This window comes from Pinus tabuliformis, chromosome 5_1 (genome assembly GCF_031772625.1).
Source record: "Pinus tabuliformis cultivar Carrire ecotype Pingquan chromosome 5_1, CPIR1, whole genome shotgun sequence".
Lineage (NCBI taxonomy): Eukaryota > Viridiplantae > Streptophyta > Pinopsida > Pinales > Pinaceae > Pinus > Pinus tabuliformis.
The window spans coordinates 697,379,268-697,523,446 of NC_142305.1; the positions used below are offsets into that span (position 1 = coordinate 697,379,268).

Here is a 144,179-nt window from a genome sequence, read left to right on the forward strand (position 1 = left end):
ACATACCAAATGTGTTGCAACTACTCATACAACAATTTTAAAATGCTTTTTCAAACTACAAGTAGAAATGCATTTTACAAAATGGAATAAACTTGAACCCCAAATTTCTCCATTCAAAATAACTATCAACAAACCAAACTAGCATTATAATTGCTTAAAGAAAACACTATTGCATATAAGTGATTTATTTATGAACATCATTTTTACAAGTTATCCAACTACGGGGATATGAAACTAGTGCAAAACAGAAATTTACAAACTTCAGTTGGACAAATAGTCTGCCCATTTCTCACCCAACCAGGTGAATGAACCCTCTATTTGAACTTTCTCTTCTTCTGAAGATGCTTTAGGGATGTGTTGTAGCGGCTACAACCACCCTACAAAATTTTTCCTTAGCTTCGTTTTGGAGCCTCCCTACCAACCTTCACAGTAGCATGTCTTGCTTCGTCAAGTACACAAGCTCCAATGATTTTTTTGCAGAGCGACAACCTATCGATCAAACCTTGATGCATTCCCCTCACAGGTTGTTCATCCAGACTTGGTCCAACAATAGGTTGAGTAACTCCTTCAAGAATTTGTGCAAATCTAGTGGGAAACCAGCCTTCCCTCTAGAAATTGTGCAATCCTGGCTGGTAGCATGTTGGGCCCCAGAATTGCGCAATTCTGTCGAGAAAGCTTCACCTAGAAAATTGCGCAATCCTTCCCAGCTGGGCTACTCAGCAGTCAACTGCTCTACCCAGAAATTACGCAAATATTCTGAGCAGCCAGCCCAGCTCCCAGCTAGAAATGCGCATTTTCTCCCAGCAGTTGAGCAACCTCTTGCATGTGCAGCTGAGTTGACCAGTTTCCTCCGGGACCGAGCAAAACAGACTTGCATGCATGGGCTACTTCTCCCAAAGCAACATGCAAAGGCATCCCTTGTTTCAGGGATCTCAGAAACCTCCCACCAAGTGTCGCTCTTCCTAGATTTGTGGCATGCGTGTCACATCTTTGATTTTATCAAAACTCATGAACTGGATGTTGTAGAGCTCATTCCTAACATCAACCTTGCAACTCTGACATCCCACATTGCATCTACGAGCTGTCGGCACATTCAGCTCCGCTATTTTGGGGTAAGCCCGCTTTCCATGTCTTGTGTTGCATTTCTGATGCTTTTTGTGTTTCACTTTGTATGAACGTTGTCTGCTTGATTTTAGTGAGCGCTTGATGTTGTTTTGATACATACTAGCTTGTAATAGCACCGTTTCAATTTTCGTTAACATCTCACCGTTGTTGCATGCATGACACTGTTTTTCACGAATGGTCATCGATTCGACGACTTGCCTCACCCACATGCATGATGTTCCATTTTCTAAATCTGTCATTCACTGTTTGCATGCACAATCATTCACTTATAATTACACTAATTATCACCATGCATTCACATTCACATTCGCTTTCAGTTGCCCGTCGGCGAGTTTGGGGAGCCTTGGCCTAGACTTTGCCTCACCAAGACAACATTGCACAATCCCGAGAGGGAAGGCTCTGTCTTCCTCTCAGGAAATGTGCATTTCTTCCAGTGACTGTTCTCCAGTCTTGCATTGTGCAATTTTGAGGGACAGTGATTGTTGGCCTAGAAAATTACGTAATGCATCCACTGAGCACGTAACCATTGCCAGCTAAGATTGCGCATTGCGCAACTCTAGCAGTTAGCAAGCAGACTGGACTGTGCATTGTGCAGTTCCAACAGTCAGTCATTCTCCCAGCATCCTAGACTGTGCCTTGCACAGTCTTGGCAGTCAGTCTCCCAACCTCCTGGCGGAAATTGCGCAACCTTCATGATCAGTCACATAAGTATGTTGCAAGTCAGTTCTCAAGTTCATTTGGGTTTTTGACTGACGGATTTCTTGCCATGAGCATTACCATGTCTCCAGGTATTCAGGTGTTCATCTCCCTCTCCACAATACAGGTACAATGGTTTCCAAGATAGCAGAGTCAAAGACACTGTTCAAAGCACACTTGGGGATGAAGTTGATCAAGTGTCTATGGACATGCCTACCCATGAAGACATCAAGTTGTTCATAGACAAGGACATCAAGATATGATGGCAGCAACATCACAACGAGCAGCACCATGAACAACAACTAAAGGCATTATACTGGATGCAACGAACACAAGAGGAAGGTTGTTGACAACATAGAGGCGGAACAAAGTTGCAAGCTCAAGTAGATCTACTTGTGATGAAAGCAACTTTGGAGACTCAGGCTATGAGGTGACGACGCGACATGAAGATCATGTGAAGGGAGAGAATGGAACATAGAAGGAGTTGCATGTGCTCAAGCAACAACTCAAGGAAGAACATGAGCTGCACAGACAAGCGAATGAGTTGCAGTAGGAACTGGAACAACAGGGGGGGTAACATGCACTCATGGATGAAACTGCACCTGTACAAGTTACAGATCCATCCTCACAGCTGGCACAGAGCAGACATGGTGAGCAATGTTGTTGATTGCATGTAAGGGATTCAACAACATGCATGTCATTGTGTGCATGCATGTGATACAACCCATTCAACACACTCATCAAGGTGAAGACAAGAAGCAAGTTCGACTGGAGCTGAGCATGTAATTGACAGTTGATGCGCATGAACACTAGCACACACTGGAAGATTAGCACAGACACTATGCATCAGTGTGTTGCCAATTTGGTTGCACCAAGAAGACCATGCGCATGCTAGCAAATGAGTTGGATGAAGGAGCCACACCAATGCACCCGGATGCAACGGAGGCAAGAGTTCACTTCAGCAAGATGTCACCATGGGGTGCATGCACACCATCACGGACGACCAAGCTTGGCATCAACTCACCACCTTCACCATCACAAGCATGTCAAAGAGTTGGTCTCACCACAACGGACCGAGTGCCAGTGATGTCTTGCATGGCTTGCTCAAGCCATTTTGTCTCACATGAGCACATGTGCATTGTAATGTAACGTCGTGTCAAGTGGAAGTTCAAGTGTCAATATTTGGATGTAACAGTCATAGAGTAGATGAAGAGTCATGAGGGTATATGAACTGTCACAAAGGGGAATGTCAAGGGTCACCCCACCCTTTGCTATAAATAGAACCTCATAACTCATTGTAAAGGCTTTTGGTCAGCCAAGCTTCGATATGGGTATCTTAGAGAAAGCTTGGACAATATTGTAACGAGCCTTGGCTTATCCACTACGCAGAGCTAGTACATATCTTTGGAGGAGCAGGCGGTTGTGGCTGTAATGCTTTGCTATCGGAACTAGTGGTTGGACATGGATGTATTGTATGACTGGAACTTACACTTCTCAATATAACAGAGCTGACAAGTTTCATGCATATGTTGTATTATATTCTATGCTATTTGGTTTACTCTAAATGATATATGTATTTATTTTCTTACACATGTGTGTATGGACTATTATGTATAAGTATGTATGGTCTTTCTGAAATGTGCTATTGGTTTAACCATCACTTTGGATTGCTTGCTAACTTGCTTTCCAGCTTGTGATGCATCTTCGCTTGTGTGTTCCCTTCCAAGCTGTGTACTATTACAGGTTTCCAAGGGGCGCACTCACCTCACCCTTAGTGTGTTAGAACCTCTCATGCACCTTCCTTGACTTACTGCATCTATCACACCCTTGCTACCAACAGGGACATCTTACTTGCCTCTATGCGAAATCGCAGTCAAGGCATTACCGTACGACCCACTGTTGGGACTCCTACACCAAATGGTTTGAGGTCTAATTGGGACTTCTTACCGGGGAGATCCCCTTACATGTTGGTGGGTCCAGCACCATCAACAGGATGGTCGCATCTTGCGCCATTTTTTCTGTTGTCGCTTCCTCTTTTGGTGCTTGCATTATTTGCTTGCCCTTACCAGGATGAAGTTGTGGAAACAATTTCCAACACTTCTCGACCCAATGCCCACTGATATTGCAATGAGAATAGAAGTTCTTTTGAGATCCTATCGACTTACTTGCCTTTATCTTGGGATGATATTTTCTCCTTTCGGTCTCAATTCCAGTAGAGATAAACATCTTCTCGAGGATTGCTTTCCTTTTATCGCACTTATCTACACAATGGTTAGATGATAGGCAAAAGGTGCATGGAAATATTTTCCTCAACATGTTATTCAAATCTGCATGTTGTTTTCTATTATGAACATCATTCAAATTAACAGAAAGGGTATACCCTTGTTTGATGTCCTTTGGCTTACATTGCTTGTGTGAGGAACTTTCGTGGTAAGAAGAATTCAACTTACCTTCTTCTTCAACGTTTTCATCTCTCTTTGGAGACATTTTTCATTTCAAGTCCTTCTTACGCTTGAGGAATCACGCGGGAACCAATTCTGGATGTAAACTCCAACATCTTGCCTCCTCGTGTCCTCCCTTACGACAAAAGGAACACGATACCCATGAGCCATCGCTATAAGTCCATTATTCTTTTGCGACATAGCCTAAGCCTTCGTATTTAGGCCTATCCTTGGCCACAATTGGAATTTTAATGCCTTGCTAGTTTACGCCAAGGCCTCCTCCCTTGTAACCCATCTTGGTCAAGAGTTTGGATCCAATTCCTTTACTATTTTTTTCAGAGGCTGCAAATGCATTTATGTCAATACCTTCACATAAGGAATAAGCATGTAAATTCTTACCATTCGCTTCATATTTCGATTGACACACGAAGATGTTTTTGAATTCCCTTTTGATTCGAGATGTGTCCTCTTTAACTCTCCGACTCTATTCTTTCAGCTCCTCGAGTTTGAGTGCTGCTAGAACCTCATCTTCCACATCATGTGGATAGAAGGTACAAACTTGTCCATCTACTTTCTGTAAGGGACTTTCCACACTAGCATCTTGCATAATAGTTGTAGAAAAACATGAAGATTGTGGAAAAGATGGTGGTTTATCACCATTCTTGTTACCTTCTTCCCTTGGAGAACATTCTCTTCTTGGAGGTCTAGAGCTTTCACCTTGCAATTTGGTATCCCTCTCTTCATAGAGGACTTTCATCATTTCTGCCATGTCTAAGAGAGCCTTTCTAAAAGCCTTCACATACTCTGACATTCTTGCATGCTATCTTCCTTGGGACATGATTTGCTTGAAGCTTCTACTGCAATTTGAGGTATAACTTGGTGGTAGATATTGTAACAATCTTGCTCTCCTTTCCAAAACCTTCTCCTCAATGATATTCAAAACACATTCACTTGCAAATAGCAGTCAACTCCTCCTTTCACAAACCAAACCATAGCTCTGATACCAACCTGATCTAAATTGGGGAAGATTAGTAATGCTGTGCTAATTCCCCTCATCAGAATATAAAAATTTTCTTGAGTTTTGACTCAAAAATAGCAAGTAAAAACATGAATTTTATGCGTGTTTACTTAAGTTAGTTTCATGAAGAAAACTTAAAACATGAAACCAAAACACTAAATGGAAGCATGTATCAAACAATAATACACCAACCATTGATAAAGGAGTTCACCCCTCCTGGGCTACATCTCCTTGGATCAGCTCTAAAAGCATGATCCCTTCTCATTATGCTCATAATTCTTCAATGGTAAAGAGTACATAAATGTGATGACAAAAAGAGTGGCTAGTTTTCCCTTCAAGAAAACATTCTTCTGCAAAGAACTCTCACTCTAAGCATATGACAACCTACATTTTTTCCCATAGAAAAATCATAATTTTATTAATGAAAACAAAATTACATGTTGCAGATGCTGAAATGCATTACATCAAGCAAGTTGAAAGACTGTTGATAAGGGGTTCAATGAAAGCAAAATAAAGTACAAATAAGCAGACTAATGTACAAAATGGGGAGAGTCATGTTTTTCTCCCCTTCTTCTTCTCAACCTTGCGCCACTCCCCTTGAGTCGACATCGAAGATACGAGTGCAAGTGAGTTGAACGCATCAAGTCGAGGATTGTCCTTGTCAGAATCTAAATTGTTTGGTGTATGTAGTCATTTTGCACCACTGGAGTCCTTTGCATCTGGCATCTTTTCCGGCTGTAATTCCATAGGATCTTGTGGAGTTATCTCTTGTGCTTTTGGTTCTTTGTCTGCCTGGTTATTTTCATTGGGTATGGGGTCTTCCACAACCACTTCCTCCTCCTCATCAGAGTCATGGGGGGGAAATTGCCAACCCTTGGGTTGTTTCCCTGTTTTCTTTTTTCTTCGTATATCTTTTTTGGCTTCTGAACATGAGTTTTGTAGGTGTCCTATTTGCCTACAAATTCTGCATCTAAATGTTGTGTTTTCATAGTCTAGTATCTGTGTCCAGCTCCGTTGTTGGTGTTTTAGCAGTATGCGATCCGATAATCCCTTGCTGAGATCTACTTCCACACATATACGTGTGAAAGTGAACACTCTTTCCTCCAGTCTTTGTGTGTCCATTTTGATATATCGCCCAATGGAGTTTCCGATACCAACAAGGACCTGTTGATCCCAAAAATGTAATGGGAGATTATGCAGCCGAACCCATACTGGCATCCTGGAAACAACCATAGTATTAGCATCGAATTCCGGAAACCAAGGTGTGATGAAGAGGCCCGTGGATCCCCAGAACCATGGTCCTTCCTGTAGTATAATGTCCCTTGCCTCAGATGAATGGAATTTGACAATGAAAAACCCCTTTGAGCATAGGTGTATTTCACAGTGAGCAGTCCAGTTTGAGAAAATCCAATGGAAGAGCTCAACAGGTTTTGGCCAAAAACAGTTGAATCGACAGATTAGGGCTTGTGATTCAAAAGTATTACAGTGAATATCTGTTTCTGGTATATCTATGTTTAATTTTGGAATATAATTCAGTTGCTCCACAATATATGGACTGGGTTCAGTTCCAGCTTGCTTTGATGTTGTTGTAGGTGTGTTTTTTCCTTGTAGGATATTTTTGAAAGAAAGTCCTCCATTTTTGTGATTCTGTTGTGTTTCGTTGTTTTTTGTTGTACTACTTCCAATTCCTCCTATGACAACCTACAGTTAGTCATGAAACAATAAGCAAGCTAAGGGTTCTCAAATCAAGACCCCATACTCCAACTACTAAGAACATAAACAAGTACAAAAATCCACTTGAAGTACTCTTTCTCAATACACATATAGAACAAAGAAGAAATAAAGTTACAACACTGTTATAATGGTTGCTGCAGAAAACATATGGAGGCTGGAAGACCCCTGCAAGGTCATCTCCATCTTGGAACTCCTCCATAAACTGAATCAACACTTTGGTTGACCAGGGCACCCATAAGCCTCACTTTACAAAAATCCTATCTAGAAGTGCTCCTTGTCTCCTAAAAACTATTCCAATGAATTCAGAATGCCCAAAAATGGCTATCTAGCCTCTTTTTGCAACTCATTTGGTCGAAAATTGCCTTAGTTATGACTTCTATTAGTCTTTCCATAATTTTCTCCTCCAAATTTGGCTTACTGCCAGTGAAATTCATTTTTTTGGAGTCAAATTTGGCAGTTTCGCCGAAATGGTGGTCCCGCCAACTTTCCCGCCTATCTCGCGGTTAAGGTTGAGTGGTCACACTTGTGGTTAGGTCTGGCAGTTACGGCTACGGTTCCACAGACCTGTTGGATATCGCAATCGACTTTGTCAGGGGTAATCCTTATACACAAGACTTAACGAATTACAACATGCGATTTGGCGATAAGGCAGACCTGAAGAGTTATAGACTGCAGCTCTAAAATCATATCGCGTTAGAGACTTATCGCTCATCGCAATCGGCGGGTTAACCTCAGTAATATATGCATATCGGTGGATTAACGGTGTGATATGCGATTGTGATTATCGCAAATCACAACCCAACTGCTCTAGGGCCGATTACCATAAATTTAAGAAATGTGCGATTGCGATCACATTGCAACCTACTCTGCGCCGGGGCTGATTCTTCAATACTCGTCCACCTCTGATATGCGATATGCAAAATCGCATCGCTACTCTGGGGATTTATCACATCGCAACTAAACTTTGTTGGGGGCCGATTCTTTAACACCAACCTACCTTTTTCTCCGAAATGCGATATGCAGGGGCCAATGGAAAGCTCCCACTTGGTGCTTCCCCATTCACTGGGACCTTTGACGTGTCATCCAATCCTATCATGTGAGCAAGTCAAATCTGAACTTTGATTGGCTCTAACTTCTACATACGAGCTTGGATTTTAGTCATGTTCGCACCATTGGATTCAGAATGACAAGCTCTTCGATTTGAAGCTAAGCTTATCAAAATTCTAACACTTTTGATTTTTTGACAAATTTTGAGCTCCTGATCACCAAAGATAAATGAATACATCAGTGTGCCAATGAAAACCCCTAATAGGGTCAAGCTAAATCTTTCTAATTAGAATCAACAGCTCGTATTTGATAATTTATAGAAATAATATATGTATATGCCAAAATGAAAACCAAATAAGATATTGCCTTCCCGTAATCATTTTGTATCAGTTGGAATTCTTTAATAAGTCTCACAATATAATCATGTAAACAAGAACAAAATGAAAGGACAAACAAATCAAATTAATCATAATGTTCCTATCTGAATTGTGAGAAAAAAACCCGAATATCCATCTCGAAATTCGATAGCATACATCTGTTAGGAATCCAAATGAATAAAAGGAACTAAATGTATTTTCAACAACAAATAAACATATATATAGTCATAAGGCTGTGAATTAACATTGTGTGTGTGTGTATAAGAATAGTAAAGAGTTACATTCATATCATCATGCCCAAGACATGGGCCAAACTTAAAATGTACCTATTTGATAACAAAAAGTAAATGAGGTCATGAATGACTACATGAAAACACTAAGTCCTATTACAATAAATAAAACCACCTAAGAAAATGAATCCTTGGTTAGGGTTTGGACATCCATGTCCTTAAAGTGCTAGAATCCTAGTTTAGGGTTAACTAGATGAATTCTGATACAAAGCCAACTTGGAGACATCGCGACACTACAAGTTAGTATATTGGCCAAGACAATGAGGTAAATCCTTCAAACCTAAACACATTAATGCCAAAATTTATACTTGCATTCCACATAAGCATTGCGGATTAGACACCAGGTGAAGAACCCTCAATAATAAATACCCAATATGAAATTGTTGAAAATTCTTTCAAGAATTAAAAATAAACATGTTATCTGGAAAAGGTGATGCGGTCCAACAACAAAACCTGGGTATAGTCAAACCCTTTTCAATTAGTAACAAAACTATATTGAGGAATGTGCTATTACAAATTGAAAGAGCGAAACCAAAAACTTAAGCCATGACAAAAAGCTACCATTCGGAAGGAAACTAGGGCCACACCTTTGAATATATATATATTAGCTAGCTATCTACGCAATACACCAAAGGAAAAAAAGGGAATGATAAAACCCTTGTGGCCATACCCTATCTCTTGATTGGATATGCAAAATAAATTGACAAAAAATAATAAAAAACCTTACCTATATTTTCACCATATGAAGGTGAGGTTGCTATAGCCATTCATAACCTCAAGCATTAAGGGGTTGAAGGGTTATTCGAAATGTGTAGATAAAACCGCTAAGATACTTATGTACAAATATATTCATTATTTGAGTCACTGAGATTCTGTAATTCACTTATGGAACCTCATAATGAAATGAAATGATATTTTAAGGTCCACGAGACTAAAAATAGTCTATGAGACCATTAGTTCCCTATTTTTCGCTCTTTGCAATTCAGTCCTTTTCTGATTCAAATTGATGATGAGCTGACCCAACCTTCCAACAATCTCCTCGCTAAAAAGACAATGCCAAGAAATTGATGCTAACATGTTCTCATAACTTTCTCTGATGTCTTTGAATGCATCACATTCCAAAATGAAATGTTTTTCCGATTCCACAGCCCTAGACGTGCAAAATGTGCACACCCTTTCTTCCCAAGCTTCTTTAGGCCTTTTCCACCGTCTTGTTTCACACCAAAGTTGATGTGAGTTGGTCCTTAATTGAGCAATAAGAACCTTTGCCCTCCACGAAATGCTAGCTCCAATGAACTCTTTTTGTTGTAAATCACACGTAGGGTTGAATTCCTCAATGTAATATTTCTTCTTTCTACCCAACTCTTTTCCCCATACCTTTTTACGAAACTTCTCCATAACAAAATCCTTTAGCTCCTTGCTATTTGTGGGATTGAGGTAGATACCCCATTTTTGCATCCATGTGTAGTTTTGTTGTTTCCATGTTTTCTTTCTTTCACTGATGGCTTCATTGAAGATAACATTAGGCGATCTACCTACTCTAATTTGTTCAATTCTTTTTAGGTATCTTATGAACGGCACCATAGCAATTGCTTCAATGGAAGTTGCTCCTGTTTCACTCAACATTATCTCATAAGGCATCGAACTTTTTATTTTGAACTTGCTCATGATCAAGCATTTTTGGATTTTCTCAATTTGTTTCCATTTTGAGACAGGAGTGCTGCTAGCCCACAATTCACACCCATATAGCATCACTGGACAAACTAGGAGTCCAAAAAGCACTTTAATCGTTTTCCAATCCCATAACTTTGCCTCTCTACATCTGTTTTGAAGAGCATATAATGCTTTCCACCCTCCTAAAATTCTCTTCTTTCTGCAGTCCTCCCAATTGAGTTTGTTGTTGAAATCAATCCCAAGGTACTTGTACTCCTTTACTTCTTCAAGAATGTTGTTTTCAAAGAAGAAAGTACGATGTCTATGCTTCCTTTTATTAGAAAAAATCATTATTTTGGTCTTGCTAGTATTGACTTGCATCCCCACTGCTCTACAAAAATGCTCAAGGGCATATAAGTGCATTTGCAATCCATGGGCCGATTTAGAAATCAATATAATATCATCAGCATATAAAAGAAGCTTTATCACAAACTCCCCCAACCGAACACCATCTCCACTTTGTAGATTTAGCCACTCTTCTAATTTATCAATATATAGACCAAAAAGAGTGGGGGATAGAGGGCAACCTTGCTTGACTCCAATGTCACTTCTAAAGCTTTCTGAAATACCTGCTGAGGTTCTAATTTTGACTTTCACTTCTTCATAAAGTCTATGGACATCGGCTCTATAATGAACAAGAATTTCATGTTCTTCCATTCTACGCCACAACTTATCCCTAGGGACTATGTCAAATGCTTTTTTGAAGTCAGCAAAGCAGCAAAATACTTCTTATTTGCCTCCCAAACCTTTTCAACAATGTGTCTCAACGTGATGCCATGATCCATTGTAGAATGTTTCGGCTTAAAACCTGCTTGTCCTCTTGCCCTATTTTCTTTTACTTCTTCCCACTTGCTAATTCTGTCTTCTACCATGCTGCCGAAAATCTTTGCAAACAAAGGATTGATCATAATTGTTCTATAGTTGGATGGATTATTAATGTCTCCACTTTTAAAAAGGGGTATTTCTAGGCTAGTTGTTCAGTCTCTTTGGAATCCTTGTTGAATGATGTTGTTGAATATTTTCATGATGTGCGGTGCAAGAGCGTTCATTCCCCATTTTAGATACTTTGCTTGAAGTTCAACCAAGTCCTTTGCCTTTCCTATTTTCAGCTTCTTAATTCCATTCTCCACCTCCTGTAATGTGAAGAGCTTTGAATTTGTGTTGATCTTAGGGGGGACTTCGCCTCAGATTCTTTCTCATAGAGTTGCCTTGCATAATCAAACCATTGATTGGCTATAATATTATTTTCAATTTGCTTCTTCCTTGGTTGCAGTTTCTGCCAGAAAAGTTTTGGATTATTCTTGCTTAAATATATTAACTTTTCTCTCCTTGTTTGCATGAACTCATCTTTTTTCCTTTTTAGTATCTGCTTATATAACTTTACATTCCTCTTCTCTTTTCCTACCTTTTTCAAGATTCTCCTTGCCATTTTTCATTCCTCATCAAACCAAGCATTTACAGGAAAGCAATTTGATTATGATTTCCTATTTTTTGCTCTTTTGCACTTCTCAAGTGCACTTTGGATTATATTTGTTAACTCATGGCTGCTAAAGCGTTTGAAACCAGTTTTCTCTTTCTGAATTAATCTCTCTAACATTGTCTTGAAGATAGTACCATTTTCTTGTGTTAGAAGAATTTTGCCCCTTGATAGTGATTGTCGAGAGCATTGGGTTTTCCTCTTATGTTGCCTTTCTTCTAACCATGATAACCTTATAAAAATTGGGTTATGGTCTGATTTTAAGTCCCAAATATGCTCTCCAATACTAACTTCATCTATCTTTTCTATTAAGCTTTGTGAACACATCACATAGTCAACGACACTTGCCCCATTGTATGTGTTGCAAGTGAAGTTCCCAGACCTTTTCCATCTATCTAAACCATTGCAAATAATTAGGTTGAAAGCCCCACACAATGTAAGCAACTCATCTCCAAAATGATTGCTAACTTTGTCATCTTCTGAACACCTCACCCATTGGGGATTCTCCTCTTTAGTGAGCCAAATAGGATTGTTATCCTCTTTGCAACAAAGGATGCTAGCTTGATTATTTGTTGTTCTAGCATTGAAATCTCCCACTAAAAGAACTTCTCCCTGCTGAGAGTACATGGCAATATCTTGTTTTAAAGCTGCATATAGATCCTTGCTGTCAAGCCCCTTATTTTTGTAAGTTTTTGAGACTTGAGGGGCAAAATAACATGCTGCAATTCTTATGTGATTCTCATTCTCTGATATTTTCAACCATAAATATTGTTTATTTGCATCTTCTTTAATTAACTGAATGTGACAGCCTTATTTTTCTTTCACTAAAAATAGTAATCCCCCATACCCTTTGCCATTTTCTGCTACCTTGTTCCAAATTGCGAACTTCAAATAACCGTCAAACATAGGAGTTTTGCAACCATCATGCTTATGAGTTTTCGTGAGACAAATTATGTCTCTACCTTTCGCAATAGGCCCTAACCCAGGTCCCCTCCTCCAAGAGTAACCTCTACAATTCCAACAAACTAAACTTAGGTAGACCTGGGTAGGATTTCACTGCTACATAGTTTGGCACATAAGACCCAAATTTGAGTCTTCACCCCTTTTTGTCCATGTTGCTCTTGTTGTTTTCATCTCTATTATTGGTTTCTCTGTTTTTTCTTTACTGTCAGCTTGCTGCCTTGATTTGCCTGGAGGCCCAAATACTGCAATAACGACTTTCCCATTATACAACCATGCCCTTTTCCCTTCATTTCTTGCTGTTCTAATTTTCTCCACTTCATCCCTTCTCTCCTCTTGTTGTTTTTTGTTTAAATCTTCATCGAGGAGGAAGTATGAGCCTTGAAAGAGTTTCTTTTTGCCCAAAAGCTGTCGTTTTTCTTGTACGCTTGCCATGGTGACTTTTATGGGTCAAGGCTTCTCTTCACATATCCTCCCAACCCTTCTTGCTTGGCAAATTTTCCCTTTCCAATGTAGTTTCTCTTTCAAAAAGTCTCTTGTCAAATTGAGAGTACTTTCATTCTTCCCATAATCTCTTATTCCCCTAATAATAAAGTTTGTTTTTCTGTCCTGTCTTTCTTTTTGTTCTATTTCCTGTGCTCTGCGATCACTTGCATCTTCTTCTTCCTCTGTCCTTATGTAACCATTAGCGTCTTCAGCTCTAGCTTTGATTTCTTTTGGACTATCTTTCCCACTGTTCATTTTTGCCTTCTCTTTGGAAATGTTTGTTTGTTGAGATACCTGTGTATCTACCTGAGTTTGTTTAGAAATTATCACATCTCTGTTTGTTGTTATTACTTCTTTCATGTTTTGCCATTCTTGTTTCCCTGTCTCTAGAGCCTCTTGTAACATTGTTACCTGTTCTTTTAAAATTCTATTACCTTCCATTAGACATTGGTTTGCAACTGTGATCTCTGAAATTTTGCAGTTCCTTTCCTGTTCTATGGCTTCCACAATCTCCAACGTTGTTTTGACCTTCATTAGTTCTTGGAAATATAATCTGATGACCAAGTAAGAGGTGTAGATGTGGAACTGTAAATAATTGATTCTTCTTTGACAAAAGTGAAATAGAAAGAGACTAATTGATGAAATAACTACAATAAAATTGTTATATACCTGAGCAATGAGACAAACAAATTCTCTAGGATGGATTAGACTCATGGGTACTAGAACCATAAGGTTAGCAAACATTGAAGTGCAAAAATAGTCGAACTAGGGCCTGAAAAAAACCATGTGCCATCTGCTCCTCTACAGTTGCACAACCAAATGAAACTCAACCAACAATGCCGCGGGGGAAATACGATTAGGGTTACCATCTCGTTATGACCATAATCAATGCTCAAAGGACAAATCGCCACCGTTAAAGACAAATCAGTACAAAGTGTCATGTGAATAACATGTGAACAAGGCCGCGTGGATAACCCTCAATAGGCCAATTGGACTACATACATATCATATCATAGGTGAAGGGTAACACAAGTAATCCCACACGGGATCCACGGTTGATGGAAAACAACATTTAAAAATCCCATATGAAATTACATTAAATCAAATAAGGTTACGCTGGGATGTTAGACTATAATACATTAGTGCATATGGTTGATGACTTAATAGGGATCAATGTTATTACATGAATCTTGATTATGAAGCCGAAAGGTATCCTTTTCATTAATGGTAACAATATGAATATGTATGAGGAATTTTCATGATAGGAAGAGGAAATGATTATAATTAAGGAAAAGGAGGAACCATTTAAGAAAAGGATTAGGATTGAAAGTAAACCATTTTAAAATGTGGTTATTAATTCAAAGTAAACCATTTTAAAATGTGGTTATTAATTCAAAGCAAAAGTAAACCATTTTAAAATGTAGTTATTAATTCAAAGCAAATATAGGAATGTGGTTATTAATTCAAAGCAAATATAGGAATGCCAACAATCATAGCTACACAAAACTTAAGTAAAATGTGGTTATTAATTCAAAACAAACATAGGAATGTCAACCATCATAGCTACACACAACTTAAGTAATAGTTTAGGAGATAAGTTGTTTAGATAATTAAAATGTGGTTATTAATTCAAAGCAAACATAGGAATGCCAACAATCATAGCTACACACAACTTAAGTAATCACTTAAGAGATAAGTTGTTTAGATAATACTATTGGTTAATATATAGATATATATTAAGAAATTATGTATATTATATTAATAGCAAATATTAACTATATATATCAAACATAAACAAAATTATCCATGTGTAGATAATATGACAGGATTGTCCATGAATATCAACAAAAAACTGACAACTAAAACAAAAGTTATATACATAGTCAAAAGAAACACATGTGCATCTTAAATTGTCCACCTTATATTCACATTTTATTTAATTTTCAAAATATTTGTCACACTAGCAACCTTTTTGACCTTTTAAGTCAACAAAACTATTACGCTGATCTTTGAATGTTTCCCTTAATGTTTTTTAAGCATAGAAATAAAATGCTAAATAATTCCGAGTAATCTCTTACCTTTTTAAGGTCCAACAAACCATATCGATCTTTGTAGATGTCAATTATCATCATCATCAAATAAAATGCTAAACAATTTGGAGTAATATTTTACCTTATTAAGGCCCAATAAACCATATTAGTCTTTGTACATGTCAATCATCATCACTATGTATGTGTGGATTCACACATCTCAGAGATCGATGACTATTATGTCCACCTAATATCTGTACTAGGCAGATCCACCTAAAAGGATCACTTCTTGCTAGCTCAACCATGAAGCTTTACCGTGAAAATGTCAGGAGAATTGAACTTATGGCCTCTCAATAGAATACTTTAACAATAAAGACTCCATCGATTGAACTAACACTCAAAACTATCATCATCATTATATTACTTACCTTTTAATCAATTGACCTTGAAAATGTCAAGAGAATTAGACTTATGACCTCTCAATAAAATACTTTAACAATAAAGGCTCCATCAATTAAACTAACCCTCAAAACTATCATCATTATATTACTTACCTTTTAACCTACTCAATACACAAATTAAAATATATTATATATTTTAAATTCCATCAAAATTTAAATTTAAAATTTGAAACTTTTATTATATATCACCGTACTACATTGTAGCATATTTTTTCGTAAGCAAATCTCCCACAAAGATTTTGCCACTTACAAAAAAGGAATGAAATAAATTTCATCATAACCATATACACGAGGTGGCGGCTGGGCTTCGAGCTCTGGACGCCGCGGGCCCAGGATGGCCCGTCGTCGGAGTATCCGTGAAGCCAAAGCGAAAACGACAACCCCGGGGTCGGCCACCCGTGGCTGGTAGACAGCATAAGGATTTTCGAAAAGATGGAACGTTGTGATGGATCAAATGTATTGTAGCAGCTGGTCTCTGGTTCGACTCTCATGGGCTCTACTACCTGAACGTTCTAGTAGTTTCGAACCCCAATAATTGGGCTGTTTCTGTAATTCGTAATTAATTGGGTAGTTTCTGTAATTTGTAATTAATTGTGTGGTTTTTACGGAGACGCCAATAATGTCTGCTCCCGGCGGCAGGGTGGCGGCGCTGGCAACCTTGGCGGAAGGGCCAGCGGAGGAATTGTGCGATTATTTGGAGGAGGAGGAGAGGCGGTCGAAATTGAATGCTGCTTCCAAGTGTTCGTTGGTACCGTCGTCCTTATTGTTGATAATGAGAAAACATAATAATTGTCGTTGTAATGGCAAGTTCTCAGTCGACTCGCGGCTTTTGCTGAGCGTTCTGGCATGCCCTCTTTGCCCCGTGCCCATCTCTGCATGCTCCTCCACTGCTCATGATAATGCCTCATTTCCTCCTCGCATTTCATTGACAGACCAAATGCCGATTGTGAGTTCCCGATACTCCCCTGTTTCTCTGCATTTCATATCGATATTCCTCTGTTTGCCTGATTTTCAGATTGCGTGATTCTCTGTTTGCTCTTTCGTTTGTTATAAGGGTTAGTCTGCGATGGTCCATAAATTGCAGGATTTTATTATCTTTATGTTAATTGGGTACTCATGCACTAATTTACTTGCATGGTGAGTATGAATGCTTTCTGAACTTTGTTGCTAATATTCCAATCTGAAACCTGGTTTGTAAAGTATACGGACCATAAAATCTCCTCTCCTGTATGAAAAACTACCCCGCATATTGAATACCGAAATCAAGCAGTGATTTAGTTTAGTTTATTTAGATAGCTGTCATTGCTTTTTCTTTTCTTTTTAAATATGCCTACATGCAATGGTATAATACTGGTATACATCCACGTTTCAGTGTATATTTGAGTGGCTTAGGCTACTTAGAGGGCTGTTTCTACTATTTTTTTCATATGCCTAAATTCAGTAGTATAATACTTCTATACATCCAAGCTTCAGTGTGAATTTAAGTCTTCAGGGGAACATCATAATTTATATTTCTGCCTTTTGTTTTTGAGTGTCCAGTCATTGAATGATCTAGACTCGATTCGAATCTTTGATATGTATTAAAAACAGCGAAAACATATTCTGTAGCTGAAATTTACCTTAAATTGGTTTTTTCCATCGGGGTTAAGTGCAGTACAATAATACTTTTATCCATCCAAGATTCACGGTTTATGTTTTCATCGCAGCATTATAATTTATGTTTCTACATTTTGTTTTTTTAGTGTCCAGTCATTGGCTGGTTTAGACGTGATGCAGATCTTTGTTATGCATGAAAGAAAGATAAAAAGTAATTCATAAAGCCAAAGATTTCGATGGTTTTTCTGTGTGCACCTATCCACCCGGCCATGATTTGCACGATTCTCATATCTTATATCTTATATTTATTAAAGGCATAGTAATGTTAGTTTTATATATGGTAATGTTAGTTTTTTTTTATTATATATATATATCACGTTGAATTGGCAACATGTTGGGTAATGTGGATGAGGTTCAGGATCAATTTTTTTTAGTTGACATTGTAACACTAAAAAAATATATCTAACATTCTGTCAGCCAAATTTACTAGTAATGTGGATGAGGTTTAGGATCAAATCTTTTTAGTTGCCATTGTAACACTAAAAAAAATATATCTAACATTCTGTTAGTTGCCATTGTAACACTAAAAAAAATATCTAACATTCCATCAGCCAAATTTACCAGTAACTTATGATTTAGCAAGAACTGAAAAGTCACGTGGGTAGGAGCACTTACTTTTTAAATCTTATCACAATAAGTCTTACATGTCCATTGAAAATAAATCTATTGAATCTGGATAGATGAAAATAAAAATCATTAATAATAAACTATTTATAAAAAATCCTATATATTAAAAAGTTGTACAAATATTCTATATTAAAAATTGAGTTAGCCTTTTATATCTATAAAAAAGGATTGGTACAAACAGTATAAGGGTCAGTAAGGCATGAGAAAATATATCACCTAAAACAATACAAAGATTTTAGAGGATTCCAAACTGTTAGTAATAATAATTAGTTGAGATTTTACCGTGTGTAATGTAACGATTTTTTTTTAATAACATAAACATTTTTGTATCTCTTATATTTGGTATACCTCACTCTCATAAGATTGTTGAAAACCCATACGTACTGTTTCGGTGTTTCAGGGACTTGGGAATTCTAGGAAATGTCTCCAAATTGCTGGGGATTTTATTTTATTGGGGATTTGTCGGCTATTTTGAAGATGTTCCGGGTAGATTTTAGGGACATTATGGACAGATTTTAGGGATGTTCTACACAGATTTCAAGGATATTTCAGGCATATATCTTCATTTTTGACAATAGACATTGATCATTGGACAATATAATCATTTTCCCCCTTTTTTTTGGTACAAGTTGCAGCTCAAAACATGCGTTTGGTATGATGGGCTTAGATTTGGGCTTCAGGGTATTTGTCTTTTCAGCAACAACATTACAACAAGCAAAGCCTCCATGTCAAAAAACTAGGAAATGTGTTAAATTTAGGTATGTTCTATATGCTTAGAGCAATTTACTTCAATTTTTCATATTAGTCCAATGACAATATTCAGATTAGCAATCACATCAGCATGATAGTAAAGTGCAGATAGAACATAAACATAATCAGCAGAAGACAAGCCGAGACAAGAGGAGACAAGATGTGGCACCAACTAGAGACAAACCCCAATGTGGTGAAACCCTTGATCAATTCTTCTTATATTCTTCAATAGTTCAGCAGAGAGATAGTACAAATACATAAATCTGATATTTATGACAGCAGTAGAAAACCCTTGACCAGAGAAGTCAATGCTGGTCAAACTAGACAGAATCTCCCATCCAAGTGGCATCAATAGGAAGCTCATTATACTGAGTCGAACATAGTCAAACCTTGACTCAATATAATTTCCAGAACAATGTGTTCTTCTTGCTGTACTAACTGTCACTGCTTTAGCAGTTATCCTTCTCATTAATAATGAAGGCCTTCAAGTCTGCAGTATGCCACACAGTCCAAGACTGATAGAACAACCTGTGCTGCTGGCTATGGCCTGCGGCTTAGCCCAGCAGCAAGATAGGCCTATGATCCTCAAACAGTCAGCAACTAATAACATACGCTGATCTGATGACAGTGACTTATCAACCTTGAAACAGTCATAAGGAACAGCCCTTATCAATGTGCTGTCACCATGCTTCTTTTATCTATAGCAACCGAAACGCTGTCCTTCCAGACCTCCTTATACTGTGAATAAGATCCTTCTTTTGCTGTGGATTATGAGTCTCTTTCTTGCTGCGTATAGGTTCAACAGACTGCGGATTCAGGCCTTCTGTAACTGCGGATTATGGCCTTTATCTAAGGCCTATATTAGCCCTCCTCTCAGCTGTGATTGAGCCTCTTGTGACTGTGTATAGAAGACTTCCTTTCTGCTGCCTAAACTCTTCTCAATACAGTGACTAGGGTCCCCATTCAAGTACGTCTAGGGCACACCAGAACAGGAGCTAGGACAGCAGATAAGACTGTGGATTAAGGTCTCTTCTAGACCTGCGTTAGAAGGTCTCTTTTGACAGCGGATAAGGCCCTTTAAGGATTTCGGATTAGGGCACCTTCAAGACAGTGATTAGAGCTTCTTCCTTGCTGCTAGATAGGCCTCCTTAAACTGCGGCTAGGACTCTTTTAAGGACAGTGTATAGGTGTCTGCAATTAGGGCTCTTTCCTTCACTGTGTCTAGGGCTAGAGCTCCCCTCTAGGACTGCGGCCAGATCCTCTCCCTTACCTGCGGCTAAGACTCTTCCTTACTGCAGCTAGGGTAAGGCAAGATCCCTCCCTTTAGGACTGCGGCTAGCTGTGAATAGAACCCTTCCTCTTGTCTGCGGCTAGCTGTGAATAGAACCCTTCCTCTTGTCTGCGGCTAGGGCTCTTTTAGAGCTTCCTTTGACAGCGAATAGAAGCTCCCTTGGACAGCGCATTGAAGCCTCTCCTTGCTGCATAGAAGAGCCTCCTTTCTCTGCATCTAGATGTCTCCTCCTAGGACTGTGATTTGATCTCTTTAGGGCATCGTATAAGACTCCTCCATGACTGTGATTAGGGAACTTCCTCTAGATCTCTCTTTCACCAAAACCCAAACAAATGAAGAGAGAGATCACGAGAGATGAGTGTGTACAAAATGACTTGAAGACCTCTTTTATTTATAATAAAACGTTGAAGATAGGTTGGGGTAATTTGGTTGTTGGCCGCCTTGGCGAACGTCGAATTGTCATATAACACAAATAAATTCATATCTCCATGAATACATGATGGAATTAGATGATCTTTAGATCAATCCTACATCTCTCGATGAGAGGGATCCAAGAAAAAATATCAGATGCCATAAATAAGATGACCCACATGGAGTTTGGCCCTAGTTGTGAATTTTAACAAAATGCAACATTTCAAATGACTGATCCTTGTGGTCAGTGCTCTTGTTCTTCCCATTTATGAGGTTATCTCAGCTTTTATAGAGTCATGGGTTTCTAGGGTCATTCAAGTCTAGTTCTTCCACCATCCCAACCTCAAGCATTGTGAAGACAATCAGATAATAGTGACTAAGATTAGGTTCTAAATGTTTGAATCAATTCCTATTCAATCACCTTTTTAATCTGAAATACGAATCTATTTTCTTGACAGAACCAAAGTGTTTTGCAGTGGTTTTCTATACAGTTGTAAAAATATTCAGAACGTATTGAGAAGGGAATGCCTTTTAAGTTCTAACATAATAATTATTAAAAAAAATTATGAGGAAAAAAAGCTACTATAGAGATAGTTCTTTGTCTCATAGACCCTTCATGGATCTTATTGCAAATAGTTACACTTAAGTTTCCTAAAGCTGAACTGTGTTTTGCTCATGTTGAGGGGTTAATAATGAAATGCCACTCGACTCTTTTTCAATTGGCTCGAGTGTTTTTAGAACACTTAAGTTTTCCTAAAGCTGAACTGTGTTTTGCTCATGTTGAGGGGTTAATAATGAAATGCCACTCGACTCTTTTTCAATTGGCTCGAGTGTTTTTAGAACTGACAAGTGTAAAGTATGTGCATGATATACTATAGAGCATATCCTATTATGCTTACAAACCGCTACAAACATTTATGGTGAATTCTTAATTGTTAATATATATCCTATATGTTTGTCCTCTGAAAAATTTGGGGATGTGCTCTACCCATCCTGCCATCCCCTGAAAAATTTGGAGATGCGCTCTAGCCATCCTGAAAACCATTGTAACATAGCTTATCAATTAAAACTCAAATAAATTCTTAATAAAAATACACAAATTTTAACATAAATCCAAACTATTAGGGATGATTTTTACTTGTACATCTCCATGCGTAATGGACGCCTTTTCATTTAGCTTAATACTTTGGTAACTTCTATATCAAGTGTCCTTCACATTTGTAAGATTCTTCGTAAGTCTGTACTCATGAGATTCTTTGGAACGCCTTCTATTTTTAGTCTTTAACATTTCACACTTGTAAGTGTCATTTATTGAGGATCGTAATTCCTCTTTTTCTAAATTACTCTAAAATTTGTAACTTATATCTCTCTCCATAGGTCCACAACCAAGTAAAACTTGTAATCATATAAAAAAACTACTACAACCGATAGATTAAGAAGATCCTTTTTTTATCACATCTCGAGAACTTCAACTTTAAGTGATATTGTTAAAGGTCCTTGTTACCGCTCAAACTAGCAGGGGACCTAAAGGGCATCCCTAAAGGCAAATGCTAGGCCAAGAGAAACAGATGGAGTCTTGGCCCACTGTCACCTCAGCTAATGCTCCCTTCTATTTACGGACTTTCACTATTGGGAGGAGACCCCGTATATTATGGAGTCACAGATGAAGGATAGGTCAATGAAATGATGTGGAGTGACCCAAACAATCCCTTTCCTAGAAGAGTTAGAAGGATAAGGTTTGCTTGCTTTCTAAGCAAAGTACAATGTCTTTTAGAGAAAGGAAAGGAGGATTCAAGGGTTAGTTTTATGGGATATGGCTTATGAAGGAACTTCCCAATCCCAAGAATCCTTCTTGTAATTGGTATCTCGGATGGTTATTGAAGAATTGTCTTTTCAAATGAATGGGACGACACGAGACCAAGTGGGCCCGGTCTAGGATAGGGGGAGTATAACAACCAATGATGTTCTTACCCTAGACAAGGTCGGGAAGGATCAAAGAAAAAATTCTCACTTGAAGGTGTTGATTTGATCCTATGAGGTACTAGCCTTGGGGATGCTAAGACAAAGTTTGATCTTGGATCTAGGGCTTGGCTTTTATCCCATCTCCACTGTTAGAATGGCTTCAAAATTGGAGGATACCTCGAGGAAACACAAGCGCAAGATACCCTAGGAAATCGAACTTTTTGGAGGGCTAGCTTGTCGGGAAATTGATGCCCTAGGTGCCCCAACTTGGCTGGACCTGGAAGAAGGTGAAAGAATGTGATTTTTGGCGACCACCTTTTGGTAGATCAATGCCTTAGTCTTTGGGAATATGGAGTATATGATGAATATGAGGAGGATTTCTTGATTCCTAGTCAAGGAGGCCTCAAGACCACTTCGCTAGCCTTCTAGGTCAAGGAGTAGCAATCTTGGAGCTTTTATACTTCAATGTGCATAGGAAATGGCCTATCAAGGTCGAATTCTTTGATAGAATTACTCCTAGGAGCTTTTGTTCAATTACATGACCCATACATTGAGAGATGCTATAATAGAGACGAAATTCCACAATTTTAAGCAGTAAATGCATGCAACAATTAGCTCTAGAACAACGAAAATCCCAGTCCAATGTATATGACAAAGTAAATAAGAATAACATTAAAAACATGTATTTACATGTAACAAAATATATCCAACCATTCACAATTGACAAAAGAGAAGCTCCAAGAGAAGATAGACCAATATCCACACATCAAAATTCATCCATAAAGCTCCAATTCATCCTCTAGAAAAAATGTGAAATTCTTAAAAAACAGAAAAGATCCAATCCAAAGTGATGATGAAAATATGAGCTCAGCTCACTTGTATTTATACACAACTTAGGAGTTTGAATTAGCCTCCTTGGTCTACATAAGCCCCAAAAACAAAATAATGTTATAATAATTCAACTTTTGGTGACAAGTGCACCAAATTAGCTCATAAATGAAAAAGTAAGCCTCTCAAGAGGTCAAGTAATAATCTATGTATGTCGTAGAGCCCTCTAAGAGGCCTAATGAGGTCCATGGGTTCACAATGAAGAATAGGACCCTCAAAAGTAGTGGACAAGGGGTTGGCCCTTTGTAATAACCTATGGTGCTCCAAATGACATGTGGGGGCACACAAGTGTCCTCATGGGTCTCCAAACAAATCGAAGATGCCTGTAGATCGCCTGCAAGGGCTAGGATGATGGTGTAGGTGGTGCCACATCATCGTGCAAGGCCTGGATCATCTGCCAAGTGTATGGTTTAAAACTGGGGTCAGCTGGGCATGATGGATCAGGTGCATCTTTTTCTTCTAATAAGTGAACCACGAGCAATCTTTGAATGGATGCGGGGTTCCATGGAGTGTTGTTAGCTGCTATGGAGGCCCATGGCTCTCAACACACACACTACAAGTGCCAATGTAACCCTCTGAAGAATTAGGACCCTGTATAGGGAGACCAAACACAAAATGGAGACCATATGCAATCCTGCATAAGATCCAATGTGTCCCCTAGCCTTCCAGTACAACAAGTCATTAGAGAAATCGAGTAAATAAGCTTATCCAATCATGGACCACAGGTGGGGACTTCATAATGGCCCGTCCTTCCATAATGGGCTTCAGGATGTGCCAATGTCTCCTAACTCCAAATGGGGTTAACCAATGATCCTATTAGGTGGTTTCTAACTTTCTACTTCTAAAGATGATGATATAGTCAAGGTACATCTTTCAAAAGGTGGTGGCATGTGACAGATGGGTGATTGAAGTGAGAATGAAAAGGGGTTGCCCTGGGTCACATGTTGGGGTACAAGCGTAGCTAATAATAGGGGGGCCCACACTTGGGTTTATAATGTATAGGAGGGAGCAGTCATGGTACATGAGGTGTCTCGACCTTGATTTTTCCACCCTTCTTTATATGCCTTTTGTTTTTTATGATTTTCTTTGATTAACTGCTCAGTGCTCAAGGGGTGAGAGCATGAAGTATAAGATAGAGCAGTGAATACCCCCTTTTAAGGTGGGGTGGTTCATTGGCCACTAGGGGTTGGGACAATCATGGGTTCCTATATGATGAAGGAGGTTCATAGACCCTGTAGGAACCTGGGTGATGGCCACGATGGAGTAGAGCTCATGTATTGCCTTTTGCCCATGTTCTAAATGTGTTTGTCTCGACCATCTTTTGCATTTTGTGGTACATTTTCCTGTTGAATGTGATCATATATGATTTTATCTTTCTTGTTAGTTGCATCAACCTCTGGGCTTCATCCCAGGCCATGACCCAAGGTGTGGGCAAGGGGAAGGGGCATGCTAACCCTATGTGGACCCAGTGGAGGAATGTGGACCTAGGTGGGAGAAATGATGAATATGTAATAATGAATGGAAAGAGGGTAATAAAAGCGGATAAGGGAGAGGGACCACACAACCAAAATCGAGGTTTCCCATGAAATACCACCCCTAAAGAGAAATGGTCAGTAAAAGAGATCCCATGGGACTAGAATCCAAGGTTAATATCCAAAAGGGGTCTAGGGGACAAGAGCACAAACCTAACCTATTCTTTCCACCAAATCCCCCCATTAATCCATGCCCAGAAGTGTCCATGATAAGTAAACTACAATACTCAATTACCAAATGACAAGGCATACCTTTAGGTTCAGGAGGCCCACCTTCAAACATACGATCATGGCAGATTGGTGAGGGACCACAGGGCTGGCTTAGGTGGCAGAGAAATGGCACAATGAGCTAGCTGGTGGCTGCAAAGGGGCTGCTGGCTGAGGACCACCTTGGAGAATTTTTTTTTTCTCCTAGAGATATCACCCACAAAATGGTGGGTAACATATGGCTCCAACTGAGATGTGATCTCTCGAAGAAGTGGGCGAAGCTACACGAACGGGAGTCACAAGAACTCCAACAATCTCTTGGTTACCGTAGACCTGTCACCTGTACACATAATAGATGGAAAACATGGGGCAACATGCTTTCGTGGCATCTCATGATCGCACATGCTATATGTTAGGTCACAAAATCAACAAAAAATAAAATATGCAAATATGCATCTATCTACTATGAGAAATATCATATGACGTTAGTTCTAATGAGAAAATGAGCATGCAATGCATCCTATCCTAACATGCATGTAGTAAGGCTAATACTAAGTGTAATCATAAAGCCAGTGCAACCAACATATCATCAAGTCAATATAAATATGTCTGCCTATATGATTACTTATGCAACAAATCCCAAAGCGAATGCAAACCCAAACACATGGAGGATGTTGTGGGCGGGAGGTGGGAAAATATGATGCCCACACATGGATGATTATGTGAGAAGAGGTAAGAAAAGAATGTAATCTAATCCGTGAGATCTTCTCTTGCAACCAAAACATAGAGATGTCAATAACCAAGCTCATAAACTTTTGATGGATGGCAACCTCTAGCATATTACTTCCACCATTGTCCTTATTATTTACGTCATGGCTTATGGCCTTCATTGGTTTATGATTAGTAGGAAAGGGAGGCCGACAAGATGGAGAAACACAAGTAGGTTGTACATGATGATTACATTGGAGAGGGGAGACTATGGAGTGATCAAAACCCAGAGGGTGCGTCCAAGGAGGAAAAGTATGATCAACGAAGGGCTTCTCCTTGACATTATACTCGAGAGGGGGGAAGGGCTCACAGTTACTTCAGATCATATGACCAGGGGTGAGGGAATCACTTGATGAGACTCAAGATGATGACCAATAGGAAAAAGGGAGAAAGAATTATTGTATTCAACGGGTTGCACTTTCCCAAAATCATAATCTATAGGCTCAAGTGATTTGAACATAGAATCATACTCAGGAGAAGTGGGAGCCTTATCAATTCCCTTAGTATCAAAGATTGGGCCTCTCCTAAAAGGAAAATTGATCATTGTTGAAATTTCTAAGTCTATCCATTAGAAATTTAATCTGTATTCTTCTGGTTTATTTCTTCTACTTGTTATATGCGAACAAGTTATTTAAAACATATAAATAACGAAATAAACACAATACAGTCTCAAACATCTACAGATCAACAACTGAAAGAAAACAAACACACAAGTGACACCGTTATTTTTGGACAACTCGTCCTCGGAAAAGCCCAATGCGGGAAAACCGGTGCAACAATTTTGAGGGTTTATTATTATGCAGTATATCCTTGAGTACAACTGGGTGCCACTCTGTCTCACCCGACAGAGAAAAACAAGTGGCTGTAATACCTCTCTATTCGGAAGCAGGTGTTTAGAAAACCTTCCGCACAAAACCCTCTCCAGCAACACTAAAGCACTGCGTCAGCCCTCTGAGGCATTGCACAACCTCTGGGACCCTCTATGTCACTCCTGCTGCCCTCTGCGTGGATGACGCAGGCCCTCTGGCCTTTGCGTTGTTTCTGCTGGGCTCTGCATCGCTTGCTTTGGCTTCTGCATTTGCCTCTCTGCCTCTGCACTGGTCTCTCGGCACTATCTCTGCCTCTTTGTCCAGTACTTACTGCCCCTCGCTATTGATCACTGATTCGACTTTACTTAGCAACCCGCTATAGTAAATCGAATGACTGATCACTTCTGGTGTATTCTCCAACTGACCCTTAAACGGTCAAGATTACTTCTCTAATAAATAGCTAAGATTATATATGGCTTGATCCGTGTCTTTTGAAACCTTCTAACCCAGTTTTATATAAATACCTATTAATATTTTATTTTTCCTAAGTTTAGACTTAGGAACTCCATTAAAAATATTAACTATTTTAATATCTCCTAAACCGGGAAGAATCTACCCAAACCATTTCTGGGTCTTGGAGATCTCATGTGCATTAGCCTTTCCACCAATTTTCATAGCTAGAGCACATCCGATGCTACCCCAAATCAACACTCCCTCTTAGCGAGGACTGTGCTCTAGTAATACTCCACACTAAGCATCACTCTGATTATACGGCATCGGTACTTGTGCTGATGCTAGGCCTCCCCGCCCAACATCCTCTGCACTGCTGCCCATGGCCCTGCCACTGCCACTGCTGCATTCGTATGGCAACTCCTTTTGAATCCGTGTTGTTGCTGGTCCTTTTTCCCAACACTGCATCTGCACTGCAACCCCCTCTCATCATGCTGCATCGTGCTACTGCCAACTGCTACTGCACTGCAACTCAATTACTGAAAAGTAAGTAACTGATCCACCCAACTACTGACATCCCTGTCAGGCTAGAAACACTCCCAATGCTGAAGCTCTCTCTGCTGCTAAAAAGTGCTCCCTCTACTGCCTCTGCGCTACTGCAACAACTCGTTGCATCTTGCACCGCTGCAAACCTCTTTATGCCATCCTGCATTGTTGCAACACTCTCCGTGCCTCTCGCACTGTTGTAGCCTGCTAGCCTCGCCCTGCCCGGGGACTCTTGCACTGTAGCACTCTCTGCCACTTCATCCGCATCCGTTTCTGCCGACATTCGCCAGTCTTGCTACTTCCTTTTCGGGGCTCTCGTAGCAAGGTATAATCCAAGAGGTTGGGTACCTCAAGGATCCTGCCCCTCATCGCCTGTAGTCTTCCTGACTACAACTCAATGTCTCCCCACCTCTTCTCTAGAGGTACATGAGCAATGAGCACTCATGGCACAATCGTCATCCTCCTCTACCTCCTTTTCCGCCTTCGTTGGTGCTGCCTTAGAGTCAGACGCCTCTCCCTTGTTCTTCTTCCTCAGACACTGTTTCGCATAATGACCCAGTTCCCCATTGTTGAAGCACTTGACCTTGGAGAGGTCCTTTTTCTTCCTCTTCCCCTGCTTTCCCTTAGATGCCAGAGCTGCATCCTCTTCCTCTTCCTTTTTGATCCGGGCTCCTTTGCTTCTACTTCTTGTCTTGTTCAGTCGTTTGATCTCTTCTTGACGAAGAGCCGCCCACAATTCTTCCCAATCTAGAAGATCTTCCCTGCCTAGAATGCTTTGGACAAATGTCTCCCACTCCTCGGAGACTGCGTTGAGCGTCCTCACCAACATTTCCTCATCCGGCGTGTGGCCCCTATGGAAGTCAGTTGGTCCCGAATCTCCTTCAATCGACCGAGGAAGTGATCTATTTGCTCCCCCTTCTACAACTAGTATGACCGTAGTTGATTCTCAAGTAACATCTTCCTCTGCACAGAAGTATGCTGGTACAACTTCTTCAAGGCGTCCCACATTTCCTTTGCCGTCTCCTTCTCGGTAATATGTTGGGCCACATGATCCTTGACCCCATCAAGGATGATGCATTTCGCCTTGGCCATTGCCTCCTCGTACTTTTCATTATTAGCCGTGTCAATTGGGATCACCACTATTCTCAAGGCGAAGGCCTTGATGCGATGTCTATCTAGAATGGATAGGATCCTGGCCTTCCAGACCACAAAGTTGGATGCCCCGTCTAGCCTGTCCTGATCCCTCAGCCCATTCATGGCCATCTCTCTGCTCTTCTTGTCGATTCCTCTGAGTCTCTCTACTTCGCTCCAGAAGTTCTCTCTTCGACTCCTGCTGAGTCTCTCTACTTCTCGCCTTGAAGTTCTCTGCTAGACTCCCTCTAAGTCACGATTTCCCTTGTGGAAATGCTCCTGCCAATTGTCAAGTCGTACCTTTCTGATCTTCTGTGCAGCTGCAACACTGATCCAGATTTCTTGGCTAGAAATCTGCCTCGGTAGCGACTCCCTCTACTTTGGTTTTGCCCTGTTAGGTACTGTTCTGCCCACAGTACCTCTCCAACTTCACTCCCACAAACTGCCCATAGCGTCCTATGCCCCAGCCACTGAAGGACTGGGCCTCTAGGCTTTGCGCAATCCCGACACTGGCAAAAACGCTCCCTCATCCAACTGCATCAACCCTCCTAGTCTTTGTGTGGCTTTGCGTGAGGCCTTTTCTGCCCTCCTCAGCCTCTGTGTTGGCCTCTCTTTGGCCCGGACTGATGACGCAGTCCCTCTGTGTCAACCCTTCTTTTGTCGCTTTCTGCAAGGATCAACTTCTGTCACTCGGGACAACTGATTTTGCAGATGCCTTTAGCTCTCCTGTGATCTGCAACCACGCTCTGATACCATGTTGAAATTTCTAAGTCTATCCATTAGAAATTTAATCTTTATTCTTTTGGTTTATTTCTTCTACTTGTTAATTACGAACAAGTTATTTAAAACATATAAATAACGAAATAAACACAATATAGTCTCAACCATCTACAGATCAACAACTGAAAGAAAACAAACACACAAGTGACACCGTTATTTTTGGACAACTCGTCCCCGGAAAAATCCAATGCTGGAAAACCGGTGCAACAATTTTGAGGGTTTATTATTATGTAGTATGTCCTTGAGTACAACTGGGTGCCAAACTGGCTCACTCGGCAGAGAAAAATAACCGACAGTAATACCTATCTGTTTGGAAGTAGGTATTCAAGAAACCTGCCCCACGAAACCCTCTCTAGCAACATTGAAGCACTGCGTTAGCCCTCCTGGCCTCTGAGCCAGCCTCAGAACCCTCTGCGTTAGGCCTCTGAGGCAATGCGCAGCCCCTGGGACCCTCTGCGTCACTCCTACTGCCCTTTGCGTGGATGACACAGGCCCTTTGGCCTCTGCGCTGTCTCTACTGGCCTATGCATGGCTTGCTCTAGCTTCTGCGTCTGCCTCTTTGCCTCTACGCTGGTCTCTCGGCACTATCTTTGCCTTCCTATCCAGTACCCACTGCCCCTCACTATTGATCACTGATTCGACTTTACTTAGCAAACCCCGCTCTAGTAAATCGAATCACTGATCACTCTGGTGTATCTTCCAACTAACCCTCAAGCCTCATCTTATACTTTTCCTGTTGGTCCTTCAACGACCGAGATTAAATCTCTAATCAATGGCTAAGATTAGATTTGGCTTGATCAATGACTTTTGGAACCTTCTAACCCAATTTTATATTAATACCCATTAATATTTTATTTTTCCTAAGTTTATACTTAGGAACTCCATTAAAAATATTAATTATTTTAATATCTCCCAAATTGATTAGAATCTGCCCAAACCATTTATGGGTCTTGGAGATCTCATATGCTTTAGCCTCTCCACCAATTTTCATGGCTAGAGCACATCTGATGTTACCCCAAATCAACAGTTGACACATCTCCTAAAGATATGTATTGTCAAGGGTCTCTATCCTTTCCAGACTTCCATCAGAGTCTTTATATCTTTCTGGGAGATATTATAGTCAAATATTCTTGGTCTTTCAAATATTGAGTGCCTTTACCCTTCCACGATCTCTTCCTTTTTTCTTCACATATTTCATTTCCAGGGACTTCCAATTAGAATTCCTTAATTGTAGTCAATTACCTTATTTTCCATATGAGGACATATTATGTTGATTTCATTTAGTAAATATGTGATTTATGCATTCCTGCATCCTGGGAGGAGATCCTTTCTTTGATCATGCTTCTCAAGATAGAACATTGATCCATGTTGTCTGCAACGATATGACGTGACTTCTATAATATCACCTATGAGCATTCATACCTCTTTTTTCCTTTGGGTCATCCCGACTTCCTGCATCAACTTCCTTTGAATGAAGGAGCTTTATTCCATTGACGTGCTTCCCTATTATGTCATCATTCCATCATCCCATGAATGCCACAAGTTTGGAATTTTGATGAAACACTTGTATTTGATCAGTGAAGCTGAAGATTCCATCAAAGAGTTTGGAGGATCTAGCATATCCTATCCTCCAAACGTTATCTTATTGACTAATGTATGATGAGCGTTGTCTAGGTGACTTCTTCCTTTTCCATAACTATCTTTCAATGTGGTTTTCACGAGCTGTACCCTACATAGCTATAGATTTTATCCCGGACATCTTTCATGTTACCTATGTCATGAGCTCTTATATCTAATGCTTCTACCATGATGCCATTCTCTAATATGATGCATCCTATCTATAATATACACAACAGAAGAATATCTTTTCGTCAAGGGGGTCATCTCAGTCATAATAAAGATCTTTCACTTCCTTCTTCTTAGGCTTCTTCATTTCAGGCTCTTCCATTTCTTCAGTAATATGACCACCTTCCTTGTTTCTCTTGTTATTGGCCCTTTTTAATTTAGGACATTCTCTTCTATAGTGCCCATATTCTTGACATCCATAGCACTGCAACTTAGCCATGTTCTTCCTTTTCTTTTGAGGACCAAATTTTCCCTTTCCCTTTGACATAGCAGCATATGCTTGATTTTGCTCATTCGATCCCACATCAGTTTTTGCCTTTAGTCTGGTTTCTTCGATCTTGCATAATGACCATAGATCTTGGAAAGGGGTGGATTCTTTCTTCCCATAAATACTTGAAGTGAAGTTGCCCCTTCCTCCGGTAGTACATTTAATACTACAGTGATCATTTCTTTGTCAGACATTATTTCACTCAAATCCTGAAGTTGATCTCTTATTTTTGAAATCCTCATAAAATATGAGGTTATTCCTTCTTCCCTTGAGATCTTCAATTTGTTGAGTTCTTTCCTTAGGGAGATAACTTCTCCCACAGTACTTACGGAAAACAACTCTACCAATTTGTTATATATTGCTTTTGAAGTGTCTAATTTTGATACATATGGGATGAGAGAGTCTTTGATGGATTCTATGAGAATCTTCTGGACCCTCACTTCCCTTTCATGTATTTAGCAAGTGCTTGAGTATCTTCTTTGGGAGGTTGGGTAATTGACCCCTTGATGTGATCCATGACTTCATACTCAATGAGGTCCTTGATGTGATCCATGACTTCATACTCAATGAGGTTTAGATCTGTTCTTTTCTTCCATGCAAAGAAATTTGAAGCCCCAAGCAATTTGTTGCTCTCCTTGCAAAAATACATTTTGATAGTTTCAGATGAAGTCATATACTTACTTGAGTAAATTCTGCTTCTTCCACTTGCTTCCTCCTTAATCTTGATGTTGATGTAGATAGTATAAGATTATTCTTTGAAAGATTGATGAGAGAGAGCTTGTCTTATGAACCCTCTTGAAGATTATGACAATGTTCTTTGATCTAGTCTTCCTTAGTCTTTGAAGAGCTTCCACTCCTTTGGTGATGGATGAATGATGATCTCATAAATGCTTCTAGGGTTTTTATCCTTTCTTTCTGCTTCCTCCTTGATGATGATTTTCAAGACTCTTGCTAAAGTAGATTTCTTCGATCTAGGGTTTTGGTATGATGAAGATCTTGATATCTTGCTTGATATCTTTTGTCTCGCTTTGATCCTACCTTGAAACTCGACCTTTGTGTGCCTTCTTGATCAGGTGCCCCTTCTTGAGTTTATCACCTTAGCTCTGATATCATGTTGAGAAGTCTAGGGCATCTAGGGTTAGGTGATTTCTCTACTTATGATAATTGCTTGTGATAGACTTTTTCTTCTTTATTATGATCTTCTCTTTCTTGCAATTATTGTTGTGTTCTTTGCATCAAGACAATTACCATATCATGAACAAATAAAGAGACAAGAGACACAGTATATAGGCTTGTCAGCCAGGGCCAAAACCTCTCAATTTTTGAGAGGAAAACCCAAACGAATTTCTTCTTATAGATCTTCAATTGACAAACACCAAGACCATGACACAGATCCTTAACACTAGAGTCCTCCAAAGACCAAGTCACTATCCTCCTCTCCAACACTGCTCTTCTCTTCCCCTTCTCGACTTCCTTGAGAATCTCGATCTCTTCTTGTAGGTCTGCAACCCTACCCCAAAACCCTAGATTTTCATTCCCTTCCTTGAATAGCCTCTTTAAAGAGAGAGACTTATTGCACTTCTACTGGGCTCCTTCTAGCGAGGTCTTCTACGCAAACAAGATCATCTCAATGTAGCTGCAAACCTTCGACCCTCTCTTGATACCTTCGGATCTGCTGCCTTCGCATGTGGGAGGATATACTACTCCAAAACAATCCACAACAAACTTCACTCTTTTTCTCTCTTGCTTTGCTGATATAGAGGTTCTTTCTAGTATGTTTCTGGCCCTTCTTTATAGACTTACTTGACCGAATTGCTTGCCTCCAAATGAGGCCGAGCACTGCGATATGTACTTGTTTGTCCATGCCCTTTAGGCTGACATGATCACCTGAGGAAGGCCGACATCATCTTCTGGAATAATCTCTTTGTTGTAGGCTGACTTGAAGAGGGCTAGTGACAAGGTCTTGGAGGATGACTTTACATAGACAAGTGTGACTCTTTAGACGTTTATGACTAGATGACAAAATTCCTAAGGGCTCTCAATGGGAGCCTATACTAAAATAAAATCTCTTGCTCATGAAACCCATGATGCAAGCATTACAATAATTTTATTTTTCTTCTTTACATCTCTTACATAAAAATCATAATTACATGTCATTATTAAGACTGAACCTAGTTACACTTTTCAACAGTCAACATGCCCTAGTAGGAGATATTCAGGTGGATTGGTATGCTACCAGGCAAAGCATTATAAGGAGATGATGTCCTTCAATTGGTATATTAGGCATGAGGATCGCCGAGTATCAGTACAACATTGGCATTCCTGCTGGCCAGTGAGGAGCTATGCCTCTCAAATCACTCAGGGAGGATCAGGAGGGGAGGTCCACACATCAGGGGTTGTGGTAGTGAGATAGTAGAGATGGTGATATAGACAGGATGTGGGCTTATGCATATCGACTCAATCTTGGACCGTGGCATCCAGTGGTGTATAGGGATATGCGGTGATGAGCAGTGGTATGCAGAGGAGCATGGTGGTGTGCAATAGTGTACGAGGTTGCATAACGAACTGGGGAGGTGCTGCTAGCAATGAGATTTCTTTGTTAATTTTTCTTAGGGCTATATTGTTCTTTGTTGTAGATAATTTCATTATAAACTTTTCATCATTTACATATGCATTCACCCCATTATATCATAACATCATCAACAATTATGTAGAAAGAACAATTACATCAGTAATGCAGTGGAACAAAAGAACAATATAAGAAAAGTATGCACAAATAGAGACACCAGGACTTAGGTCAGAGACTAAGGAAAAGCTCCATAAACGGAAAACCCCATCCAAATTCTTCTTCTATTAGATATTCATCAATTGTTTAGTTGAGGTACAAAGTACGACATCATGAGACATCATCAATTATATTAGGCCACCTAGGGCCAACCCATGTTAGATCACAAGAGCTGTCACCATAACACTGTCATACACAATATCACATTGTCACTATTCATACTATCAACAACAGAAAGTTTCCGTCAGAGTTACTACCATGTCATTCACTATGATGAACACTGTCTCATCAAGATAACTGTTATGTATTGTACATTATGATGTTGTCATCAGGTTATACATCCAGGTCGCTGCTATCTATCACATGAAAACTTTGTCATAGTCACGTATCCAAATATCCTCTTGAGCACTGTTATGCATAGGGTTTCTGCTAAACTGTGCTTATAGTCATGCCATAACAAAAGGCACTCTGATGTAGACGTATCACAGGTCATTAAGGATATTTCCATAAGCATGTGTCACAGGTTTATTATATTGTTAAGGTCAAAGACATATACCTTGTTCCTTATCTGCAACATTTATAACTGTTCAATATTGCAATATATAATGTGAGCCATATCAAGGAACATACCCACTTTACCAGAGCCTCAGAGTAGTATGTGAGATCGTAGATATAATGTCATAGTCATAGATTAATGTTGTGAAGCCAAGAATCAAATATTAGAATGTGGAGATACAGAGAAGAGTGTTGCAACGCCATATATCATGCGAGATCCATGACTCAGTTATAACATCATCGATCTATTGTATTGAAGCAACCATTGTCTATTTAGCAAGCCACAGAGAGTGCAAATTACTTGAGATGATGCAAGCTAGTGAGATCTCAAATGTGAGTCATGCATCTATAGGAGTCGTTGTATACCATACTGAACTATAGCGATTATTGTGATACATGACCCACAAAAAAAGAGATGCCTGCATAAGCGATGCCTCATATAACAAAATATGATGCGAGTGATACATCTCACTGAAACATGCTACTATAATAATCACAAAGTATTATGGGCCAATAATTAGAGCTACAGGGGCAAGGAATGCAAGTCAATGTAAAGGAATTGCAAACCAAGGAAAGTGAGCCTCAGATATAAAGGAAAAATGCAAACCATGTAAATATAAGAGCTTCCCTTTTAATGAGTACGAGCCTTCCAATAGCGAGTCTGCAATCTTAATCATACGAACCATAAAAATGAGCCATAACATCCGCACAAAATATAGCGCCTGACCTTTTCCATTGAGAGATCCGAATTTCACACTTTGAGAAGAGGATTGATCAACATTTATGTACTTTCTCATAATCGAACTAATGTATTAAAAGGGCCAAACTAACTTGACATATTTGGAGGGAATTACTTTAATTTTGAATTTGTCATTAATATTTAGATATATATTTCCAAACCCTTTTATAATTACTTGCCCAAATAATTCATTTGTCCAATTTATAATTCTTCCTTTGTCTGAAATAAATTTCTTTGGGGCTCAACGGGCTTTCCTTGGGGATTAGGGTTTCCCTTAGGGGAAATTCGTTCGGAAGCTGCCCAAATTTCAACACTTCCTCTCAACTAGGGAGAAATTTCCATCTGCATTAGAAATAGATATACAAGTATGCTCCATTAGGTCTCATCTCGGATGACATGTCTCAAGATAAGAAGGGAGGCAACAACATTATCATAGCATTTGGACTCGTCTCATAGTATAGGAATAATCCACAATCAATGGTAGGGGAGATTGATCCTCCGAACCCTACTAGTCTCTAGGTCAAATCCCATGACATTCATCTCAGCTACATCAACAATATATTCATCTCATCACATCTCGGCATAACTTGTTTCCTTTGATGATCAACTGAATATTGATGTATCGATATAAAGAAGAAGAATCGTCATAGGGGAGCTCAAGCTACCACCCTCTATCCAAGTACAATAGGCAGGGTACGACTTACCATGGATGGTAAGGATCACAACTATCTTATTGTCAGGAAAATAGGTAGGATACTACTCATTGTGAGGTGAGGATCACAACTATCCTATTGTCTGCTGATCTTCCCAACTTGACCCTCAAGAGTTAGTGGTAGAACACCTGCATCCTCTCACTTGGGCAGGATACTACTTACCATAAATGGTAAGAATCACAACTATCCCAAGTCACCTCTCAACCCATTGGCTAGATGGGGAGGAACAATCCCAACAAGCCTAGCTTGTGGGTAGGATGCCAACTGGGGTATACTCTATCAAGTCCCAAAAATGACAATAGGTAGGATTCTCCTTACCATGTGGGAAGGATATCAACTGTTATATTGCTAGACAATAGGTAGGATACTACTTACCGTGAGGTAAGAATCACAACTACCCTATTGTCTAGAGTTCCCTCAACCCCAGGAGCCCTTATGGCTCCATTCCTCACCCCGGGAGCTCAACAGAGGGGAAGAGCATGCTTAGTGTCCTCGATTAGCCCAAGAAATTTTCCTCGCATCACTGCTTTCACTATGCTTATGGCTGTTAGTCCTGGCCATAGTCCATGACACCTAGAGAACATCAGGTCAACCACAAACTTCCATATTGCAACACAAATATCCAATTGTTTACCTGCTCATCAATCAAAATGTGATGGAGTCTTATAGCTCCTCTCTGCCCCATATCCCGGATATAGTGATATCTAATCTCAATGTGCTCGGACCTATCATGGAACACAGGATTCTCTGCATGTTAGATCCACAATATGTCATAGTATATCATAGTCGTGCCCAACATATGCTCAAATAACTCTCCAAAGTTTTTTTTTTCAATCATACTGACGTGCAGCCAGTCATGGTAGCAACAATCCTTACAGTCACTCTGTCTCATCCAGGAAAGCATGGCAGACCTAAAGCAACACTTAGATGTGCTCAACATCATCAATATATCTATATGGTCTCAAGTATCCGATAGTGTGTCTCAGATCATGAATGACTACATTGTTTGAGTATCCCAATACCAACTCTGCAACATTCCAATATACATATCCAGGTTCTATGACTCAAAGAACATACTGCAAATAAAAAATCCGTCTAGCTGTCGGCTCATCATGGGATTCTGTTAAAATTGGCAACCAGGGCAAAACTTCATGTGGGTCATCTTATTCATGGCTGATAATATTTTTATTAGATTCCTCTCGTCGAGAGGTGTAGATTGATATAAAGATCAGTTGATTCCGATAAGTATTAATGGAGGTATGAATTTATTTTGATTATGGAATTATTATCAAGCCGACCTACAACTCATGTAGGCTCAGAAGCCCAACAGTCGCATCTATTCACCCACTAACGTTGTGTATAAATATAAGAGGACTTTTCCTCATTTGGACTCACTCATCTCATCACATCTCTCTCTCTCTCTACTACGTAGAAATGAATCTCTTCTCTACTGCGCTGAAATGGGTCTCTCTCTCACACGTGAAGCCGGAAGCTGTTGAATTTGAAGCTGCAACTGTAGAAGTAAAGATTGACTTGCGTGGCCTAGAAGATCTCCTCTTTGGAACTGCGCTGTAGGTTCATCTAAACCTCCTCTGAAATTCACAACTTTTGGTGGTGGAATGAAGTCAATCCGATGAACGGTTTGCAAGATATCGATTGCCCTAGTTTGAAGCCGGAAACTGCTGAAACTGAAGCTGCAACTGCAGAAGTAAAGATTGACTTGCGTGGCCTAGAAGATCTCCTCTTTGGAACTGCGCTGTAGGTTCATCTGAACCTCCTTTGAAAGCCGCAACTTTTGGTGGTGGAATGAAGTCAATCCGATGAACGGTTTGCAAGATATCGACTGCCCTAGTTTGAAGCCGGAAACTGCTGAAACTGAAGCTGTAACTGCAGAAGTAAAGATTGACTTGCGCGGCTTAGAAGATCTCCTCATCTGAACTGAGCTGTAGGTTCATCTGAACCTCCTCTGAAAGCCGAAACTTTTGGTGGTGGAATGAAGTCAATCCGACTGTCGGTTTGTGAGATATGGTCTGCCCTAGTTTGATAATGAAGCCGCTAATGCTAATGCTGCTGATCTAGGGTTTGCTACTGCTGATATAAATCAGATTTATTGTATTGTTTCTCTCTGTTGAATTATTGAAGATAAAAGAAGATTTGGTCAAAGGGTTTTCCCACACATTGTGGGGTCTGTCCCTGGCTAGCCGCCACATCTTGTCTCTTGTCTTGGGTTGTTTTCTGTCGATCGTTTAATGTTCTATCTGCACTTTACTTTATGTACATGTGATTGCTAATCGGTGGAATATAATAAGAAAAAGAAGTAAACTGTTATAAGCATAGAACATACCAGAGCTGAGGTGAAGACAAAGCCCGAGCAAGAGCAAGAGCAATCATCGAAGAGAATATTGGCAAGGCTATCCTAAAATAACTATGGGGTCCTCAACACTCTTTCCTGCTGAAGACAAGCTCCGTGAGAAAGCTGACTATCACGGATGGAAGATGTCTATCGATCTAGCCCTTGAGAATCAAGGAGTGTTGGATCATGCGAGAGGCAATATTATTGAGCCTCCATCAAATGCATTCGCTGCTGCCTGGAACAAATGAAAAAATGGAGAAGTCAAAACAATAGAAGATCATCCGGGACTCTATCGACAAGCACTTGGTGGCCTACATCTCTGAACTGGACACCTCCAAGGAAATCTACGATAGACTGGTGAGTTTATTTAAAGTTAATGATGCAAATCAAGTTTTGTTTCTTAGAAATAAGCTGAGGGAAATCAAGAAGGGTAAAGATGAAAGTATGCAAGCATACTTCTTAAGAATCACCGAGATCAAGAACGATCTCCTATCTATTGGGGAAACTATTACTGACAGAGAAATGGCACTCACAACTCTTGGAGGATTGCCATTTGAATCGTATGTGTTCAGGACTACTCTTTTTGAACTATAATGTAATTCCTGGTTTCGAGGAATTAATGGCTAGATGCATTCAAGAAGAAACAAGGGAAGAAGTGCAAGAAATGCCCATGCCTAAAGGTCCTCCTGCTGCCTTTTCTTCTCATGCAAAGAAAAGAAATAATTCCGGGACTAAATCAAAAGGAAAGGCTGGACCTAAGGCTAGAAGAAAATGACGATGTTACATTTGCGATAAAGCAAGTCACTATGTATGAGATCATGAGCATCATGATGAATGAGATCATGGACATAAAGGGCAACATGAGATCATGGACATATAGGATAGCATGATGATGATGCACACTAGTTTGAGCAGCATTATGATGGATAAAATCATGGACATGGGCAGCATGATGATAATCATGATTAGATAAGCATGGTACAGTATGCAGTGGTGCAACTCGAAATCCCTCTGATGGCAATCAAAGGAATGACAAATTCAACAACAAAGGTAAGAGGAGAGCTGGGAATCAAGGAAGAGGACAAGCATTCAAGAAGGCTAGAAATTCTAGGATGTATTAAATGCACCTGACCTCAAAAGGAACCTAGTGTCCATCTTGGCAATGGAAGACAGAGGCTACAAGGTAACCTTCAACAATGGCAAGGTATGTATATGGAAAAATAATGTTAAAGATGCCTTTACTCTTGGGTTTAGTGTTGATTCATTATATCAGGTCGATGGAAGTCCGCTAGGTGTCATGTCTTGTGACACAACTCTTTAGTCCGAACTTTGGCATCGGAGGTTTGCCCACCTTTATTACAAATCTCTACCCGATGTAAGACAGATGGTAACAGGGATGCCCGAATTCCAAGTAGAGAAAGAAGGTGTATGTTCGGGATGTGCCAAAGGAAAGCTCAAAAGGGGACCATTCCCCTAAAGCCAAAGCAAGACCTTTGATATATTACAATTGGTTTACTCAGGCATACCTGAGGTTGGCATTAAGAGGGAGACTACTACACCACATACTCTTGAGCAGAATGGTGTGGTGGGAAGGAAGAACCACACGATGATGGAAGCTGTCCGGGCCATGCTACATGATCAAAGACTTCCAAAGTTTCTATGGGCTGAAACTACAATCACCGCCATATATGTACAAAATCGATGCCCTCATCAAGCATTGGGTTCCTAAACTCCTGAAGAAATGTTCACCACCGGTCAAAGGGAAGTCGTGATTAGTCATGATGTCACCTTTGACAAAGATATGGCTCTCAGCAAGGTGGACAATCTGCTGACTTTGAGTAGCTCTCAAGAAGCCGACACCAGGGAACCAAAAGAAAAGGATGATGAATCAATGCCTGATGTAGAAGAACCCATGGATCCGATTGATCCTCATCCACATGAGCCTTCCTCTTCTAGGAAGAGGTCTTCATGGCTTAGGGGGATACTTGATGATGCTGAAGGACATGCTGCACCCTGAGGAACCTTCCATCAAAGTAAAAAACTTAACAGGTATCAGGGATACCTGACCATCATGAGCACGATCATACAAAATGAACCTTCATCATTCTCAGATGTCATCAAGCATTAACTATGGAAGGATGCTATGACCATAGAATATGAGTCTATTATGGAGAATGATGTCTGGGAAGTAGTTCCCAGACCCTGAACAAGACAATTGTTACTTCAAAATGGCTTTACAAGATAAAGCATGCAGCAAATGGAAGTATGGAAAAGTATAAGGTTCATTTTGTTGCTCGTGGTTTATCCCAGAAGGGAGGTATAGACTATGATATTTGCACCTGTTGCCAGATATACGACCATCCGCTTGATCATAGCCCTTGTGGCTTCACAAGGATGGAACCTACATCAGATGGATGTCAAGACCGCGTTCTTGCATGGTTCTATCAAAGAAGAGGTCTATGTGGAGCAACCTGAAGGATTTGAGATTTATGATTGAAAATCTCATGTATGCAGGTTGAAGAAGGCTCTCTATGGGCTGAAGCAAGCACCTCGAGCATGGTATGAGAGGATCGATAGCTGCTTGATGAAGCTGGGATTCACTAGGAGTGAAGCCGATCCTAACCTTTACTTTAAGGTTGAAGATGACAAGCCTCTCATACTGGTGTTGTATGTGGATGACCTCTTTCTAACAGAGGTGCAAACCCTCTCATTCACAAATGTAAGAGGGAGATGGCTTCTGAATTTGAAATGAAGGAACAAGGACTTGAAGTGTGGCAGAAGCCAAGGGAAATTTTCCTATCTCAAGGAAAATATGTGGTAAATATATTGGAAAGATTCGGTATGATGGACTGCAAGCCTGTGACTACCTCGAGGATCTTAACTTTTAGAAGTTATATGGTAGTGATGTCGGACCAGACTTGGGAAATGCCTCTGAGTTTCAACACTCATTCGCATTGATGTTCTTGGTGAATCTCCGTCCGAACATATGTTTTGCAGTTAGCATTGTGAGCTCATATTTGGTTGAGCCTCACTAGATTGATGCTAGGAATCTTCTGAGATGTCTTCAGGACACAATCTCTCATGGATTAAGATACACTGCCGGAGATGTGAGACTACTTGGATATACTGATGTTGATCGGGCAGGCAGTGTGGTGGACCGTAAGAGCACTTCCGGGTACTGTTTCACCTTGGGATCTGCTTCGATATCCTGGATGAGCAGGAAGCAGAAGTCGGTGGCTTTGAGCACCGCCGAAGCAGGATATATTGTTGCTAGCATAACCTCGTGTGAGGCAGTCTGGTTGCGAAAGCTCTTCAGTGAGCTGTTTAGATTTACATTGGATACCACTGTGATTCTCTGTAACAACCAGAGGTGGGATTCGATTATTGAGGAATCCCGTATTCGTCAATTGCTCCAGCAGATAGACATCATCTGGGATATGGTAAGTCGATGAGCAAGGAAGCTCCATCACATTAAGATGATGTACAGGTTGATACACCTTGTCAAAGCCCCGAGGAAAGATCTAATCTGTGATTTTCCCAAACGACTTGGAGTTCGCAAGAAACCTTTGTACAAGGGTCCTGCATGTTGCATACATTGAGCTCTGGGAGCTCTGAGGGCTTGCGGTTCCTACTGGAGCAACATATGACCACAGGGTGACTCACCCTCCCCTGGTGGTGCACACTGGAACAAGATGATTCGCTCTCTTGTGGGACAAGATGATTCGCTCTCTTGTGGAACAGGATGATTCGCTCTCCTGTGTAGCAGGATGATTAGTTCTCCTGTGAGGCCTGGATTGATATGTTCTCCATGGCAGCCTGGATTGATGTGTTCTCCATGGCGATTGTAGCAGGATTGATGTGTTCTCCTGTGAGGACAGGATTGATTAGTTCTCCTGTCGAGGCATCCTACCCATGCAGTCTGGGACTCATGGGAAGTACCTCTCATCTGATCAATGAGCAGGGAAATGAAGTTAGGGACCATAGTAGTACCGATGGACGCATCGTTGTATCTACCGTACTCCCTACGCTAGGATGACCTCCATTGATCTGGGATCAATGACACTGGTCTGGGACCAGTGGTAGGAGTTGTACCATACTATGACGCTGACTTCGGGTCGGTTGAGACTGGTCTGGGACCAGTGGTACATACTCCGAGACTGACTTCGTGTCAGTGCAGTACTGGTCTGGGACCAGTGAGAGTGGTACACACTATGACGCTGACTTCGGGTCGGTTGAGACTGGTCTGGGACCAGTGGTACACTCTTTGAGACTGCGATACTGGTCTGGGACCAGTGGTAGGAGTGGTACTTACTATGAAGCTGACTTCGGGTCGGCTGAGACTGGTCTGGGACCAGTGGTACGCACTCTGAGACTGACTTTGAGTCAGTGGAGGATGATACTGGTCTAGGACCAGTGGAGTTGTACTCACTATGACGTTGACTTCGGGTTGGTTGAGACTGGTCTGGGACCAGTGGTACATACTCTGAGACTGACTTTGAGTCAGTATGATACATCCTCGATCATTTCTTCTTCTTCATAATTCGGACAAAAGCAGAGCAGAACAGAACAATGCAAGAGCAGAGCAGAACAGAGCAAAACAGTACAGATCAGTGCAGGTCAGAACAAGACAAAGCAGAACAGGCAGAATAGAGCAGAGCAGGGCAAGGGTCAGGCTGTACAGGGTAGTGCATTTGATGGATGAATAGTAACGACCGATAGACAGATTGCAGATGAAGTTCTCCATGGTTGAGAGGGAGTGTTAAAATTGGCAACCAGGGAAAAACTTCATGTGGGTCATCTTATTCATGGTTGATAATATTTTTATTAGATTCCTCTCGTCGAGGGGTGTAGGATTGATATAAAGATCATCCAATTCCGATAAGTATTCATGGAGATATGAATTTATTTTGATTATGGAATTATTATCAAGCCGACCTACAACTCATGTAGGCTCAGAAGCCCAATAGTTGCATCTATTCGCCCACCAACGTTATGTATAAATATAAGAGGACTTTTCCTCATTTGGACTCACTCATCTCATCACATTTCTCTCTCTCTACTACGCAGAAATGAGTCTCTTCTCTACTGCGCTGAAATGGGTCTCTCTCTCACACATGTGAAGCCGGAAGCTGTTGAATTTGAAGCTGCAACTGCAGAAGTAAAGATTGACTTGCGTGGCCTAGAATATCTCCTCTTTGGAACCGCGCTGTAGGTTCATCTGAACCTCCTCTGAAAGCCACAACTTTTGGTGGTGGAATGAAGTCAATCCGATGAACGGTTTGCAAGATATCGACTGCCCTAGTTTGAAGCCGGAAACTGCTGAAACTGAAGCTGCAACTGCAGAAGTAAAGATTGACTTGCGTGGCCTAGAAGATCTCCTCTTTGGAACTGCGCTGTAGGTTCATCTGAACCTCCTTTGAAAGCCGCAACTTTTGGTGGTGGAATGAAGTCAATCCGATGAACGGTTTGCAAGATATCGACTACCCTAGTTTGAAGCCGAAAACTGCTAAAACTGAAGCTGTAACTGCAGAAGTAAAGATTGACTTGCGTGGCCTAGAAGATCTCATCTGAACTGCGCTGTAGGTTCATCTGAACCTCCTCTGGAAGCCGAAACTTTTGGTGGTGGAATGAAGTCAATCCGACGGTCGGTTTGTGAGATATGGTCTGCCCTAGTTTGATAATGAAGCTACTAATGCTGATGCTGTTGATCTAGGGTTTGCTACTGCTGATATAAATCAGATTTATTGTACTGTTTCTCTCTGCTGAATTATTGAAGATAAAAGAAGATTTGATCAAAGGGTTTCCCCACACATTGTGGGGTTTGTCCCTGGCTAGCCGCCACATCTTGTGTCTCTTGTCTTGGCTTGTTTTCTGTCGATCGTTTAATGTTCTATCTGCACTTTACTTTATGTACATGTGATTGTTAATCGGTGGAATATAATAAGAAAAAGAAGTAAACTGTTATAAGCATAGAACATACCATAACTTAACAGATTCCATCAAACTTATATCTGAAGAGGAGGCTCTTTCAACTGCTTCAGTGTAAACTATCTCTGACATCATGCTTTCCTTGACAAGGAAGTCCTTATCATCTTTCTGTTATACTTCTAATCTCATGAAGTGGATCATCAAGGGTTAAATTCCTCTAGCACTGAATGCTGAAATATTGTTAATCATGTCAGAAATAATTTGTTAGTTTGTAAAAGCAAATATCAAATACATACCTTCAATCATGAAGAGAGATCAGAAAGTTGTATAAGATGTCCAAGCCCAAGGGACTTTCTAGAGTTCATATGAAACTTTCTTTAATCTGGAATCATGAGTCTACTACTCATGCTCCTCTAACTACAAATATACCCCTTTCTCAAGTATATCATAGAGGAAGCACACTCCACATACATCAAATGCATCAGGAAACAGGATCTAGGATCTCATCTTAGTCTTCTTTCTTTGAAAGCATATCACAATTTGATCCATAACGCAAAAGCATTAAACACTGTTGCATCTCGGATATCAAGAATAGTCCTTTCATGAAGGGCATATCGCTCTTATCATCATATCATACTTTTTCACCCAATCTACTCCATCTGAATAAGAAGCTTCTTCAATCATAGTTATCAATCAAGGAGACTGCAACCCTTCCTTCGAGGTCTTGAGCTCTTGTCCATTTCATGTGCCATTCAAGTCATGGGATGGCTCTGCATCCTTCTCGATCTCAACATAGAGGACTTGGTCCTCACTTCCTTCTGAAGTACTTGTTGATCCTAGGACAAGAGCAAGAGCATTAGTAACAAAATAAATAAACATAATGAAAGTGTACCTGGTGATGAGGCAGGACTATCTTTCTTTTCTAAACATGAGAGAGGATCCTTTATTTTCCAACACCAACTCTTTCTTGGGGCCAATTCCTCCTGCAATGTTCTACAACTAGATGATCCTCAAGAAGGATCTCCCATATTCATCCAAAAAATTAGTGAAACAAATAAAATACTCATGCAGGAAGAATCACCAATAATTGAAAAGAATAAATTCACATGAATAGTGACACAAAGAAATGAGTCTTGAAAGTACTTAACTTTAATATAGATTGTAGGAGGCTCTCAACTCCTTCTGAGTGCTCACTCTTCCTGCAACGCTTCACATCATGATGATCTTTAAGAAGGATCAACTTTTCTTATCCAAGACGTTAGTAAATGAGGTATTCAAATATTCGTACAAGAGGAATAAACAATAAGAGCAACGTCATAACATAAGCCTTGAAAATACTGATCTTTAATGAGGTTTGAGCGAAGCTATTAGCTCCCTCTGAATCCGACCTTCATTAGTCACTACTGTTGATCAACCATATGTTATCGGTAGAAGAAATGCATCTTCTTGAGCGTCACTTGTATCCTTTATTTTCTTCAATCGATAGCCAAGACCATACATCAATGACCTCTAAATTTGCATCATACCCTTTTTCTAAGGTTACTCTGAATTTGTCTTGGGCTACTTGAATAACTGAAAAGCTTCTTGTTGATCACATCATGAAAAAGCTCTGAATCATACCAAACTCGTTTTCATATCAAGGCCACTCCTAGGGTTTCTTCCAAACCCTAGCTTCAATCATGACTTAGGGTTTTCACTAAATCTATCATGGGATTCTTGTAAATCATATCGTATCAAGGAGTTTCATTCTAGGGTTTCATTTTTGTAATACTTTACCATATCTAATGTTGTTATGAGGGTTTTCTCCCAAACTCTAACCTCCATTGAAAGAACACAGGTTTCCAAGGGTTTCCTTCAAACTCTAACTTTCTTTTAGGTCTTTGCCATCCTCATCTCTTCCATTCTCCTTGAAGCATAAGTGTCTTCATAGGGGTGATCTTCAATGACTTTTCCTCAGCCCAACTTGGATACCATGTTAATTTTTCTTAGCGCTATATTGTTCTTTGCTGTAGATAATTGTATTTTAAATTTTTTCATCATTTACATATGCATTCACCTCATTATATCATAACATCATCAACAACGATGTAGAAAGAACAATAACATTAGTATTGCAACGAAACATAAAAAAGCAATAGAAGAAAAGTATGCACAAGTAGAGACACCGGGACTTTAGGTCCGAGACTAGGGCAAAACTCCACAAGGGGGGAAACCATCCAAATTCTTCTTGTAGTAGATATTCATCAATTGTATCAACTGAGATACAATGTAATACATCATGAAACATCATCAATCATATCAAGCCACTTAGGACCAACCCAAGTCAGATCACAAGAGTTGTCATCATAACACTGTCATATACAATATCATATTGTCACATCTATCCATATTGTCAACAAGAGAAAGTTGCCATTAGAGTTACTACCATGTGAACACTGTCACATCAAGATAACTGTTATGCATTTTCCATTATGATGTTGTCATTAGGTTATACATCCAGTTCACTGCTATCTATCACATAAAAAATCTGTCATATTCACATATACAGATTATCGTCTTGAGTACTGTTATGCATAGGGTTTCTACAAAAATGTGTTTATAGTCATGCCATAACAAAATTCACTCTGATGTAGACATATCACAAGTCATTAAGGATATTTCCATTAGCATGTGTCCCAAGTTTATTATAGTGTTAAGGTCGTAGACATATACCCTGTTCCTTATTTGCAGCATTTATAACCATTCAATATTGCAATATATAACGTGAGCCATATAAAGGAACGAACCCACTTTACCAGAGCCTCAGAGTAGTATGCGAGACCGTAGATATAATGTCACAGTCACAGATTAATGTTGCGAAGACAAGACTAAGATTAGAATATGGAGATATAGAGAAAAGTGTTGCAATGCCATATCTCATACCAGATCCATGACTCAGTTATAACATCATCGACCTATTGTATCGAATCAAACCATTGTCTATTTAGCGAGCCACAGAGAGTGCGGGTTACCTAAAATGATGCACGCTGGTGAGATCTCAAATGCAATTCATGCATATATAGGAGTCGTCGTATACCATACTGAACTGTAGCAATTATTGTGATACGTGACCCATAGAAAAAGTGATGCCTTCATAAGCGATGCCTCATATAACAAAATATGATGTGAGCGATACATATCACTGAAACGTGCCACTGTAATAATCACAGAGAATTACGAGCCAATAATTTGAGCTACAGAGGCAAGGAATGCGAGTCAATGTAAAGGTATTGCAAACCAAGGAAAGTGAGCCTCAAATATAAAGGAAAAATGTGAACTATGTAAATATAAGAGCTTCCCTTTTAATGAGTATGAGCCTTCAAGAAGAGCGAGCCTTCCAATAGCGTGTTCGCAATCTTAATCATACGAACCATAAAAATGAGCCATAACATCCGCACAAAAATATAGCCTTAGACCTTTTCCATTGAGAGATCTGAATTTCACACTTTGAGAAGAGGATTGATCAACATTTGTATACCTTCTCATAATCGAACTAATGTCTTAAAAGGGCTAAACCGACTTGACATATTTGGAGGGAATTACTTTAATTTTGAATGTCCTTAATAATTAAATATATATTTCCAAACCCTTTTATAATTCTTTTTTCCAATTTATAATTCTTCCTTTGAACGATATAAATTTTCTTTGGGGCTCAACGGGCTTTCGTTGGGGATTAGGGTTTCCCTTGGGGGAAATTCGTCTTGAAGCTGCCCAAATTTCAACATTTTTGATGAGGATGTCAGGCATACCATTGAGGTGGGCATACCCATGTTTGGAGAGTGGGCTGGTCACAGGGTTGACCATGAGTATCCATACAGGTTCTTTGACCTACCCTTCAAAGCCCATACACCTGTCACTCTCTAGCATCATGTACAGTTGAGGGGAGCCTTGTTGTGCCCGACCGGTGCTCTCGTTATGGATAACAGGACTTGGGAGATTTGCCTAAGACCGCTCTTTAAGCTTTAGTGCATCAGGAGCACTGTAGAGATTCCCAAGTGGAGGAGTAGAGTCAGTGCACAAGTTGGTAGCCAGAGGCTGGGGGATGAGATGATGTTTAGCAGAGGTGGTATACATTCCATCCCTGAGTCCACACTTAGGGAGTTGATCATGGAGGAGACACATGCCACTCCTTCCGTAGGACATGTCGGGATCCTGCATGAGCAGAGGGTACTATGTACGACTGAGGAGTTTTCCAATTGGCGCCCAGACGACATACACTATATTGGTACATTGTCGAGAGTGGGGATGGCAGACTTAGTGGTGATGGTTGACAGGAGCAGGGCAAATCTGCATGCATTGAGTTGATTGCGAGTACCAGATATTCATCTATTGGCGACATTTAGGGAGTAGCTATATGGAACATGTGGGTTCCAACAAATCTCCGTACTACACAACAACAACCAACAACCAGTAGGGATTGGGAGTTGTGAACTTTCGATTTGGCTGGGGGATCGAGTTGATTGGTGGGTCACTTCACTTCTTGGTGAGTAGGGTTATGATAGCAGGTGATCTAGTCCATTCATGGGTTAACGCATGGGGGATCGTCGAGACCCTCACTGTTTGGCGAGACAAGTTTTCCCTATTGCTTCTTTGGATCATGACTAGCCATGGGTGGGTAGGTTCTGACATCATGCAGATGCCTTGGTAGGATATGTTCAACATGTATAGATATTTCGCCATAATGTTACAGGAGAGGAGGATTCTGCATGACCACAATGGGCAATTAGTTGTAATCAGAGTGGCGCAACATCAACATGGTGGTTCCCTTTTGAGATTAGCATGGGACCCCAACATTACAGGGCTTGGTAGCTTAGCTACCATTAGAGATGAGCTGGTTTGTAGAGGGGAAGATCACTCAAATCTTACATTGGACCTCAGTTTAGTGGAGAGTGTTTTATTTCTAGGTGACTCGTTGATATTATGGAGTGCCTCGCTAGCATGGCAGTGTGATCAGTAGGATGAGGCCATGGTTAGTTCAAGTGGATGAGGAGGATTGTACCTTCAGGAGTTCACCCTTGAGGTACATGTAGTTGATTTGTGGGTAGAGCAACTCTCCGGAGAGTTGAATGGGATTTTGAATTGTCGAGATGCTCTATTTATGGGCAATTGGAAGAGGGTTGCTGGCATCTATGCCTTGTGGGATAGCGAGGGATACTTCAGATTGACTAGGATGGTTTGGTGCCCTAGGATCATGGGATTTATTCATGTGATGGTGGCGTAATGGCGAGGAGTGGTTCAGTGGCACATTTGGGACCTTGGCATTTAGCTGGACCAGCTTGAGGAGTAGCAACATATGGTGAAATTGCTTGAGGACAAGCAATTTTTGGTGGGGAGGACTCTGATTAATGTGTGCGCAAATTATTAAGGAGTTTGCGCAATTTTGATAAAAAAGGGGAAAATATTATTTTATTAGAGAAAGGCAGCAAGTATTATTTTATTAGAGAATGGCGACAAATATTATTTTATTGGAAACTGGTGGAAATATTATTTTATTATAAAGGGTGGTGGCAAAAAGTGATTTAGTGGAAAGTGCCCCCCACTAATAAAATAATATTAAAAAGGAGTCTAGAAGCTTGGGGAGGATTCATTGATATCTTATAAAAGGAGATTGGCGATCATTTAGGATTCATTCTATCTAATCATCTCTCATTATTATTGAAGAGAAACTCAAGCGAGTTTCAAATTGAGGGTTTCAAGTGAAATCCTCACCCTAGTTTTGGTGGTTCCCTTTCCACCTTAGCTAGCATTTATCCTTCTTCAGTGGACGTTATTGCCACCCTAGGTGGATTATTTCCTAGTGATTGTTTTTGAAGAACTGATCAAGTTTATTGTGGGGATTCTTCAACTCTTGAGTTTGCAGGGGACATGGATCATATTATTCTAAGGGAGTTAAAGCTCATTATTTGCTTTCATATTGAAGGTCAAATTTGGGTAATCACCTCTAGCATTTGTTATCTTAAGAAGAGGCCAAGTTCTTTATCCTATCGTCACAAGGAGGACTAAGTTCTATATTGTTCTAGTGCCAAATTCCAATCCCAGAGATTAGACCATTAATCAAATTCTCCAAGTGTCGAATTGAAATTTTCTCCTAGCTCTACAATGCCCAGGACATTGGAGTCATTTTCAAAATTTTGTTATCAAGGAGGAGTCCTATTTCCTTATTGTTTGGTGGCCAGGGTTTATGAGTAAGGGAGGCTGCATCATTTGTAAGAGGAGGTCGAATTTTATAAGCTTCTAGCTCTGTCATTTTCCCAGAGGCTGAGGAGATACATATTTGCTTAGATTGGTGGTTGAATCATTGGTGTATTTCAAAGGTTGCCTATGATAGATGGAGGTTGAATTCTACAACATTTATGACTGGTTTCATGTGCCAAATTGAAGTAGTCATTTCCAGGGATTGGTGTATGAGCTTGAGGTCAAATTCATTCTAATTTGTGGGCCGAAATCCCCTGCCTTTGAGGATTGATATCTTTGCATTTAATATCAGATATGAAACCATTCTCCAGAGCATGATCTTTCCATAATTTTGTCTTGTTTAGGTAGGGGCCGAGTTCCAATTGTGAAGGCCGAATTGTTAGTTGAGGAAAGAAGGCCGTATTCATCCTACCAGTGGTTCAATTCTCAAAGAGTGGGCATCTTTCAGACTACCTTGACTTGGAGTAGATTAGAGGAGGAAAAGACCCTCATCATAATTTCATGCGTTGTTGTAGATTATTGCCTAGAACTCATCAACTATTGTAAACTCCAAAGATTGAAGTCTGCGGGAGTGAATTCCAAGTTCTACCCTTGAATTCGAATTGTAATCATCAAAAGATCATCCATAATGAAGTTCAGATTTGCTGGTGTTATTTCTTCTATTGTTTGTCCATGAATTATTTGAAGGTATTTAGTTAATTTGTTGAAGGTGCTCGGTCCAAAGTTTGCATGCTATCTATTTGTTTAAATATATGAAAGAAGTTTAAAATTTTAGAAACATTTGCTTGAAATTTTACTTGGGAATATTACGGAGTAGGGTCAAGCAGGGCTGGGATTACATCGGATGACCAAGGTTTTAGTATACAATGTGGAAAAAGTCGAAGTCAGGATTAAATCGGCAAGGGTCCAGAAGTTGAAAAAGTCGTTAAAGTTGGGAATTTTTTGAAAAAGTCGGGAAAAAGTCGGCAAAATTAAAAAAAGTACAAAAATATTCGTTTTTTAAAAAATCCCGACTTTTTCAATAAAATCCCGATTTTTCAAAAAAAAAAAAAATCGTTAAAGAAACTACCTCATTCACTATTTTTTGGAAAAAGTCCCGATTTAATCTCGACTTTTTCGATTTCATCTCGACTTTTTCAACTGGGGAAAAATCAGCTGATTTAATCGGCCAGCGAAAAAAATCGCATTTTGGGGATTTAATGCCGATTTTTTCCTGACTTTTTCCACACTGATGTACAATGTACACACAACAGCTCGAGCGAACAAGTTCCAAAGGTCACAAAAGAAGTTACATATAGTGGTGAGGGAGGCAAGCAAAGGGGTTAAATGATGCAACGATGGAGAAATGTTGTGGAGGTTGGTCAAGTTGAAGTTGGAAACAATTCGTGTGCTTGATGGGTCTGTTTTTTATTTTTTTTGATAGTCAAAACCCTAATTTGAAACTCAAATCAAACCTTATTTTTTGTGATCAAATTTGTCTTCAACTTCTTGTTCGACATTAGGTTTGGGTTCAATTGGATTCAACATTAGGTTCGGCTTTGAGATTTGTCGAACCTAAATGAAATTCAATTTTTTTTTAGGTTCGCTGAATTTCAAACCTAAAGGTTTAGGGTCGATCAACCCTGTGACTTTAGATTATGCTCTTCATTATGTTTCAAAAGGAAGTAGTAGGTTGGGAGGGTGGTATGGCTAGTTTGAGAGCTCTTTGCTTTCATCTTTTGACAAGGAAGTTGCTTTGGAGGCTTGGGTGCAAATTGAGGAAGCATCTAACACCACATTTATCGAAGCGACTCCTCTTTCAATATTTGTCCAAAATATTGCGAACAATTGTTGGTGATAGGGTGAAGGTAGAGGATGATATTGAATTGTGGCTACAGGTTGTGGTTAGTTTAGGAGTGGTTGCTAAATGTCCAACTGCGCCTTAGAGTGCATTTTAGCCAAGTTAAGATGCATATAGTAGTCATATAGGACACACTTCGGATTGGCTTGGGCTCAAGTGAAGTTGGGCCTAGGCGTTTGCCCATATGATCATTGGATAGTTAATGATGCATGTTGATCCCTTGATCGAACACCCCCATAACACTTTTGAGATAAATTAGCATTGTATTGACATCTTCTTTTGGTTGGTTTCATAATGGTGTAGAGTGCTTGGTATTCTCCCCATACTATCACTAAATTTCACATTCATTTGAGTTGATTCGACATGGTCTATGACCCTTGATACAGGAATGCCCTTGCTTTCATAGGCTTCTTTGCATTGATATGGCATCCTAACTTCATTGGCATATAGTTTCAAGAGAATGCTCCTCACTTGCACTCTTTCCAGGGGGATCTAGCCCTTTCAATGACTAGTTTTGCATGCTTTTGACTTATTTGGAGCACTTTGTAATTGGACATCCTTGATTGGTTGAAGATTTTGGCAAACAAGCTAGTTTTGATATGGGCTACCATTGCATGAGGAGTGCTGCCTTTATTTCACTCTTGATGGCACATATGTGGAGGCATATACACATTGACATCAATTTTTTCCTTGAATGGTGATGTCACTCCCCTTATTTATAATTTGGTAAACCACTTGGATGATTTGACACATGTTTCTATGGATCTATAACCTTACACATTTTATCATGCTTTATGGGTGAAAATAGCCCAACTTTGGAGGTGTATCTTGCATACACGTTGAGGAATGGTAATTTGTTAAAATTGCAACTAGGGCCAAACTCCACATGGGTCATCTTATTTATGACATCTGATATTTTTCTTGGATTCCTCTCTCTGAGAGGTGTAGGATTGATCTAAAGATTAGCCGATTCCGACATGTACAAATAAAGATATGAATTTATTTATATATTATGGACAAATTGTCAAGGTTGGCCAGCAAGCAAAACAGGGATTCAAACCCCCAGGTCATCCTCAACGTTGCATATAAAAAGAGGAGACCTCAAGTCATTTTATTATCATCTCATCTCATCATCTCTCTCTCCTCTTGTGATTGGATACGCAAAACTGGGCAACTGTCTCTCACGCCTGTGAAGGAAGAAGGAAGAATTTATGTTTCACTGTGTTGACCGAGCTGCAAGATTGTTGTTTGACTGTGTTGACTTCTAGCGTTGACTTGTTTTGATTGCGGTTTGGGTGAGGTGTCTCTGTCCTAGTAGGTTGCATATCTGGGCATTGAAATCGAGGCAATTCGACCTCTCATTTGACCAACGTTGACTTTCCTAGGGTTGGCCGCAGTTTGACTTTCGTTGACCAGTTTTAGACTGGACTTTTTCAGACTATTTTGGGCTGATTGGGCTTACTGTTGGAGGCCAAAGTTGACTGGGTTTGACCGAGCTGATTAGAGGAAGAATTCTGCACTGTTTGACTAGCCTTGACTTTTCTGTTTAGGACTTTTTGCTGTTGTCATAAATTATCAGATTTGTAAATTGTACTATCTCTCTCTCTGCTGAACTATTGAAGAATATAAGAAGAATTGATCAAGGGTTTCCCCACATTGGGGTTTGTCCTTTGCTGGTGCCACATCTTGTGTCCTCTTGTCTTGGCTTGTCTTCTACTATTTATGTTTATGTTCTATCTGCATTTTACTGTCATGATGATGTGATTGCTAATCTAAATATTGATACTGGGCTAATAAAGAAATTGAAGTAAAATTTCTCTAAAGCATAGAACATACCATTGTTGCCTAAATTTAACATGGTATTAGAGCTGAGGTGAAGACAAAGCCTGAGCAAGAGTGAAATAAAAATCACCAAAGACAGTTGGACAAGGGCAAAAGGCTCAATGGGTTCCTCATCCCACTTCTCGGTCGAAGATAAGCTCCGTGAAAAATCTGACTATCACGGATGGAAGATGTCTCTTGATTTGACCTTGGAAGAACAAGAAGTGTTGGATTATGTGAAGGGTAGAATCCCACCCGCTGTTGCGAAGACTAAGTACAATAGGGCTGAAGTCAAAGAAAAGAAGATCATCAAAGGTTCCATTGACAAGCGTCTGGTGGCCTACATCTCCGATTTGAACACCTCCAAGGAGATCTATGACAGGTTGGTCAGCATGTTCAAGGATAGTGATGCTAATCAAATTTTATTTCTCAAAAGTAGGTTGAGGGATATTAAAAAGGGTAAGGACAAGGATATTCAATCCTCATTCTTAAGGATCACTGAGATCAAGAATGATCTACTTTTGACTGGAGAGGTCATTCCTGACAGGGAACTTACTATCACTACCCTTGGAGGATTCCCACCCGAGTGGTATATATTTAGAACCACTATTCTCAATAATGATTGAATTCCAAGGTTTGAAGAATTGATGTCGAGATGCATTCAAGAAGAAACAAGAATGGTGGAGCAAGAAATGCCTTCTAATAGAAGCAACCCCACTGCTTTCTCTGCTCATGCCAAAGGGAGAAATAATGCAGGGTCCAAAGGTCATTTCAATGGAAAGCCTGGATCTAAGGGAGGAAGGAAGGGCAGGTGCTTTGTTTTCAATAAGTTTGGCCACTATGGAAGGGAGTGTCCAAATAGAAGGGACACATTGCGTGATGATGATCACAATCATTCTAGGGGTAACTTCAACAACAATAATCAAAGGAATGGCAGGTTCAATGGCAAAGGAAAAAGGATTGCGGGACATCAAGGAAATGTTCAATCCTCCAAGAAAGAAAGGAACTCCGGGTATGAAGAATCAAATGTTGTTAACAATAAGCAAAAGGAGTACTATCTTATATCATCCCTCTCCACTACCTCTCTGTAAAGACCATAAACTGAAATACGGTAATAACCAGAACTAAAATACAGTAAGAACCAAAACTGAACTGCAGTAACCATAAGGGATTTTGGACACCTACCTGAACTGCTGCCTGCTCTGGTGTTGCTCTGGTGTAGTTGATGGCGTTGTGGTTGCTTATGATACCAATTATCGGGAAACCAATTCCACCCAGCCAGACTGAGCAGAGCCTGGCTGCTCAATCCAGTAAGCTTCTCGCAGAAGCTCACTGTCCCCCGTGCCCAGAACCTCAGATACCTAAAGCTCTTCCCTTAGTCAATTGTCTTACTCTGGTTTGTCCTCCCTTCTCTTCTGATTTTTCTCCTCTGCCTTCCTCCCCCGTGATCGGCTCAGATCAGTGGTTTTATAATTGCAGGCTTGGCGGTGGCCACCCTCCCGCCTACGGCCACTGCTCTTCCTCCTCCCGACACGCCTCTGCATACATTTCACTCTCAGATATTTTTCTCTCTGATCTTCTGTACTTTGCTTATATTTCAGGTTTGGTCTTTGCGTTACCTTTTACATAAGGTTTCATATTTTATATCCTTTTTTTTATTATAAACTTTAATTTTATGAAGTTTAATATTATATATATATTTATAAGTTTAAATTTTATATTTATAATAAAGTTTAATTCATATTTATTTTTAATATGAAGTTTATCAAATCAGTTTTTAATATAAAGTTTAAACCTTATATGAGTTAATTAGTTTGGAAGGGTCATTACATACACTCCCCCTTCAAAAACTTCGTCTCGAAGTTAGAGGTTTTTTTTTTTTTTTTTTTATCTGATTACTTACGATAGTAATTGGTACTTCCTTCTTAGATTTCAAAATTTTTGTTTTAATGTCAATAGACTATAAAATTAGAGTTTTAGGTTTATGATTTTAAATGGATAATTCTTAACCTACCCAGGTTCCCAAGCTATTCTAAAATCATCCTATCCTTCCTACTCTCTTCTGCTCCCATCTTATCCGTCCTCTATTGGAGTATGCCATGGCGTCAGTTTTACTGACCTAACCATTCATAACTCTAAGGTGAGCGTCGGTTATACCGACCTGATTCCCAGTAGGCATCCGACAGTCATCATCACACGTTTAGGGGAGCGTGATTCACACAGTCCTCCCATGACTCCAGGGTTCGGAGGATAAACGGTGGGTAACACCTCCACCCCTCCCAGTAGAATTAGGGCTAATACTTTATCATAGAATCACTTTGAGCTTTAATGGTTCTGAGGTTCTGTCATCACGTGGTTATCCTGGTAACTGTTCATTATCTGCAATCATACACTTACCCATACATTTGTAAAATGTGCATTTAGCATATTCAAAATAACTTCATGTATTATTCACATATGACATTACAGTATAACATATTTTGCCATATTCCATGCATGTCATTTGACCTTCATCTAGAATGTATTCACTTCCTGCCTTCTATTCCATTGTTCATGTTGACATGCATAAATAAAACAAATTTATAATATCTTAATTTCTATCATAAGTAAAATCATTTACGGTCTTTAACTTTACCTTGACAATTATAAAAATGAACTGCATATATCGTTTTGGTATCCATGTACCGAAAGAATTTAAACATATATATTATGTCACAAAATCTCACATATATCTATAATCATTCAAAATGTTTTTGAGTCTCTGATTGCAGTGAAGTAAATATATACTAAACATAGTTTAAAGTTCTTCAAAATTGACATAGATTAGGGTATCTTTGGCACATGTCCTCTGTATCTTCCCAAGTTGCTGATCCAGGACTATACTTGTCCCATTGGACCTTAACTTGGTCCACCAGGCGGTTCCTCAGCTGTCGAACCCTACGTTCCAGTATACGTAATGGTTCGACCGTTACGACTCCCTCGTCTGATACCTGCAATTCCTTCCATTGAAGGTTATGAGATAGATCAGCTATATAATGCCTTAATACAGAAACATGAAATACATTATGAATTCTATGCAGGTGAGGTGGCAGGGCAAGACGATAGGCAATAGGTCCAACTTTTTTCATAACTTTAAACGGTCCAATAAATCGGGGTGACAACTTTGTCCCTTTTCCGAATCGAATAGTACTTTTATTTGGTTTGATGCAGATGAAGACTTGATCCCCTACTTCATACTTTCTATCAAGTCGGTGAGCATCCGCATAACTCTTTTGTCTATCCTGTGCTTCCTTTAATCGTTGTCTAATTTGTCTTACCTGTGTTTCCATTTCATGGATTAATTCTGGTCCTATTATCACTCGATCTTTTAACCTGTCCCAACTTAACGGAGTTCTGTAAGGTCTGCCATATAAAGCTTCAAATGGAGGCATCCCAATCGAACTGTGGTAACTGTTGTTGTATGTAAATTCGACTAAGGGTAAGTACTTTTCCCAATGTGATTGCTGATCCATCACATACATTCGCAACATGTCTTCAAGTACTTGATTTACCCTTTCAGTTTGCCCATCAGTCTCAGGATGGTAAGCAGTGCTTAAATTTAGCTGAGTACCTAAGGCTGTTTGCATGCAAGTCCAGAATCTAGAAGTGAATCGCGAATCTCTATCGGATATAATCTTTTTAGGTACTCCATGAAGTCTAATAACTTCATTTATGAATACTCGAGCTATGTCAGCAACATCATAAGTATCTCTTACGGAAATGAAATGGGCGCTTTTTGTTAATTTATCCACCACTACCAAAATCGCATTGTGTCTTTGAGAAGTAAGAGGTAGTCCAGTGATAAAATCCATCGAAATGGTCTCCCATTTAGACATAGGAATGTCGTGGGGTTGTAAGAGGCCCGCTGGGTGACAATGATCTGCCTTTACTTGCTGACATTCCAAACATTTTGCAACAAATTGAGTGATATCACGCTTCATGCCTGCCCAAAAGAAGAGTTTCTTGGTATCCGCATACATTTTCCCTACTCCAGGATGAGCACAATATACTGCTCTGCGGGCTTCCCCAAGGATGGTATCTCGAAGATCTTTATCATCAGGAATATACATCCTTCCATGGAATCGTAAGATCCCATCGTTTTCTAATTCATATCCCTCAAATTTAGATTCTTTTGCCCTATTACCTTCAAGACCTGCTCTTACCTTTAAATACCAGCTGTCTTTTATGAGATGATCGAGTACTCGTTGTCTTAAGTCTACTTTAATGGGTATGAGAGAAAATATCCGAGGTCTTTTGCTTAAAGCATCTGCTACCACATTTTCCTTTTCCTTAATGTATGATATTTCGAAGTTATATTCACTTAGGAATTCACTCCAACGCCTTTACCTGGCATTAAGTCTCTTTGGGTGAACAAATATTGTAGACTTTGATGGTCGCTTTTAAGTGTAAAACTTCGTCCCACTAGATAGTGTCTCCAAATCTTTAAAGCTAGCACTACAGCGGCTAGTTCTAAATCGTGAGTAGCATAGAGTTCTTTATGAGGTTTTAACTTTCTGGAAGCATATGCTATCACTCCTCTATCCTGCATCAACACTGCACCCAGCCCTTGTTTGGATGCATCAGTACATACAGTAAAATCTTTGTCCATGTCTGGGACTCTTAGGATTGGTGCACTAGTGAGTAGTCTTTTGAGTTCAGAGAATGCTTTATTACATTCCTCGGTCCATTCTACTTAACACCTTTACGCTGAAGGGTGGTAATTGGCTTTGCGATTTTGGAGAATCCCTCCACAAATCTTCGGTAATAACCGGCTAAACCCATAAAGCTTCGTATCTCATGTGCATTTTTCGGTATTGGCCAATCCATGATTGCTTTTACCTTCTCAGGATCTACTGAAATCCCTTCACCTGATATGATGTGACCCAAATAATGAATATTTTCCTGAAAGAATGAACACTTGGGATAGTTTTCCATACAACCGATGTTCTCTAAGGCAGGACAATACTATCCGCAAATGATCTTCATGCTCTTTCTCATTCTTGGAATAGATGAGAATATCATCTAAAAAGACTTGCACAAGTTGATCAAGATATTCACGGAAAACACTGTTCATAAGATTCATAAATACGGCTGGCGCATTTGTTAATCCAAAGGGTACCACAGTAAATTCATAGTGTCCAAAACGTGTCCGGAATGCAGTCTTAGAAATATCATTTTCAGAAATCCTTAGCTGATGATATTCTGAGCGAAGATCAATTTTTGAAAAGACAGCATCTCCTTTCATTTGATCGAAAAGATCATCGATTCGAGGCATAGGGTATTGATTCTTTACTGTAGCTCGATTCAAGTCTCGATAATCTATGCATAATCTTAAAGATCCATCTTTCTTCTTCACAAAAATTACAGGAGCGCCCCAAGGTGATGAACTGGGCCGAATATGCCCTATATTTAGTAGTTCCTTTAATTGAAGTTGCAATCACTGAAGTTCTGGAGCTGTCATTCTATAAGGCATTTTAGAGATTGGTTGGGTACCTGGTTTTAATTCAATTGTGAGATCCAATTCTCTTACCGGGGGTAATCCAGGTAGTTCTTTTGGAAATATATCCGGGAATTCGGCTAACACCGGATATTGTTCTAAGGATGGCCCTTTTCCATGGCTTACTTCTTGAATTGCATAAGCCTGACAACCTTTCCTTAAACAACGCTTCATCTGCGTTGCTGAAATGTAGCGTAAAGAAACTTCTCTCTTGATTCCTTGGATTTGGATTACTTCTCCTTCATCATTTATGCCTAGAATCCTTTTCCCATAACAGTGTACCCAAGCTTGGTGAGCTTCTAGCCAGTCCATACCTATGATAAGATCATACGTTCCTAAGGCTGTGACATAAACTTTCAGTTTAGTCGCATAGACCCCTAGGTCAATTTTGCATTGATCCACACTCAAGCCCACGGTTTGGAGTTCTCCTGAGGCCAGTTCCACTTGATGGAAATCATTTTGTCTACGAGCTGCCAACCCACATTTGTTTAATGCATATGATGAAATGAAACTATCTGTGGCACCAGTGTCAAATAAGATTTTGAGTTTTATACCATTGATAATACCTGAAGATTCCACTACAGTGGATTGATGTGCTGCTTGGTCGTTGTTGACTACTGCATGAATTCTATGATTACCTCGATTGTTTGATATCGGTTCCTTTCCAGTCCTATGCAATATATTCGACGAAGCTTCTGGGCAGTCACGTTGAAAATGCGGTCCCCCACATCCCCAACAATTAAGCTGCGTTGATCCTCTTGAATCAGGACGTGAATTTCTAGAGAACGAGTTTCGTCCTCTCATGTTGATTCCTCTCGAATTTCTTCCTCTACTAGCAGTCCCTCGAGATGTCCATGGACTGGTGTTTGATGATTCCGCGGCTATAGTGTTTACTGCCATGGAAGCTCTTGTCCCCACATTTCTTGGGGTAAACCTGTTACCGTAAGGTGGCCTCGAGCTACCTTCTCTGAAGAAGTTTCGGGGAGTCTTTCCTAGAAATCCTGGTTGGATAGGCCCTGTTGGCCCCATATCTTTTTTGATTCCAAGGTGTTCTTCTGCATAACGACCACATTCGACTGCCTCGACTACTGATGATGGTTTCCACATGCTTACCAAGGCTCTGATGCGAGGATTTAACCCAAATATGAAGCGATCAGCTTGACGTTCATCAGAGTCTAAGTAGTGAATGTATTTTACAAGCTCCATAAACCTTATCTCGTACTCTTCCACCGTTTTACTTCCCTGAATTAATGTATGAAAGGCTCTGGCTTGCTATTGTTGAAAGTATGGAGGTAAATACTTTGCGCGGAACCTTTCCTCAAATAGTTCCCAAGGGACATTATCCGATGTAAGGTGTAACTGCTTCTCCAGATTTCCCCACCAAATCAAGGCACTTTCCTTTAATTGAAACACGACAATTTTTGTTTTTGCAAAAGAAAAATATTTTCTTAACCTAAAGCATCTATTCATTCCTTCTAACCACGCTTCAACGCGTTCACCTGCTCGACCCCCTGAGAATTCTGGGAGTCTAATTTTCTGAAGCTCCCTGGAAATGTCTTCTTTCGGTCTTCTGGGCTCAAAATTATTTGGTTCCGTTGAACTGGTGGCTACATGCTGAAATTCCTCTTTGGTTTTAGCCTTAGTTGATTCCTTTAATGTCTCCAATAAGGCTTCCAAAGAGTTCATTATCACAGTCAACTCTGGCGCTGGGGCGTTTGATGTTGATAATGGTCTAGGTGGTGATGATTGTGATGGGGATGATGATGGCAACGGTGGCGGCATTAATGGTGGTGATGCTGCCTGGTCACGTCGTCGTCGCTCATACGTCCTTACCATTGTAATGGTCCGTGAACACATAATAAAATTTCTATAAAAATTTTGAGGTAGACAACCGAATTTAACACATAATTTTCTTTTGCAACTTCACATTTGTAAACGGGTATAGTTTTGCTATTTTTATCCGCTAGGCGGATCTTACTGGTACCGAGGTCAAGGAGGGTGGTCTCGCGACCTCCTTGTCCTAATGCAGGGTATTCTATCCTAATATGAATAATGCAGAAGTATGGTTATAAGCTCCTAAGGTAAGACATCCAAAGTTTATTCACCAATGACATCCACGATTGAAAAAAATGTAAAATGTCTCGTTACAATATATGCCGGTAACATACCCGCCATACCTCAATCTAGCTATTACTTTTAAGGAAGGTCATACATATTTATATTCAGAATATATTACTTGGATATGGATTAAATCTATAAAATGAAGGGTTGTTTTGGTTCCATATCAGTTTGACCTTTAGCCGAAAATTTACCCTGGACATGTCATGATTAAAATCTAGAAGGGATATAGTTCAGCAGTATATCATAAAAGTAGATTGGGTTTAAACGGAGGAAATAAATTAGGATGTGTAAGAACCAGTTTGTCTTACGAATGACTCCGTCAAAGGATATAATTAGTACAGTTTTGTCCTCTAACTGATGCTTTGAAAAGTAGTTTTTATAAATTGCACCTAACACTTTAATGGTTGATGCAAGTGCAAATTGACTGCAATAGGGTTCATAGAAAATTTTGTGCTATCATAAGTTCAGATTTCACGATATTTGGCAGAGAACTTGCATAGATATTACCTGAGAAATTTAGTTGTTCCCTTCAACTTGAAACTGGCAATTCTAGGAGGCTATGAATGATCAAACAACATAACAGGGAACCTATCAAGTTAGATTCGATTACTGTCAAGGAACATAAAAAGGAACCTGTTAGAAGGGTTCACCTTCCTTTGGAAGGGGTGTATAACAACTCGCAATGGTGACTAGTCTAATGCTTGTTTTTAGACAGTTGACTGCATTTAAAGTTGATCTGGCAGAACAGATAACATCCACAATATATGAGTATAGGAAAGATGTAGACTCTGTCCAGACTGGTGCTAAGGTGAAGGCATTGGCTCTGCTCACCTAAGTTGGTAGGGAGAGTTAATTGCAGTATTTATACAAGGAAACTGAAGGTTTTGCAGTTTGCTGATGTAATGCTCATTATAAGGTTAGGTCACCTCTTTTAGATTCCTGTTTGAATAAAACAAAACTAATGAAGAATTCACTAATGCAAAATATTTGATAAAATTTGGTATTAAGTTGAGTAAATACATCATGTGAATTTTGTCATAACTTATAAGTTCACATATCAATACTAGAATAAAACAAGGGATGTTATCCAAGAGGAATCAGTGTACCTCCTCGATCAAATGAAAAGGATTGCAACATCTTTGTTATGCTCATCAACTCTCCTTATTTTATATATTTCCAATACATTCCTTTAATTAGGGGTGTTGTGCTTGTTAGTATCCCCCTCTTAGTTCAGAGCTTGAAAAGTTTGCTGAGGAACTTGTCATGGGCTATTGAATTGCGTCTGTCTCTCCACAGGTCAGCTCTTTTAAACTATATATATATAGGAATGTGATGCTATGATACTACATAAGTCTGCAAATACATAAGTCTGCAAAGCATATTTTTAAAACAGAATGACCGCTTTTGAACCTTTGATTGACTCGGTCAAGGATATACCTGAAGTAGGATTCTCGGATTCTTTTTGGATGCATAAGCATTAAGTCAAGCCTTTGAAATATACCAAAGCTATGAGCTTGAGGGGCCTCGGCTCCTTTTGTAACTTCACTATGAGGCACCCAACAAGGTCTTAGAAGGGCTTTAAATCAATTCGAATTCTTTATCAGAAGGGCTACTCCTGTGAGATCGTAAGTTCAGTCACCCACAGACGTATACGGTGCTTGGATCCCATCGGTGGTACAGACTTCAGATTAAAAAAAAAACTCCTTAAATGATGGGACCCTTTGTTGACTTTGTCAAGAGTTTGATTACCCATTCAAGTATATCGAATTCTGAGGTAGATTAGTGGATTTGGTAATCTCAGACCTCATATTATGAGCCCAGAACTACGCTCTTCTAATGATTTTTGAAACAGGGTCAACTCTCGAAGACTTCGACATAGCTCAGAAATTAGTGAGCCAATCAGAAACAGACGGCATAAGCTGTGAAAGACGCGAGGCAATTTCAGTTAAATCAGAAATGACAGAATGACAAGTTTGCATCAACGCGACGAGGTGGCATCGACGAGACGAGTGTCAAGCCGCCCTTGGATGAGTCTGCTTTGCTGCTCGAACGAATAATGCAACCGCACGGCAAAAGGATAACTAGAAACTAAAAGTTTAACCGTCCAAGACGAAATAAGGCATCCTACACCAGGCTTAATCACTTTAGTGAATTTTGATGACACATATCCCGACGCAGTATTTTTATGCCCAATTCGTAAAAGAAATTTTACCGGGTTCACCCCATTTTCTGAGGTCGAGAGTTCGAGCCTCTCTCACCTCAGGATTCCTCAACGATTAGCTATGAGACCTACGCGCTAACCAACTGCGCCACCACCCCATTTTCTATGGTGTCAGCGTTAGCGGGTTGTGTAAAAGAGTAGTCAACACATTCTTCGTCCATTCCCTGCACACCATTCGTGAGAGGGAGCTGCACGCGCTTGTGAGCGGAAAAAGAACAACTCCCGAATAACTCAGAACGAACCCGAATTCGCGAGTCTTCTCCGGTTACCTAATTCTCCTTCTGCCGAAATTTCTTTCAGTAAGTTAAAACACTACTGAGTTTTAGGGCTCTCCATGAAGTTGCACTAACATCATAAAACGGCTCCTAGGGCTCTATGAATAATCATTATCGACCACACGACAACCATTCAGTACATATTTATCACTGTAAGAATCATCCGAATAGTCATACAACAAAAAAATAAACGCCCTTCTCACAGGAATTCCAAAATCATGAAACATATTGCAACAGAATAAACCGTAGGGATTATCTAAACAGAGAATGAAAGAGATGAACAAAATGTGCGTCTAGATGATTCGCTCAGTCAGAAATCGAAAAAAAACAATAAAAAGTCTTAATCGCTTCCAGAGTCATAAAAATCGTGAACTGTTTACATATTCGGAGTAATTATTTACCAATTCAGGAATGACCGAATGGCGATTCCGTATCAACTAAGGGGATTTCATGCCGCGTTCAGACGGGTCGGTACTCGGTATTATATTTTGCTCTGTCGAACCTATGCAACAGAATAAATGCAGACACACGGCAAAAGATTGACAGAACAGCAGGAAAATTACCAAGGTTTGAAAACTATAAGGGCCTATGAGGTTGAAAGGGTTTGAACACGCCCTCTGATACCATATGTAAAGACCATAAACTGAAATACGGTAATAACCAGAACTAAAATACAGTAAGAATCAAAACTGAACTGCAGTAACCGTAAGGGATTTTGGACACCTACCTGAACTGCTGCCTGCTCTGGTGTTGCTCTGGTGTAGTTGATGGCGTTGTGGTTGCTTCTGATACCAATTACCGGGAAACCAATTCCACCCAGCCAGACTGAGCAGAGCCTGGCTGCTCAATCCAGTAAGCTTCTCGCAGAAGCTCACTGCCCCCCGTGCCCCGATGGCTGCCATCAATCCATCTTGCCTCTGTTTTTTTCATCGCCTCCGACCATCAGATCTAGATCGTCCATCTGATCCATCTAACGGCCAATGTTCTTCCTCGACTCTTCATCCATTTTTGATGTATTTTGTTGTGTTTTTGGACCAATTCTGGGCGCGCGAAGAAGCAAGAGATGATCCGGTTTTCAATGCATTTAACCCTCAGCTACCTGCATTCAAGAACAACACGGTCAAGGACGAGAAAGTACTGCCTCGAGCAGTTGAATTCATTCAACAATTATGAACATTTATGCAGGAAACATTCCACCTGTTCAAGGAGTACACCAGAGCACAGAAAGAGCCATTTTGTTCATTAAAACATTCAGATTGTAGCAGAAGACCCATATCTAACTGTAAATGCGGTTGGTGGTCAATTAAGACACCTCCATGCATAGCCTAGCACAGCAATTGTGTAAACAAATTCTATATATACTGAAAAACAAGATGTAATGAGGTTGATGAGTGTTATTCTGTTGTAAGCTTCAACTTCTGGAGACTGTAACTACTGTGTAACCTGCAGCTTCTGGTCTGCATTTCCAGCTAATACAAGCTTCTTTTGCTGTTAATTGCTCACTTTCCACTTCTTCTTCTTGTTCCAGGCTGTGCCTGTTTTGCATTTATTCATGTGCTGTTAATGTTTAGCATTAGAGGGGCTGTCATCCCACCTCTGTGTTAGGATTTAGCATGTATCATTGAAATTTGTTTGCAGGTTTCTGTTGTCTTAATACCAGAGAGCTGTCATCCTGTCTGTGTATTAAAAGACAGATTTACAGACCTTTTAACTCTAAGTTGCACGAAACGGGGAAACGGGGAAGCGACACGAAACGCGGAAGCGAAACGAAACGCGACCTCCCCGAATTTTGGAAACGGGGAAACGCGAATATATATAATAATATATATATATATTAAAAACATTTAAAAATTATTAATATATATATGTGCAAGACTGCAATCATAAAGCATTAATGATACATTTACTTAAACATTTTAACATTAAGATTAAATTTACATCACAATGATCACATTTACTCATGACTCATCACATAATGAAAATAAAAATATAGGAACTGGAAAATCCAAAATCAGCCTTTATTTATATTAGTATATGAGGCTGCAAGTACAATAAAGACTATAAGGCTGCAAGAACTATAGAGACAAGTCACAAAAGACTAATCCTCATCATAACAATCCTCATCAAAAATAGAAGCAGCAGAATGCTCAACAGTGGATGGTGGTGCTGAAGAAGATGATGCACCAATTCCACTTCCAGAATCCTCCTCAATATTCAGGGCAGCAAGAGAGAGATCCAAATTAGGATTTTCTGCATCCACATCCCATTCTTTAGAAGGACCACTGTTGTATTCTGGACCCCTACGAGATGCAAGGCGAAGGTTGGAGTGCACATAAACAAGATCCTCTGCTTTCTGTGAGCCCAACCTATTGCGCTTCACAGAATGAATAAAACCATAAGTGCTCCAATTCCTTTCTGCTGATGAAGAGCTTGCCACTTGTGAAAGAATACGAATGGCAAGGCTTTGCAAATGTACACCATTTGCTCCATGACAATTCCACCACCTAACTGGATTCATGGTGCTTCTCTCCGCCAAAGCTGATATATCTGCATAATCATCTATTCCTGCAGCAAAACTGGCAAATTCCTCCTTTACCTCCCTATGTAGGTGAGAAGGAAACATTCTCATTAGTGCTTTTTTCACCCCATTAGCCACCTCTCTATCCTTATGGGGTGCCTTCCTCTTCCCATTGCTTTTAGCAATAAGCTCCTCATCATAAAATTTGGGGTTCAAAGCATGTGCTAAAGTGTGCAATGGTGTATTGAAATTGTTCCACCGGTCAACAATGATTTTCTTGATCAAACCAGCAAAATGATCATCAACAAACAGAAGTTGTGGAGACTCCTGCGAAATGATTTCCATAGTTTTCTCAACCATGGAATCCATGCCATCATATACCTCTCCCAAGAAAGGTTGGTCAGTGTCAGCACTCCGGAGAAGCTCAAATGCAGGGGTTGTGAACTTTAGCAAGAAATCTACCTTGCTCCACCAATCCTCATCAAGGCACAATCTACGCACCATAGATCCCCGCTCTGAATCTGCTTGTCTCCACTCAATCCACAGTTGACTCACCACCATAGAAACTAATGCATGCTTAACCTCAACAAGGCGGCGCAACATCACGAAGTTTGAGGCATATCTTGTCTCAGCAACTTTTAACAACTCCAATTTGGAGTACTCTCGAAATATGGCCTGAGACTGGTGGTGGTTGGTGATGAATTTGATAATCTCCCTTGCATCCCCTGTGACTTCCTTTATCCAGGAAACTTTGTTGTCGATCTCCTCTAAGATCAGATTCAGATTATGGACAATGCATGGTGTCCAAAATATGTTGTCATACCTCCCCTCAATAATCAAACCTGCAGCTTTGCAAACTGGTGCATTATCCGTGATAACTTGCACCACCCTGTTAGCCCCTATTTGTTCAATAGCTTTTATAATAATATCAGCAATGAACTGTGCATCTTTCACCTCTCCTGAGCAGTCTTCTGCCTTGATAAACATTGCTCCTTTGGGGGAAGTGGCAATTATATTTATCAATGGTCTGCGCCTCATATCTGTCCAACCATCTGAGACTATGGTAACCCCAGAGCTACTCCAGGAAGAACGAATTGGAGCTAAAACGTCCTCCACAAGTTCCTTCTCATTTTTGAGAAGCTGGGTTCTGACTTTCTCATAGTTGGGCCCCTTGTACCCTTGAGGAGCTTTGTTAACTGCCCTCAACATATCTTGCCAGTAAGGAGAGCGAACAACATTGAATGGGATACCACATGCATAAATGCACCTGGCAACTCTGGAATCAGCTTCTTCTCTTGCTTGCACATTCACCAATCTAGCAATTCTGCTATCCTGAACTGATTGGGATGCCCCTGAGCCTCTGGTATGTTTGGGTGCTGCTTGTTCATGTTCTTGACTGTGACCCAGACCACCTCTCCTCTTTCTTGCTTCAACTACAATCCTTGGCTCAACGTTAGATGTAGCCTGAGTATGCTCATCATGCCTCCTCTTAGTACCATCCGCCTCATCTTGCTCTCTTTGATATGCCCTCCTAACCAACGGGTCTACTGTTTTTGTGCAACCCACAATCCCCTGTCCTCCTCCATGCAACAGATGCGCCTTCACTCTTGGGTAGGAGCCCTTGTACGTAATATTGCAAAGAGTGCATCGCCATTCCCATGAGCCACCACCTCCACATTTTTGAAGCTTCACCACATGCCTCCAAAGAGGATAATATTCAGCCCTTGGGTTGGCCCTAGGGTTTGAAGTTGCAGCTGCACTTTGGCTGGAAGCCATTGCTGCAAAAATAAATTAAAAAAACAAATCTGTAAATAATAAATTTATAAAAACGTTTTTCATATTTTTGGCTGTATAAACCCTAGAAAAATTAAAGAAATAGTAAGGAAAAAACTAAGAAATAAATGTGGCTTACCCAAATGAATTATCTGTGGCTGAATCTACCCTAAAATGCCAGAAAAGAGGAGAGATATGGCTGTAGCTGAGCCAAATCTGCTGCAAAAATAAATTTAAAAAACAAATCTATAAATAAAAAACGTTTTTCAGCAATTTAGCTGCATAAACCCTAGAAAATTTGAAGAACTAGTAAGAAAAAACTAACAAAATGAATGTGGCTTACCCAAATTAATTTTCTGTGGTTGAAACTACCCGGAAATGCCAGAAAAGAGAAGATAAATATGGCTGTAGCTGAGCCAAATCTGCTGCTACAGAAATCTCTTGCTGAAATCTCCTTCTCTTGCTGCTAAAATCTCTTTCTCCCGCTGCTGAAATCTACTTTGCTCAATGCTCAAAACACCAGCTACTAAAACAACTGCCAATCTCCAAGAGAAACTCAGAAACTCCTTGCTGAATAGTGTGATGAGAGAATGAGAGGCCCAGCTCTTTTATAACTTTAGAAACGCTTTCTAGAAGTGATTAGAAACCCTAACCTAAACCCTAAAGTAATTAGAAATTTTTTTTTTTAAAAAACAAGTGTTTTTTTAAAGGAAACGGGGCCCGTACGGCGGGGAAACGAGTTTCCGTCCGTACGGGCGCGTTTCCATCTCGGGAAACGCGCCCGTACGGACGAAAACTCGTTTCCCCGCCGTACGGTACGGGGAAACCCGTTTCCGTTTCGTTTCCGTACGGAAACGGCCCCCTGCCCAGCGTTTCCTGCAACTTAGTTTTAACTGGTTGCAGCTGGCCATCACAAGGTCCTGTGCATCTGCTGGTGTGATTAGTCTTCTCCATCATCACATTTTCCTTAAACTGTGAGTAATTGGTGGTCTAAAGCCTTGTAGTCTGGGGGTGTTCACCCATGTCTGGGGTCAATCATAGTAGGAGTGGTTATTTGGCTTGAATATGCAACATTTCTTTCATTCATCCACCATTGATCCAACATTTTTGTTGAGTTTGTAATGTTTCCAAGCATCTCTGATATACAACCTAGAAGAGTTTCTTGGGGTGATAACAGTGCCTCAAGGCACTTCACTGGATACAGGGAAGCTCTCTCTAATTTGATAGAGAAGGAGACAAACTTGGAGATTATCCTTGGAGACGATGCCACCTATCCCGTAAAGGGAGTAGGGAATGTTGCCCTTCAATTGAATCAAGGTAACACTATTCATTTGCAAGAAGTACTATGTGTACCTGATCTCAAGAAGAACTTGGTGTCCATTTCGGCAATGGAAGACAAAGGATACAAGGTGGCATTCATCGATGGAAAAGTACATGTTTGGAAAAGGAATTTTAAAGATGCTTTTACTCTTGGGTTCAGGGTTGACATTTTGTATCAAGTTGGAGGAAGTTTATTGGGAGCCATTTCTTGCGACACATCTCTACAATCTGAACTATGGCACCAGAGGTTTTTCCATCTTCATTATAAGGCTCTACCTAATGTGAGACAAATGGTGTCATGTATGCCCGAGTTCAAAGTAGAGCATGAAGGTGTATGTCCGGGATGTGCTGAAGGAAAACTAACAAGGGGACCATTCCCCTCAAGTAATAGCAAGACCACAGATATATTGCAATTGATCCACTCCGACATATCTGGTATGATGCTCGTAAACTCTTTGGGAGGATACTTAAATTATCTCACCTTTACGGATGACTATTCTCGCAAGACCTGGATCTATTTCTTGAAAAAGAAGGATGAAGTGTTCACCTGGTTTCGTCACTTCAAAGCCATGATCGAAAATCAATCCAAGACGAGAATCAATATATTGAGGGCTGAAATGGGACTAAGTACAAATCAAATGAATTCCATGATTATTGCAGAGAAGCTGGCATTAAGAGGGAGACTACAACACCATACACTCCTGAGCAGAATGGTGTGGCTGAAAGGAAGAATCGTACTATTGTAGAAGTTGTTCGTGCCATGCTTCATGATTAAGGGCTTCCAAAGTTCCTATGGGCTAAAGCTGAAAATACTGTCGTGTATGTTCAAAACCAATGCTCTCATCAAGCATTGGACTCCAAGACTCCCGAAGAAATGTTCACTAGTAAGAAACCCGATGTCTCTCATTTCAGAATTTTTGGAAGTCCCGTATATTTTCATGTGCCGAAAGAGAAAAGAAACAAATTGGGTGCATCTGGGAAGAAAGGAATCTTTGTGGGCTACAGTGAAAATTCTAAGGGTTATAGAATTTATGTGGTTGGTCAAAGGGAAGTTGAGATAAGTCATGATGTCACCTTTGACGAAGATATGGCACTCAGCAAGATCAACAACCTTCCTATCCCAAGGAAGGACAAAGAAGCTGACATCGGAAAACGGGGTGCTAAAGAAGATGAAACAATGCCGGATGTTGATGAACTTATGGATCCTATTGATCCTCCTCTAGAGCCCTCCTCCAAGAGGAGACTCTCATGGCTTAGGGAGACTCTCGAAGGTGCTGAGAGACATATTGCACCAAGGGGGACTTTTTGTGAAAGCAAGAAGCCGAACAGGTATCAAGGATACTTGACCGTCATGAGCACTATCATTCAAAATGAGCTTTCATCATTTGAAAAAGCCGTGAAGCAACAATTATGGAAGGATGCTATGAATGAAGAATACGAGTCAATTATGAAGAATGATGTCTGGGAAGTGTTCCCTAGACCCCAGGACAAATCAATTGTCACCTCTAAGTGGCTTTACAAAATCAAGCATGAAGCTGCTAGAAGTGTAGAAAAGTTCAAGGCTCGCTTTGTTGCTTGAGGCTTCTCTCAAAAGGAAGGTGTAGATTACGATGGGATATTTGCCCCTGTTACCCGATACACCACCATCTGCTCGATCATAGCCCTTGCTACCTCGCAAGGATGGAACCTACATCAGATGGATGTCAAGACTGCTTTCTTGCATGGTTCGATCAAAGAGGAAGTCTATGTGGAACAACCCGAGGGGTTTGAGGTTCATGACCAGGAATCTCATGTATGCAGGTTGAAGAAATCTCTCTATGGCTTGAAGCAAGCACCCCAGGCTTGGTATGAGAGGATTGATAGCTATCTGATGAAGCTGAGATTCACTAGAAGTGAAGCCGATCCGAACCTTTACTTTAAGGTTGAAAATGATAAACCTCTCATACTGGTACTTTATGTGGACAACCTCTTTCTGACAGGTGCAGACCCTCTCATTCACAAATGTAAGAGGGAGTTGGATTCTGAATTTGAGATGAAGGACCTAGGACTGATGCACTACTTCCTAGGGTTGGAGGTCTGGCAAAAGCCAGGAGAAATTTTCCTATCTCAAGGAAAATATGTTGTGAAGATATTGGAAAGATTTGGGATGGTGGACTACAAGGCTGTGACTACCCTAATGGAAATTAACTTTAAGAAGTTATGTGGTAGTGCTGCCAGACTTGAATTGGGAAATGCTTCCGAGTATCGTCAACTCATAGGAGCATTGATGTTCTTGGTGAACTCCCATCCGGACATATGCTTTGCAGTGAACACGTTGAGCCAATATATGGTTAAGCTTCATCATATACATTGGATTGGTGCCAAGAATCTTCTGAGATATCTTCGGGGCACAATCTCTCAAGGACTGAGATACACTGTTGGAGATGTGACGCTGCATGGTTATTCTGATGTTGATTGGGCCGATAGTGTGGTGGATTGTAAGAGCACTTTTGGGTGCTGTTTTTCTTTGGGTTCTACTTCGATATCCTGGATGAGCAGGAAGCAAAAATCGGTTGCCTTGCGCACCGCTGAGGTTGATTACATAGCTGCTAGTATGGCCTCTTGTGAAGCTGTTGCGTTGAGGAAGCTCTTCAGTGAGCTATTTGGACATGTGCTGGACACTGTTGGAATTTCTAAGTCTAACTGTTAGAAACCCTTCATGTACTTTTTTGATTTATTTCTACCTACTTGTTTTGATTAATTAGCAAGTTATTTACCATGTAAATACTGAAAATAAATACAAGTACATGCTCAACACATTACAGATCATCAACTGAAGGAAACAAAACAAGCACCCAAGTGACACCGTTGTTTTTGGACCAATGTCCCCGGAAAAACCCAATGCGGGAAAATTGGTGCAGCTATCTGAGTGTTTTAATTATTAAGCAGTTTTAGATTACAATCTAGGTGCCAAAACCGGCTCACCCAACAGAGAATAATCTCGACAGTAGTACTTCTCAGTTGGAGACATATGTTCTGGTTGAAACCCCGGATAAACACTTCGACAGCTCCTAGCTCCAATATGCCCCACGAAAACCCCAACGTCAGCCTCTAGGGACTACGTCAACCCTTTTTGGTCCAACGTCTGCCTAGCGTCACCCTAGCTCGCCCCACGTTAGCCTCTGGAGGCACTGCGTCAGCCCTTAGAGCCTCTGCGTCACCCACGCTGGCTCTCCGAGGCACTGCGTCAGCCCTTAGAGCCTCTGCGTCACCCATGCTGGCTCTCTGAGGCACTGTGCAACTCCTGGCTGCCTCTGCGTGAGCTCTGGCTGGCTTTGCGTGAACCTCTGGCTTGCTCTGCATCCCTCTCTCCTGGATTCTGCGCTGATCCTCTTGGTACTATCTCTGCCTCTCTGCTTTTGTATTCACTGCCCCTCAGCTGCAACTCTGATTACTCTTTCGACTTCCTCAACAAACCATGCCCCAAAAAATCAAAATCTTGATCAACTCGGTGTGTTCTTTAAGTGACCCTCAGGTCTCCTCTTATGCTTTTCTCATTAACAATTCAAGGGTCGAGATTAAGTTCCTAATGAACGACTAAGATTAACTTTGGCTTGATCCATTACTTTTGGACCCTTCTAACATAGTTTTATATTAATTCACATTAATATTTTATTTTCTGTAAGTTTAGACTTAGGGACTCCATTAAAAATATTAATTATTTTAATATCTCCCAAATTGTTTAGAATCTGCCCAAACCATTTATGGGTATTGGAGATCTCATGTGCTTTAGTCTTTCCACCAATTTTCGTGGCTAGAGCACATCCGATGCTACTCCAAATCAACACTCCCTCTTAGTGAGGACCGTGCTTTAGTAATACTCCTCACTAAGCATCACCCTGATCATCTGGCATCAGTCCCTGTGCTGATGCTAGGCATGTTGCCCAACATCCTCTGCTAACTGCTGCACTGCAACTCAGTTACTAAGAAGTAAGTAACTGATCTCCCAACTCTGACATCTTCGTTAGGCTAGAAACACTTACAATGCTGAAGCTCCCTCTGTCACTAGCAAATGCTCCCTTTTTGACCTTTGCGCTGTTGCAACAACTTTGTGCATCTCACATTGCTGCCTCACGTTGTCCTGGGACTCCTGCGTTGTAGCTCCCTCTGTTGCTCCATCCGCATCCGTCTCTACTGACATCCGCCAATCTTGCTACTCCTCTTCGGGGCTCCTGTAGCAAGGTATAATCCAAGAGGTTGGGTACCTCGAGGCTTCTGCCCCTCATCGCCTATAGTCTGTCTGGCTACAGCTCGATGTCTCCCCACTTCCGCTCAAGTGGCGTGTGAGCACTCATAGCACAGTTATCATCTGTCTCCACTTCCTTCTTCGCCCTTGCTGGTGCAGCCCTGGTCTGGGAAGCCTCTCCCTTGCTCTTCTTCCTTGGACACTGAGTCGCAACATCATTTTCTTTGACTTAAGAGTCCTATCATCAAAAAACAAATCATCAAGGTCATTCTCTAATCCATCAATCTCAAGATACAAGGTTCTCAAGATCCATGGGTAACTCTTTCAATTGAGACAAACATCTTATCATGAACCTCTCCCTCTTACTTGGAGAACCTTCTCAGATTTTGCTTCCATGTTGCCGTCTTGGTGTATACTAGATCTGCTTGCTCTTTCTGCAGTCACGTCTTTTATAATTTAAGAAAGTCCTCGTTCTTTGGTACATTCTTCTAATTCTTTTACATGTTGTCAAAGCCTCAATAGCTCTTATCATTAACCCACAAACTTCATTAGGAGAGGGAAGAACAAATATAATTAAGCAAAGTGTATAGAAAAAATATTATCCAAAGATAAAGGCAATAGCAACAATAGTAATCAAAGAAATGAGATGTAGAGTACTTGTCTTTTAAGAAAAGAACCAACTCCCTCTTGAACTTGTACTTCTTGTAATTATCTTTGTTCTCACATCAATATGATGTCATTTCTAGGGATTCTTCTTTTAGTGGAAACGATTAGGCATAGGGTTTTATTAGTTCATACTTTTGCTAGGGTTTATAAATCCTAGATGCTTCAATATCCAAAGTCTTCAAGACCTATCAATTTTCAAATTGCAAGTTCTACATGTACACTAATGTGTTAGTTACAAACCCTAAAAGTGTCATTTATATGCTTTTTATATTAGGGATGGATCTCATCAATGCTTTTGATTGTCTTATTCCAATTGTAGCATAAAACTTAGGTCTACATATGCAAGGAGAGGATAGAGGACTTAACATATTGATTATGTCTCTGTCGTCACGACAAGGGACTCAAGAATTGTAGCACAAACCCATGCAAAACGACAGACTTATAAGATTATAGATATCACAATGTGAATGACGAGGTCTTCTAAGAGTATACATCTTAGGAGACATTTTATGCAAGAGGACTTTGAAATGGACATAAATCTATGCCTAGATTTTGAAATGTGATAAAGGATTATACATACCTCTTGAGAATCCTTGTCTTCATTTAGAAATGAACCTTTGCTTTAGATAACAGGCTCAAAACATTATAGGCTTGAGGCTTGATGATGCTTGGTCCTTTCTTCGAGAGAAGAATTATATCACCCATAATTTTACTACAGACCTAGAATAGGCTCATATTACTTCTTTCATGCTTACAAATAGGGATGCAACAATACTATTCCTTGGAAACTTTAGCACATCTTCCTTAGTCCATATTTCTCTTAACAGTGTCATTGGTTCTTCTTCACAACATCTCTTCTCTTTGCAAATACTTCACAGGGCTTGGTATCCTAGGTTCTTCTTGCTAGTTTGTGATCCTCACTACTCTATCTTGATGGGTAATGGTTTTTTCGCAATGGCACATAGTAAAATTGAAATATTTTTCCTTAATGACAGAGTTTGACACAAATTTCACACGTTCTTCATGTGTAATAGGATATCACTTGATCCAATGTAATTTCTCATGACTCTGACATAGCACCCAATGGCAATTCTTGAATGTCTTCGAACAAGATAACTCTTTATGATATTCCTTTATTACACAATTGTTAAATTTCGCAACTAGGGCCAACCATCACTTTGGACAGCTCTTATGAGGCAACTGATATTTTTCTTGGATTCCTCTTTCCACGAGGTGTAGGATTGATCTGGAGATCATCTCATTATGACATGTACAAATGAAGTTATGAATTTATTTTGATTATGGACAAATTGTCAAGGTCGGCCAACAATCAAATTAGCCTCCTCTAACCTTCAACGTTGCATATAAATACAAGATGCCTCCTTATTTTGGCATCTCATCTCATTCATGTTTCTCTCTCTCGTCTTGATTGGGTATGGATTTCTGGGCCTCTCTCTCTTGACACGTGTAAAAGGAAGACTGTCTTTTCTCGCTGTTGTGTTGACCAGATTTGACCGAAATTTTAGGAGGCTAACTTTGACCAGTGTTGACCCTGTTTGACTTCGGTTTGTGAGGGAGACTTGTGTTTCGAAAGGCCGCTATTCTGGGCACAAAAATCGAGGTAGTTTGACCCCTCGTTGACCAATGTTCACTGCCCTAATTCAGGTTGTTTCATCGACTTTTGTTGACCATATTTGATTGGTTATTTTTATTTGATTGGTTATTTTTGGACTATTTTGGGTTGCATTATCTTGCTATTGGAGGCCGAGTTCACCAAGGTTGACCGAGCTGTTTTGGAGGTCAATTTCAACCCTGTTGACGAGCGTTGACTTTCTGGTTAGGGTTTCTGTTTCTGTTGTTTTCACTGTTTGGTTTGGGCAACTGAATATTGTAAATTGTACTCTCTCTACTGAACTTTTGAAGAATTGTAAGAAGAATTGATTAATGGTTTCCCCACATTGGTGTTTGTCCCTTGCTAGTGGCATATCTTCTGTCCTCTTGTGTTGGCTTTATTCTATTGTTATTGTTTATGTTCTATCTGCATTTTACTATCATGTTGATGTGATTGCTATACTGGATATGATATTGGGCTAATAAAGAAAATTGAAGTAAAATTGCTCTAAGCATAGAACATACCATTGTTATCCTAAAATTAACATGGTATTAGAACTGAGGTGAATACAAAGCACAAGCAAGAGTGAAGAGCAATCACTAAGAGGTGCAATCACTGATCAAGAACAAGTCTCAATGGCCTCCACATCCTACTTCAAGTCTGATGATAAGCTTCATGATAAGTCTGATTATCATGCATGGAATATGTCTATTGATTTGACTTTAGAAGAGCAAGATGTCATGGATTATGTGCAGGGAAAGATTCCGGAACCTCCTTCAGCTGCTAAGACAAAGTACAAGAAGGGTGAAGTAAAAGCCAAGAAGATCATCAGGGATTCTATTCATAAGCGCTTAGTTGCTTACATCTTTGATTTGAATACATCAAAGGAGATATATGACAGGTTGGTTGACATGTTCAAATCTAGCAATGCAAATCAAATTCTTTTCCTCAAGAACAAGCTATAGGATATAAAGAAGGGAAAAGGTGAGGATATTCAATCCTACTTCATGAGGATTACCGAGATAAAAAATGATCTTCTTTCGATTGGTGAAGATATTGCTGACAGGGAGCTCACTCTCATTGCCCTTGGAGGTCTTCCTCCTAAATGACATGTGTTCAACACTATTATTCTCAATAACGACAGAATTCTAGGTTTTGAAGAATTGCTGACTAGATGTTCTCAAGAAGAAACAAGGATGATGGAATTGGAGATGCCCTCGAATAGGAATAATCCTACCGCATTCTTTGCTCATGCCAAGAGGAAGAACAATGCAGGTTCAAAGAAGTAAAGTCAAGGAAGACCGAGATTCAAAATTGGAAGGAAGCGAGATGCTTCGTTTGCAACAAGTTTCGCCACTATGCCAGGGAGTGTCCAAATAGAAGGGACACATCTCATGATGATGATAACAATCATTCCAGGGGCAACAACAACAGTCAAAGGAATGGCAGGTTCAACAACAAAGGGAAAAGGAATGCTTCCGCTACTCAACTTGTAAATGATCGAGCTTTTAAAAGAACAAGAAACTCCAAGTATGATGAGTCTAACGTTGTAAATTCTAAGCAAAAGGAATTTTATCTTATATTTGCCCTCTCTACTGCCTCTCCTCCAGATACTTTGGGAAATTGGTTGATTGATAGTGGTGCCTCAAGGCACTTCACCGGGTACAAGGAAGCTCTTTCAAATCTGATAGAGAAGGATACAAATTTGGAAATTATCTTTGGAGACAATCCCACCTATCTCGTGAAGGGAGTTGGGAATGTTACCCTTCAATTGAATCAAGGTAACACCGTTCATCTTCAAGAAGTACTATATGTACCTGATCTAAAAAAGAATCTAGTGTCTATCTCGGCGATGGAAGACAAAGGATTCAAGGTGGCATTCATCGATGGAAAGTTATGTGTGTGGAAAAGAAATTTCAAAGAAGCATTTACTCTTAGATTCAGGGTTGATGTTTATATCAAGTTGGAGGAAGTCCACAGTGAGCCATGTCTTGCGACACATCTCTTCAATCTGAACTATGGCACCAGAGGTTTGCTCATCTTCACTATAAGGCTCTACCTGATGCAAGGAAGATGGTTACAGGTATGCTCGAATTCAAAATAGAGCATGAAGGTGTATGTCAGGGATGTGCCGAGGGAAAACATACAAGGGGACCATTCCCCTCAAGTGATAGCAAGACCATAGACATTTTGCAATTGGTTCATTCTGATCTATCTGGTATGTTGCCTGTGACATCATTAGGAGGATATTTATATTATGTTGTCTTTGTGGATGACTTCTCTCGCAAAACTTGGATATATTTCTTGAAGAAGAAGGACGAAATATTCTCATGGTTCCGTGCCTTCAAAGCCTTGGTGGAAAATCAAACAGGGAAGAAGATCAAGATATTGAGGACCGATAATGGAACTGAGTATGAGTCAAATGAATTCAATGACTATTGTAGGGAAGCTGGCATTAAGAGGGAGACTACTACTGCATATACTCCTGAGCAAAATGGTGTTGCTGAAAGGAAGAATCGTTCCATTATAGAAGCCACTTGTGCCATGCTTCATGATCAAGGACTTCCAAAGTTCCTATGGGGAGAAGCTGCCAACACTGCTGTGTACGTTCAAAATCGATGCCCTCATCAAGAGTTGGACTCCAAAACTCCCGAAGAAGTTTTCATTGGTAAGAAACTTGATGTTTCTCATTTTAGAATTTTTGGTAGTCCCGTATACTTTCATGTGCCGAAAGAAATGAGAAGTAAATTGAAGGCATTTGGGAAGAAAGGAATTTTTGTGGGCTACAGTGAGACTTCTAAGGCAGTTTTAATCTATGTACCTGGTCAAAGAGAAGTAGAGTTGAGTCACGACGTCACCTTCGATGAGGATGTTGCCCTAAGGAATATTATCAACCTTCCTATTTCAAGTAAGGACAAAGAAGCAGATGCAAGAAATCAAGGAGATTCACAGGATGAGCCGATGCCCGATGTTGAAGCATCGATGGATCCCATTGATCCTCGTCCCCATGAGCCCTTCTCCTCCAAAAGGAGACCCTCATGGCTGAGGGAAACTCTTGAATATGCCGAGAGACATGTTGCACTGAGGGGGACATTTCATGAAAGCAAGAAGCCTGATAGGTACCAAGGGTACTTAATTGCTATGAGCACCATTATTCAGCTTGAACCTTGCTCCTTCGAAGAAGTTGCGAAGCAACAAGTATGGAAGGATGCTATGAACGAAGAGTATGAGTCAATTATGAAGAATGATGTTTGGGATGTGGTCCCCAGACCCCAGGACAAATCTATTGTCACCTCTAAATGGCTCAACAAGATCAAGCATGGTGTTGATGGAAGTGCTAAGAAGTTCAAGGCCAAATTTTTTGCTCGAGGTTTCTCTCAAAAGGAAGGTATAGATTATGATGAGATATTTGCACCCGTTGCTCGCTACACCACAATTCGTTCGATTATAGCCCATGCTGCCTTGCAAGGACGGAATCTACACTAGATGGATGTCAAGACCGCCTTCTTGCATGGTTCACTTAATGAGGAAGTCTATGTGGAACAACCTGAGGGGTTTGAAGTTTAAGATCATCAGACACATGTATGTAGATTGAAGAAACCATCTATGGGTTGAAGCAAGCACCCCGAGCTTGGTATGAGAGGATCGATAACTATCTGATGAAGCTAGGATTTACAAGAAGTGAAGCTGATTCGAACCTTTACTTTAAAGTTGAGAATGATAGACCTCTCATCTTGGTACTTTATGTGGACGATCTCTTTCTGACAGGTGCAGACCCTCTTATTCATCAATGTAAGAGAGAGTTAGCTTTTGAATTTGATATGAAGGACCTAGGAATGACGCATTGCTTCCTAGGGTTGGAGGTCTGGCAAAAGCTAGGGGAGATTTTCATTTCTCAAGGAAAATATGTTGTGAAGCTACTTGAAAGATTTGGGATGGTGGACTGCAAATCCGTGACTACTTAGATGGAACTTAACTTCAAGAAGTTATGCAGAAGTGCTACCGGGCCCGATTTGGGAAATCCTTCTAAGTATCATCAACTCATAGGGGCCCTAATGTTCTTGGTGAAGTCCCGTCCGGTCATATGTTTTGCAGTGAACACATTGAGTTAGTTTATGGTCGAGCCTCATCATATACATTGGATTGTTGCCAAGAATCTCTTGAGATATCTTCGGGGCACAATCACTTATGGACTGAGATACACTGCCGAGAATGTGAGGCCCCATGGTTACTCTGATGCACACTGGGCTGGAAGTGTGTTGTATCGCAAAAGCACATCAGGATGTTGCTTCTCTCTAGGTTCTGCTTCAATTTCATGGATGAGTAGGAAGCAGGAGTCAGTGGCTTTAAGCATCGTTGAGGTTGAATACATTGCTGCTAGTTTGGCCTCTTGTGAAGTTGTCTGGTTGAGGAAGCGCTTTTGTGATCTGTTTGGACATGTGTTGGATACCCCTGTGATCTTTTGTGACAATCAAAGTGGGATTCATCTTTTTGAGAATATCGTGTTTCATGATGAATCAGATACCCAAACTTAAACAAGAGGCACATTCTCGTCAACATCTTGTTAGGGACTTTGCCATAAACCCTAGACTTCTTCATAACAACTTTCATTCCATCTAGGGTTTCAATGTTTCTTTCAAAGGTGTGACATACCCTACTACAACATATAGCAAACCCTAGAGACAATTCAAACAACTTTCATAATTCATATGTTAGATTTTCCACTAGAGATTAATAAAAATCCTAGGCATACAAAAGAATCAATCAAAACCAATCTCAGCTTAGTCATTAACATGACCAACTTCCACTCGCGTTAGTTGCAAACCCTAGATTTTCAATCAAACATTAATCTCAACTAAAACTCATATTTCAACAATCTTACACAAATCTGAAATCATCATATTGTCATCATACATCATAGATTTTTACTTCTACTAAGGTTCAACTCCAAAACCTTAGAATTTCACAAATACTATCATCCTAGAAAAACAATTTTTGACTAGGGCTTAGTTCCAAACCCTAAGATCTATGACCACCAACAAATAGGTCAGCTCATACATCTAGGACTTCTTCATCATGCATAGGCATTTCATATCATGTGTTAGTCAAACCCAACTTCACAAATATCAACAAACTAGGGTTTCATCAGACAAACACACATTCCAAGGAAATCATTTCTAAGACATTATAAGGGTCTTGTTTACACATTCCACCAAACCCTAATGAGTTAGGGTTCAATATAGGAACATAGCAAACCCAAAATTACCAATATTCCAAAGGTTCTGGATTTTGGAATTTATCATTCAACCCTAACAAGTTAGGTTTTCTTGATCATACAAAAAACCTAAACATGACATCATCAATAAGAACTTCAAATAACATTTCTCAATATGCGTAAGAAGTTTAGGGTTTCAGACATTCACATTAGCATACCCTTAGGTTAGGGTTTTCCAGAGAACTTGTCTAGGGTTCTATAAAATCAGTTAAGAATATGAGTGAGGTAGATTTATCAAGTGATGAATTACCAAAAACAAGAATCAATATGATTCATTATAGCTAGACACAACAATGTTAGTAATAGATTGTGAAATGAATAAACATTTATTATAAGGAAATCAATGTTTTAAAACATGCCTTTGTTCCTTGACAAACCTTATCTTGAGAGGTCCTCTTTCATACTCCTTGAGAATATAGCAGATGTTTTCCTAATCAAGACAATAGAGGGAGAATGATGATTAGTATTTAATATAATCACAACTAAATGAGTACATGAAACCAAAAATTGAAAGGAAATGAGATACTTATCTTTGGGAGTTGTTGGGGGCTCCCTCCAAAGCTTGAGGGATACCTATAAACTTACAAAAACAAACAATGTCTTTTTCCAAAAACATGTTAAAACCTCTAAATTCTAAAACATCAAAAATATAAAATAAGATATCTAAGGCTACAAGCAAAGGACTTAGTAGTGTAAGTCCCTTATGTCAGATTCTTCGGGTTTGGCTTTCTTTAGGTCTTCCTCTTCAGCAACATTGGCTTGATCTCTTTCTCTCTTCTTGTTTCTTGGATTGTCGGGACAGTCACTCCTGTAGTGACCCTTCTTATGACATTGATAGCATTCTACCTTGGACATGTCAACTTTCTTCCTTGGTCCTTTCAATTTCTTTTCTTTATGTTAAGTAATCTAGGCATTTGAAACATCTTCAGAATTGGCCAATAATGAAATCCTCAATTCTTCCTAACCGCAGGCAGTTCATAGTTCTTCAAAAGTGGGAGCTTCTTTCCAACTGTTAAGACCCGCAGCAAATGCACCCCAAGTAGGGGGAAATCTAAATAGAGCAGTGATCATGAGTTCTTTGCCTGGAACAATTTCATCAATGGGCAAAAGATCGTCTCTGATTCTTGCTATATTCACAAAGAAGGAGGCCATTGTATCTTCTTTAGTCATCTTTGTGGTCCTTAGTTCATTTTTCAAGCTTGCCACTTGACCAATGTTCTTAATAGTGAATAACTTTGACAAGGCTTCATACATTTCCTGAGCATGATTGATGTTGGCTATAAATGGGACAAGATTGTCCTTTATTCCTTCTACCATTAGAGTCATGGCCACCAATTCTAATTCTCTGAATTTTACTTTGTCAGCATCACTGGAGTCATCTATAGGCTTCTTAACTTTTCCTTTGACCAAGTCAAGTACTTTGTTCTTTTCAAGGATGAGGTCAATCTTCTTTTCCAAGATCTATAATTTGAGGCTCCTTCAAGTTTGTTCTCTCCCTTGATTGTGTTAGATATCTTCCTTGAATATAGTAGACTCTTTTCGTGAGATAATCCTTTTGAATGGTTCCTTGATCAAGTGCTTGACACTGCCTTTTTCTTTCTTTCTTCACCAAAGCTTTGATACCATGTTAGAAAATAAAAAAGGCATAATTTTTTTCTTATACTTGATAATTACTTGTGATGTTCTGGACTTCTTATTAAGATTTATATCTTCTTTCTTTTAGTTCATTAAGCAATTACCAAAGCAAAAGCACATAAAAGAATGGACACCAGATATAGGCACTATGCCAGGGAAAACCCCCCCTCGAGGGCAAAACCCAGTCAAAATTCTCTTCCTTTCAATAGTATTCTTTGAGACTCTACACCCTAGACAAATACCAAACCTTCGCTCCACACCAAGTTAGCCTCCCAGATTTTCGACCTCTCTTCCAGCAACTTCGACTATGTAGCATCGTTTGACATTAGGGAACTTCCAGCATCAACAAAACTTGTAAGACTTCTATCTTCCAAACTAGGGCATGGAACAAAGAGAGAGAGGCACCAAAATTTAATTTTTCTTCTTCTCCTTAGACTCCACCCAACTCGCACTTCCTTTGGCTTCCTTTGGCCCACTTCGCACTTTTCCAGTTTCCTTAGAGATATCAAACTTGCTTGAGATGAGAATGCTCCAAATGAATTTGACTTGCTTCTATTTATACGCTTCAAAGGAGGTCGAATTGATGTCTTGAGGCCTACTTGATATGGAGGATACATAAATTATATTTGACTCAATACTAAACCTTTTTACATGTTTCAAAAGCCTAAGGGTCTCTTTAAAAGTACAATGACTCTATTGACTCAAAATAAATCTTAGAAGTCCTCAATGTGGACTTTGACCTAAAACATGGTGAACCAAGCATGAAGCCCATGCTTTAATAAGTCACAATAATAATAATAATAATTCTTTTCTTTATTCTTTTGACAAGTACATTACATGATGACTCAAATATATTAAATCAAGACCGAGCCTAGTTACATTTTCGAACATACTGTCCAGGTGGTTTATCAATTGCTCTCTAACAGTATGCACCACGCATAGGGATTCACCCAAGGCCCAGCTAGGGTATTACTTAGTTTTGGGAGATTTAACATAGTAAAAGGTTGTTTATCAGCTCGATTTTCAAGGCAAGCATTGCAGGAGTTTGTAGCCCAATGTCTTGGTGGTTTATCAACTTACTTAGCAAGAACTAAGTGGTTTATCAACTTCCTCAACAAGCACTTAGTGGCTTATCATCTCTCTTCAACAAGCACCACAGTGGCTCAACTTCACTTCCTAGTGGTTTATCAACCTTCCAACAAGCACCCAAGTGGTTTATTAGCCCATTCAAAAAACACTAAGTGGTTTATTAACTCATACAAGTTCCAACAAGCACTTAGTGGTTTATTAGCTTACTCAACAAACACTAGGTGATTCAATTCTCCACTGAGCCTCCCACTAGCTAATCAAACATAGGCACACGATACAGGCCTCAACACCATCACAGGCAATGTTGTTCCCAACCAGAGAGCACTAGCTCAGGGATGTTTTGTTTCTGCAGTTGCTCGATCATTTTTCGTCTCCCATGCTTTCTTCCAGTTGTGGCTCATCCTCTTTTATATTCTTCTTTTTGCATCCTTCTCTTGCATACCTATTCTCTTTTGTGTTCTCTCTTTTTTCCCCACTTTCTTCTTGAGTCTCTTTGTATCCCGAGAGACTGTCGATTTTGCCTTCTCTCACATCGTGGTGTGAAAATTTCATCTATTGCAATAACTGAAGAATATTCTTTTATTTGTCAAATAAATTATGCAGTTTATTTGCTACAACAAACATTGAATAAGTTTACTACTGCAATTTTCACAATAAATTATTGCGGCAAATAAAATGTTGGAAATAGAGAAATTCTAGCACACACATAGAAAATATTAACATAGTTATTTTTGGACAATTGTCCCCGGAAAAACCCAATGTGGGAAAACCGGTGCAGTAGATGAGGGTTTTCTTATTAATTTTCAGCAGCAAATCTGAGTACAAGAATTCTAGCAATCTAGACAGAGAAAAATACTGAGAGAAATTTTATAAGAAATTTCTCACTCTCCACAACAACTTCCTAACCAAGAGGTGGACCCTCCGCCCATACGTTGGTGCTTCTGCATCACTCTTTGTGCAGTGCTCTTGTGGAATACACTCTCCCTCACACTGCCTCTTCCTGAATTCGGAAATCTACCCTTCGTACTCCTGCCGCTACCCTCTCTCACCTGCTACTCACCATCTGGCTCTATCTCCTCTGCTAAATCACAGGCATTGAGAAAATTGGTTTGCCTGGGCAACTGAGTAACTGCACTAGTGCATTCTCTATCTACCCATCGACTTCTTCTTATAATCTTCTGTTGGAGCACCAACGACCAAGATTAAAACATAATCAATGGCCCAGATTATTTCCTTGGTGATCCGTGTGAGTTTCTAGAACATTCAGACCATGACTTAATTAATTATGATTAATTAGTCATATTCCCTAAGTTTAGACTCAGGAAATATTAAAAAAATGACGAATAATCTAATTAAGTCGTCTCTAGGTGGAATTTCTAGAAATGATTTCTAGGTTTTGGAGATCTCCTGTATTCTAGCCTCTCCACAAAATTTCATGGCTAGAACACATCCGATGCTACAAAAACTAACACTCCCTCTTAGCGAGGAATGTGTTCTGGTGCTGCTGCCCCCTGTAGTACCGCCTTTTCTCTACATCATCTCCTTGTCACATTGTTGATGTCTGGTTGTTACTGCCCAACAACTACTGCGCAACTGTGATATGTGTTGCTGCCAAAAATGCAACTCCCTCTCATTTGCTGCTGTTGTTGCAACTGCAACATCTGCAACTGAGAACCATTTGAGATACCTGGTATTTGCTATTGAAAGGGTTCTCTACCATACCCATCTGTTCCCTGAACTGGATGAACTTAGCTCTCCCTCTAGATCTATCTCCTCTGCTAAATCACAACGACTGAGAAAATCGATCTGCCTGGGCAACTGAGTAACTGCACTAGTGCATTTTCCATCTACCCATCGACTTCTTATAATCTTCTGTTGGAGCACCAATGACCAAGATTAAAACATAATCGATGTCCCAAATTATTTCCTTGTCGATCCGTGTGAGTTTATAGAACATTCACACCATGACTTAATAAATTATGATTAATTAGTCATATTCCCTAAGTTTAGACTGGAAATATTAAAAAAAACGACTAATAATCTAATTAAGTGGTCTTTAGGTGGAATTTCCAGAAACGATTTCTTCGTTTTGGAGATCTCATGTATTCTAGCCTCTCCACAAAATTTTGTGGCTAGAACACATCTGATGCTACAAAGAACACGTGGAATCAAGAAAACGTGGGCATTTACTCTTGCCCAATCACCTCTTCGCCATGTGTTAGATGGTAGCTCAGTCTATCGTGCCACCTCTATCTTTGAAGTTGAGGATGTCGTCCTCACTTCTCCACTCTCCCACTTCTTTGCTTTCCCTCTCTTAAGGCCAACATTTCATATTTTCATTATGTTCAAGAAAACAATTAACACTTGAATTTTTTACCAGATTTGTTTCAACTAGTCATGGTTGCCACGTTGGCCTTTACATAGTCACAATTTTAACATTACAAAAACAGGGAAAAAATGAGGGATTTTACAACTTCATAATGATGTATTTTGTCCATTGTACGACCATACATTCTTCTTTGCTATTCTTGATTAATTCACTAAAATAAACTATATTTTAGTGAATTAATCAACTTTTAGTAATGATGTATCTTGCGATGTATGCCTTATCTATGAGCCCTCCTATTTGGATTAAAGGGGTTATACAAGAGTGTAATCTCCATGCTTGACTATGATTGACTCTATTCATTTGGGTATATATAAACCCACTTTTAGTATTTGAGTTGGGTATCCATAAACTCACTCTCGATACTTGAGTTAAGTATCCATAAACCCACTCTCGGATGTATTCGAGTTAGGTATCTACAAGCCCACCTTAGTATTCGAGCTAGGTGTCCATACACCCTCTCTTAGCTATATTAGCCTTGAGGTTTTCTAGGTTGTATGTGAGATGGGTATTAATAAACTTACTTTTCTTCACATGTTGGACATGACCAATCTTATATTGAATTGGACATTTTTAAACCCATTCAAGTGTGTTTGAGTTGGGTATCCATAAACCCACTTTTCATATTTTGGCCATGACCAACCTCTGTGTTGAGTTGGGTATCTATAAATCCACTCTTATTTTGTATTTCATAATTTTTCTTTATAGCCATTTGTTCATCTTAAGGGTTAGTGTTGAGAATGGTGTAATGCTCACATTTGGCTATGAACAACTCTTATTGTGTCGTTAGTCCAACTAGTTGGCCATTAATGTGATCACTAATTATATTAGTAGATTATGTTTAAGGCTGACCTAGTCAACTTTGACATGTGGGGCCAATAACCCTTTTGGGAGTACACCTTACTTATGTAGGCCCATCACTACTTTTGGGAGGATACCTGAGTTGAGTACAACTGAAACCTCATTTGCAAATCATATCTGAGCTATTTACTCTAATATCAAGTGTTTTAAGCCTATGGGCACTTATACATGATATTTCTCTTTATTTTTAATTGTATTATTTAAATGGGTTTTGTTAATACTTAAAACCAGTGTTGTGAAAATCGCGATAAAATCATGATTTTATCGTTTTATCACGATTTTTTCGAGAAAACGATTTTATTCGTGATTTTTATACGAAATTATTGCGGGTAATTTTTTTTTACAGAGTTTTATGAAATTATCGCGATAAATTCGAATTTATCGCGATAAATATCGAAATTATCGTGGGGGTCTCCAGTAGCGAGGTTTTATAATGTTTTTTTGGTTTTTTTATGAAATCATTTGCACAGTCGCGCGCAGAGGGCAGAGGAGAGCTAGGAGACGTTGCTGGAGAGGGTTTGAAGCTGATTCAAGTGCTTAGAGGAGAAAATCAAGAGGAGGAGACCAATTTCTCCATAGAAAAGGTATGTGGATCAATTTTTTTTTGTTTTCATTGTTTAAAAACATTGTTTTTGTATTTTTTCATTGTTTTGGGTTGGGTAACTTGGTATGGGCACCAATTTTTTTTAGTTTTCATTGTTTTTAAAGATTGTTTTTGTATTTCTTCATTGTTTTTGGTTGGGTAACTTGGTATGACTATGGGAACCAATTTTTTTTGTTTTTTGTTTTCATTGTTTTTAAACATTGTTTATGTTTTTTTCATTGTTTTTGCCATTTGGTTGGGTAGCTTGGGTTTGGAATGGTTGGGTAGCTTGGGTTTGAACTTTGGAATGGTTGTTTTTGGTTGGGTAACTTGGGTTTTCATTGTACAATGTAAAAATTAAAAATTAAAATACTAAATTGTAAATTTGTAACTTGTAATTTTGTAAATACTAAATTGTAATCCTTATTTTCCCATAGGTTCACAACTTCACTGAAACACCATTCAAGTTTGAAATTTCAAAGTTCAAAACAAATATGCCAAGGAAATTGGATCCTTTTTGGGAATATGGTGAACCTGATGCTCCGAATGATAGACTAAACTTGACTTGCAAGTTGTGTGGCCACTCTATGTCCGGGGGGGTGTACAGGTTGAAGTTTCACCTTGCACAAATCCCTGGAAAAGATGTGGGGCCTTGTACAAATACAAATCCTGAACTCATCCAAAGAGCCATGAGAGCATTGGAAAATTTAGACCAGAGCAGAGAGGCCAAAGAAGAAATCAAAAGGCAACTAAAAAGGTCAGCTGAAGCAAGTGGCACTGGTTCTACTGCAGCATCAACCAATCCGGTAGCTGCCACATCATTTTTTGTTCCTCGAACCACACCTGGTTCACAGCCATCTATTAGTTCAATGCTAAAAAGAACTGAGAAAGAACAAGCTGACAAGTTGCTGGCAAAATTTCTCCTCTGGAGTGATATTCCTTTCAGCATTGTAAGGAATAATCCATTTTTCCAGCCTGCTGTTGATGCTATTGCAACTATTGGCCCAGGGTACAAAATCCCTTCTTATCATGATTTCAGAGGCCAGATTCTTCAAAATGAAAAGTGTGATTGCACCCAAAGATTGGAGGATTTTAGGGCATCATGGACACAAACAGGATGCACTGTTATGTCAGATGGTTGGACTGACCAAAAGGGGTGAACCCTTATAAACTTCTTGGTTAGTTGTCCCAAGGGGACTATGTTTATCAAATTTGTTGATGCATCTGCACAAATCAAAGATGCAAGAACTTTATGTGATTTGCTAGATGTGTTTATTTTGGAGGTGGGTGCAGAAAATGTTGTCCAAGTCATAACGGACAATGCTACAAATTATGTTGCTGCTGGCAGGATGCTTATGGACAGGCATCCTACTTTATTTTGGACACCTTGTGCTGCACACTGTATTGATTTGATGTTGGAGGACATAGGGAAAATTCCCTTTGTCAAAGATATTGTTGATTCATCCAAAAGCATTACAAAATTTATATATAACCATACATCTGTGCTTAGCTTGATGAGAAGATTCACCAACAACAAAGAGTTAGTGCGCCCCGCCATTACATGGTTTGCCACCAGTTTCATATCTCTTCAATCCCTCTTGAATTCTATGTGGGATGTGAAGAGAATGTTTCTTTCAGAGGAGTGGCGTGCTTTGCCAATGAGCCGCAAACCAGAGGGAGAGGCCGTATGCAGACTAGTTTCATACCAGGAAGACTTTTGGGTGGGAGTGCAGGAGGTGTGCACTGTTACTGAACCTTTGGTAAAGGTTTTTGGGTTGGTTGATGGTGAGAAGCCCACAATGGGCTATTTGTATGAGGCCATGGACAGGGCCAAAGAAGCCATTCGGGCCTACTATGATGGTAAGGGAGATGATGGGTTTCAGAGACAACTCCTTCTATGGGGAGTGGTTGATGAGCGATGGAACAACACACTCCATCGTCCCATTCATGTTGTTGAGCTTTTCCTGAACCCTGCATTTTCTTATGCATGTGGGTTTGATTTTGATGCTGAGATCATGGATGGATTCTTATCCTGTGTCCAGAAGATGGTGCGATCTCCAGAACAACGTATAGAGATCTCTAAACAAATTGTGACATATAGGATGACAAGTGGCACATTTGGCTTTGACATGGTTGTCACTGATAGGACAATTAAAATGCCAGGTATTTTTTAGTTTGTAACTTCGTTTCAAATTTCATTGTCTCTTCAAATTCCATTTTTTTCTTATGTTTATTTAAAATTTTATTTGTAATTTTGTTGTAGATGCATGGTGCAAAATGTATGGTGGCAGGGTACCCCTTCTGCAAAAGCTTGCCATTCGCATCCTCAGCCAAACATGTAGCTCCTCAGGATGTGAGCGCAATTGTAGTGTATTTGAAAAAATACACAACAAGAAGTGCAACAGGTTAACACTTAAACATTTAAAATATTGCAAATTTCCAAATAAATTTTTGAATTCATTAAACAATATTTTTTTTATAATTATTAATTATTATTTCATGGTCTTTGTATAGGTTGGAGTCCCAGCACCTTAATGACATGGTCTATGTCTGCTACAATCTTCAATTGTGGGTGAGGCAACTTGAGAAGACACCTGATGTGGAGGCCATCTCATTGGATGGGATTGACACCACTGCTGCATGGAGGGTTGAGGCCGAGAGGCCTCTCATGGAGTCTGCTGATGATGGGTTAGTGCAGGATGTAGTGGAGGGGGAGGAGGAGGAGGAGGAGTAGGAGGAGGAACAGGAGGAGGAGGTGACACCACCTGCCCGGACTACCACTACCACCAATAGAAGACGTGGTCTACCTCCTATAGCTCCTACTTCTAGTTCTTCAGCTTCTAGAGCACATCAGACTCCACTGCTATCTCCATCAGCACGGGCACCAGCATCTACATCTAGAGGGAAAGGGAAAGCTATGGCATTTTCTCGCAAGAGGGGCAGAGGAAATCAATAGGATTAGACTTTAGTTATTTTCTTCATTTTATTGTATATGACATTATGACATGATGAGATACATTATCATATTTTTTGTTGATATTTTGAGGCTGAGTTGGGACTCAGGAGTCAAGACATACTATTCAGGACATGATTCAATGTTATGCGTGATTTTAGCACTAGAAATGATATTAAACATCTTATATATTAGTTCTTTTATCATATTTATGTGTCAATGTATTTATTTTATGTCGTATATGGTTTAAATATTAAAAAAAATGAAAAAAAAGAATATTTTTGTACCAAACGATTATTTCTCGATAATTACGATTTTTTCCTATTTTTTCCTCACGCCGATATTATCCCGATAACGATTAATGCAACATTTCTTGAAACTGTTATGGTTCCAAGGTAATTAGAGAGTGTACATTGTCACCTTGTACCATCTCCCTGCACTTTAGCTTAGTGGTTGCTAACCATGGGGTGGAATCTTTGTGCAACCTGTAAGTGAAATATGAACCTTTGAGATAAAAGAACATTGCCAAACTGCAATAAACACTTGCTGTGATTGAAATATGAGCCTGTAATCTATGTAGAAATATGCACCAAACAGCAAGAAAAAATGCTGATTTAAACCTAAGGAATCAGCGTACACCTCTTCCTCAGGAAATGTGTAAATTTGCTATTAAACAAAAAAAACCTACTCTTAAAAGCACAAATCTGCATGCAGAAAATTAAAAAGCAACAAGTATACATGTTGAAACTACTAACAGTGACTTCAGTGCCTTGAATCCTATGGGATATGGAGTATAGAAATTGACTAAGGGGTACTACTTCTCAATGTTAACCAATTCAATTGATTAAAGCAAAGCAGGAGCCACCAAATAGATGTTACCTCGGGAGACACAATAAATGAATGAGATATAGCCATCAAATGGATGTTACCTCAGGGGATGCAATAAATGAATGAGATATAGCCACCAAATAAATGTTACCTTTATTTCCAAAGCTGTGAGTACAAAGTTTCGGGGAATATTAGCTTCCATCTACATGAACTCCAAGGGTTGTCCAATCACTTGAAAAACACCTCACACTTTTTCAGCAATGGATTCATGTGAATGAAGTACACGCAATATCTGCGTCTCATTGGAAAGACATGTACTTTCACAATTACTCCTATTGAAAGGAGTGTGAAGAGAAATATCTCAAACAGAATCGCTAGTGAACAATAAAATTGAACCCTTCTTCACCCTTCTGCCTCTTCCTTTATAGAATAGGCATATGAGTGTATAGAAATATTCCCAGCGATCAATAGAAGTCAAAAGTGCAGTTTGCCAAAGATAATGCCTCCAAAGTAGGTGCATGAGGTAAAGAAGGCTAATACATTAAAATAATCCAAATCTAAGTCAAGTGAACTCTCCTCCAACCCATGTGATTTGACCTTTATTGAAAATAGGCCAAGTAAAATAGTAAATCCTCCTAACAACCCTCTGAAAATTCCTAGACTCAAAGGAACCCCTACTGCAACAAATCTGAATCTACTTCACCTACTTGATTTTTAAATTACATTCGTCAAGTTATTCTTCTGAATACTGAAGCAAATTACTTTTGCAGCCTACACTAATTAAATATTTGATCTCATGAAATAGAAAACAGAGCAAAGAACAAGATACATAGGACACACTTATTTTTGGACACAATAGTCCCCGGAAAAACCCAATGCGGGAAAATCGGTGTAGTAGTTCTGAGGGTTTATTATTACGCAGGAGAAATATCTATATACAAATCTAGGATGCTCATCTAGCAATCCTTTACAAAGAAAATACTAGCGGAAAATCTGAGTGAGTTTCAGCTCACTTCACCTAATAGAATTCTCGTTGATCTGACAGAAGACTGGCTAACCCCGACTATTTTTGTGTCACCTCTTCTGCCCTCTGTGTTAGCTTTCCTGACTGTTCCGGCAGATCCCAGCAATTCTGTCTGTTCTAGGGAGTTCCAGCTTCTGCCCTCTACGTCAGCTTTCCCGGCTGTTCCGGCAGATCCCAACACTTCCGTCTGTTCTCGGCAGTTTCAGCTTCTGCCCTCTGCATTAGCTTTCCCCGCTGTTCTGGCAGTTCTCGACAGTTTCGGTTGTTCCCGGCGGTTCCGGCTTCTGCCCTCTACGTCAGCATTCCTGGCTGTTCTGACAGTTCCCTGTAGTTCCGGCTGTTCCTGGCAGTTTCGGCTTCTGCCCTCTGCGTCAACTTTCCCAACTGTTCTGGCAGTTTCAGTTGTTCCCAGCAGTTCCGGCTTTTGCCCTTGTGCTAGCTTTCCCGACAGTTCTAGCATTTCCCAATTGTTCCTAGCAATTTCAACTTTTGCCCTTTGTGTCATTTTTCCCACCTGTTCCGATAGTTCCCAACAGTGCCGACTGCTCTTGGCAGTTCTGGTTTCTGCGTGACAGGCAACTTTTCTTCTCTGATAGCTCTCTCCGCCTCTCTATCTGCATTCTCCAGAAAGTCCTCCCGAATTATCACTGCCCCTCTGCTGCAGAATGATCACTTAATTCGAAATCCTTAGCAAACCCTGCCATAGGAATCGAATTCTTGATCAATTTGTTCTCTCCGTGTGTATTTTCAAATGAATCTGAAGCCTCCATTTTATACTTTTCCTGTTGGGTCTTCAATGGCCAAGATTAAGTCTCTAATCAACGGATAAGATTAAAACATGATTTGATCTACCTTCTAGATCATTCTCACCCATATTTTGATTAATACCCATTAATATTTTAATTTTCCAAAGTTTAGACGTAGGAACCCCATTAAAAATATTAATTTCTTTAATAAAATACAATCCGGGTGGAATTTTACCAAACGGTTCCTGGGTTCTTTAGAACTCATGTGCCTTAGCCTCTCCACCAATTTTCAAGTCTAGATCACTAACGATGCTACCAAAAACTAACACTCCCTATTAGCGAGGAAAGTGCTCTAGCAACAATGTCCAACTGCATGTTGCTCTGCTTTTGAAGCACCTCCTTTTTGCACTGTTGCTGCCACCAACACTGTGTTGTTGCTGCTACTGTATTGCTGCCCATGATATTGCCACTGCCACTGTTGCATCTGTACTACAACTCCCTCTCAAATGTTGCATTTGCTATGCTACTAGCACTGCCACTACTAACACTCCATTCGTACTGCAACTCAGTTGTTGAGAGAATCAACTAAAAAACAACCAAAATTAACTGAACTTAACTGTGTTCAACATAATTTCATAAATGTTGGAAACTGATTGCTCTAGTCTCTAACCCTCTGAATCTTCTTCATTGTTGCTGACTTTTGCTCTGTGCCATCTGCACTGCTGCCAACCTTGCTCTACGCTGATCAGTATCTGGTCTCAGGCTATTGCATCTGTCTCACCAAACAATCCATTGCATCATTTGACACTAATTCCATCTTGTTACTGCTGAATTTCGGGCTCCCGTAGCAAGGAATTGATCCAAGAGGTGGACTCCTCAAGGATCCTACCCACATGTAGTCCTCTTGACTACAACTCAATATCGCCCCTCTCCCTCTTGGAGATGCGTGGGCACTCATGGCAAGCTCATCCTCATCAATCTTTGCTGAAGCAACCTTGGGATCATGTTTCTCATCCTTATCCTTTTGCTTCATAAGACATTGAGAGGAAAAGTGATCCAACTCACCACATCTGAAACATTTCACCTTCGATATGTCCGTCTGCCGCTTCTGCTTCTGTTGTCCCTTCGATGCTAGAGCTGCGTTTTCTTCCTCCTTCGTCTTTGAGCCACTCCCACTACTACCACTGAGGTTGACCTTCACTAGGTCCCTCCTTAACTCCTCTTGTTGAAGAGCCGCCCACATCTCCTCCCATGAAGGTAGTTTTTCTCTGCCCAATATGCTTTGGACGAAAACTAGCCATTCATCCGAGACTCCATTCAGGGCTATCCTCACCATCACGGTTCGCTGAGGAGTGGACCCCACTGCAGCAAGCTGGTCTCTAGTGTCCTGAAGATGTTGAAGATAGAGGTTCACCCCTTCTCCTTTCTGCATCAAAGTACGCTGCAACTTCTGCTCCAAATACATCTTCTGTTGTTCGGAGGAGCCTTCATACAGAGAAGACAAGGCTTCCCACATCTCTCAGGTTGTATCCTTGCCTTGCAAGTGTGAGACCACATGATCTCGAACTGCATCGAGAATGAGCCTCTTTGCCTTCCCCTGCTCGGCCTTGTATTTCTTCTTTTGATCGTTGTCAGCAGGAATAGTTACAACACTATTGACATAGGTCTCTAGATCATATTCCTCTAGAACAACTAAGATTTTGGTCTTCCATATGACATAGTTGGAGGCTTCATCCAACCTGTCCTGATCTCTGAGCCCATGCGATGCCATCTCACCCAACTGTCGAACTGACTCCTCTAGTCACTGCTTAACACTGCTCAGTGGCTCAGCGAGTGAGAAATTCAAACTTTATGGTGTTAAGTTCTCTAAGGAGAAAATTCCCCTTCTATGTGTCTTTGTTCTTTTCCAGCGGATTTCTACCCCGACATAAATTGTGGCCTTCAAGCACTGCGCTGAGGCTCTGCGTCACTCCCTCTGACTCTGCAAACTCATGAACTGAAAATTGTACCTCTCTGTTGTCTCACTCAGAGAGAGATTTCCTCGGATTTGCTTCCTGGCAAGGACTGCACAATCCTTTCAAGGGGATTTGAATTGCTACCAAGTGCATCTTTTGGCCTCACTGCTCAGCGCTAGATCTGCTCTTCCTGTTTCAAAATCAATGCTTTGATACCATGTGAAAATTCCCAGACTCTAAGGAACCCCTACTGCAACAAATCTGAATCTACTTCACCTAATTGCTTTTTAAATTACATTCATCAAGTTATTCTTTTGAATACTGAAGCAAATTACTTCTGCAACCTACACTAATTAATTATTTGATCTCATGAAACAGAAAACAGAGCAAAGAATAAGATACATAGGACACACTTATTTTTGGACACAATAGTCCCCAGAAAAAACCAATGCGAGAAAACTGGTCAAGCAGTTCTGAGGGTTTATTATTATGCAGGAGAAATCACTGAATACAAATCTAGGATGCTCAGCTAGCAATCTTTTACAGAGAAAATACTGGTAGAAAATATGAGTGATTTTTACTCACTTCACCCTGCAGAATTCCAGCTGATCCGGCGCAAGACTGGCTAACCCTAGCTATTTCTGCGTTGCCTCTTCTGTCCTTTGTGTCATCTTTCCCAGTAGTTCCGACAGTTTCGACAGTTCTGACTTCTGCCCTCTGCGTCGGCTGTTCCCGACAGTTTCGACTGTTCTCTACAGTTCCGTCTTCTGCCCTCTATGTCAGCTTTTTTGGTTGTTCCGCCAGTTCCGGCATTTTTCACTGTTCCTGACAGTTCCGATGTCTGCCCTTTGCGTCAACTTTCCCGACTGTTTTGGAAGTTCCGGCTTTTGCCCTCTACATCAGCTTTCCCGACTGTTTTGGCAGTTCCAACTATTCCTGGCAGTTCTCTGCCCTCTGCGTCAGCTTTCCCTGTTGTTTCGGCAATTCCCGACAGTTTCGAATGTTCCTGGTAGTTCTGACTTTTGTGTGACAGACAATTTTTCGTCTCTGCTGGCTTTCTTTGCCTCTTTGTCTGTATTATCCGGAAAGTCGTCCTCCTAGATTCTCACTGCCCCTCTGCTGCAGAATGATCACTTAATTCGAAATCCTTAGCAAACCCTGCCCTAGGAATTGAATTCTTGATCAATTCGTTCTCTCAGTGTGCATTTTCAAATGAACTTGAAGCCTCCATTTTATACTTTTCCTGTTTAGCCTTCAATGGCTGAGATTAAGTCTCTAATCAACAACTAAGATTAAAACATGACTTCATCCAGTGTCTAGATCATTTTCACCCATATTTTGATTAATACCCATTAATATTTTAATTTTCCTAAGTTTAGACTTAGGAACCCCATTAAAAATATTAATTATTTTAATAAAATACAATCTAGGTGGAATTTGACCAAACAGTTTTTGGGTTCTTTAGAACTCATGTGCCTTAGCCTCTCCACCAATTTTCAAGGCTAGAGTACTTCCAATGCTACCAAAAACTAACAAACCCTCTCGAAGACTGTGTGCTCCTTTTGTGATGAAAATAGTATGCATGAGAGGGAAAATCAATCACAAAAGTTCCCACCATGCTAAAATTATTGTCCTCTAAAGGGTGCACTCCATCTCTAGGAAAAAATAGAAGTTTCGAAATAGGTAAACCGCCAAGAACCTTCCTTTTTAAGCCACGCACTCTCTTCTTATCAGAATAATATGTGCAACTAAGGAAACTCCCTACTAAAATCCTCATAAATAGCTCCTCATGTCATGTTTTAGGACTATAGATGAAAATTGCATTTCTAATCAAGGTGTTTTGATAAAAATATGCCTGGTGGCTCATGCATCCTACCTCTTGACCAAAAGAGAAAAATTCTTTCAAAGGTCAAAAATATGAAGCCCAAAATGTGGTTGCTTTTCTATTTGGACAAAAAAATAGCAGTGCACAACTCCCAACATGTCATATAAGATAAGATAAGATAAAATAATTCGTTTTAATGTCCAAAAAGTGACCATAAATAGGTCAGTGGCACTGCTATTTACAATTATATGAGATACAAATTGGGAGTGCAAAGGCCTCGTACATGAACTTGATATGAGAAAAACTAACCTATGTTGTAAAAGAGCTAAAGTCTACAGCCTTAGGACATAAGAGTGGTGAACAAATCCATAGTGTAGGTATGAGCAAGTTTTTCGTATAATAGAAGAAAAATAGCAAGACTATCAGGGGAGATGGGTTGCTTTAGGGGGTGATCAACCTTCCCTAATGCAATGTCTGCTATCATTCAAGGTCAGGGAAGAAACTCCTAATAGATGTTTGGTTGGATGAATTGGAAGAGCAGAAAGATCTGGTTTGAGATGTGTCTCGTTGTTGGGGTACTGCAACTTGTGGTTGAGATCTAGAAGAGGCATATTGGTTGCTAGTGCTATATGAGCTGTCTTGACATCTAAGGCGACATGTCTGTAAGAGTCTTGTTGGTTGAGTACAAAAAGGCTTCTTGGGGTCTCATAGTTCTGATGGCTGATGTAATGTTGCTGTTTTTCTCTCTTGGTAGGTTTGTCTTCTGGAAGCACCTAAAAGAAAGTTATTATCAACTGGACAACATTTCTTCTAGTTTTTGGTGGGTGGAGTGTGTTACCTCTCATGTTGACATGAGTGGTAAATGGTCTCGTGCAGGTTGGTGGTCTGATTCTAGCTTTCAAAAGGTTACAATGTTGGAGGTTACTAGAGTGGTACCTTTTTCTTCATCATGGTGATCACATGGTCATGTTCAAGTCACTTTCACCTTCTTTGCATAGTTATTTCATATCCTCTAACATGGTGGTGTACACGCCTAGTTTGCCTGGTTTCATTCATATTTCATCACATCTCACCACATTTCGTTTTTTTGCCTGGATAATTTCGTGTATCACATCACATCTCTACCTTTTCCCTCGGTAAAATCCACATTGACACCTACACTCCATTTCATTCTATTTCCTAGGAGGTTCAGGGAATAATTTGCTTAAAAATTCTGAAGTCTTGCTTTATAATAATCTCAAAATTCTTATATTTTCACTTTTTCCATTGTGAACCACCTAATTAGTTCAACATTATTATAATTAAAATTTAAGATTCGAAACCTTACGTTGAGTGCCTTAGTATTCATATGTTAGCACTTTATTGTTCTAATTCTTCGTTTAGACCTTTTCCCTAAGTTTGACGTTCTAATTGGTCACTAGGCATTGGAACTTAAAGTACACGAGGCTAGGTGATGCCCCTTTTGGTATGTATTCAGGAAACACAAAGAAACCAATTTTCCCAAGCTTCAAATATCCTTGTTCACACAATAACCTTTCAATTTCACATCTTTATCTTTTTGACCCATGTTTTGAGGAGTTATTTGGTCTTCATGTTTGACTAGGAGCTTTTTATCCATGCGATCTAGTGTTTGAGTCTTCCACATCATTATTTCCACATCATCACATGCATCCCTAGGCTACTAGATCGTGTGCCCTACTATGAGGACTTATTTGACCTTGTTCACACCTTTACACACATGTGATGAGACTTCTGAATCGGACCATAGCACAAATTTGAAGGGCACACATGCTATAGGAGATAATAATATATTGGTTTCTTGGCTGAAAAGGCTTTTATAGGAATTCACTGATGAAGATACTTGGCATTTTCATGCTTATCTAGAAGAATGCTCTCATCCTTGAAGCTTTACACATGGGCCATGGCAAACCAATCAAATTCACCCTAATCATTTGATCAAACAATAATATTGTTTGGAAGTGGTTATTTGTTGGAGAGAGTACTCTCATTAACAGGCTTGTAGACTTGGCATCCATTCACACATTTGGGAAGTGCTCAACCTCGTTCATGAGTTTTATTGAGCTTGTTATCTCTTGGTGAGAACCTTGCACACAAGGAGGAAAAATGGCATCGAGATTTTGCCTTTGCATGAAGATAAGGAGGAAAAAAGAGACACGTGGCACTAAAAATCATATGGAAAATTGTATCCAGGCATTTTTCTATGGGCTCTTGATCAGATTTACCCCCTAGTCAGTTATATTTTCTTAGGAAAATATTATTTTATTAGGAAAATATTATTTTATTAGATAGGGAAGTTGAGCTAAACCTATATAAACGTTTGCTCTCTCCATTTGTACTCGGGGATTTATTAAATTAAGAACTTGTGAGCAAATCACAACATTCTTATGGAGTGAGGTATTATTTCTTTAAGTTATGGTTTTTCATGTGTGTACAATCTATGTGTAGCAATGTTCTAGCCTCTAGGTACATCACTAGTGTATATGTGATTGCAGGTTAGGTTGTTAAAGCTAAAGCTAGGAGTACCTTCTTTCTTGGAAACGAATGAAAACGATATATATCTTGTGAGTGCATGTTTATACCTGTCCAAGAAAAAGGACTTTAAAGCTCTATATCTCTTATGGTGAGAGAATGCTTAATACATTCTAGACTAAACAATGGTGAATGGCCTCTTTAAGAAGCATATGAAAGAGGCTTTCATCCTCATGGTGAATAGATGATAAAGGTTTTCATCCTTGCATCAATTGAAGGTGGATGAAGCTCAAAGCCCTTAACCACTCAATCTAACCCACACAATTTGTTAGTAGGGAAACATATATAATATTTTGTTGTTCATATTCAATGCTGGATTTCACATCCATATTAAACGCTCTTTTGATACAGCACAAAATTTTGATATTCAATTATGGTCTTGATACAGTTCCAGACTTCTATGTTGTTTCTGAATTATATTTCTTTCAATTATGTTCTTGATGCAGTTCCAGACTTCTATGATGTTTCTGAATTATATTTCTCTCGTTTTTATTTTTCTTCTGAAAACTGAATCTTATATTACAAAATTATGAAAAGTGCAATTCAATGAATTTTCCAGTACCATGGCTTTAATGTTAATTTTAATGTGAAATGCACTGCTATTTTATTATTGCGGGAGTTCGCAACCACTCTCTTCCGTCTTTTTTTCTCGTGTTTAGAATAACCATATTTAGCTCCCTACTTTGTCTTCTAGTTCCACCTTTGTTGCTTCTGCTTTGCTCAACCTCCATTACCGTTCCTTTTAATGTGTTCTTTCTAATGTTTACAAGCACCTTTCATTTTCAATTTTGGCAGGAAACGTCCTCTGCCCAATACATTGTTAAACAATATATTGCTGCAACTGGTTGCACAAAGCTCTACACTTCATTGAAGAACTCATATACCATGGGAAAACTGAAAATGCTAGCCACAGAATATGAAACACCCTCCACAGCTTCTCGAAATTTATCCAGGTCTGCTGAAATTGGGTGTTTTGTATTATGGCAATTTATGCCAGATATGTGGTCTGTGGAACTTGTTGTAGGGTGCAATAAAGTTCATGCTGGAAGCAATGGTGAAATTGTCTGGCGGCAAACTCCATGGTTGGGATCTCAAGCTGCGAAAGGTCCAGCACGGCCTCTTCGCCGTGCCATTCAGGTACAATTGGAGTTCCTGCAAGCATAATGTTGTCCAAGCTATTTTCTTCTTTGTTACATTAAGAGATGTATATGTTTCGAGACTCAGTAGGGACTTAGTAGGTTTCGACGCCCTAGTAGAGGTTATGTTATGGTACTCTGGCAAATGTAGGCGGTCACATGTATAAGTAAATAGTAAGTTGGCCTAGAACGGGCCTACCAGGCATTGTTGTTATTCTCTCGGATTATTATTTAAATGTTTCCTCTCTTTTTCAGGGTTTAGATCCTCGAACAACTGCAAGGATGTTTGCTGATGCTCGCTTTGTAGGGGAGAAAAGGATCGGAGAGGAAGATTGCTTTATTTTGAAGGTTGCAGCCAGTCCTGCTGCTTTAGCAGAACGTAATGATGGCTCTGCAGAAGTCATCAGGCATGCTCTTTTTGGCTATTTTAGTCAAAAAACTGGTTTTCTTGTATATGTGGAAGATTCACACCTTACTCGAATTGAGTATACTGGAAACGATGCTGTGTATTGGGAAACCACCATAGAAACCACAATTGATAATTACAAACCTGTTGACGGTGTGATGATTGCTCATTCAGGTCGGTCAGTCGTAACAGTTTTTAAATTTGGAGGTCAACTTGGAATGACTTCTACCAAAACTAGGATCGAAGAAACATGGACAATAGAAGAAATTGTTTTCAATGTACCTGGTCTTTCCATGGATTTCTTTATTCCTCCAGCTGAGATCAGAAAGGGATCAGCTAGTGGGGATCCCCCGGAGTTAACTAGTGGGAAGTTTGGAAATGGAAAGGCCTGGCAAAACGCTATTGGTAAATTGAAATAGAGATCTACTCATCTAAATTTCTTTCTGCAATTGGCATGAAGCTTTCATTTAGTGTGAAATGTAGGCATAGCTACCAGGAAAAAATGATTTGTACCATAGATAATAATACCCCTGCAGCTATGATATGAGCACACAGTGGAAGAGACGAATTTGCTCTTAATAAGTTCTGTCACCTTTTGTATTAGGCAAGAATACATATTTATACAAGTTTGTGACAAAATTGGATACTGAAAACTACATATATCTTCATCTTATTGCAGAATTGCCTAGAGCAACATTCCTCGGATGATCTGTTGAGGATGGATAAAAGGATGGACTAATTCTCAAATGAGGCCAGCCAAAAAGACAGCCTAAACCGTCAATGTCTGACCATTCTATATTAAAACTGTAACCCATTTTATGAAGAGGACATGTATAAAATATATGTGAACACTTTGAGGCATAACCAAAATTTAGAAGCGAAAGGGATTAATTTAGATTTTTACATAGCCTAGGCTTGTTTTTCATTTAGAACTATTTTTTAAATCTGTCCAAATGTTTGAAAGGGTTGGGAAACAGTACTGGCATAAAGATATATTGAATTCTGCTCCAAAATCCAAGGAAATCTGAATTCTTTTCTCCAAATTTGACAAATGTCCGTCTGCCTTGCATGCAATTAGCAAGCACTGTACTGTATGAACTGCGTAGTTGTGGCCTGGTTCGGGTAAGGTCACTCATTCTAAAATTCCTTTGGTTTAAGGATGTGTAAATTTGGAGTTTTCCCACAATCAAACTCACTTATTCAATTAGAGCTTTCTTGACTCTTTTATTTAAGTATTAAGGGGTTCTCCAACCCATCATACAAGATATCATTTTTGAAAGTATCTATTAAGTGTTTTCTGCTATCCAACATACAATATATCATTTTTGGGATTATTTATGTGGAGTAAGTCATTAATTTATGACCCATGTCCATGGGCATCCATGGGTATTAGTCATAGGTAACCAATTTTTCATGATTTTGAACAGTTGCTTAAATTTTTGTTAGTTTTTGTTGTATAATTATTTTTGAAGTTCAGGCCATTAAGGTTACCCTATCTCGATGATTTTCTTTACATTATTTTGTTAATTCCTTTGCATCAAGTGATGTTCACGAGGATGAACAAGTTTGAAACTAGTGAAAGAATTGAATAGCATCAATCATCACTTCTAGTGCTTGCACTTGGTAACCAGGACTTCCCGAGAGGTCATCCATCCCAAGACTCCTATGACTTAAGTGTGCTTAACTATGAATTTCCACCACAATTAGGCCCACCGAGCTTGCTACCTAATTTGCACTTTTTAATTTTATTTTACAAATATTGCACCTTATGAACCATCCAATTAGAGCTCCCTTGTCTCTTTTATTTAAATATTGAGGAAGTTTTACAGTTCAATATATGAGATCATTTTTGGGATTATCTATGTAGAGTAACTAATTTTTTATAACCCATATCCATGAATAGGAACAATTGACCAATTTATTGTGAGATAGTCCACTTAGCAGCACTCATTACATGAGGTGATGCTCACATATTGAAACTTGCGAAAGAATTGCATAGCATCAATCATCAGTTATAGGGCTTGCACTTGGCAACCAACACTTGCTACCCCATTTGCAAAGCTTTTAAAAGTATTATGCCTTATGAACTATTTTGTTAGACCCTCCTTGACTCTTTTATTTAAGTATTGTGGAGCTTCCATCTTGTGGTGCATGAGATATCATTTTTGGGGTTTTCTGCATAGCGCGAGTTATTAATTTATGATCCATATCCATGAGTATTAGTCACAATTGACTAGTTTGTCATGAATTTGAATAGTCTAGTTAGCACTCATTGCATTGGGTGATGGTCACCCATCCCAAGACTTCTTTGGCTCAAGCACTCTTAGTTGTGAAAATTTTCCCACTATCAATTCCACTTAGCTCACAACCCAATTTGCAAAATCTTAGCAAATATTGCATGTTATGAAATACTTAGGTCTTTTGACTCTTTTATTTAAGTGTTGAGGGATATCCATTGTCTAACGTATGATATATTATTTTTGCGAGTGCCTATGTAGGGTAAATCATTAATTTGTGTCCCATATCCATAAATATTAGTCACCATTGACCTATGTCTCATGATTGTGAATAATCTACTTAGCATTCATTGCATTAGGTGATACTTACAAGGGGGGAGAAGTGAGATTGAAACTAGTGAAAGAATTTTGTAGCATAAATAATCATTTTTGGGGCTTGAACCCAATAACTAGGACTTCATGAGAGGTCACCCATCCCAAGACTCCTTTGGCTCAAACATGTTTAACTATGGAGTTTTCCCACAATCAAAGCCACTTAGCTTGCTACTCTATTTGTGAAATCTTAGCAAGTCTTACATTGCAATGAACTATTCAATTAGAGTTCCCTTGACCATTTTATTCAAGTATTGGAGGTCTCATGCATTCCAACATATGAGATATCATTTTTGGGATTATTTGTGTAGAGTAAGTCATTAATCTATGATCCATATCCATTAGTACTAGTCACAACTAACCAATTTCTCATGATTTTGAATAGCCTATTAAGCATACATTTTACTGAGTGATGCTCACAGGGGTGAAGAAGTGCAATTGAAACTAGTGGACAAACTTTGTATTGTTACTCATCACTTATGTGACTTGCTCTCAGTAACACAGACTTCTCAAGAGGTCACCATCCCAAGACTTTCTTTGGCTCAAGCATACTTACATATATCTGTTAAGCATCAATAAATCCCAAATTGCTTTACTTGGATTGAGAATAAATTTCAACTTTTGAAAGGTAAAACATTCTCATGATCAATTAAAGTTCATTGTTGCTTGGATCTAATGTCTAGTTTTTCTAATAAAGGACTGTTTTGATGAGTTTTAATTGGTATGTATCCACATCCTTGTATTGAATGATTTTGGCCTATTAATCATTTTTAATGAACAACTATTTGGTATTGGATATAGTTTGATGTGAATATAGAGAAAACAAATCTTTAGAGTTCATCAAAAATATTTTTATGGTCTTAGGTTATGGGTATCTAAAAGCAAGGACATTGAAGGCTTTATCCTTTTGTTCCAAAATGAATAACTTCTCATCATATCACAATTGGGATATGGGGTATTATCATTAAGTCTATTTCGTCATGGTGTGCATTCTCCCAAATCTTTGTATAAAGGATTACACATGGGAAATATTGGAATAGTCCTATTTAGTGGTATCATCATTGTGTTTTTTGGATTTTTTTATTGTTGTTGGAACCCTGTGGTATGACTTTGCAACTACTAAGGCTGAATTATTTTGTCCCATTGATTATAATGGTATAAAGGATATATCTAACAAGAAATGAATCAATAGGTGGAAGTTTGAGCATATCAGAATCCTAGTAAAAAATGTTTTAGAAACTTGTTTTTTTTTTCTTTTTATTACATTGGTAAAAACCTAGCGAGGAGGAAGTTATTCATTGTAGTTGTGATGGATAATGGAGATTGAATAGTTGGTTTCTTATCACACCCTAGCTAAGGAGGGACATGAACTGTTTGTACATTATATCTCTATCTTTTTAAAACATTTCTAGTGGTTATGGTAGAGGAAGAATGAGTTTTGAACATTGGGGTCATTCTTAAGAGGGTACAAATTATGGTAGAAAAAGAATGAATTTTGAACATTGGGGTCATTTTTAATAGGGTAACTACAAATTATAGTATTGAACAAGTAGATGTAATTGTTGGGTTCTTTGGTGGTGAAAATGATGAGGTTTCTTTGGTGATCTTGCTATGGCTAAAAAATATGCTATACATGTTCAATTAGGTGAAAATTTTGAATTAGATCATTCTTCTTTGACATATGATGGTATTTTTTTTAGTAGTCCAAGAGGTTGGTTTACTTTTAGACTTCTTACATTTTACCTTCTTTATTTTTTGGACACATTTGACATGGTGCTAGAACCATTATCATTGTTTTCATCATTATCGAATTTGGATGCTCAAGTAGAATTTGGAACATTCCAAACATTGGAAGATCCAAATGCTAAGAGACAAGTGGCATGATATTGCTCCTATCTCTCATCAATATTAGTATGAAATCTATCTCTATAACGAAAATCCACTGAAGAATTAGTTCATACATTCATGTTGTACTTGACATTTAGGATAACCTTTTCTAATATTTTCTTTTGAGAACCATACGAAATTCCAAATATAGTAGTAAAAAATATCTTCTTATCCAATCCATGCTCTCTCTCCCATTAAAGAATAACCTTCTTTTATATGGAAGCTCATTTTTTAAAAATCTTGGATCCTAAGGATCCATAAATTGTTCATAGGATTACCAATTGTAATGTGTAGGGAAAAGTAAACAAGATATGGATATGGTGATTGAGATTATGGTTTCCATTATTAAGAGATTTAGATATCATATTATCAATGTAATAACAAAGTTAGCAAATCTCAACCAACACATTAGTTTATATGGCTACGAAAAGCATTGATGATACTCCCAAATCCATTCTGAAAGTGCTTAGTGTAGGAAAGCCCCTTAAATTACGAAATTCATAATAAGATAAAGTAGCCCTTGGAAGGGGAACTACTCATGGTTTCTCAATGGATTGATTGGCAATATTTCTAGGATATTTATTATCATTTCATTTTATTAGATGAGATTCTGATTAGTTGGGTCTAGAGGAACTTTAAAATTTGCTCGAGAAGCTCTTCAAAAGGAAAAAAATTGAATTGAAGGATACAAACTTAGAGCAATATGGGCTTTAAATTTTTAACATTTTTTTGTTCCAATTGTTTATCATGCAATTGATTTTCGGTAATGATTTTTCAAAATGGTTTTGCAACTTGTTAAAATTGATCTATATTAATAGAAAAAAACATTGAACCCTTATCTCATCAAAATGGTCTTATCTCATTGGATATTGGATTGGTAGAATAATGAATCTCTAAAATGCATGTATATTATAGATATATTCCAAAGAGATATGAGCCATGGTTTGTGCTTGTCATTTCCTTGTTAGTAAGGCTTCCAACGACGAATTTGAAAGAGATATTTCATATAATAAATCAAATGCTCTGCCTAAATTCACAATCATGATAATTATGACTAACGAATGATATAGTATCTCAATTAACATTAGTTCGCGTATTTCATCGAGTGAGTAAAAAGTGTTCAATGGTGGTCTAAGTGATTCATTGTCAACAATCTTTCAATGGTGTTTGGGAGACAACACACGAAATTTTGGTTTGAGTTGTCAGTGCCATTTTGATATGGAATCAATGCTCAAGATCATGTCACCAAATTCAATACCCATATATAGAAATAGATGATAAGTAATGCTTATGCAAGTAGGCTTGTCCTCTTTTCAAGTGATCACAAACAACTAATGGGCTTTTATTATTCACCCCCATTATAATTGGCTTTTTTTAGCCCTTTTTGGTGGGTGACTTTGGAATGCCTCAAGTCACTTAATTATTATAAATGAAAATTTCAATCCTTAGATGATGAGAAATTAGTAAATAACCATGACTTTTTAAATCATAATAAAAATGTGGTGCCTAATAAAATGATGTGTAATTGAGGAATTGCAAGGATCATTTTTTCATAACATGAGATCAACTTCATACTCATAATGGTCAATAACCGATATTCTAAAAAATACTATCTTTCAATGATGTTTGGGAGGAGGAACATACAATTTTGGTTAGAGTTGTATTGGCGCTTTGATATGGAATCAATGTTGTATGTGATGTCACTAAATTCAACAACCAATTATAGAAATAAATGATAATCCATGCCTATGCAAGTAGCTCTACCATCTTTTCAAGTAAGTACATGCAACTAATGGGATTTTATTATTCACCCCACTACACGGGGGCTTCACCGAGGGAGCAATACCATACCACATGCATTCATATTGGAGGATATATATTGAGGAAAAAATGACATAATATATTGAGCATATAATAAGGGATAAAAAGTTTTTATATTGGAAGGTATAAAAAATGGAGCTGAAAGTTAATGGAAAAATATAAAGGGGTGTAAAAAATGTTAATGAAAAAATGGATACCAACAATATCTAGTGAAAGTAGTGGTTTTTTTTAATAGGGAAGGTATATTGGGTTCGTATTGGTAGGGGGTTAAATAATGTGATTTTTAGAGGTATTTTCCAATATGTAGTCAAATTAAGGGTATTGTTTAGTATGCCACGAATGCATGTTATATGCCAAAGGTTCATTGAGTGAATCCCTCCTAGCCCACTATAATTGACTTTGTTTAGTCCCTTTTGGTGGGTGATTTTGGAGTGCCTCAGGTCACATTAATGATTATGAATAAAAATTTAAGTCCCTAGATGATGAGCTAGGTAGGAAATAATCTTGACTTTTTAAACTATTAAAATTTGGGTTTCTAATAAAATGATGTATAACTGAGGAATTGCAAGGATATTTCATTGAGAATACGCTATTAGCCTTGTATCATAGTCAAAGTTCATCTAAACCCTTTATCATTTGTTATACTTGTAAGTCTCAACAAATTTCTTTGGTATTATTTGTTGAATTTTGGTAGTTGTGGTTGGTATTCAAGTCAGCCCTTGAAGAAAAATGAAAAAGAGGAAATTTAAAAGTTAAATTTTTGTATTTCAAATTGTCTCCAAAAGTACAGGTCGGCTCCAATTGTTTAATTTGGCCTAGCACTAAGAGTCATGCCCCTTGGGGTACCAAAAGGTCACCATGAAAGGGAGAATACGACCTCAAACATAAACACTCAGATCACTAATATTTGTTCACACGTGTGAGGAAGGAAGACTTCTAAAGCATAATTTGAAGGATGAGATTCTATTTGTATGAGTCTATAAGACTTTAAGTTTGCTACTTTGTTTTTGTGGAAGGGTCGAAACCGTAGAAGAGGCCAAGAACCTCAGGCTTGAGAGCAAAAGGGACCAAGATAAATACACAACTTAAATTGAGAAGTTTTGAGGTCAAACATTTGACCAACACTATGACTTTTAGTCTAGATTGACCTATATTGACCTTGAATATTAGATTGTACATTTTTTTTTTTAATTCAATAATTTCTCCTAAGAAAACATTGTTGGGTTTTTCCCTAGTTAAGGTTTTCCTAAGGTAAAATTTTATGTCTCTTGTGTTTAGTTGTCTCTTTATGATCCTACTGTCATTATTACATTTCAATTGAGATGTTCTACATGTAATTACTTTATGATGTAATGAATTGGTTAAGAAATCACAGGTAAATAATTATCATATTAAAAGATCATGAAAAATCAACATTATTCAAGTCTCAACAAACTTCTTTGGTATCTAAGCCCTAATAATGTCTAACCATTATTGAGTTAAAAGGCTTAAAATTAGTTGAGAGTTCATGGTTAATAAAGATAATATAAAGTAAAGCATGCTTTAAAAAGCCTCAAACTTATTTATAGAGTTATTATTTTATAAATGGTCTGAAATATAAGACAATTTAGCAACTAAGTATACTTACTTAGTTTACCTCTAAAAGTGGCTTATAAGCTTAACTAGTGGACATCTAAGCCCAATGCTAACTAATCCATAGTTCAAATATGCTATTTTGTACATAATTATTAAATTCACACTATAGGGGCATCTTTTTAGATTATGAAAGGTTGTTCTCTTTTCAAAGGCATCAAGTTTGTGTATCAAGTCATTTAGTTCTATAATATCTACTCTCTCTTTTGGATTGCAAGGCACACCCATTATGCTATTCATTCTGTCTATGTGTAATGTTTTGTTTTTGTGTTGTTGAGGGGGATTGCAATACTCATTTACAACACTTAAATTGAACCAAAAAAAAAATAACATTTTCAAGCAAACATAGTAAATATTTTAAAAATTAAAATAAAGCTATTAATAAAACTAGTGTAGAACCATATTAACCTTGGATTATTGAAACAACGCGAGGGATCAAATCCTTAGAAGTGAAAAATTTACCTTAAATATTTACACCTTCAAAAGGTTTTGCACCTTAAGGAATTTGACCCCTTTTATCACTTGATAGATTGGAAGTTAATATGGATTCAGACATGTGATTTTTAAGAGAATAATTTTTCTATTCTAGAAAAAAATATAATGAGGACATCTAAGCATTTTTCTATTTTAGAATACAATATAATGACATTTAGTGGCATATTGTCATAGTGGAGGACATAATAGGATCTCCAATATCAAATTGAGCATACTCCTCCATGAAGTAAAAAAAAAAATGTTAATGGATGAAAAAATGATTCCGTCCAAAATATAACATACAGTTTTATACATAGTAATTATGAAAGAAATGTAAGTGGAATCAAATAATGATGGTAACAACTTGAGAAAAAAATGCACATGAAATGCAAGAATAAACAATGATGGTTATATCAACATAACACGCAATTTAAGATGTCTTAACACAATCTGAATGGGGAGATTGAGTTGCATTAGTGGTCAACAAAATATCAAGTTGTCATTTTGAATGAATTGGTGAAGATAATGAAGATAATGGGTAGATAGCATTCTAATATTTTTCTAATGTCCATCTCACAAATGTGTTGAATGTTGGGTTGTGTTATATTCTTTCCACGACTAGCCCACGTAGTTAACCGGGGGGTTAGAAGGGGGGCGAAGCCCCCCCTTTGTTGCGCCGATTGCGTAGTGGGGGGAGTCACAAGGGGGTTTGAGGGGTGTAGGTAACTCCACTCTATGGGGTCCGGGGAGACCTACCTATGGTTGTGTGCATGATTTTCGCACATGGTTTTGGACGCGATGGTTTTCTGTCCATGGTATTGGATGCTTTGGCATGTATAAATATGTATTGTAACATTGAAAGGAATATAATGAAAAATCAAGTTGGTAGTCCCAATTTTGGGATGGGAAAATCTCTGTGTATATGTGTTTTATGTGTTATGCTCTCGCATTGTTTATTTTCTGTGTTTTAGAATTTGTATGCAAGTAATTTTTATACGGGGTTAAAACCTACATTGAATGATGCTATGAAATATACATCGAGATTAGTATTTCCTCTAAAAGTTTTGTGATCAATTTTTACTAGCAGAGAGATATTTGTTGGAAATAATACTGAGAGGGGGGGGTGAATCAGTATTATCAGATCAATAATACTTTTCAAATTTCATGCTCAGAAACATATACGCTACTTTAGTTAAGTGAACCTGCGTGTACACGCTACTGTGTCTAAAGCAACTAGCGTATATCCAGAAATCTTATGATTCAGTTAGCTTATCTTCAGTAAATGCATCAGAACATTATTAACCACATTGACAGTAAACAGGTGCAGTATAACAGAACAGATCATAACATAAAAGCCACACACATGAACACCATGATATAAGGTGGAAACCCAATGTGGGTGAAAACCACCTGCTGCAATTCGTCTCTTTCTTCTTTAATAAGAAACTTCTTTTACAATGTACTGGTGCAGTCCTTTACCAGCACGCAGGCTACAACCTGCAAAGGGCTACAACCCTCATAGCTCTTGTACTAGCCGATCCATTTACTAGTACGTAGGTGCCAACCCTACAGAAGGCTACAACCTTCACTCGTTTTCCAGCTGCTCCTGGAAGGGAGCTACAACCCCCTGGCTCTTGTACTGGCTGATATGTTTACCAGTACGTAGGTGCCGGCCTACGATCTTCCCGGGACCACGTTTCATACATTTTCATACTGGATCCATAAGACAATCACCATTGTAGTACAACCTGCATCATCAATCACTGAAACCCTGTCAAGAACACATACAACATAACAACAACCAGATCCAACTCCATCTTCATACTTCACATTGTATACGCTACTTCGACGAACCCAACCTGCGTGTATACGCTCTTTTACCACAACCAACCTGCGTACAGATCTGCAAATTCAAGCTTAAAACTCCGCAGCTATATCAGACATCAAAGCATACCCAGATCATAAACATGCATCAGTAGATCTAGTCTGTCCACAGTCAAACCATATGAAGATAATTATTCCAAGCCTTGAGATCTCGTTCCATCATCCTCCACATGAGTGAAACCTTGGTTCAGATCACCAACCCATAACCAGCGTTTGGATCTCACACTACCTCAGATCTTCATCACTCACACACACTCACTCATCCCCTTGGCCTAATGATCTTTCTCCTTATATAGGTTTAGGCCTTTCATAATACCACGGTCCAAAACCATAGTAAAACAATACCATCAACTCAATACTAGGGATCAACACGTCTGTCGAGACTCCATGGTCCAAAACCATAGGCACAAATTCCAAGGACTAACTACCACGGACCAAAAGTAAGCTTTCCGACATGTACGCTCTTTTCCGTTCATGAAACTGCGTGTATACCCTACTTGGTATATAGCGAACCTGCGTACATGCGACTTGGTATATAGTGAACTAGCGTGTATACGCGACTTGGGCTTAATGAACCTGCGTGTATGAACTTTCTTGGCCTGCTGTACTAAGATCTGTCCTCTGATTAAGTTGCCATCACCTGTACCAACCTCTGAGTGAGTTGCCATCAAGGACAACACTTGAATCATACTGCCAACAATCTCCCCCTTTGGACTTGATGGCAACCACCACACCAAGTCACTCTCCCCCTTTGACATCAAGGGCAAAGGGCGGACCAAGATATTCTCTTCTTTGGTATACCTTCTGTTGTCCATACTCCCCCTGAGTACCTGCTGAAATCTCCAAATGTGCTCCCCCTTTGTGTATGCCAAAGTGTACCAATCTATCCAACCTGCTCTTGCTGAATTGTGTTGTTCATGCTCCCCTTGACTGTAGGCAAGATCTGCAAAAGATGTTCTTCAAGAAGAACAAAGACTTATACATCATAGAAGACCTTCCTATTACCAAAAGACTCAATACATACATTCATCACCCAACCTAGTGGGGATATACCAATATTGACTCATCCACCTAACCATGTGGAGATACATTAAGAATTTACTCATGATAAGACATGAACATTACATCATTCATCCCAGGCATAGTGGGGAAACCAACATAGGCCGTTATATGACCTTGACATCACAAAAGAGATACATGACATAGTGAAGAAATATCTAGACCAAGACTTATGAAAGCCACCAGCAGCATCATGATCTGTACCATAAGCATCAGCCTGCAATACCATTCCTTTGATCAAACAGCAAGATGTATCATTTAGCTTCATAGACTTTATCAACAACTTCTAACCATAATGCCAACAATGCATTATTTGAAGTATATGCTCCCCCTGAGCAAGTATCAAGACATTTCCAGACATCCTCAGCAGACTGTAACTGTTAACCAATAGAGCATATACTGGACTGGATCATATCAGACCCCTTTTCTGAGTCTGTTCCCACTGCTTTTCCACAAACTGACATATACGCGACTTTGCAGTGTAGAACTCGCGTATATACGCGACTTTGCTTCATTAAACTTGCATATGAGAATTAGAACACTGAAGTTCTATACCTTCAGCTCCCCCTGAGTCTGTTATGTCTGTGCTGTGCTGAGTACCCTGTGCTGTGCCACATCTTTCTGACTGAACTTCCTTCTTCTTCCATATCTTCAGGCATGTTGATGATTTCTTCTTATCATGAGCTTTGTTCCTGCAATCCTTTGCTCTATGTCCAAACTTGTTACATGCATAGCATCTTACATGTTTCATATTCCTCCTATAGCAATCAGCAGCTTTGTGGCCAAACATATTGCAAGAAAACCAATATCCATTAAAGTACCTTGAATGTGATGATCTTTCTGCATGATGGTCTTGAAACCTTCTTCTTCTACATATGGCTGCAACATGTCCAAGATTATGACATACATAACATTCAACATTATTCATGGGAGGAGTAAAAGGTTTTCTTTGAGGAGTCTCTTTCCTTGATTGTTGATGGGGTTGTCCTTTCATCTCCTTGTAGAGCCTTTCAGATTTTGCATTAGAGATTCTTGTCTTACTTTGTGAACCAGATTCACCTTCAATAGACTCATGAAAACCAAGACCAGTTTTGATAGCAGGGGACCTTTGACTACTAAGAATATCATCCAAGATCTTAGTACTATCTTGAAATCGTAATAGATTATCCTTTTCTTCTATTTTACTTTTCAAGATATTTACCTCAACTTGATGTTGTTCTTCTTTTTCCAGACATTGCTTCTTCAAGGTCTCTTCAGATTTCCTTCCTTCATCCAACTGATGCCTTAGTTCGAGGATTTCGTTTTCTTGCTCTTTATTCAGTGCTAGCAGCATTTGTCGAATTCTGGATGCACATTCCAACTGATCTTTTAATATGATGATTTCTTCCTTGAGGGCATTCTCCCTTTTGCTAGGTAGGTCTTGCTGATCTATGATTTGATCTGGTGGTTGTTGCAGAGTTCTGGGCTCTGGTTTGGGTTCTGAATACTTGCTTCCACTCAACGGCAGGTTGTCATTGTTCCTTTGAGCTGTCTTCTTCTTCTGACGTGCTTTCTTCCCCATTGTTCTACGAATCTCCTTCAAGCGATCAAGCTTCTCTGAAGGACCGGCTCTGATACCAATTGTTGGAAATAATACTGAGAGGGGGGGGGGGGGGGGGTGAATCAGTATTATCAGATCAATAATACTTTTCAAATTTCATGCTCAGAAACATATACGCTACTTCAGTTAATTGAACCTGCGTGTACATGCTACTGTGTCTAAAGAAACTAGCGTATATCCAGAAATCTTATGATTCAGTTAGCTTATCTTCAGTAAATGCATCAGAACATTATTAACCACATTGACAGTAAACAGGTGCAGTATAACAGAACGGATCATCACATAAAAGCCACACACATGAACACCATGATATAAGGTGGAAACCCAATGTGGGTGAAAACCACCTGCTGCAATTCGTCTCTTTCTTCTTTAATAAGAAACTTCTTTTACAATGTACTGGTGCAATCCTTTACCAGCACGCAGGCTACAACCTGCAGAGGGCTACAACCCTCATAGATCTTGTACTAGCCGATACATTTACTAGTACGTAGGTGCCAACCCTACAGAAGGCTACAACCTTCACTCGTTTTCCAGCTGCTCCTGGAAGGGAGCTACAACCCCCTGGCTCTTGTACTGGCTGATATGTTTACCAGTACGTAGGTGCCGGCCTATGATCTTCCCGGGACCACGTTTCATACATTTTCATACTGGATCCATAAGACAATCACCATTGTAGTACAACCTGCGTCATCAATCACTGAAACATCCAATACTGAATCACTGAAACCCTGTCAAGAACACAGACAACATAACAACAACCAGATCCAACTCCATCTTCATACTTCACATTGTATACGCTACTTCGACGAACCCAACCTGCGTGTATACGCTCTTTTACCACAACCAACCTGCGTACAGATCTGCAAATTCAAGCTTAAAACTCCGCAGCTATATCAGACATCGAAGCATACCCAAATCATAAACATGTGTCAGTAGATCTAGTCTGTCCACAGTCAAACCATATGAAGATAATTATTCCAAGCCTTGAGATCTCGTTCCATCATCCTCCACATGAGTGAAACCTTGGTTCAGATCACCAACCCATAACCAGCATTTGGATCTCACACTACCTCAGATCTTCATCACTCACACACACTCACTCATCCCCCTGGCCTAATGATCTTTCTCCTTATATAGGTTTAGGCCTTTCATAATACCACGGTCCAAAACCATAGTAAAACAATACCATCAACTCAATACTAGGGATCAACACATCTGTCGAGACTCCATGGTCCAAAACCATAGGCACAAATTCCAAGGACTAACTACCACGGACCAAAAGTAAGCTTTCCGACATGTACGCTCTTTTTCGTTCATGAAACTACGTGTATACCCTACTTGGTATATAGCGAACCTGCGTACACACGACTTGGTATATAGTGAACCAGCGTGTATACGCGACTTGGGCTTAATGAACCTGCGTGTATGAACTTTCTTGGCCCGCTGTACTAAGATCTGTCCTCTGATTAAGTTGCCATCACCTGTACCAACCTCTGAGTGAGTTGCCATCAAGGACAACACTTGAATCATACTGCCAACAATATTGAGATGAAATTTACCAGTCAATAATGTGTAGTTTTTAAAATGAATCAATGATGGAGTAGCACATTGAAAACTTTTCAAATCTTGTAAGAAAAATCTAGTAAGAATATAGTTATGGTAAAATAGTTTTACTACTGACAAAAATTCAAGATAAGAATGGTTTTTCCTATAAAAAAATGTGTCATTACATTTGCTAGATAAGACTAAGAAATGTTTTTTTTTTCCTCAACAATAGAAATCTACCAAAACATAAGACTCTAGCTAGACATTTAGGAGAGAAATAAACCTAGAGCCTATCCATCTTATGGGTAATCCTTGAGAAGTCCATACATGTTGTAATCTTAGAGACCCTTGATTTAAATCTTGTAGATACACTTGCATAAGCTTTTTTATGCTAATGATGTAGGAGAAACTAGGGAGAATACATATGAGGGTGAAAGAAAGAAATAAGACTTAGTAATTATGATGGTGATCATGAAGGAAATCCACATTAGGTCTTATGCCTCAAAATAGCATTTATATTTCTTAGTTGCCACAATGAGATTAGGAACAATGGATACATTGAAAACATATTTCATTAATAGGATGGAAAAACAGTTATCAAGATTGAGTCAAGAAACACATTGGATATTTTGGATGAAAAGCAAGTTAGGCAACTAAGTCTCTACTAAGCACTAGTATAAATTTTCATTAGTATACCTACATATGAGCATATTTAGTGTGAAGGGGAAATTCACACTATTGATTTTATAATTAAAGTTTAACCCTAAGGGACTCATTTCATTAATACAAGTAGCAATTGAGATAGTATTGGGCATTTAATGACTTATATCTCTAGGGACCTACTATGTCAATCATATTCAAAAGTTCATATACTTTGAGAAAGATGATTTGGATTATTGGCATGGGACAATAGTTGAAATTATTTGAGATAGTGAATCATTTCCATCACATGACTAAATTATAAGAAAACGCCACCATGGATATATAGAAAGGATTTGTGCAAAGCCCAAGAAAAGTAGCAAGAACACAATGCAAAAAGTATTGGAAAGATACTAAATATATTTTCCAAAATTTTCATTTTGCAAGGTTTATGGAATGTGTAATTAAGATAGACTTTATCAATGTAGCCATAATAACAATTCTATGATTGAAATGTTGGTTGGCATATATTGAAATACTCTAAAAGCACTCAATTTTGGGTGTTAATATATCAGAATATGAATGTAATACCAAAGGAATATGGTCTTCATTTTTCATCAAGATCATGTATTCATTGCAATGCCCTTCGGGCTAAGTAATGTCCTAACAACTTTCCACATTAATGAACAAAATTTCCTCTTAAGTTTCCACATACATGAAAATAATTTGTGTATTTTTATATCAACCCTCAAAACCATAAAGTTTTTATAAACTAAAGAATCCCAAAGTCAATTTGAGAAGAAATAATTGGAATATTTGTGAGACAACTCAAAAGGTAAAAGCATATGTGAAAAAGAAAAAGGAAGCAATTAATCATTTTTTATAAAATCACAAAGTATCTCAAAAGATTACTTAAATCAGTATGGACCTTTGTTAGGGCTAGATTGTTTTTTGTTGTAGATAATTGAAAATTTATACTTTTTAACATTTTCCATATAACATTCACCCCATAACATCATTAGTAATTATGTGGAGAGAACAAAAACAACAACAATGTAGAGGAACAATAAAGGAACAGTAGAAGAAAAACATGCACAAAAGAGACACCGGGATTTAGGTCAGAGACCAGAAAAAACAGAATACCTAGAGAAGGATAAATAGCGTGTCTATCTGTATACGCTACAAATAAGCACATAACTAATTATTTATTGGAGCTATTTGGAATCCAAGAACCATAACCACTATCAACGTTTGAATTGATTAGGGATCAGAGTACTTTTTTTTATTAATTTCTGAATCAGACGTTAAGGAAGGTCAGAATGGTAGTAAGGTAAGCTAAGAAGGTTTCACTCATTCACTCACATACGTTAGTAGGGGACTCAAGCTGAGATACATAGTACAATAAGAATAAGATACATCACTCACATCAGACCTCCTAGGGCTAACCCAAGTCCGTTCACAACTAAGTTTGTGAACTGAATAATCTAATAATCAAACTAAGTTTGTGCACTGAATAATCTAATAATCAAACAAGTCTAAAAAAACTACTTTCATATATTACTATCTCAAGTAGCATCATCCATATCACTGCAATAAGTATCATCAATATCAGAAATATTTATTATCATGAAACATCATCACTGCCATGTATCATAAAAGCAAGGTCACTCTCATCATATATCTTAATAACGATGTCACTGATATCATGAAACAAGGTTTACTGCCACTTTCAGTCATCAACAAGGGTTATTGCCATCGTTAAGGCCATCGTCATATAAATTACATCCATGTCATATACATCACTGTCATATCAAATCTCATATTTATTACTACCATATGAATCACCGTCTCACGGTCTCACTTTATATAGTTCATTGTCCAAGGTGCAAGCCATAATAAGTATTGCATATCACTACATATCAAAACTCATATTTATTACTACCTTATGAATCACGGTCTCACGGTCTCACTTTATATAGTTCATTGTCCAAGGTGCAAGCCATAATAAGTATTGCATATCACTACAAGTAATATTGCGTACCATTATAATGTGATCCTCGTTGTAAGTATAAGTGTGATCCTTACTTGAGATTGTAATGCGGGACTCACTATATAGTCAAGCGGTAGTTAAGCGATGCCACTGTGTAGTCAAATGACATTGCTAAGTAGTCAAACAATGTTACTGCGGATAATATGAGCCACTGAATAGACGAGCCTGAGGTGTGAGCCATAGAGTAGCGAGCCACAAACACGAACCACATGTACAGAGAAGTGTGAGATCCATGTTACAGAGAATACAAATCAAGCTATAGGATGTGAGCCATAGAGGTCATCTATGGAAATCAAGCCACAAAGAACGAATCATAGAGAAATAACGAACCATAAAATTCGAGCCACAAATCATGTCATAGAGATACAGAATGAACCATAAATACGAGGCACAAAGGTGAATATGCAAATCACTGTAATGTGATCCTCAAAGTTAACAAAACGAACAACTGAGCCATACTGTAAATAAATCGAGCCACTGTAAATAATGTGAACCACTGTAAATAGATTGAGCGTGTATCTTCTGCTAGAAACATGCAGGCAGGTATGCGGAGGTTGTTGTTTCTGTTGAAAAGGATAACCTCTTGTTGCAAAGGAGCGTTGAGTCCCAGGTCGCGAATTAAGCATGGCAAAGAGTAGAAACCACAGGTGAGTAACGTGAGATGCGTGGATGAGGTCTCACAATGCGGAGAGGGACAAGATGCAACGCGGCTCGCGCACTAGCTGTCTGCCCGGAGGATCCGATGCAAGCAAGAGAACACCTGCTCCTTTCACAGGTAACCGTCTTGGAGCTTTTTTTATAGCCATTAGGCATAGATACTCGAGGTGTCGGAAGTTGGAAAGTGGACTTTTTCGTCATTGGCAGCTGGGTATCCTCCCCACATGGTTCACTTTTCTTTGCCTATAGAGTTTTACGAAATGCCTACAGGTGATTTGGTGCATGTTAGGCCTCTACGTGGTTTGGCCATCCTTTTCCACTATCCTACTGCTTCTTTCTGCATGTTTTTGCCTTAGTCAGAATCACGGCTCTGTTTATGGCATGAGTCAGGTTTCTCTATTATGTGATAGCCTGAGCTGTTTCCGGTTCTTCTTTAAAATAAGCATATATACATAATATATTTATCTCAGCGATTCTCACATATGCCGGGGTCAAAACTTATAGATTGGTGGGGGGCGATTGTCAATTTTCTTAAGAGATTCTTCATTGTTTCCAAGCCTTGTTCAGACTTTCGTCTCAGATTAGGCCCATGTTGGTGTGTATATGCGTTTTACTGTTGTTGCATTGTATGCCCGTTCTCTCCCTCCTGAGTCTGGGATAGCCTGGAGCTTTCTGCTCTTTTTCTGGTGTCGGGGAATTCGAATTTTCCGGCGACGGGGACAGGCTGTCGTGTGGATTAGGTGGCTTCATTACTATTTTCCATTTCTGTGTTTAATGCCCGTGGCCTTCCATCTTGTCCACTCTCGTTTCGAGGGCGCGGTTCATTCCCTCTTTACATCCATCATGTGATCCCTTCCATTGTTGTACATCCATCTTTGACTATTCTGGGATTATCCCCTATTATATTAATCTGCCTTAAAGCTCTTTCTAGGATGGCAGATCTCTGGGGATCTTGAGCTGGTCCTTGTTATTTTATCCCGTCCTTGCACATGGATTTCCCCTCTGACAACTCAGTGGCCTCGGCCTTAGTGAAAGGCAAGGGCTAACCAGGCATATATTGTGTATTAAATGCTGGCCCATCTATGTATGTCAAACAAGTCATGGAGGGCGCATACATATCCATGGAACGGGCCTCTTGGGTTTCAGGTGACGAACGCAGCCTTGCCGTCCGTCCAGCTACACTTCGTGCCTCATAATAAGCCGATATGAGACTGATAAGAAATGGTACGTCATGGTACGTCATGGTACATCTACACTTGATTGATACAACTACCACATTCCTTACACTTGATTGATACAACTACCACATTCCTCCCGCGTGTAATTTTAAAATTTGGGCATTCCTCCTCCCGCCTGTAATTTTTTGAATTTTTAAAAATTTCAAGAACTTGCTCTGGGCTTCTTCCTCCCGCGTCGAACTTTTGAATTTTTTTAAATTTGTGAATTCTTTGGCCCCCGGGTAGCATAGTTATCTCAGTGGTTAGGAGGGAGATCTCACGAGATAGAGATGGTCTTTCTATTCAACAGGTATGAGAACTTTTCATTTATGCAATTCCTCCATATTTTCATAAAACGGTGGTGCTAGTAATTCGCTCTGGATGTTATTAACGCCCCACGTAGTAATATAGGCTCTTTATGAATATGCAACTAATATCTGAATCAAGAGATTTATCCCACAGGGAGTATGGTATTTCATATTGGATATTTCAGGCTCAAAACGAATAGCTGCGTCATGGTTTGCTTCCTCTTCCGTCGAAGGATGAAATTTGTTGGGAGAGTCGTTTCATTAAAGAAGAAAATTTTCTTATCAATATCGCATTATTAGATTTCAAACTCTTTTTTCGTGATGATTTCATAAGAATACATACTTCATTGATTTGCTGTATTTGTTTCTTGCGAGGCGCAACGATTTAAGCGGTAGCACTTAAATAGTTAAAGAGTTGAAGATTTTCTGGATTGGTTGTGAGACTGAGGCGTTGGGAGTATATCATTCGTATGGACCGATGCGCTGTGATTCCAATATGTGTTGCAAGGTTTAGTTTTCTTAAACTGATACACGTTTATGTGTTGTGAAGGTGCTCAAGAAGAGACGATTGGGAAGGAGTTGATCTGCTCATGTTGGGTTGGTGTTTAGACTGATACATGAATGTGTTTGGAGCCAGGACCAACTTTTTTGGATGATCCAAGGAGCCAAAACGTCCGTTTAATAGGAAATTTTCTGCTTATCAAATTTGAAACTTTTTAGAGAGCCCAATCGGCTTTTATATTTTGAAGTGCTAGATTTTGTAATTTCGTAACAATGTTGGGTAATGGTTCTGTGCTATATTTCATAACCCAATGGTTCTGTGCTATATTTCATAATATAAATAAATCTCACTATATTTTATGAGATTTTCATTTTGATCCGGGTAAAGTTGTTTTAATGGAATAAATTTTTGGTTATTTATTTGGTTATTAATTTTATTTTTTTTCCATTTTAATTTGTAATTAATATTTGTGACAAGTGATTTTAGCTTTTTTCAAATTATATTATCAAACATGTGTTTAGATATAAATTTAAAATACATGAAAATATGTTTTCCATCATCATCCTATGGGGGGAATTAGTTACGAATGTGGGTAGTTGTAGTAAAATATATTTACACAGGAAAATATGTTTTCCATCTCAATCTTTGTCCAGAATAAGTAAGGAAAGTGTATAGTTATAAATTTAACTTATTTTATTCAAAATAAAATTTTAAAATATAATTACAAATAGTGTTATATAAAAACGCTTATAATTTATTGATTTTGTTATTTTAATGTATATAGTTTAAACAATTTAATAATGATTTAATTTAATAATAATTTTGTTATTTTAATGTATATAGTTTAACTGGCTTAATAATCAAGAATATTTATTTTTTAAAATTATACATTAAATATGCATGTTTTTTTAAATTTTAATATTCAAATATTTATATAAAAATAAAAAATTATAATAATTTTGTTACATTAAAAATGAAATAGTGATAATAATAATAATTTATTATTATTTAAATACAATTTGATCTATTTTAAAATAATATAATGATAATAATTTATTATTACTTAAATATGATTTAATCTATTTTAAAATAGTAATAATAATAATAATTTTTTATTATTTAAATATGATTTAGTCTATTTTAATTTGTTATATCATTTTAAGTTATTTTAATTATTTTTCAAATTTTCATAATTTGAAAACTAACGTGGAATAAAAATTATAATATTTATTTAATATATAATTATATATTTTATGAATATTAATACTTTGTTGTATTTAACTCAAATATGTATTATTTATTATTTAAATATTTGAATATGTATTATTTATTATTTAAATATTTGAATTTGTTATTGGTGTGTTTTTGAAAAAAATAATATAATAAATAAATAATATTTTATAAATTAAAAAGTAATAGAATATGATATTAAAATATTTACTGTATTAAGATGAAGATTTCAAATTTAATTTTTTAAAACTAAAATAGTTAAATATTTTTGTATATAAAAATTGAAATAGAAATAATATATTTATATTTAATTTAAAATATTTATCTAATTTTGACTTATCAATTTTAATAATTTTATACCTTAAAATTTGTAATTTATTTAATTAATATATAAAATATTGGGCATTACTTCATAAGTTCTAAAATATAAATGGTAAGAAATTTTTAATTCAAATTATTTTAAAAGGAAAAAGAAAAACAATCCAAAAAGAATTTGATTTTAACATGTTTTCAATATATTATTTATTTATTGGGTAATACTTTTTCATTTAAATATAATGATTATTTTTCCCCTTAAATTCAAGAGGATTTTCAATCTTTATGCATATTTAAGAATTGTCTAAAATTTGAGTATGATTGCTAATATTCACAAAATGAAAATCATGAAAATTAAATTTAAAAGAATAATATAATACTTAGGTATATAACAACTAACAATATTTTGAGGAATTTCAAATATATTTTGGAATTCATAACACAAATTCAACTAGAATTATGGCATTTTGAATAGGATTATTAGAGTTTGGAAAGTTTATTATGGATATCAAGGAAGTTTTGAAAAAAGATATAGCATATTCAAACAAATTAAATTTCCAGGTTAAAGGAAACATCTTATTCTACTGTTTTTAGGGAAGCAAATCATTTCCTTATTTAGAGCATGGCTATGACTTTGTATCTACTGTATAATAAAAGGTTAAACCACATGGACAACATTGACTTTCTAAAATAGCTTCAAAGTCTAGCCACAACCACTTTTGAATCAAGTGGGATGGTATAAGGAGGCATTATCTTGGTTAGACCATGGAGGGATAATGGAAGAGATCATCTTGCACACTAAAAGATAATATTAGAAATTATGGTGCCATAAGGAGTTAGAGATATATACATTCTTAAAATAAGAACAAATTTTCATGAGCTTAATTCTCAAAACCTTTGAGTAAATCCAATTTTGAAAATATTTGTCATGCTTTCAACCTTTTTAACTTTTTAATTATGCAAAACTAAGTTGATGTTGAAATTTTTTTCTTGATGTATTTAAAGCATAGATAAAAACTTGTAAATAATTTCAAGTAATATTTTACTTACATTAAATCTAAAGTTCAAAACAATTGTTGCACTTTCAATTTCTTGACCTTTTTATTCAACAACACTATGACTATCTTGAAACACTTTTGCTTAAAGTTTTTGAAGTATAGAAACAAACTTCTAAAGAATTTCAAGTAAAAATTTATCTTCTTAAAGTTCCATAAAACATTTTTGGTCTCAATGCATATTAATCATACTTGCCATCATATATATTAGATTCATCTTAACTTGGATCTTTCAAAGAGTGTGAAGAATATAACTTTTTAATCTAGAATCATTTAATTTTATGTTGCTTATTAAGAAATTTGACTAGTCTTTGTACTAGATAGATCAAGGTCTTGGTTAAATAGATTTAGGGTAATCTTTAATTATATTAAATGTTGTTACATATATTTTTAAAATAACGGGAAATCCTATCAGAATGCAGTTGTCAAACCAACAATGGGGACAACCATCACTGGCTACTATCCACAAATGCAAGTTGACTCATTATTGTTGTTCAAGGAAAACCATGCCACCTGTATTAGCCTATTGGTGGTCCGTAAGGTGGCATGGTTTCACTCCTTTCAGATGCCTCTCGGTCTTGGGCATATGTGTTTTCTTTTTCTTTTTTCCTTTCGGTTTCAAGAGTTATTTGAAACTTGTGGTCGTTGGGCACCATGTGGCTTTTTTTATAGTTAAGGGTGTCGGGATGTAAGGTTTATGTGGCAGGGTTCTCCATGTCTAAATTACTTTGGAATTCTTCTTGTTTTGATGGTTTTTGTTATGAGTGTTGGTGATGATGTTGTGGGATGGTGTTTTAAGTCTGGGGGAGACTATTTTTTGTGTTGTTTTTTGTTTCTTTATAGGTAGAGGAAGATTTAGTAGCTTCCACAGGTGCACTCCCTCTATTGCTACCATGCTTCCCACGCAGCTTATGCATTGTCTCCGGGGGGAGGTAGTAGTCTGCAGGGATATCAGAGGGTGAGGCTCTTCGCTCAATATTTTTCTACTACATATATGTAGTGCCACCAGAAGCAAGAAGAGAAATACGTAAGTTGGACATTGAAACTAGGTTGGAGAGGAAATCCTATTTTGATTCTGAAATCATGGACGAAGTGTCTACTTAGATTTCATACCCTAAACAGACTAGGGGAAGACAACAGTATTTGAACTCAGTGGCTTTACAAATGCATATGAAAACTCTGCTGGGGCACAATGTCTTCACCACCTTGGAAGAAATTAAGAGAATGTTGAGGAACAAATGGTTCACCATGGATAAATTGGATGCAACGCTCGCCCATGTGGATGGACACTTCTATAATGAATCTGATAATGATGAACCTCCAAGATCAAGTGTTAGAGCTCTAGCTACTATCTCATCTTTAGATTCTGGTGACTCGTTCTGTCTGTCATTTCTTTTAGTTTTTTTGTTATGTATATCTAGTTTTTTTTTTGGATAGCCAAATAATATATCTTTTAGTATTCTCTATTTTTATTTGGATTTAGTTATAATTTTGAGTTTTGGGGCCATGGATTATGTTAGGAAATAATTTTGTTGGTATCTGGAATCCATGTGTTATAGTTGCTACAACAACGTAATTATGATTTTTTTATAATACAAAGTATTAGCTTACAAAAAAAAAATCTATATGGATCTACTCAAAAGTATATACAATGGGCACCCATTGGATACATAATTTAACTATACATCCAAATAGTTCCAACACTTGAAATTTAAGTAAATGTATAAGAAAATAAGACAAAAATACCACACACAAAAAATTATTTGTCTTCCTTTAAAAACACATAACTCTTATTTTATAATATTTACTATTACTTTATTATATTCTTTAGGAAGTCCATTTTATACCTCAAAGTTAATATAATAGGCAGCTCAATATGGAAGATACCTCGATAGAGATCAATGGATATTTGGATACTACATCGATGGGGATGTCGATGAAACACTGGACTAAGTTGGATCAGAGGGTGAAGAGCACAATGTAGTTATGTCTCCCAAATTAAGTATCACTAATTTTTTCAGGAGAAGATACAATGAAAGAATTGTGGAATAAGTTAGGGGCTTTGCATTAGTTTGTGTTCCTATTGAATAAATTTTTCTCAGAAAATACATTTTATTCCGTGAGAATGAAGGATGAAGATTTAATGATAGACCATTTGAACATCTTCAATATTGTAATAAGACAACTATTATCTATTGATATTAATATTTTAAATAAAAATAAGTGTATAGATTTGTTGTGTTCTTTGCTAGACTAGTTGGATATTTTAGTTGTTGTCATAGGTAGTAATGCAAATATTTTAAACTTTGATGAAATAGTCTCATCCTTCATATTTGAAAAGGTGAAATGGAAAAACATAGAAAGTCAGAATGCACATGCCTTATATAGAAGAGGACACTCCAAGGATATGAATAAAAATAATTCCTTATGTAGGAGATCGAAATCTAGAGGAAGACCTATATCTATTGGAAAATTTGTAGATGTGGGTTGGAGATGTGGAAAAGAGGGCATTACAAGAAACATTATAGATCAAAATTTGTTTAGAAAGGGAAGGGCATTGATGATACTCCTATAAAAGTAAAAACCTCTTTAGATCAAGTAGAGGATGTGTACTTGGATTCTTAAACCACGCATGTAAATCATAAGACATGGCTAGTCAACTTAGGTGCATCTTTCCATGTGACTATTCATAGGGAGTGATTTTGGGGCAATAAAAAGTATGATGGCAGTGATGTTTTCCTAGGATATTACTCAACAACCAAAATCATAAGGCGAAGAAAAGTCAAGTTGAATCTCATGTATGGAAGGATTAGAACACTCCTTAGTATTTTTCACAACCCATAATTAATCAAGAATTTGATTTATGTAAGAAAGATGAATGATGTAGGTGTAAAAATGGGGTTTGAAAAGGAAACCTATAGGATGGTTCGAGGAAAAATGTTGTGGGTGAGGAAAGTTTAGATTGGAACTCTATATGAGATGCTAGGAAACGTTATTAGTGATTGGTGCAATAGTTTCATTGATCCTGACAATGAGTTTGTAGAAGGAAAAACTAGGAAATATCATAGAGAAAGGCCCTTGAGTACTCAATGGTAAAGGTATGGTTAAAGATATGCCTAAATGCTCTCTGCATTTTTATTTATGTTAACAACACTATATAGGATGTTGAATCATGTAAGATTATAATGTGGTGCTATGAGGGAAAAATAATATTATATTTGGTATAAAATGACATGTTTGGACCTATTTCAGTTCCATCATTGAGTAAATCTATATATTATATCTCACTTATAGATGATTTTTTTAGAAATACAGGGATTCATTTCATTAGGAAGAAATATAAACTATTTGACAAATTTAAAGAGTTTGAGGCTTTTGTGTATAATCAGGCAAAGAAGATAACAAAGTTGTTGAGGAATGATACTTGAAGATTATTTTGAAGGATTAATTTGAGGAATTATATAATAAGTGCAATATACAAAAGAAGAAAGCTACTCCATACGCACCTCAACAAAATGGAGTTGTAGAAAGGATGAATAGGACATTGATCGAAAAAATGAGCATTAGGAGAAGAATTTTGGGTAGAGGCAATGGATATTGCATGTTATCTAGTAAGCTGATCACTCTCACCAACATTGGATGACAAAAATCCATGTGATATATGAATTGGAAAGAAACCAGCCCTTAAACAACACAAGGTATTTGGCTATGATGCTTATGTATACATTCCAAAGAAAAATAGGAATAAGCTTAATAATAAAGGTGAGAAGTGTAGCTCTATTGGATATAAATATGGTTTGAAAGGTTATAACCTTTAGATCCTAAAAACTAATAATGTTGTGTATAGCTGAGATGTTACATTTAACACTAAGATTTTACCATGGAAATCCATAAACAAAAAAGAAAATACTTAAAGATTTTTCGATGTGTTATTTATATACAATGTTACTATGCAATATGTATATCAATAGATTTTAGATTTTTGTGGTGTGTATACTTCGCAACATCCATAAACCCCCAATCTATTAATCCTATGTTAAAATAAAATTGTAGTTCCTTAATTGTAATTGCAAAACAATGGGATGAAACACTATGCATTACAAAAATTCTAAAAGCCAAAACCGTGTGTTGAAAACCATTAAAACCGAATGCAAAAAATTACCCAAAAAAATTATTGGAAGTAGATAGGGAAGGTTATTTTACTCCCTGTGAGTCTCATACTGCATCCAATACATATGAGTTGTGTGTGGGATTATAACTTATAATATTAATATTAAAATCAATACACCTTATCCTACCCACCTCATAAAAATGAGCTTCTCCCCCACTAAGTGCATGACCATGGTTAGGTACTTAATGTAGAAGAACAAAATAAACAAAATGCATGACAAGGGGCTTCTTAAAATCACTTTCGAATAAACATTGATGGCTAACGCGAGGATGGCATCAAGACATCTAGTCTTGGTTTAATCAATGGGGATTGAGGAAACTGTCATCATACAAGATACAAGAGATATTAATAATATTATTACATCTAAATTTAAATAGAATGAAGAGTTACAAAAGGAGAAAAAATTAAAATATACTACAAAGAGGTGGTCAACTATAATCTAAAATATTAAAAGTGTCTTTTAGTACTCACCAACACAAAGAGGAAAATCAACACTAAGAGGAAAATCAACACTAATAAAATATGAAGTAACTCTAATGAGCTACATACAAAATTTTGGAAAACACCATGTGATCGAAGAACCTCTTATCTTTGTGACACTAAGAGTGTTGGAGGTGAAAGACATTTCCTCTTAAAATGCCCTACATACACCCATATTAGAAATCAATTTAAAATATCTATTATGCCACTGACCCTCTCAATATTTAAAATGTTATGGTAATCTAAGTAAGTTTTACCTTTTTTAAAATCAAATGCACCAATTTTAATTTTAATCAACAATAATTATCATTATTATCAATTTAATTATGAAATATATGTGAAAAGTTATGTGTCATAACATTAATTCAAAAATTATATAAATGGAAAATCATATTTGTATTAAAATTTAATGCTAAGAAATTATATTTTATATATACATATATATAACATAAATTATATATTTATCATCATTATCAATTTAATTATGAAAAATATGTGAAGATTTATGTTCCATAACATTAATTCAAAAATTATATAAAGGGAAAATCATATTTGTATTAAAAATTAGTGCTAAAAAAAATTGTATTTCATTTTTTTTAATTTATAATATAAATTATATATTTTGAATGTAGAGAGAAATCAAAATAATAATAATAGTTTCTTCATAAAAAAGTTATATTTTTATTAAATTAAAAGATATTGCATTAAGAGTGGTGAGGCGTTTTATATTTTATTATAGGGTATATGTTGTACCATAATTTTTTATTGAAAATATTTTAAAATTAAATATAAATTAAATAAAAAATAAATAAATCACTACAGATGTAACAACATTATAGCCTGGATCATGCCCTAAATTTTCCTTTTCTTGGCTAAGAGCTTGTCTTCCTTGAATATAAGGAAACCTGTTACAAACCCAAGACCTAGAGGCATTTAGGAGTGAAACCATGCCCCCTTACCATACAAGTGACATGCTTTTCCTTGAATAACAATGATGAGCCAACTTACATTTGTGGATAACAGCCAATAATAGTTGTCCCCAATGTTGGTTTGACAATTGAGTTCTCATAGGTTTTCCCACTATTTTAAAAATGTATGTAACAATATTTAAAATAATTAAAGATTACCCTAAATCTATTTAACTAAGAATCTATTAAATATTGAGGCTAGAGAAATTTCTTAATAAGCAACATAAAATTAAATGATTCTCGATTAAAAATTTATATTCTTCACAATGTTTGATAGATCCAAGTTAAGATGAATCTAATATATATATGATGGAAAGTATGATTAAGACCAAAAATGGTTTATGGAACTTTAAGAAGGTAAATTTTTACTTGAAATTCTTTAGAATTTTGTTTCTATGCTTCAAAAACTTTAAGCAAAAGTGTTTCAAGATCGTTATAGTGTTGGTTGAATTAAAAGGTAAAAAAAATGAAAGTGCGGCAATTAGGTTTAAATTTAATCAAGTAAAATATTACTTGAAATTATTTACAATTTTGTATCTATTCTTGAAATACATCACGAAAATCATTTCAACATCACCTTAGTTTTGCATAATTAAAACCTTAAAAAGGTTAAAAGCATAACAAAAATTTTCAAATTTGGATTTACTCAAAGGTTTTGAGAATTAAGCTCATGAAAATTTGTTTTTAATTTTAACAATGTGAATATCTCTAACTCCTCATGGCACCATAATTTCTAATATTATTTTTAAACGTGCAAATGATCTCTTCCTTTACACCTCCATGGTCTAACCAAGATAATGCCTCCTTATACCATCCCACTTGATTTAAAAGTCGTTGTGGCTAGACTTTGAGGCTATTTTAGAAAGCCTCTTGTTGTCCATGTGGTTTTACCTTTTAATAGTCATGCTCTCAATGAGGAAATTATTTGTTTCCATAAAGAGAGTAGAATAAAATGTTTCCTTTAATTTGGATTTTTTTTTTTTAAATCTACTATATCCTTTTTCAAAACTTCCTCGATATCTATAATAAACTTTCCAAACTCTAATAATCTTATTCCCCATGCCATAATTCTAGTTGAACTTGTGTTATGAATTCCAAAATAGATTTGAAATTCCTCAAAATATTGTTGGTTGTTATATACCTAAATATTATAAATGATCCTTTTTAATTTAATTTTCATGATTTTCATTTTGTGAATATTAACAATCATACTCAAATCTTAGAAAATTCTTAAATGTGTATAAAGATTGAATATTTTCCTCAATTTAAACGGAAAAAATAGTCATTATATTTTAATGAAAAAGTATTATCAAATAAATAAATAAATAAATAATAATTTGAAAATGTATTAAAATCATATTGGTTAATTGTTTTTCCTTTCTCTTTTAAAATAATTTGAATTAAAATTTATATTTCAAAAATTCGATGAAGTAATGCCCAATATTTTATATTTTAAAATTAAATTACAATTTTAAAAGTATAAAATTATTAAAATTGGTATGTAAAAATTTGACAAATATTTTAAATGAAATATAATTATATTATTATTGTTATTGTTAGTTTTTTTTAACTTATATATACAAAATATTTAACTATTTTAAATTAAAAGATTTAAAGTTGAAATCTTCATCTTAATACAATAAATATCTTAATATCATATTCCATTACTTTTTAATTTATATATCATTAATAAAAAATATTTTTTTAATTATATTTTTTAAACACCCCATAACAAACACATATATTTAAAAAATAATAATTAAATAATAGATGTTTGAGTTAAAGATACAACAACATACTAATATTTATAAAATATATTACTATATATTAAATAAATATTATAAAAGTAAACTGATGTAAATAACAATTGTTTTTATTTCACATTAGTTATTAGTTTTTAAATAGTGTGAAATTGAAAAATAATTAAAATAACTCCACATGATATAACAAATTAAAATATACTAAATCATATTTAAATGAAAATAAAATATTATTATTATTATTATTTAATTTTTTTATTTTTAATGTAATAAAAATATTATTATCTTTTAATTTTTATGTACCTATTTAAATCTATAACGTTTTAAATCTATAACGTATATATATATATATATATATATATATATATATATATATATATAATTAAACCGTTTAAATTATATACATTAAGATAACAAAATCAATAAGTTATAAACATTTTTATATATTAATTATATTTTATGATTTTATGTTGAATAATATGTTCAAATTACTACATATATTTAAATTTATAACTTATAAAAATAATTATTTTTTTATTATTAATCTGTTTAAATTATATACATTAAAATAACAAAATCAACCGATTATAAATATTTTTATATATTAATTATATTTTACTATTTTATTTAAAATAACTTCATTGATTCCCGACCAAAAATGATGATGGAAAAAATATTTTCATTTATAAATATATTTTACTATATTTTAAATTTATAACTAAACACATCCTTCACGAATTTTTGGCAGAAGATTTTGATAGAAAAATATTATTAAATAAATATGGAGATAAACTTTAATGATATGGTGTGAAAAAGCCAAAATATCCTGTCACAAATATTAACTTGATATTTAAATGGAAAAAGCGATTAATTCATTAATTCTTTGGAAAAGAGTAAGTAAAAAATCTATAAGGCAGAAAATCCACGTAAGCGGATGCAGTTTAACTGAAGCGAATAAACCATCAAAAATTTCGATTATTTCCATAGAACCATTACCACACGTTATCATGAAATTACAGAATTTGTGTCTAAGACGAAGCAGAGCACTTCAAAATCTAAAGACTATTAAGGCTCATGCTCTCTAAAAAAAATCTCACCAGAAGATTTCTTATTAAACCTGACATTTTGGCTCCTTAGATCATCCAAAAAAATATTTCCTATTAACCCTGACATTTTAGCTCCTTAGATAATCCAAAAAAGATGGCCCTTGTTCAAACACATGCTTGTATCAGTCTAAACACCAACCCAACATGAACATATCAACGCCTTTCCAATTTTCTCTTTTTGAGCACCTGCACAACACATAAACGCGTATCAATTTAAGCAAACTAAACCCTGCAACACATAGTGGAATTTGTAATTCATTAATTCATACAAATGCTATGCTTCCAATACCTCATTCGCACAACTAATCTAGAAAATCTTCAACTCTTTTACTCTTTAAGTGCTACCCACTTAAATCGCTGCGCCTCGCGAGCAACAAATAGACCAAATCAATGAAGTACGCTTTATTATGAAATCATCGTGAAAAAAGAGTTTGAAATATAATAATGCAATATTGATAAGAAGATTTCCTACTTTAATGAAACGATTCTCTGAACAAATTTTGTTTTACGAATTTCATCCTTCGACAGAAGAGAAAGCAAACCAGAACGCAACTATTCATTTCGAGCCTGAAATATCATACTCCCTGCAGGATAAATCTCCTGATTCAGATATTAGTTGCCCAAGCATATTCATAAAGAGTCTATATTACGGTGGGGGCGTTAAATACCATCCAGAGCGAGTTACTAGCACCATCGTTTTATGTAAATAGGGAGGAATTGTATAAATTAAGAGTTCTCAAACCTGTTGAATAGAAGGACCATCTCCATCTTTTGAGATCTCCTGGCCACTAAGATAACTATGCTAACAGGGATGCCAAAGAAAACGCAGAGCAGGTTCACCAAATTTTTAAAAAATAAAAGATTAGACGTGGGAGGAAGAAGCCCAGAGCAAGTTCTTGAAATTTTTAAAAATTCAAAAAATTACAGGCGGGAGGAGGAATGCCCAAATTTTAAAATTACACGCGGGAGGAATGCGGTAGTTGTATCAATCAAGTGTAGATGTACCATGACGTACCATTTCTTTTCAGTCTCATATCGGCTTATTATGAGGCACGAAGTGTAGCTGGACGGACGGCAAGGGTCCCGCGTTCGTCACCGGAAACGCAAGGTGGCCGCCGGAGTCCCGTTCCATGGATATGTATGCGCCCCCATGACTTGCTTGACATACATAGATGGGCCAGCATTTAATACACAATATATGGCTGGTTAGCCCTTGCCTTAGTGAAGGCCGTCGAAGAAGCTGAAAAGGCCCACGTCAGTCGGAATGCAAACGCTGATTGGGTTGCCACGTTGTCCGAGGACTTATTTCCGCCCACTCAGAAGGATCAGTCATCTTTTGGTGAGGGTCCGAGTCACCCCCGAATCGAAAGCAGTTCCAGCCGGTTAAAACATCTCCGCCGCCTGAAGCTCTCAATCTGGACGGCCCCCTACTATTTGACAGGATATCGAGTTTGCAGAAGCGGGCCCTTGTGGGTCGTTGGCACTTTCCGACTATGGAGGAGTCACAGTTCCGAAGCTGGATTGCTACCAGATGGTCTTCCCTTCTTGGATATGCCCGTCAAACTCATGAACAATTGGTTCAGCTTTCACTTCCTCCGCGATCCTGATTTAGAAATTATCTTCTCTAGACCCTGGGTCCGGGATCAAAGCTTCTTGGCTCTGCACCGATGGTATATTGGATTCGACCCTCTCAGATCCACTCCACAGAATAGTTACATATGGCTCAAGCTGCCGGGATTGCCTGTTGAACTATGGAATAAGGAGTCTATGGAGAAAATTGGTAATGCTGTCGGGAAATTCATTTATGTTGACCCCTGTTGTATTGGCACAAAGGATAAGCGCGTCGCGTGGGTTCTTATTAAGAAAGGATTCAGGGGAGGGTTCCCTGAATCTATTGAATTGAAATGGAATATGTCGAATGTCCACCAGCGCTTAGACTTTTGGGGAGTACCCTTTCGGTGCTCGGCGTGCCATAAGACTGGCCACCTCCTTCCTCAATGCCCCCGCAGACATTCTATTCGACATAGAAGCAGATCTAACACGGAGAAATTTGTTGGTGTATCTTCTGCATGTGATCATTTGGAACAGAAGCTCTATATTAACCCTTTCAGGGGTTTCAATCCTTATCCTCGTCGCTCTTGCAGTAATCATATATCCTCCGGCCGATCCTCTGGCCTCCACCGCTCTCGTTCACTTTCTGCTGGCCCCCATGGGCGGGATAAATCACGTGAGGTTTGCAGCCCTTGATCTGCCCTCTCTCCTGAGCTCTCTCATCGGCCCTCCACCGTCCTGCCTCCTTCGCCGCCGGGTTTCCCCTTGCCTCCATATCCGCCAGAACCCTCCCCTGATGTTACCATTCCCCCTCCCCCCGCCGACCGATAAACTGTCGGGGGTCGGCCAAACCAAATCCATCCTATACATTTCTTCTTCCCCCAGTCCCCTGCCAATATCCCTCCCCCCTACCTTCTATGATCCCCTCTCCTGCGGGGAAGCATAGAGCCGATCCAAAGGGGAAGGCTATATGTGAATCATTCACCCAGTTCAACTCCCCGAGATCAGGTGATACCAATTCCTTTGATTGTGATTTAGATATGTTGCTGCAAAGGGCGTCATTAAACTTGGAACCTCTCACTATTCAAAAACCTGATAAATCCCCTTCCCCTGTTATCAGCCCTAGATCGGCAGGGTTTATTACTGTTCGGCGAAAAGAAAAGTGGGGTAGCAGGATTTTCGCGGAAGGAAGGACAGGAAGGCTACGTCTCCTAGAGGACTAAATTTGGTTGATATTCCCATATCTGAAATTACGGAGGAGGAATTATCCAAAAGAGGGCCCCTTAGAGCATGCAGGCCATCGGAAGGCTGTAATGTATAACATATTATCCATGAACATTCAGGGCTTAGGTGCTGGCTACGGCCCTGAAGGAACTTTTTTGGCTCCACTAAATCTAGAATGCTTCTTATCCAAGAAACGATGCATGACCGAACTCAAACTATCTCATATTATATTTTAGAAGAATGTTTCCTACTTGGCACATGGTAGCTACTGATGCTGCAGGGTTGTCTGGAGGCTTAGCTGTCATTTGGGACCCAAAATGGATCAGAGCTGTTGCATTTCAGTGTTTTGCTGGAATTCTAATTCTAGCATATTTTCGTGGTTGTCACGAACCGGTGCATATTTTAAACATTTACGCCCCATATAGACAACGTATTTTAAACATTTACGCCCCATATAGACAGCGGTATACTTTTTGGGAAAAGTTTTTTTCATCTGAGCTCATAGATATCGACTCCTTACTGATGGGAGGTGATTTTAACAGCAATTTGTGTAATGATGAAACCTGGGGCAATGGCAGGAAATTTGACTCGATAGGGGGCATGATCCGAAATGCAATTATTCAAAATAACTTCATAGATATTCAGCCAGAATGCCAGGGTCCTACATGGGATAACGGGCGGTCAAATGAAGCATTTTTGGCAAAAAGATTGGATAGATATATCATTCACGGGAAGTTGATCGACAGGTTCGGTCTGCCAATGATGAAAATTGTCCCTGCGCATATATCGGATCACCAGCCAATATATATACAATGGAATGATAATGGATGTAGATTTGGTTTTCCATATAAATTCAATCGTACATGGCTTTTGGATGAACATTTCAACCAGTTCATTAAGGAGTCGTGGCAGCAGTACTCAGGACCGCCACAACATCAGTCTATGGACTTCATTAAGCGTATGGCACTTCTTTGTGGCAAAGTAAAAAAAATGGTAGCGAGACAAAGTGGAATCAAATAGAAAGGAGCTGAAAGATATTGACAAGGAATTGCATATCTTATCCACTTGCTTTAAAAGTAATTCCTTATCCTCAAATACCTGGAAACGTATATGGGAACTTGGGAAAAAAAGCAAAAGATATTAGCAGAGGAGGAATCCACTTGGCGTCTTAAGACCCGCACCATATGGCTCAAAGAAAGCGACAAAAATACAAAGTATTTTCACAGATTTGCAAACAGAAGGAGGTAGGCTAATATGATTTGGCAAATTCAGAATGATGCTGGCAAAACCTTTTATTCTCAAGAAGATATAACTGGCGACGCTGTGAATTACTTCAAAAAGGCATATAGCAGAGAAATCGGAAGTTGCATTGAAGATATCCTTTGGGGCATTGATCTATATCCCCGCATGTTCGATGAGACCCAAAATGTTGCCCTATTCCAAGAAGTCTCTGAAGATGAAATTTTGGCCACGATGAAATCATTCCAAAAAGACAAATGTCCAGGTCCGGACGGGTGGTCCATAGAATTTTTTGTCCACTTTTTTGATCTGTTCAAGGATGACATTCTACACTTGGTTGAGGAATCAAGATTAAAGGGCTTCATTAGTCATCGTATTACCTCCACATACATTGCTTTGATTCCGAAAAAGTCTCTATCTGCAACATTTTCAGATTATCGACCAATTTCATTATGCAATGTTTTATATAAGACAATCTCCAAAATCATTGCTATTCGCATTAGGAGTATGTTATCAATGCATTTAACCCGAGAGCAGCACGGTTTCCTCAAGGATAGGAATATTATGGATGCGGTTGCCATCACTCAAGAATCAATACATTCTATTCACACTAGGAGATTGGAGGCTGCTGTTTTGAAGATAGATTTAAAAAAGGCGTACGATAGCGTGGATTGGGGATTCCTGCGTTGTCTACTTGCCAAGATTGGACTGAACTCAAGGTGCTCAAGATGGATAATGGCATGTGTGGAGGAGGTTAACTATGCTGTTATAATCAACGGTTTACCCTCTCCTTTTTTCAAAGCTGCCAGGGGGTTTAGGGAAGGATGTTCCTTGCCCCCACTTTTACTCATATTAGTGATGGACTCTCTCAGCCTCCATATCAAGAAGGCGATTCAAAATGAACAATGTCGCCCACTTCCTATTTGCAGAGGTATAAACTCATCCCATAGTTTTTTTGTCGATGACATTCTTTTAACTGCTATGTTATGCAGGGAAACATGGATTTGTCTTCATGAAATTTTGCGAAGATTTCAAAATGCAATCGGCTTGTCTGTTAATGAAGGGAAATCTGCATTCTATGTGGAGGATACAAACGGAAATCTGATCCGATTTCTATCTCAGCGCTTTAACATACAAGCTATTCCTCTCCGGAACGGACTTAAATACTTGGGCTTTAAATTGAAAACTTCAGGTTACAGGGTGGCAGATTGGTCATGGATTACAGATAGATTCTACAAGAAGATTGCTGCATGGGAAAACCTGTGCTTATCCAAAGGTGGTAGGATGACCCTGACACAAGCTGTTTTGGTACAAACGATGGTTTATTGGGCACACTTGTTCTTCATTCCCACTTCTATAATTAAGAACTTGAATAGGATGATTGCCAATTTTATCTGGGGCTGTGATAAGGAACATTATAAATTTCATTTAACCAAGCTATCTGCAATAACGCGGCCTAAACAACTGGGGGGATGGGGCATTTTAGATTTGGCACAATTCAGAAAAGCTCTTTTATGCAAATCAATGTGGAAGGCTGTCATGGGCGACTCATTATGGAGCTTGACTATCCGTGCAAAATATATGCAAAACAGGGATATGACATACTGGATTAGGGTGGATCACATTGGGTCCCCATTTGGATCGGCTATATGGAGAGGGTTCAAGAAGCTGGAACCATATTTAAGGAAGAACATCATTTGGAAATTTCAGACAGGATCTCAGATCCTGATTGGAAGGGACGCGTTTGCTGGTGGTGCCGGAAAAATCCATGTTTCACCTTGTTTGCTAAGTGCGCTCCATATCAGGGGGATTTTCTATTGGGCCAGTACCATTCGGCAATGGGATGGGGCCATCCCCAGTTGGAAATCCTCGCAGGAATTGAAACTCAATGGAGAAATGAAGACACATTGGGACCATGTTATATCCTCTTTGCAGGGTCATGGAATATTTCGATCAGTAGACAAGGACCTGCTCATATGGGGAGGTATGGATGGCTCCACGCAGGCGAAGGTTAAATAGGTTTATTTGCAGCTTCTTAGTTCCCAAATCGAAATAGCTGGAGATGTTTTCCTTCCCTCATTATGGAAAACCGGAGGTCCCGCCAAGATAATTATTTTTGCATGGCTGGTGTTCTATAATAGGAACCTTACGTGGGAAAACTTACAAAAACGAAACTGGCATGGACCGGCCATTTGTCCATTGTGCAGAGGAAGCTCTGAAAATAACTTTCATCTTTTCCTCAACTGTCTACAGGTGCGGCCTATCTGGCAGGAACTTTCGGCCCACTTTGGTTTTCCACTTGTATGTGTCCCATCAATGTCTGAAGCTATTAAAAATTGGAGCAACATGAAGAAAGAATGGAGAGCCATTCCTTTATTGGCTATCTGGAGCATATGGAAATGGAGGAATGGTAAAATTTTCAGCTCAGAGGTGGTATCAAGTTCTTCAGGGATCGACTCTATAATTGCCCTATACAATGCCCTCGGAACAGGCGGGAAGCTCAGCACAAATTATGGAAGGGACTATGAGTCCACTATCGACAGGTATGGGTGTGGAAGAAGGTCCATGCCGATGAACACTTCGACCCCACGTGCATATTTCGACGGTGCTGCACAACAAGGTATCTGTGCCTGTGGCGTTTACATCAAGATGGAAAATGCACAAACTATAGAAATATATTGGAATGCTGGTCCGGGGACAAACAATAGAGCGGAAGCAGTGGCTTTAGCTGGTCTCCTCTCCTTCAGCAAATTTCTGGACATACCGAATCTGCAAATCTATGGAGACTCCAAGGTAATAACTGATCATGTTCTGTCAAAGAATCACATAAAAAACATTCACCTTGCCGGATGGATGGACAGGATAGCAGCATTATGGGACTACAGGAAGGATTATTCTATTTTCCATATTGATAAGAACAAAAACAAAAAGACGGACGCTCTATCTAAAAGGGGTCTAACCTTGCCCCAAGGTTTATGGAGATTGCAGATAAAGGCAAACAACACTATCTACCAGATCCAGGATTTCCAATTTCAGGGCATATAGCAATTACTTATGGTAGAAATTTTGGTTTTGTTAAGTCTTATGCACATATGAAGGCTTCTACAGTACCAGCTCTTTCAATTTCTTTCCTTATTTTGCATCATACACTTGTGGCGAAATGAACAAATGGAGCTCTATTTACACCTGGATATCCTCTCAGCTTCCGGGCATGTTTTTCTGCAAGTTACATTACTTTGTCTGTTTCAAAATGGGACATGTTTTCAAGCTTGTTGCTTTCCTGGCACTAATATTGTCACTGTATATAAAACAAATTTTGTTTATAAATACAATTATATAGTTTTTTCGTGCTGGAAAAGTAAATAGATTGAGCTACTGTAAATTGATTTGAACTAATAGATGTGATGTCAATTAGGGATGTGATGCCACTGTGTATTGCGTGTCACAGACATATTTGCGGCCTCTCTATTCGAGCCATCTACAAATGTAAGTCACTATAATGAATGTCGAGCCAGATGTACGAGCCTCAAATACATATGAAAAATACGATCCTCAGAGTCATACAAAAATACAGAGATATACGAGGCTTTTTAAAGTGAGAGATTTGAATTCCACTTTGGAGAGAAGTATTGAACTTCTTTTATATCCTTCCTTAGAACCGAATGGGTGCAAAAGGGAGAGAAGCCGAATATTTGGAGGGAGAAACCACAAATTCAAATTTTGCTCATAATAATACTTAAACATATTTTTCTATGTGCCTTAATGAGAGCTTGGACCAAATTGATTTTCCGTATTAATTAATAATAATATTTTCCTTTATCCAATTTGAATTCTCCTTTAGGCCACATGGGTTTCCCATGGGTTTCCCTTTGAGGGAGTAGGGTTTCCCCTTTGGGCAAATTCATCCAGAAGCTGCCCAATTTTCGACAACCTCTTAAGGATTTTTTATAATTTTATCATTATCAAAACAACTCAAAAAGTGAAAGCATGTTTGATAAAAAGGAATAAATAATTAATCCTTCTTTTTCCATTTCAAAATAATCCAAAAGGTGAACATATATTTGACATAAAGAAAAGGAAGTAGGTAAATATTTTTATGTAAAATCGTAAGTTATCTCAAAGGATTACTTATATCAATGGGTCCTTTTAAGGATTTCTCATAATTTTATTATGTATTATTATTATTTTTTAATACCCAAAAATGCATGAAGCTTTTCATTGATATAAGAAACATGGGAACTTTAAAATGGTCATATCATCTATACCATACCTATCATATTTAATTTACCAAGTGATTTGTAATTGAGTTAAGTGCATATATCATATGAACCAACATCAAATTAATCAAGATGGAAATCCAATAGATTTTGAAAAGAGAATGTTAAATGGCCAAAAACTGAGAATGTTGACTTTCCAATGACTAACACCAAATCCAACGTATTTACTTTTGCACCAACTAGGGTCTAGGTGATACCTTCCAACTACAAGAAAATGTTTCTAATACTCGCCATTATGAAATAGAGGTAATGCTTATGAGGGAATACTTTGTCTTTTTTTTTGTGACTAGAGGAATCAACAACTGAGCTTGTTTCGTACTCGCATGACACGAGGTCGATTTTTACCACTATAACCCTTAGGTGCCTACGTATGCCCCTTTCACATAAATAGGTAAATCAGGGGGATTTGAACCACGAACCTCATGGTATATAACACTTGTTTTTCATGGCATTGCCAATTGAGTTGACCCCTGCGGGCTAGGAATGATTCCTATATTAAGGTTGGATATAAAAGATAAAATAATATATGTCATAATTTCTACGCAATATAACTTTTTGTATGAGAAGTGACATATTCATCCTATCTATCAAATGCATACATTTAGAGTTGCATTATAGTTTGCATGTTGTGACTGAATCATTATCTCTATTTTCCTTGAGAGTTGTTAATATCCATAGAAATGCATCAAGCACTATATTGGATAAAGGGATAAGTTAATAATTTGTTGTATGAATTATTATTCATTCTCTTATCACATGCATCTCTTTATAGTTGATTTATAATTTGCGTGTTGTGAATGAGTCATTCTCTCTCTTTTCTATGAGATTTGCTTATCTCCAAGGAAACAAATTGAGGACAATACTTGACATGAACACATATTATGAGTAGCAAATTAATAAGGTACTATGATACACTTGGTGACCTTCTTGTTAGTAAAATATTTCAATACATCTAACTATCCCCAAAGATCCACTAAAAATTAATGAGCTACACTACTTACCAATGTAGCAAATAGTATTACATGAAAACTCAATCATCTACGAAAACTAAACTAAATAGGAGATCAAGGCACACACATTGCATGCATATCTCAATAATGCAGATTCATGAATCACATAAAATATATCTAGCATGAAATACAAAGAATCAAAATCAATGTATAGACATCACAATATACACAACATCATACTTGCTTATCTTCATGGAAATTTGTATACATGAATGATTGAGTAGGATTTTTTACTAATTACAGGCACGTAAACACTATGGATGCCACCCTTATAATGGAATATGAGATGATGACGGTAAGGGTCTACCCATTTGCTTTCTCTCTATATGCACACTTGAGATAGTGCCATGTGATTTCTTCTATTCAATAGTGGCAACCATGAATCCTAATTCCATTTATATTAATGTATATTTAGGCAGTTCCAATTTCCAAGGTTCACTTAGCATTTAAGCATTCTTTGTTGGAATGAACGAGTGTTTTCATGTATTTGCTGTACACAAGATATTGAATCTACATAGTTTTGATTCACACACCCAAACTTAACATTTTATCAACTCCAATACCAATGTATTTTAAATTCACAACCTTGTTTAACAATGTTCAAATGTCATTGTGAACATATAAAATTCAACACAATAGTGTTCCTTTTATGAAAGATGCATATTATCTCAATACACACTAGTTCAATATGAACAACACCCTTATGAATTTTAACAATATCATTCTCATTAGGTTAACATATTTCTCATACACTAACATGAATAACTTCAATTGGATGAAGAAGCATAACATGTGTATAAGTGTAACATCAACCAAAACAAAATAATTCAAAAGAGAATGTGTGAAAAAGTCAACTCTGGTTAACTTAAAAAGTGCCAACATGTACAATAGATTTACATTAGGTACAACCAATGTGTAATATTTAATTTGTTAAGATTAACATGCATAAAACCTAGTTGCATTTTCTTAATTTAAGACAAGTAAAAATAAATATAAATTTAGTTTTTATTACATAATAAACACAAGGTAATTAATTATGACAATCATACCTAAAAGTTTCAAAGAGAATTGGCACAAAATTTGGGTAAATGTAGAACTATTGTGCTCCAACCCTTCTTTTTTTCCAAGGAATGCTCCAACCCTCTTGCTCTAGCCAACTACAACTATGTGTGGAGGATGAATCTCCTCCCAACCAATCTCTCAATCAACACAATTTAGAGCTCTTGAGTTCTTAATCAACTGCCTAAGCTAGTTTTTTTCCTTCCATATCAAGATTTCCTAAGAAAAAGATGTCTTATTACATTCTCCACATTCATTAAATATTTATTCTTCATATCCATCCATGCAAAAGGCTCCACTTATCATCAAGCAATAAACCCTTAATCATGTAGCTTTAAATATATATTTTTTTTGTTTAGCATTTCCCTAAATTATATTTTAGTATTTTTTCATGTATAATTGGTTATTATATTATGATACACTACTATTATTATCATCATAATTATTATTTATAGTTTTCATTATTATTATTATTTTAAGACTACTTTTTATTTTTCTCATCAAGTATAGGATTAATTAAAAATATGCAATATTCTATATTCCCCCCTTTATGGAACTTCATTCCAAAGTTATTTTTAATTTTGCTT

The 144,179-nt window shown here is 38.2% G+C and overlaps 2 protein-coding genes across 3 annotated transcripts; both read left to right on the plus strand.

Moving 5' to 3' along the window:
* The first annotated feature begins 16,174 nt into the window (after positions 1 to 16,174).
* On the plus strand, positions 16,175 to 103,112 carry LOC149166856 (uncharacterized). Of its 2 annotated transcripts, XM_089432794.1 has the most exons (5): positions 16,176 to 16,333; positions 16,495 to 16,801; positions 101,517 to 101,858; positions 102,113 to 102,668; positions 102,943 to 103,112. In XM_089432794.1, the coding sequence occupies exons 2-5, from the start codon at positions 16,628 to 16,630 to the stop codon at positions 102,969 to 102,971; spliced, it is 1,101 nt and encodes a 366-aa protein (XP_089288920.1). In that variant the 5' UTR covers positions 16,176 to 16,333; positions 16,495 to 16,627; the 3' UTR covers positions 102,972 to 103,112. The 2 variants fall into 2 exon arrangements, with proteins under 2 accessions (XP_089288919.1, XP_089288920.1); XM_089432793.1 differs by having other exon boundaries at positions 16,175 to 16,801.
* Positions 103,113 to 136,265: 33,153 nt separating this feature from the next.
* Positions 136,266 to 140,291, plus strand: LOC149166857 (uncharacterized). The gene is made up of 5 exons (XM_089430281.1): positions 136,266 to 136,753; positions 136,841 to 136,988; positions 137,280 to 137,965; positions 138,239 to 139,256; positions 139,500 to 140,291. Exons 1-5 carry the CDS (start codon positions 136,266 to 136,268, stop codon positions 140,289 to 140,291), a joined length of 3,132 nt encoding a protein of 1,043 aa, XP_089286407.1.
* Positions 140,292 to 144,179: the final 3,888 nt, after the last annotated feature.

What these genes read in the sequence shown, in the direction of transcription:
- LOC149166856 (XM_089432793.1), top strand. Translation starts at nt 16,475, where the DNA reads ATGTCTGCTCCCGGCGGCAGGGTGGCGGCGCTGGCAACCTTGGCGGAA. An exon ending in CTCTTCGCCGTGCCATTCAG is followed by an intron (nt 101,859 to 102,112) that starts GTACAATTGGAG and finishes TCTCTTTTTCAG; the next exon opens with GGTTTAGATCCTCGAACAAC. An exon ending in GGCCTGGCAAAACGCTATTG is followed by an intron (nt 102,669 to 102,942) that starts GTAAATTGAAAT and finishes ATCTTATTGCAG; the next exon opens with AATTGCCTAGAGCAACATTC.
- LOC149166857 (XM_089430281.1), top strand. Translation starts at nt 136,266, where the DNA reads ATGGTAGCTACTGATGCTGCAGGGTTGTCTGGAGGCTTAGCTGTCATT. An exon ending in TGGCACTTCTTTGTGGCAAA is followed by an intron (nt 136,989 to 137,279) that starts GTAAAAAAAATG and finishes TGGCAAATTCAG; the next exon opens with AATGATGCTGGCAAAACCTT. An exon ending in AAGATTGGACTGAACTCAAG is followed by an intron (nt 137,966 to 138,238) that starts GTGCTCAAGATG and finishes TATGTTATGCAG; the next exon opens with GGAAACATGGATTTGTCTTC.